This window comes from Halichoerus grypus, chromosome 2 (genome assembly GCF_964656455.1).
Source record: "Halichoerus grypus chromosome 2, mHalGry1.hap1.1, whole genome shotgun sequence".
Lineage (NCBI taxonomy): Eukaryota > Metazoa > Chordata > Mammalia > Carnivora > Phocidae > Halichoerus > Halichoerus grypus.
Window position 1 is genome coordinate 13,901,843 of NC_135713.1, and position 144,179 is coordinate 14,046,021.

Consider the following 144,179-nt stretch of genomic DNA (forward strand, 5'->3'; position numbering starts at 1 on the left):
CGCACACAAATCAGGATTGTATCCTCTGACCTTCTTTCTCCACTTTCCATTTCCTCTTTTTTCTGTCTTGGTGTCTTTCATCAGTCTTTCTGGGCAGCAGGAGGAAATCATGAGGAGTTTTGCCTTTCACATGTTCTTAGATCTGGGCTGTTCTGACTCCTGAGCTCGCCTTCTTTGCTAGACATTTCCTTCCCCCAAATCTGTCCCCGGGAATTCTGTCAATGTTGCTGGCCCTGGGGACCAAGAGTATGATGGGAGGCTCACCTGTCATACCTGTGTCCCTACCTTTTGCCTGAGGGCAATGCACTGGCCTTGTCCATCCCGATGTGGGCAGATGCGGGGGCCCGGGCTGAGCCTGTGGGGTCAGTGACCTACTGTGTAGGGGTGGAGCAGAGGTGGGGGCTGCTGCAAATATGAGCCATATTTATGGACAAGCACATCATGTGCGTGTGTGCATGCTCTACACACACACACACACACACGCGCGCGCGCGCGCACACACAGAGGTTTCTTCCTCTCATGATATGAAGAACTTGTTGGTGGAGATTAGATATATAACAGATTTCCACAAACTTAGCACCTTGAAAGAAAGCCCCCTGACTTACTTGTTCATAGTCTGTGGCTCAGAGTTCTGGCACCGGGCCCCTTCTTCAAAGCCAGCAAGGGAGACTCTCCGTCATGTGCAGCCCCCCAAATTCAGGGTCTGTGTGACTTCAGGAAGGCCCAGCCCCTTCAAAATGTTTCACATGAGATCAGCCCCGCGCAGAGACTCTCTTTGGATTTCCTCAGGCACCTGATTCCTAGCCTCATCAGGGGAGTGACACCCAGACTGAGCCCTGTTCTGCCTGGAGCAGGCACCTTGTCACCTCTTAGAATTCTGTTTGCTACAGTTTCTGAAAGGTTACATTTCATGATGATAACGGGAACATTTGCAGCAAAAAGAAGACATATGTATAAAGACGCATTTTAGAAAACCTAAATGAATGCACAATTATCTCAATTGCTTTGGCGACAGTTCTTTTATCGGGAGCGATGAGAACATGATGGGCTGGGGAGGGAAATATCGAAAACCTAACATCTAGCCACTCCTCTGGCTGCCTTTGGCATGGTCCTTTGGCACGCTTCTCCCGAAGAGATATGCACGTCTGCAGCAGGTCTTATGGGGAAGCTTAAGCTTATCTAATAAGATGGACATGTCACTGTCACTGACCCTTCTACCTCCCGATCGATCTTGAACATGGATGTGATGCCTGTAGCTGAGCCATCCTTCTCATGCCCAGGATGAAAAGGTCTTGAAAGTAATCTTGGGTATCCAGATTGATCACACTTTGATTGTCAATGAGGCAAAGGAAAGGCTTTGCCAGTATAGCAGAATGACATGCAATGGGCACCATCACCAGAGACATGGGATAGATTATTAAGTCAAAAAGACATTAATGCATGGTGAAACAATCAGTTTTGTCACTCATCCAGGATTCTTTCAAAACAAAAATAGAAGATACCAAACAGATTTTAATGAACTCATTAAATGCATCAAGATATGTCTTACTATTTTTTTAGCTGAGTTGGTTCAAGTACAATATTAATGAGGTCAAGATCATATCTTAGATCCCTGGATAGCCTAGTTAATTTGCACAAAGGAAATTATGTTTTATAATCATGGCTTCTATGAGTAACTTAGATCACTTATGAAATATGTGTCACTGATCACAAAGGACAAATGAGGAAAAGCACACAGATGTTTCAAAGAAAAAGCCATCGCCACTAATGAGAAACAATGTTAAATACCTACAAGCATAGAATTTCAGAAAGTAAATATATTTTGGGGATTTTATAGCTTAGTGGTTTTCTATAAATATCTCTAATTGCAAAATTCTTTGCTCAAATACTTCCTTGGATGCCCAATATATAAAAAGAGAGTTGCACTGGCTGATGAGGGAGTTAATGAGGGGTCTGTAAACCAACTGGCTGGTGATTCTTATGCCTTCCTCTTCCCTTGGCCCCTATCCTTCCCTCTTCCACCAAACTGCCCTCTGAAATAATTTTAAAAATGTGATAATTGGCGTTCTGTGAATCACAGTTGTTAAAAACTGATATAGCCAGATGCTCTCAATTTAGAAATGAGGAAAGGGCAACTTGTCTGAGATCATCCAGTTGGGCAGAGGCAAACCTGGGGCTAACACTCAGATAGTAGAATTCTCTCTGTATAGTATAATCCAACAGTTCACATTTATGTATCTCCCACATAGGAGACCTAGTTGAATATTCCAGATGGGCAAGTATGTGCTCCACACTATTCTTCATTCAGGGATCCAGATTCATTCTAATTCTATTATTCCATCATCCCCTTGGCCAGTCCTCATTTCCATGGGGGCAAAGTTGGTTGCAAAGGATTCCAAGGGCACTAAGGAGAAGAGATTGTGGATGAGGCGTACCCATGAAATTGGGACCTAGGCCTGGGAGTGGAACTTAAACACATGGCAACACTTTTAACTACAAATGAGGTTGAGCAGCCATGTGCGGGGAAGAAAGGAGGATAGACTTTGAAAGACAAGTGGGAGTCTCTGTCATGGAACCCTGTTGTTTCTCACAATTAGGAAACAGGCACAATCTTTAGTTCTAACCATAAAATCATTTTATATTTAGGAAATCTTTAAAATTCTTTCATATCTGTTTCTTACTGGTTCCTCACAAAAACCCAGTGAAGTTGAAAGAGCAGGACTATCCATGCCCATCTCAAAAGTGAGCTGTAGTCTTTGGGAAGTAGAGCAATAACAGCTTTTTAAGAAAAGGTTTCATAACACATTAGTCTTGCCGCCAGTATGAAAGGCAGCTCATTAGGAGACCTGATCTCTTTGACCAGGTTATACAATCTTTTTTCTTTTTTAAATTCCTACTTCCTTAAACATATTTCAGTCACTATCGTGACTAGTTAGTAGATTATGAACTCCTTGAGGGGAAGTGTAAGGCAACTGTTTTAGGATTCCCATGCTTTTACTGAAGTGCCTTAAACTGAGGTACTTATTGAATCAATCTCATACAAGTTTTAAGTATTGATTCTTGCCTAAGTGTTAATGATTGGACCAGAGCAGTTACACGGGTTTAAGTTGATTTGTTTTTTGAGCTTCTTCATTACTTTGAAGTAGGCTATTAAGGCTTGACAATAAAACTTTTGACACCGTTAAAGGACATAAAATAGACATTAACAGAAAAATGGCTTTGGACAGACCAGTTTGTAAATAACGGGAAGCTCATACCTGGAAATCATGTACTATAATACTACTGGACAATAATACATTGACTTTTGTGAGCAAACCCTGTACTTTCATTTTTTTAAAAAGATTTTATTTATATATTTGAGAGAGAGAGAGAAAACGCACAAGGAGGGGGGAAGGGCAGAGGGAGAAGGAGAAGAAGACTCCCCGCTGAGCAGGAAGCCTGATGGGGACTCTATCCCAGGATCCTGGGATCATGACCTGAGCTGAAGGCAGACAATTAACCAACTGAGCCGCCCAGGCGCCCAACCCTGTATTTTCAAAAAGATAAATGAAACATTTGGCTGAGCTCAGATTTGGTTTTCTGCTACCAATATATTATGCATGGTAAAATATCGAATGTAAAACAAACAAACAAACAAAAAAAGCAAAACCTCCGCATACTATTATTCATCTCATTGCCTCCTTGCAGCAGACTGGTTTTCTGGCAGTTTCGAAGGTTAAGAAAAGCTATATTGTAGGTAATTGGCTCCTAGATTCTGCTTTGTGGAATCATTTTTTGGACGAGGTTTAACAGGCATAGCATTAAAAAAGGGGCCGGGCCCTCTAGCTAAAGAAGGTTAAGAAGTGAACCTTCTTTAACCTTGTGTCTTCCATACTGGTTTGATTACAAAGCATATCGTTCCCCGCCCCCACCCCAGCTACAAACACCTATTATCACTCCATGGATCATGGATTCATCCTTGTTATTATTTTTGGAAACACTGGAAGGACTAATCACAGTCTTTTGAAACAAGATAAAAGGCATTAGTAAACTGTCACGAATATTTGATTTCCACTTAATTATTCAAACATAGAAAACAACTGCAATTATAGAAATCTGTCTATAATATCTGATAATTTACAATTTCGTTTTTATCAATAGTGTTGCTGAGGTTCCAAAAAGCAAAAAATAAATTTGTCTTTTTTTGGGTTTTACCGTTTCCCCTTACACATATGTAATGTTACGAAAGTGCATAAATGTGGTCCTATCATTTATGTTTTTGGCTGTCTTTTTCCTTTTTTTCACTCTCTACATTCCCCCTCCTTTTACCCATGTTAGCATGCCTGACTCTACTCCCCATAACTCACATCATCAACCTCTTCCACATCCTTCCACGTGTCTGGAATCACACAGAGGAAGACGCATCCATGCACCCATACACTGGAAGACAGGCTTCTCGAGGTCAAATTCTTGGATTTGCCCCTTAGTGCTGGTCCTTGCTGTGTGATCTTATAGAAGCTTTCTAAACCCTCAGTGACTCAGCTTCCTTATTTTTAAAGTGAGGTAACAGGGATGTTATGAAGATGAAGTGAATTAGTCTGTGCCATGTGCTTAGAAAAGTACTTGGTACATAACGAAAATTCAGTCATGTCAATGATTAGTATTATTATTACTAAATTTGTTGATAGCTTGCTTTTCAAAATGTGATCATGTACACACGAATTTCTCCACATTACTTACCTCACTTAGTTATACTTTGTGGAACTCCTTCCAAATCAACAGATTTACTGTTGGTGTCTTCATATTATTCTGTGGTATGGATGTATCATAAAGTATTCAGCCCTTCTCTTGGTGATGAACTGCCCTCATACTTCTGGTGTTTTACCATTGTGAATAATGCCACATTACCACCTGGGTATTGTGTCCTCTGTATTGTTTTTTTCCATTTAAGAAATTAAAAAACATAAACTGTAAAATACACATAACAAAGTTTGCCATCTTAACTATTTTTTAAAATTTTTATTTATTTATTTTATATATAGAGAGAGATAGTGCAAGTGAGCATGGAGGGACAGGGGCAGGGGGAGAGGGAGAGAGAATCCTCAAGCAGACTCCTCGCTCAGCGTGGAGGCTGAGGTGGGGCTCGATCCCATGACCCTGAGATCATGACCCTGAGATCATGACAGGAGCCGAAACCAAGAGTCATCCACTAACCGACTGTGCTACCCAGGCACTCCTACCATCTTAACTATTTCTTTTTAAAGATTTAATTTATTTATTTGCCAGAGAAAGAGAGAGAGAGAGAGAGAGCACAAGCAGGGGGAGCAGAAGAGGGAGAAGCAGGCTCCCCACTGAGCAGGGAGCCTGACGTGGGGCTCAATTCCAGGACCCTGGGTTCATGACCTGAGCCTAAGGTAGATGCTTAATCAACTGAGCCACCCAGGCATCCCTATCTTAACTATTTTTCAGTGTAAAGTTCAGTAGTGTTAATTCACATTGTAGTGCAACTAATCTTCAGAACTTTCTTCATCTAGCAAAACTGAAGCTCTCTGCCCATGCAACAGAGCTCTCTGTTTTCCCCTCTCGTAGCCCCTGGAAACCCCCTTCCAGTTTCTCTAAGAATTTGACTACATTAGTTGCCTCATATAAGTGGAATCATACAGTATTTGTCTTTTTTTGGTGACTAGCTTATTTCACTTAGCATAATGTCCTCCTGGTTCATCCTTGTTGTAATGTGTGTCAGAAATTCCTTCCTCTTTAAGCCTGAATACTATTCCATTGTATGTATATACTATATTCTGTTTATCCTTTCATCTTTTAATGGACACTTGGGTCATTTCCCTCTTTTGGCTATTGTGAATAATGATGCTATAAGCATGGGTGTATAAATACTTCTTTGTGACCCTGCTTTTAATTCTTTCGACTATAATTCCAGAAGTGGAATTGCTGGATCATATAATAATTCTATTTTTAATTTTTTGAAGAACTGTTATACTGTTTTCCACAGAGGTGACACCATTTTACAGTATCAGTTCTTATTTCTATTGGCTTTCTCTTAACATTTTGAACCCTAAGTGAATAGCTTTTAAAGATAAAATATAGTAACAAATAAAAATAGGTGAAATCTACTGGAACATATGGAATCATCTAGAAATGAATCCAATCCTCTAGGAGGATTGGATTTGGAATTAATGCAGCTATAGTCTAATATCCTATAAATAGGTTGTTATAATTAGATAATCTCTGCTATAAAAAATAAAAGGCTAACCTTTGACATTTAAGTGTATAATAATTATATTGTCATATGTTCAGAGATGTCTTTAGGGGCTGAGAATTCACCTTTGTATCTTAAAATGTCAGCATCTTTGCTATTAACAGCAGTAGTTTCTTACCAGGATCCAGAATTTCTCTGTGAAACAAAAGTTTTATTTTTCCTACTCTGTCTTTCTGTGCTCTAGATTTTAGATATACACATTAACTCATAAGTGACCTTTGTCAGCTCACATGGTCTGCTTATTATTTGATATCAAGTCCATTGAGTTATGTAATTTTAATGATATTTCTAAATGATGCTGTACAAATAATTTCTGTTCAGTGGCTCCTAGAAATCAACAATATGGCAGATACCAGTTATGAAAAGTCATAATAATTATTACTTATCCAAATATATTCACAACCTGTTCATGTATGTATAGGTTTATTTATCATTAAAATTGTGGGATCTTTAAAATTCATATAAATCACTTGGATACCTTGTTAAAATACTAGTTCTGATCCAGTAGGTGTGGGATGGACCCCAAGAGTCCTCATTTCTAACAAGCTCCCAGATGATGCTGGTGCTGCTGGTCTGTAGACCACACCTTGAATAGCAGGAGGCTAGAGTTACCAACAAAGATCTGATTCGTATGGCATAAAACAAGTCAACTTTTTTAGTTGCTTTTAATCTAAAGCATTATCTTTGCTCAGGATGTGTTTTTCCTAGGGTCAAAAAATTCTTTCAGCTCTAACTTGCTAAGGTGATTCTTTCTTTTTGTATCTCTCTCCTCATACTATAATCACCATTTTTTTTTTTCTTAACTCCAATCAACAAGTTTCTTTCTTTGTACTTTAAAAATTTTCCAGTTTGGTATTGTACTCTTTTGTTTCTCTGAGCTCCTAGATCAGTAAAATCTGGTTACCAACACTTTCAACTTTAAACAGACTTGACACATTCTCTCTCTGTAAATTCTAATATATAGAGAACCCACATAAATATAGACTATTTGGAATTATGATATGAAATATTATGGTAATTAGAATTTTTATATGGTAAAGAGTCTCCTTTCTTATATGGAGACTGTAGATCTCATGATGAGGGAGTAACACTATTGTTTATATTATGGAGATACTATCTTCTATCAAGCTTTTTCAACATATAATTATTGTATTTGGAGGAATATAATATCAACATTAGTACTCATGAAAAATGTACTGTTCTTTTAACTAAGCAGAGATGCGGGGCTGGGTGGCTGAGTTGATTAAGCATCTGACTTTGGCTCAGGTCATGATCTTGGGGTCCTGGGATCCAGCCCTGCATCAGGCTCCCCACTTAGCAGGGAGTCTGTTTGTCCCTCTCCCTCTGCCCTGCCCCCTGCACGTGCTTTCTCTCTCTCAAATAAATTTTAAAAAAATCTTAAAAAAAAAAAGAGTCACTTAACTAAACAGAGATCCTTTCAAGGGAAGCAGCATGGCTTATCAGAGTGTAGAATTGATTCTGAGGAGTCAGACAGGATTCCATGACGTGAAAATTCTAAGACTAGCCGAGTCCAGATGTTGAATCATTGACTTGGGATTTGGTTGTTTTGCAAGAAGAGACTGTGGAAAAGTGGATGGTGTGTAGTACAGAAGGAAATGAAAAGACACAAGACTTCCAATGACCTCAGGGGTAAATTTGAGGAAACAGCAGTGAAGTTGACCACTTTAATAAACAGAGTAGAAGTTCAGCTTATGAGTAGAAGAAAAGCCAAAGAAAGTCTGAGAGTTGATGCCTACTCAATCCTCAGCTTTTCCTTTCCTATGGAGTTCCATCTCCCTATTCATCCCCCTCCTCTCCTTTCTTCCTGTGGCTCTTTATCTTTCTGCTTCTGTTTTTTTCTTTTTTTAAAATCCTTTCTCCTCTTCAACTCTTGACATAATCATTGCAACATCAATATGCTTCTCATTATTACAACGGAATTGTAATTTTGGAGTTAGATGTGAGTCAGATGGAAGCTATTTTTGATTAATGAATTTTAGCAACATAGATATCTTTCTAAATAGATCTTGTCTTGAAATGTGTTGATTTGAAAGTTAACATTAGGTAAGAAATAGCTTTGTAAATATTTACTTCTGGACTCAGAACTCAAAAGAAGTACAGTTGTGGTAGTGTAAGCATTTTACACTGGACAAAATATTATAGTGAAAAAAGACCACTAACATAGAACTTAGAGCAAGGTGTCTCTAATTCTTGATATGAAAAGATATAAAGAATACTACTGATTTAATGCACATTGTTGGCATTATCTTTAAGTTGGATTCAAATGGCCATTTTTCTCCAGTTGTAATAACTTGGATTTCTTTTTTACATATATGCCCATTAACCCCAGTTAAACTTTTGTTTGTTTTACGTGTTTGATGCTGTTTGCATTGAGTATAAGTCACTAGAACTAATGATAGAACTCTTAAACCATTGTCTGTTCCAGTTACTCTTTTTATTTTATTTTATTTTATTTTATTATGTTATGTTAATCACCATACATTACATCATTAGTTTTTTGATGTAGTGTTCCATGATTCATTGTTTGCATATAACACCCAGTGCTCCATGCTATACGTGCCCTCTTTAATACCCATCACCAGGCTAACCCATCCCCTGCCCCCAGAACCCTCAGTTTGTTTCTTAGAATCCATAGTCTCTCATGGTTCATCTCCACCTCCGATTTCCCCCCTTCATTTTTCCCTTCCTACTATTTTCTTCTTCTTCTTTTTTTAAACATATCCAGTTACTTCTATTAAATATTTTTCACTTGGCTTATTTTTAAAACTGGGAACATAAAGTGCCTGTAACTTGTAAAACTTCATTTGTCTGTCTTGTTCAGAGAAGTTTATTCATGTTCAAAGGAAAGGCAAAGTCTACATGAGTGCTTGCTGTCAGGTACGGCTTCAGCTCCAGATCCATAAAAAAGAAGGGGGATGGGATGGGGTCAACCCCATCCATCTCGTTGGACTAGTTTTAAGTAAAAGTTTTCTGATTTGTTTGTGTTTTTTTGAACCATACTATTTAGTAAAATAAATATAATGAGTGTTGCCTTAAAGAAAAAAAAAGAATACTACTTGGTGAGGATGACTACTACAGTTAATATTTTTATATTGCTGTTAGAGCTGAAAAATGGTGTTTGGAACCTAACCATTTCTAACTTCTTAATTACCCCATTTACAGCACAAGACATAAAAGTCAGTTAAAGGTTTCATGAATGTTAATTCTACCCTTTACTTGCAACACATTTTTTGGTTTATTTATTTTTCCCATGTAGATAAAATGAATAATGAAGACAATTGTAAATCTAGAACTAGACACACATACGAATGCACACATTGTATTTTAATTCAGAGGGATTTAGTTCACTAGGCTTGCCAAAATAAAATATATATAATATATATGTATGTATTGACTTTTAAACATTCAAATATTTCCAGAAGAAGAGCCATGAGGTATTATAATAAAAATAACTAGAACAAATACTAATATATTCATTGTAAAATCTGGAAGTCATAAAAATGATCAGTTCTTGTGAATTCTCCTGAACATACCTGTGGAAAACAAAATATGAGCAGGGCTTAACTTTTACAAAGTTGTGATTAATCTCTCTGAATTTAATATCATTCTACTGCAAGAATAAATTCTATGTAATACATGTTAAATATGTAAATAAACTCAATGTAAAGTAGTATTTAAAAACTTTTCATCCAAATCCCTCTAAGGCATTTTCATTTAGGTCTTGGCTCAAGTTCTTCTTTGATCCCCCATATTAAAATAGTCCTGTCAGTCTCTATCAGATCAACTTCTATTTCCTGCACAGCGCTTGTCAGGACTTGAAATTATCCTGTTTATATCTTCATTTGTTTATTATCTCTCTAATCCAGGGTGAATGCAGGTTTTGTGGGGTCTGAAGCTTACACAATTTTACTGATCCTTTAAAAAATAATTCAAAATAATGAGTACAAAATCAGGTACGAGGGCTCTTGGAAAGACCCATGCCAACAAGGGGCCCTGAAGCTTTGCTTCCTGGGCTTCAGGGTAAATTCACCTTTGGTCTCTCCTGTTAGCTTATAATATCTTAGAGAGCAAGGAGTTTATATCTTGATTACTGCTATATCCCCAGCACTTCAAAGGCATGTAGTACCTAGTTTTGGAATGAGTTAAGGAACGTGCATGCCCCAAGCACACTTCCTTCAATGCCCATTATTTCTTTCCTCATAGCAAACACACATTTCTGCTGTTATTTATAACAGGGCACAGTGGGCCCATATTATTTTTATTGTTCTATTTTAGTTCCTGTATTTGTTTTGTTGTGATGCTTTGTGGCAAAGTAATTTTATTGTGAGAAGAACAGCATTTTTTTCTGTCTAAATTGCTAGCCAGCATGGCATCTCTCATGGTCTAACGTTTTCTCACGGGTGAAATGTCACTGTGAAAGATGCAGCAAGATCATTCTCACTTTCCCTTTTGGGGATTTTATGGGTATTTGTATTTATTTTTTGCTTCATTTTATTCTCTGATTTTCTTAATGTAATTTTTTCTCAAAGAGCAAATATTGATTTTTGTAATAAAAAATTAAAATAAATTCTTGGGGCGCCTGGGTGGCTCAGTCGTTAAGCGTCTGCCTTCGGCTCAGGTCATGGTCCCAGGGTCCTGGGATCGAGCCCCGCATCGGGCTCCCTGCTCAGCGGGAAGCCTGCCTCTCCCTCTCCCCTCCCCCTGCTTGTGTTCCCTCTCTCGCTCTGTCTCTCTCTGTCAAATAAATAAATAAAATCTTTAAAAAAAAAAATTAAAATAAATTCTTGAACAAATCAACGAAGCTCAGGTCTCACTGTTTGCCTGAAGCCTACCACCATTTTGAAGAATACCCTCACCACATGAAATTCTTGTACACATTCCTTACCATTTTATCCTACGTTTTGTCTTCAAAATGGTGGTGGTTTATTTTATACTACAGACAGATATCTACTACAATCTGAAGTGTTTCTCAATGCTTCGTTCTAAGATCTGCATTTTGTAAATATGAGTTACTCTTCTTGTTCTGTTGAGACATCTTGAGATTACATGTGAAAAACAGTATTGCTCTTACCTGTCTGAGTATTAGGATGAATTTGGACCCAAGCTTTTTTATTCTATTTCTTCTCTGAAAGCCCTACATTTTAAACGCTTACATTTTACCAGTCTAGGTATATTTGATTAATTGATTATATAGCATCAGGGACAATTCCACATCTGTTACGAACATGGAGGTGGACTGAAGCAAATGACTGGGTGACTTCCCATTGTGGGACACTAGCTAGAATGAAAATATAGAAATATATTTTGGGGATTAATTATAACCAATTTTAGTACTGTCTTTTCTTATTAATATCACTCAGAATGTTGTAGGCTAACTATATATATTCCAGCGTTGTGAACTCATGCTGATATCAGCCCAAGAAGAATATAGTTAAGAAGAAGATCTACTGTCTCCCAAATAAACAAATGAAAAAATCCTGTGCTTAACTCTAGGTTAAAGAGAAATGACTTTGAGACTATTTGATTTGAATTATCCATATCAGAGTATGCCATTCGTCTTGACAATCAACAGTTTTTCTTTAGAAATTCTAAAGCCAAACAGGGATATATAAAAAAGTATAATCAATGAATATATATTGGGAAAATTGTAATGTAAGGATGTGAAAAGCACTTCCTATCACCAAGACAGCAGTTTTGAACAGAATCGGATGTTAGTGAATCAGAACTTGTCTACATGCAATATTTTTGACGGAGCTTTTAGGAATTGTTCTAGAATGAGCAAATTAGAATTCTATGAACTGGCATGATGGGACTGGGTCTTCAAGGGACATTAGGAATTCAGTATTGAGGAGGGAGGTGTAACGGAGAGAGGGCACTATATCAGAGGTTAAAATTGCATGTTCGTTTTCTTTTTTTAAACAGGAATCTTATAACAATGATAATGTAGAGTGGTGGTTCTCAAATCTTAACGTGCATCAAAATAATCTGGAGGGTTTGTTGTTAAAACACAGATGCCCTGCCTTTCCTCAGCCTCAGGAGGGTAAGTATGAGGAGGGGCAGATAATTTGCATTTCTACCAAGATAGAAATACTTGATACTGATACTGACGGCTCAGAAACCACACTGTGAGAAAAACTGGCATAGGCTATCGATGGAATAAAAATCACTCAGACATGTAGTTTAAAGGTTATAAATCTCCCAGATTTACTATTTTATATACCTTTGTGCAAAAAGTGAGAAGAGATAAATATTAAGCTTTTCTGCTAATGAAATGAAGACTCTTTTCATATTAAGTTTCTGATATTGTAGAACTTGATTTGAATATGGTAAACCATGACTACTTATTAGCAAAAATAAAGACCTGTAGGATTCAGAATGGAGCTTCCATGCGTCCTTCATCCAGTTACCCTCATGATAATACCCTGCATAATAGAGACAATATCAAAGCTCAAAAATTGACATTAGTCCAGTTTAAAAACCTTGCTGAGGTTTCACTAGTTTTACATACATTCGGTTGTACGTATAGAAAGCTCTATGTGATTTTATCGCATGTATAGATGTGTAACCACTACTACACTCAAGACACACAACAATTCTACTATCACAAAGATTTCTTTACCTCATTATCTCTTTATTTCTTTATGTTCCTTAAAGCAACATCCACCTTCCTTGTCCCCATCCCTACACCCTTAGCCATTTATTTTTTGGTAATGTGCAGGTAATATTTCTCGATCTTCAGAGCTTACATCCTTCTTATCCTGGCTAGGATAAAATTCAGAGCTATAAGATTTGGAAGAGCCATATTCCTAATGGCCATTGGATTTCCAGTGAACAGGTTTCAGGGGCACTTAAGGTAGAGCGAATGCCCTGGTTGGTATATGATAGATCTTTGCTTTCGTAGCACAATAGAAGGGCAGTGATTGCTAAATGTAGGGCATGCAACTCCGTATTTTCCCACTGATATGGAAAGAGTTAACTCCAGTTCTGAGAGGTCTGGCCAGTGCTTAGAATTTCTAAGAAGGTTTTACTTTCAGCTCTCCTGCCCTCATCTGAAGCGTTCTAGATAAAAGGCACCAGAAAACTCCATAAGTCTTCTGTGTCAGGTGGTTGTGATTAGAGGAAAATGCCGGCCAGCTGTGTCCGCACCGTGAGGCGCTCCTATGGGCTGTCACCATCGGCCTGGCACTAAAATGAGAAGTGAGTTATTGGTGTCTGAGTCTTAAAGAAAATTAGATCTTAAGAGTAAGAAGCTGTTAAACGGCTGGGGCCCATGTTTTCACACAGGGAGAGGTGTAGCCCAGGGCAAGAGGACCGGCTATTGACAGCAGGGCCTTTTTTTGGGCTCTTTCAGAGAGGAGCAGTGAGATTGGCTGAGGAGCTTTGGTCTAAGCCTAGTCACTGCGCTCTAGGGATGACACTGCACTGTGAGCGACTCCTTTGGCATACTGTGGGAAGGCTTTGCAAAAGCGTCTCCCTGATATTTGGGGCCACAATAGAAAACAATGGGTTGCAGTACTCTGTTTGTTTTTTAAATCTTTACAATCCCCCTCCCCCGCCAGCCTATTGATACCATAGTGGCTTAATATTAACCCAACCGGACTAACCCTGGTAGGCAAAACAGAACATGTAAGATTTTCATCCTTGTTCTGGTCATTGTCTGGGAGCTTGATAGTTTTCTTAAATGCCAAATGGATTGAATGCCTAAAAGTCAGCTTATAGATTTTCCTTTTGTTTCCCTGTATCCACCTACCTCAGGTGCTTCTCAACATTTCGTGCGTCTGAGCATGATGGCACAGGCTTTGAGGCACAGAACCTGTATGCTGTCCCTAATCATCCAAGGGTGATTTTTTAAAAAAACATACAGGGTTTTTATTTTGCTCTTTGGGAACCAAATCCCTGCCTGAGATGAGACTCCATTTACATATTTTCATGCATTATATTCTGTGACGGTCACAACAATCTCATGAAGCAGATAAAGCAGATATTATCTCCATTTTGAGGATGGGTAAATAAGACCGAGGACTTACATACACAGGGGGATAATCTTTTGAAATGTTATCTATTAATCATAGTACTTTTGTTTTCTGTACTTCTTTGTATGTGACCCTTCCTATGACCAAGGAGGCTTCCAATCTGCCAGGAGTTGAGTTGTGATTGTTATGCCAGGATCATGAGGGAGAGAATCAGTGTCCAGAAGAACTTGATGTTGCTGTGGGAAGAAATGCCCTTGAGAATCAAAAGGGAAGATCCTAGGAGGTCGCAAGATACAGAGTTTGTCATAACAACCAGTGGGAAAGGAAATAGAAAAAATCTTGACTTAGACTTTCCAGGATACTAGGTGAGCGTGTCCTGGCTTCTTGGGAGTAGCAAAGAGATTGATGGCATTTGGCCTTGCCAAAGATCTGTGGGTCTTTGAGTATGTGGACCATTCCTGGTGGCCCATTAGGAGAGTTCAGTCAGCATTATGGGGGGTATCCTGGCGTGGTCTGGGACCAATATTTGTAGACACCCTGTTGCTAGCCAAAGGAAGCCTGTATTAACCTTAAAAAGAAAATAGGCGGTTATTTTACCAGCAGAATGAGTTCATTAGGAAACAGCAGAGGAATTGCAAGTTGGGACAAGCAAACTATGGCAAATCACAGGCAACTCCAAAGGGACAGAGGCAAGATCAGCTTTTGTTAGGTTTTAGGAGGAAATTGCGGAGGGTTGTTTTGAACAAAAGTTCATTGGAGAAGAACAAGAGTTTGAGGTTGTGGTGGTTTCTCATTGGCTGCAAGCGGTGGTTAGTGTGTTGTTGCTGGGAAGGAAAGAGATCTTCCCTCCTTACTTAAAAGCAGGAGATAAAATTCCTATGTGAACCGAGTCCTCCCTCTTCACGATAAGAGTTATCCTTCTTCCTCCTGGTTCTGCAGGCTGCACCTAGTGGTACTTGTGCGAGAGCTCCCCCTTCAGGGCTTCCTGGTTCCATTCTCTATGAGATTTCCCTTTACTTATTTTCACATCTGTGCGTTAGCCGTGTTAAGGATCCACATGGCTTCTCTTTCATGGCTGCCTGACATGACCCGTTCAATAGACTTGCTGTTGGCTTGTGTTTTCCTATGTTTCTGAATTCCATCCAAAATGACATTTATGGATTCTTCCCTTTCCAGTGGCCAGGTCACTTTGCAGCTCTACCTGTCACTTTTAAAAGGATAGAGTAGAGAATGAAAGAAGTCCTCTAATGCTGGTATTTAGGTGGAACTGGATGGTGATGAAAGCCTTCGTTTTTTCATCGAGTTTGCCAAGGGTGGAGGAAGGAGTTAAACTTGCCTTTTGTCTCTATAGCCTCTGCTTTGTCGACTCTACCATATCAGCTTTCCCCATTCGCTGATTATCAACCAAATAATGAAGGTACATGAAGGACTAGGAAGATGGGGAATAGAAAGCAGGAATCAAATGCAGGCAATAGAAGACATTTATATTAATATTTCAAAGACTCAGACTGGCTTAAAAGAATCATTAACTTCCTTAACATGGTGGCCAACAAAAAGCACAAGATTCTCTCAGCTCAGAGGAATGCAAATCATCTCAGCCCGTATGCGGAGATTTTAAACCACGGAATTGATTATTATTCTTCTTTTCGATGTAATCCATACAACTCACATCTGTCTAAACATACAGTATTTTAGCTCATTAATATTTATCTCTCGCCTACAAATATTTCCATTCTTCAAGGAACGTTTATTGATATTTGCCAAGACTAAGCACTGAGGCTACAAAGATGAATAATGTATGGTTAAGGAACTTGAGGGTATCATATTCTAGTAACATATAAAAGATAAATTACATATGCATTGCAGCAAGCCTTACAATAGAGCTATGAACAAGATATTATACTCTAGGCACCAGAGAATGGAGCAGCTGCCTCTGCTTGCCATTTGGTTTGGTGCATGAACGATGAGTGAAAGACTGCAAGATAGAGAAGGGGCAGGGGTTGAAGAAGAAAATGTTCCAGCAAAGAGAGAGAAAAGATAGAAAGCTATACCTATGGTGTGTGGGCTGTAATGATAGAAGATCAACGCAGGGAGGAAAGATTGAGAGAGATGGTAAAGGGCCATTGGAGCTGAGCTATATAAGTAGGCTTCAAGATGGTGGTGAACCTGGGAGACCCTTATCATTTCACCCCCGCCAACTGTTACCTCTCCACGGGCCACAGCTTTCCTCGAACATAGGAAATTTCTCGGTCCCTTAAGCCTACCGTGAGGCTTCTCACCTTAGGCCCTTGATGCATGCTGCATTTCTGCATTTTTCACCTGACTCTCTCTTCTAGCCTTTGTCCAAACATCTCTCTTTTGGAAATTTACCCCTTCTCATCTCTCAGGTTCAGTTTAATTTCAGAAAGACCTTCCTTGCCCCTCTGACCAACCTAAAAATGTAGGTTTCCCTTTGCTACTCTCTCCCCTTTTAATTTTTCTCATAACATTTATCACAATTTAGAAGTATATACATGATACTTTGTACTGTACAAAATCTATAATTATTTTTGTTGCCCCAGTTTTTATTCTCCTCTTTGACTTAAGATTCGCCACCACATTCCTAGAATACTCTCCCTTCTCCTCAGTGTATTTCAAAATAACTGTCATTCCCTCCAGATCCTGGTGCCCACAGGAGAAATCAGGCTGGATTATGAAATTTAGGATTATCTTAAGAAAGATAAAATTTAAACCCAGGAGACGTGAAGAGATCACCTAAGAAAATATAAATGACAAGAGAACTCATGACGTATCTTGAATCCTGTAGGCTTTGGCAGAAGGTGGATGAAGCCCAGCTTGAGTATGAACGGCTTAGCCACTAAGGTGTCCTAAGAATTCCTGATCTGATTTCTCCAGAGTGTTACCTCTGCGTTTTATCAGGTTCACTGTTTGGAAGTAAACTTACTAAGTTCTCATTCTTTGGTTCTACTATCTTCTTTTCTCTTTATTCCCTCTCATTCTCTCCCACATGCTTTGGGGGGTGACTTCTGTGGGGTTCTAGCTTCCTCCAGGAAGCCCATTCCGCATGGTCTCAGCCCACCTGGGCATCTCTCACTGGGGCTAGTTGTCTCCAGGCAGCCCTGGGCTAGGCCAATGGGCGGTGGCAACATCATTACACCAACTCTATGTCCCTCCAGACCTAGCGAGATGCTGGCTGTTGCTAATCTTAGGCATGCCTCACCTTTTCCAGTTGGCCTTGAAGCTCTTGGAATCAGTAACTGCAAGGCAAATTCCTTCTATGGAACTTCTTGGCATTATCTCTATTTTCCTCACTAGACCTGAACTGGTAGAGTAATATAGTGGAAAGATCTCTGTATTTAGCAAAGAAAGAACTTGAAAAGAATTCTAACTTTGCTGCTTACTAAATATGTCTTTGAGCAACAAACTTCACTTCTCTGAACCTTACTTTTTTTTCTTTTTTAATATGGAGCTGCCTATTTTATGAAGTTAACATGTGTGAATTAAATATGATAATGGATATGAGACTACTTTGTCAAGTGCCAAGTACATATAAAGCTCGATACCCCTCATTTAGAATTCATGTTGTTTATCTTCTTGTGAATTTGTTTCTTATCTTCATAAACAGATCAACAACTTCATAAGGGCACAGATCTTAGCTTGTATTTCTTTGTAGAACCTCCCAGTGACTTACACATTATCGTTGCTCAATGTGTATTAGTTGTTCAACAAATGTGTGTTGGTGATCTGCCTAGAACAGATGATGATGTTTTCTAACAAATATAGTCCCTACGCTTTCAAATGTTTCCTGAAGAAAACATTTTAATCTTTTATCTCTACACAGTAGATTTGGAATTTTGAAACAACATCCTAAGGAATAGGTTTTAACTTCAGCCACTTCTGTGACTTGAGATAGGACACAGCGAGAGACGAAAAGTTTTCTGACCATTGGGAAAGATATTTTAGGTGACCCCCCCAGAGATATCTTTTTTTAGGATTTGGAAGTCATGAAAAAATGCAGAATTCCTTCTTTGACATCATGGCAGAAGGCATTAGCAAAACACATTTGCCTTCCAAGGAAGTTTCTCAGGAGTGTCATACCTCCTGTGGCTGCAGTGATTTACAGATTTTCTAACTGTTGCAATTAGAAACAAAGAAAGGCAATGTCAGGAGAAACAGAAATAGAAAGCAAGAGCTATTGGTGATTGAGGCGGAAGACATATACTTTAAAAATTGGACTTGGAACAATTCCGACAGATAATAAGAGCCTGCAGTGAGTATATTGGTTTAATACAAGGAAGTGATCAATTTGGTGTGAAGGAGCGAAGGATGTAGAAATAAGCAAGATGCAGAGAACGGGCAGGCTCTATGGAAAGGAGACGATCTCACTGAGATGACACTCTCTTATCCCAGGTGAGGACCCTGACATTGTTGGGCAACAGGTCATTAACATCAGAACACACGGCAATGTTCATTGTAATAATATTCGTATTATTTATAATAAAAAATAGCAGCCTATCTTAAATGTCGTGTACATAATACGCTCAATACTTTTCATTCAGTTCTCAGTTATCTTGCTGTGTCTCCAAGATTTCATGTTAAACAGTCCATTTGGGGATTGTTTTGATGAGGATCCTGGCATGATAGATCCAACTAATGTTCTAAAAAAAAAAACCTCTTACAGAAACACTATTAAATTATATATTTTTGGCCATTTCAGTTGTGCGTGACTTCTTTAAATTTCTGGGTATGCGGTTTTGTGCCTATTTATATGGTTTTTATATGTCTATGTGTGAATGCATATATATATCTCCTTAGATAACTTTCTGCAAACTCTTGCCTGAGTTAATGGCATTCGTGCACGCAATGGCCGCTAAGTCATGTGTGTAGGAGATGCATGTTACTCCCTTAATGGTTACTTTTTCCTTCTGAACCAGAGAAAATTCAGTGGGGGTGAAGTGCTATAAATTTTTTTGCTAACTTTTAAGTTTGCTAGTTTAATCCTGCCTTGGGATTAACATATGTTCCTGGAATTCAGGGGGAAAATGAGTAGCATTTAGCTTTGTTTTCTTTAGCACCAATGATTTAAAAAAATGATTTTTCCCTTGTAGATAGCAGAAACTAATATTTGTAAACTCAAAGAACTGACATAGCAGTAGGTTTATTTCTAGATTGTTCATGAACGTAAGCAGCTGTGGTTACTGTCGAAAATACGTTGGTCAAGGCTTGAAGTGCAATTAATCGAATGAAAAAAATTATTTTCCAATGTGACTAAATGTATGTTACTGGGTATCAGTCACATAATCAGTTTAAGACTTTCAAAATTAAAGTATTTCCTGGTTACCGAGAAATCTTCTTAATTCTTTCAGACCTCTATTTCTTTTTTGATAAAGTCCATCTGCTTGATCTTTGTTTTCTATCTGAAGATTTGTTTTTCCATTAAGTTCAAAAGCATTACTTTGGCCTTTTGAGAAGATAATTATTTTTAAAATATATTATAATAAACTACCATATTAACTTCTGCATAATAAAAATATACTAAAATATTATTTGGAACCATTATTTTGAATGTAAATGTTTAATTTAAGGGTTGTAATAGTTAAAGCAGAAATTTGAAGGTAAATTTGTTTTGGATTTGGCTATATTTCTAACACCATGAGCTTGAAAAGACTCCTTAACCTTGCTTTCCAGTTGAAAATAAAACAAAAAAAATTTAATATCAAAAAAATGTTATAGTACCAGTTGCTTCACTTACTTGGTGTTAATTGGTTTGATTAATTCATTTTATTTAACCAACTTTTTAATTCTGCCGACTCAATATACAGTTTGTATTGACATAATATAGCAACAACCTCTTTCTCTGTTTATCTTAATTCAAACACGCACATAGGCTATTTTATCTATTTTTAATGGCCAACTAGTACAATTTATAAAATTTTAATTTTCTACTTAATACTGTCTCTGCTGAAGCTTGTGGAATCATTTGGGGACAGTTATTCTTGTTAGCTACAAGCTCATTTGAATCAAGCACCATAAATCAATGCTCATATTATTTCTTCTGCTTTTTAAGGTTGGTACAATTTCTCAGTACCTGAAAATTTCATAGGGACTTTTTCCTGTATTTAAGGAGGCTCTGATCCTGAGATTTCCTTGCTCCAAAGCCTTTAAAGGTTTCTGGTTGCTATGGAAACAAGACATAAATTTCTCAGGCAGGCCTGCAAGACCACGTTTGAGAGAAATACCTCATAGAAAGTTTGCTGCCTTATTTCCCTAACCTGTCCGTGCTCCAGGCCAATGAGAGGGCCTCCACTTTCCCCAGATTCATTTCCTCCACTCTCTTAATTCAATTCTCCTTGATCAGTTTTACCTAAGCCTCCTGGCTCACTTCAGACTCAAGGTCTTCCTGTAAGTGTTTTCTTTTTTTTTTTTAAAGATTTTATTTATTTATTTGACAGAGAGAGACACAGCAAGAGAGGGAATACAAGCAGGGGGAGTGGGAGAGGGAGAAGCAGGCTTTCGGCCTAGCAGGGAGCCCGATGCGGGGCTCGATCCCAGGACCTGGAATCATGACCTGAGCCGAAGGCAGACGCTTAACGACTGAGCCACCCAGGTGCCCCTCCTGTAAGTGTTTTCTGATCCCCACAGCGAGATATAATTATATTCATCTTTTAACTACAATAATGCATTGATTACACTTTTGGGGATCCTTATTCTGCCTGCAATTAATAGCTATTTATGTGCAAATTTTTTAGCATCTTAATGAGAGGAATTGTGTCTTTCTTATCCTGGTATTCCTTTTGTTTGTAGCACAATAAATGGGAAGATCCTAAATTCTGAATGCTACGATATGTGAAGGCCTGTTTCAATTTTGTAACTATGCTATAGATAGATATTGTGGGAGTAGAGGACAGAGTAACTGTTTTTGCTTAGAGTCGTTGCGGAGGTCACAACAAAAGATATGAACTTTGAGCAGGGACATGACAAAGGAGCATGTGTCTTGCCACCAGGAGCGAAGAAGTCTATTTTATTCCTAGTAGGGATGATAGTGCAGATGAAGGTCCAGGTGAAGTTCTGAATGGAAAGGATCATTTTATTTTTTATTTTTTATTTTTATTTTTTTAAAGATTTTATTTATTTGACAGAAAGAGCACAAGCAGAGGGAGCAGCACGCAGAGGCAGAGGGAGAAGCAGGCTTCCCACTGAGCAGGAAGCCCGATGCGGGACTCGATCCCAGGATCCCGGGATCATGACCTGAGCTGAAGGCAGATGCTTTACCGACTGAGCCACCCAGGCGCCCCTGGAAAGGATCATTTTAGTTGGAAGCTAGATTTTGTGAGAAAGATGTGAATTATGGGAGATGAGGTTGAATGGCAGGTTGAGGTCAGCTATGAAGGACTGTATGTGGCATGTCGAGTTTGGAATTCATCCTTAAGGCAACAGGAAGGAGATGGAGCATTAAAAGTGGGTATGTATGAAAGCAGCCTCAGTGTCCATTAATAGATGAATAGATAAAGAAGATGTGGCATAAGAGAACTAACTGATGGTTGCCAGAGGGCAAGAGGGTGGGAGAGATGGGCAAAGTGGGAGGAGGGGAGTGGGAGATACTGGCTCCCAGGTATGGCACGAGTAAGTCATGGGGATAAAAGGTACAGCACAGGGAATATAGGTAATGGAATTGTATGAGTGTTGTGTGGTAACAGATGGTATCTACACCTGTGGGGGGCACAGCATCAGGTATAGACTTGTCGAGTCACTATGTTGTACACCTGAAACTCATGTAACATTGTGTGTCAACTCTGCTTCAATAAAAAGGGGGAAGATAGAAAACAAAAAGGCAAAAAACCCCAAAAAAACAAAAAGGCAAAAAAACCCAAAAACCAAAAGATGTGACAATGGAATATTACTCAGCTATACAAGGAATGAAATCTTGCCATTTGTGAAAACATGGTTAAGCCTAGGGGGTATTATGCTAAGTGAAATAAATAAGACAGGAAAAGACAAGTATCATATGATTTCACTTATATGTGCAATCTAAAAAGCAAAGCAAAACAAAGCAAACAAACAACAAGAAGAGAACCAGACTCATAAATATAAGGAACAAACTAGTGGTTGCCAGAGGGGAAGGGGCTGGGGTGGGAGGATAGCCAAAAGAGGTGAAGAAGACTAAGATGTACAAAGTTGTAAGATAAATAAGTTATAAAATAAATAAGTCATGGGATAAAAAGTATAAGATAAGGAATATAGTCAATAATATTGTAACAACTTTCCGGGGACAGGTGATAACTTACTATGGGTGAGGATATTGTAATGCATGTAATTGTCAAGTCACTATGTCGTACACTTGAAACTAATTTTATATTACATCCAACTATACTTCAATTAAAAAAAAGAAAAACCATGAAAGTGGGTATGGGATGACATCAGATTTGTTTTTTGGTGAGATGGGAAGTCTGGCAGCTGTGTGGCAGGGAAACCAGTGTGTAGGGGGCTGGCTCCTCAGTCGGAATCTAGAGTTGACAATTTCCATCCAATCTACCTAGCCTGGTAACAGGAAGTGCCAGAGCAGCTAATTAAATTCGTACCTGTAAGCATCTGGAAGGCCACACCCACTAACCACTTGATTTTAGAAGACCTTCACAGAAGGGCAAAGCACACGATATGAGTGTAGTATGCATACTTTGAAACTTTACATTTATTTATTTATTTATTGAAGATTTTATTTATTTATTTGACAGAGAGAGACACAGCGAGAGAGGGAACACAAGCAGGTGGAGTGTGAGAGGCAGCCGACTCCCCACTGAGCAGGGAGCCCCATGTAGGGCTCGATCCCAGGACCCTGGGATCATGACCTGAGCCGAAGGCAGACGCTTAACGACTGAGCCACCCAGGTGCCCGAAACTTTACATTTAATGTATTATTTATATTTCTAAAATGAAGAAATACCTATATTTGCACACAATTCCATATTTAAAAAAGGATATGAGATCTTAATGCTCATAAAAGGGGTGGAGGGGAGTGTGTCTTCTGAAAGTTTGAGGAGGAGGCTGGTTTCAGATCACTTTCAGAGCTCCCAGGCTGAAAGCCAAAGCAAGGTCTGCCTTTCTCAGGCAACTTCCTCATCTATGATGGGCTAGTTCAGTGTGTGCTGTTGTTTCTCTAGACAATGTGAGTTTTTGGTTACATCCTGACTCTGCTGCCTTAATCTGCTATCAACCTTCGATACCACTTCTCCTTTCTTCTGTCATCATTCATCATTGTTCAGCTTTCTAGTTCTTAAAATATATGGATCACACACATTTCCCATTGAAAAGAATGGTCTTCTCCCCCAGAAAGAGTGATAACATTATTCATTCTTTATGATTTATAACTTCTTTTAGCCAAGGATGCCCCTAAACATCGCTTGACAGATCATTATCTGAACGATTTTTTATTCCAGTAAAAAGGAGTTGAAATGATTATTGCCACAGGGGAGATGGCAAAGGTGCTAGAACATGGAGCAGGGAGGATCTCACCTTGTGTGAGCTAGAGTTGACAGCAATGGGTCCCGGGTCAATAGAAGGTCCTTATTTGATCCCCAAGTCCTTCATTGCACCAACTACTAGCCAAATGGCCTTTAAATTCCTCTACTTATAAATTAAATTCCTGAAATTCCTGACTACTTATAAAATGGGTCAGTTCATATGGATAGTGAGGGGTTTTGCTCCAGGTTATAACCGGGACTTATTAAAGGTCTTTCATGTAGCGATTAGGAAACCCAACTTGAGTTTGATTAACAGAGAGGAGGAAAGGATCCAACTCCACTGTGGGCTCACATGGAAAGAGATGCCATTTTGTTACTTTCTCTTTGGAACATTTTTATTTATAGCCATACCTTCCAGTGAAAGTTTGTCCTGTCTGAACATCTACATCACTGCCAAGCAAATGAGACTCAGATACAGCTCCAAGCCTTTAGTTTCTATTTTTACAACAAAATCTGCACAGAGCTGCCTGTTTACATTACTTTCATCCTATCTGGGCTTGACAAATGTTGTAAATTAGGATTAAAAAAAAGAGAGATAAGAGGTAGGGATAGGAAGAGTGAAGTATGTCTACGAATTCTGGGTCTCAGAAGAATTTCTGAGGATGTGTGTTTTCAAAGACCACAAGAATTTTCAGAACTCTAGACCCGTGTTCCGAAGTGAATTTATTTTCGTATGCTTTGGAAAGTTTATTTTTTCTAAGTATTGCTCCCTTTTCATTAAAATGTAAATCAGTAGATTTCTATATGCAGGGGATTATTTCATGTGACTTTTATTAACTTCAAATTTCATAAGAACTTAAAAGAGTTTAGTTTTATGATCATGTCCAAATGTTACCTTTTACTCAGTAGTTGTAGCTTTGATCTGTAGGAATTTGTGATTTGGGGGATATAAAAAGTTAATTTTATATAGACACAATAACTATGTGCTTTTTCTGCTGTGCACTAATCCTTTGGAATACTAGTAAATGTCAAGTGATAGCAATAGAAAAAAAATTGTTAGGTGGCAATTTTTACTGTGAAGGAAAATACATTCTCCTTGTTATGAACAATTCAGTTGTTACTGTGCTGAGGGTTCCAGGGTACTAAACTAGTAAGTTGGAAAGTTCTGAGTCAATAATTTTTATAATTTTTATTTCTGATTATTTTCTTACACTAGCCAAGAAAAAATACGTATGTGCGTGTGTGCGTATGCGCATGAATACCCACTCACCAACCTAGACACATAGACACACACAGACATGCACACACACACACACACACACACACACACTGCCTATACCCCAAATCTCAAGCAAATAAACACCATTTTTGTGAGAAATTTTGACTCGTGCTTGGAAGATAGTGCCAAAAACCAGTTTCTAGGAACCAGTAGCTAGGAAACTAGAACCAGCTATTCTTGTCCTCAAACTTATGCAACCCAAATCTCTTTCCTGGTCACCAGCTGTGAATTTATAATATTTCCTTTGGTATTCTATAGTGATTTCATAACAAAACCTCTATTTCAAATCGTTAAAAAAATATTGCCTTCTAATCCTTCCAAACTTGAGAATGACCTGAGTTCAAGGTCTTACCATTCTTTGAGTTTCATTGAGTAAAACTCTAATGTTGACTTCCATTTCCCCAACTTCTCCTGTAGGGCTCAGATTATTTTCACTCTCCTCTGCCACTGCATAGTCCAGCCCTTCATGCATATCTCCTACCTACACAACTAATAAGTTTGTAACTGGGGGTCTAGGTGCCTGCTATAAGCTAAATGTTTGTGTCCCCCTCAGAATTCATACATCAAAAGATAATTCCCGGTGTACTAGGAGGTGGGGCTTTTGGGAGGTGATTATGGTCATGAGGGCAGAACTCTCATAAATGGGATTCATATTCTTAGAAGCCTATGAGAACTACCTCACCCCTTCTACCATGTGACGGCACAGTGAGCAGATGCCATTTCTGAACGAGGAAGTATGTTCTCACTAGACACTGAATCTGCCAGAACCTTATCTTGGATTTCCAGCTTCCAGAACTGTGAGAAATAAATTGCTATTGTTTCTAAGCCACCCAGTCCATGGTATTCTGTTAGAGCAGCCCAAATGACTAAGATGGTACTTGAATTATAATCCTTTTACTTTCCAAATCATACTCCAGTTATCTTCCAAAAACACAGCTTATATAAGCTGAATCTCCATGAAGTCTTTAGTGTTTCTGCATTTTTTCAGCTTTACTGGGATATTATTGACATGTAAAATATGTTAAGTTTATGGTATACAAAGTGATGATTTGATACACATATTTATTGTGAAATGATTACCACAATAAGGTTAGTTTCACCCTCAGTCCCTCACATAATTAGTTTCCCCATTCTTTCCAAAGGCATGGCATGGAATTTCATGGTTACATGCCCTTCACATTATTATCAGCCCACTAGCTTCCTCTTCCAAACCTATCCCAACAGCTTTAATGGTACCTTACTTGGTCCTTTCAGTTAGAATTAATGTTAAAAAATGTGATGTATATTGAAAAGATATCTAAAGCTATGTCTGAAACAAAAAGAACAAGCTGTTTTTTTGTAAAACACACACACACAAAACCACTTTTCAAGTCCTATTTTCTTTTGCCTTTTCTACTAAGAAGAATGATCTCCATCTTAGAAAGGATAGCATAGATAGGTTAAAAGAGAAATGAAAATGATGTACAAGACATCAATAATAGAGATAATTTAAATCTTTTTCATGAGAAGATCTTATCCCACACATAAATGACCTTTGTTCTGATAGAATAATTTAACATACCATCGAGGGCCCATTGTTTAATCTTTATGTTGGATCATATGGGCAGGATGATATTTCTTCTTCTTCTTCTTTTTTCTAAGATTTATTTATTTGAGAGAGAGAGAGAAATGGAGGGGCAGAGGGAGAGGGAGATAAAATCTCAAGCAGACTCCCCACTGAGCACAGAGCCCGGCATGGGGCTCCATTTCAAGACCCTGAGGTCATGACCTGAGCGGAAATCAAGAGTCCTACGATGCTTAACAGACTGAGCCACCCAGGCACCCCAGGATGATATTTCTAAAGTCTTGTCATGCCATTCTTTTATTAAAATCCTTCAGTGGTTTCCATTGTCACATATAGTGTCTTTTCCCCATCTGCATTTTTATTTCTCTAACCTCATGTTCGGTCATTCTCCATTGTTCTAATGCCATAGTCTTCTCCCATAGTACCTAATGTATATCATAATTGCAGTAATTAGGATAGCATATTTTTTACTTAGTTTATTTGTCCTCCTCCCACAAGGTCTTTATGGTAGGCATTCCTCTTTCCTCTAGGCATAATGGAGAGAGCATGTGTTCTAGAATGATGTAGATCTAGCCTCTGGTTCTGGCTTTTCCCCTTACTAGTGTTGGCAAAGATGATTAGCCAAGCTAGGTTTCTGGGGGGAGGAGGCAAAGAGGGATGGAATGGCTGTCCAGCCAGTGACTAAGATTATTTCCTAACCCTGCTCATGTTTGTTTGTGGTTATGTGATTACTGATTATGGGTTGTCATTGGAAGTGATGTGTATCACTTCCTCTGAGGCTTTTAAGAAGTGGGGTGTCTTCATGTTTTCCTTTCTTCCTTTTGCTAGAATAAAATGATTGTGAGCCAGTAAATTGTGAAAGGTTTTGGTGGCTGAATTATTGCATGGAGGGGAGCTGCCTGATGGCCAGGAATCCTTCACGTCCAATTGTCATTTAGGTGAGAAATAATTTGTATTATGTTTATTTCTTGCTTATATATTATTATGAATTACTGTGTGATAGTTTGCTCCAAAGATGGCCAGCAATAATTTCTTCACTCTTGGTACACATTTGTCACTCTTTACCTCCGGAGGTAGAGCTCATTTGTCCTCTCCTTGAACCTGGCTGGCTGGCTTTGACTTACAGAATGCAATGGAAAAGATGTGCTAGCTCAGGTCCAGCACATTTTATTTTCTGCTACTTGGGACCCAGACGCCCTACCGTGAGCAGTTCATGCAGCATGGAGACTCCACAAATGGAAAACTGAGGCTCTCTGGTTGACGGCTCCAGTTGACCTCCCAGGCAATAGCCAGGGCACATTTTCAGCAGGTGAAGGAGCTGGCCCGGTCAAGTCCTCAGACATTCAGCCTCAGTGATGATCATGGGAAGAGGGAGAAACTGCCAGGCAACTCATAAAATCACGAGAGAATATAAATTGGTTTTTAATGTGCACCAAAGGGCTTTCGAGTCCTTTTTCTTTTTTTTTTTTTTTTTTGAGCAGTGAGCATTAGTCTAAGTAGTACACTTGCTTTGTGACATCAGTACAGTTACCTCAGCTTCCCTCAACTTCCCTCAGCTCTTATTTCATGATCTGTTCAGTGGGGAAATAACACTACCGATTTCATATGGCTGCAGTGACTCAATAAGACAGGGATGGGGATTCCTTATTCTGTGTCTGACATGTGGTAGGCACTCAATTTACACTTATTTGAGTGAATACTAATCTTTGGTAAACTATAAAGAAATGTTCATTTAGGAAGAAAAGGATCAGCTTCATTTGTAATCACAAAATGCAAAATTCTTGTGATAAGATACATCTCAGTTCTATACCTTCTTGCCTTGAAAGTAGACCTACATTTTGAGTTTCTTCAGCTAGCTTCCTCTTCATCTTTGTATTCATCTCAGCATATTTTCTTCTATGAATTCCCACTTCAGTTTTATATAACACATCTATTCTTGCATCTTAGTGAGAACACTGAGAAGATATTCTCTTACTGATTTTTTCTCCTGCAGTGTTTTTTTTTCAGATGTATTCTCCTTTTCTGTTAGGTGTAGGATTATTCACAGACCTCATACATAATTGTTCTATTTATTAATTCAACAGACATTTAGTGTGCACCTACTGTAGGCTAGGCTCTAAATTAAATTTAGTTTCTCTCTGGACACACCTAATTCCTCACTATCTATCAGTTCCTTTTTTCAGATCAAGGTAAATTATAGTAAGACTGTAATTTATGACACACGATAGCCTATGGGTCAAATCTGGCTAACCACCTGTTTTTTCCAATAAACTCATTGGAACATAGACATTCATTTTTTAAATATATTGACTAGGACTGCTTTTGTTTTGCAATGGCAGAGTTGATCAGCTGTAACAGAGGTCAGCAGGCCCACAAAACCCAAAATATTTACTATCTGAACCTCATAAAAAAAGGTTGTCAACTTGACTTGTGGCAATTTGAATAGTTTTGGTTGGTATAGTTTGAGAGGTTCTGACTACATTGGTGTGAGGTACTTTGACGATGGAAAGTCTGAGAACTATGCCATGCAGTAAAGGAAAAGGTACAGGGAATTTTTTCATCTTTAAAAGAGAAGTTTTAGGGGGGCTATAAAATTTAAAATTGGCAGATTTGATTGATATACATCACTTATGCTCGTAAGTGGATTACCACTGGTTGGAGAGTAAACTAGGAAGATACTTAGAAAAGCAACCTGGAGTTTCTCTGAGGAAGAGAAATGTGAATACTTTTGGACTTAGCAATTACACCAGGGAATGATTGCTAGCGAAATGTTCTCCTATGTGTAAAAAGAGGCAGGGTCAAGGATGTTGACTGGAGCTTTTGTTCATAATGGCCAAAGCTGGGAAACAACCCTCAGCAATGAGGAATGGTTAAAAAGCATTGAATGGGTAGACCCATCCTATACATGGTTTTTTAATTGAACAAATGCAGCCCATTAAAAAGGGTGAGGTAGGGGCGCCTGGGTGGCTCAGTTGGTTAAGCGTCTGCCTTCCACTCAGGTCATAATCCCAGAATCCTGGGGTCGAGTCCCGCATTGGGCTCCTTGCTCACCCAGGAGCCTGCTTCTCCCTCTCCCTCTGCCCTTCCCTCACTCCCCCCCCACCGCTCATGCTTTCTCTCGCTCACTCTCTGTCAAATAAATAAATAAAATCTTTAAAAAAAAAAGAGTGAAGTAGTTTTATATTTCTTGGACCGAAAAGATTGTCAAGGTATGTTATTATTCTGCAGCACAACATTTTATACTACTTCAATATTTTAAAAACATATGTAAATATTCATGTATATAGTTAAGGCTAACTTCAACTGCACATGATAGAAAATCTCAAATTATAGACGCTTAAGCCAGATAGAACTTACTGTTCTGTCACATGAAGTCCAGGCAGGGAGTCCAGGGCTGCCATAATGAGACCTCTGTGGTGTGAGGGTACCACACTCCCATCTCGTTGCTTGCTGTGGGTGATTTTCACCACGATGGCATCTATGTTCCAGGAGCATAATGAGGAAGCAGGTAGTGTCCAAGGAGAGGGTTGATTATATGTCACTTGGGAATTTGAAGATGGCCATTGTGTGAAAGAAAGGCATATCTTGGTCACTCTAGTGCTTTCAGATGAAGACAAGATAAGGTAATTTGTTAGATATGAGGTGTTTTCTAACAGGAGGTGGGTCACAGAATTTGGAAATTAACAGGTAAAGAAAGGCTGTTAAAGATTCTTAGCCTAAAGACATTTAAAGCTAAGAGGAATGTCAGAAATGATCTGATTTGACTTAGTCATTTTACATCTTCAAATAGAGTCTCAAAGGGAAAAAGAGAAGCTTATATTCTAAAGCACTTGAAAAATGTTAACCTTTCATGACAAAAATCTTTAAAAATTATGTGTATACCTATAATTTTTATTTACTTATTTCTATATTATTTCATACATCATTATTAGTGAGGGATAAGAATCTTGCATTGGTATTCAATACATGGACTCTGGAGTCTAATTGTAAGGTTTGGATCCCAGAATTTCTACTCAGAAAATCTATTTCCTGCATCAACTTAGTCATCTTTCTTTGTTTCAGTTGTTTCATGTGTAAGAAATGGACAACACCTCAGAGGGTTGTGACAAATGACCTCATAAGCCTAGAGTGTTTTAATGTTTGATAGATGGCAGTTACCCAACAAATATTGGTTAAAAATAACTCATTTAGCTGAAAACATGCTTTTGTTAAAGAGAACATGATTAAATTTATAATTCAGAATAAACTATTTTATTAGCTAGAAATCCTGTGAAGAACGGAATGCTTTTGTTCTCATGGTATGTACTTTCTGAGGCACACAATGAGTTCACAGCCCTGATGACATTTTTGGACCCTGGCATATATAAATCTTACATTCAACATCATAGAAACAAACCAAGTTAGCACTGGAAGAAATCTTGGAGGCCATTTACACCACAGTCCTCATTTTGCAGATTGGAAAATAGAGACTCAGGGTTCAATGATGGACCTAAACTCATGGAGGTGGTTGGTATCAGAACTTGAATAAAAACATGTCTTTTCAATCGCTTAACTTGGACTTTAAGTATTAGGTAACGTGGCCGCAGGGGGATTGGTGAAGAATAAGATGCTTTTGACATTCTAGACTAAAAAAAATAAACCTAAGCTTCTACTGGAGATAAATATTTCCAAGACATTTTTTAAAAGATTTATTTAGTTATTTTGAGAGAGACAGAGGGAGAAAGACAGAGAGAGAGGGAGGGAGATAATGTACGTTTTGGGGCAGGGACAGAAGGAGAGGGAGAAAGTATCTCAAGGAGACTCTCTGCTGAGTGCGGAGCTTGATGTAGGGCTTGATCTCATGACTCCGAGATCATGACCTGAGCCAAAATCAAGAGTCAGATGCTTAACTGACTGAGCCATCCAGGTGCCCCACCCACGACATTTTTAAATAAACTTATTTATTTATTATCTTCTCTTGTGGAACTAATTGTGGCCCATCTCTTTTGAAGGGATAAAGTGGCCAGTTTCTTACCATTTTCTTTTTCACCTCCATCCTTTGTTCTGAGTTGCTTGCTTTGTAGAGTTGCCATTAAGGGAAAATATGGGTTCTAGTATTAAGGGGGAATCATCACGGCAGGACCTGGACATCTAGGTGTTTAGGAAGCCAAGTTTTAATCAATTGGGAAAATCAAAACACATTTGAACTTAAAGATGTCTGAATTTTCTGGCTCATTGATTTAATTTTAAGAAGTTTGAAGAACTAGAGATAGAATATGAGGAAAGACAACTAGCTAAATGCCCAGAAAGTGCCTGTGCCCTGTAGGAGTGCACGTGGCCCTTCGGGACGATGTTCTTGAAGGTGCAGGCAAGACCTTTACGGATGAGTAGGAAAAAAAAAAAAAGAATATGCACATAGTTCACTGCATTTGGGTAGAACAGTTTTTATTTGTTGTCTGAGATAATTTCTCTCTCACTGAAATTGTTTTTATCTCTAGAAAATCTACACAGGAAAGAAAGCAGTTGGCTATGCAGTATCATTTGAGCTAGTCTGCAAATTAACACCTGTATCTCTCAGGATGATTGTTGCAGCTAACAGTTTCCAGTCTAGCTAGTTAAAGCAGAAAGGGATTTACTAGGGGGTGTAGGGCTGCTTATGTAATTTCCAGGAGTGCCAGATAACCAAGCTCGTATGCGACACGCAGACGCTGCACTCTTCAGTGGAAATCTACTGGCACTGACGTCACTGCTTCTTGGCACCCATGGCACTAGGGACTGAACCTTTAAAGATCTCTGCGGCTACCAGCACAGAAGACCACGCGTGGGCAAGCCCGAGGCTCTTGGTGCTGACTTCCATCTTCCAAGTCTCAGTGGCTGTATCTGCTTAGTTGAGGGTTCATTTGCAGAGTCCTCACTTCAGGAGAAGCTACGAAATTCTCAGGCCCTAATCTACAGAAGGAGGTTGGAATGGGGCTGACCTCAGCATAGTCTCTGAGAGGTTAGACAGTAATCCGAACATGTTGTCTGGGAGGGAGACAGGGCTCTAGGAATCCTCTTTATCCTTTTTTTATGAGTTGTTAGTAGGGACAAGTTCATTAGAATGTATATAATTTCCAAAGAGGAAAGTGACAGAGAAACTAAGAAAATATACTTTGTGTAAAATATACTTTGAAAGGGAATAGAAGAAAAATCTACTAAATTCAGTCACAAAACTTGGCTCATATACAGACAATTCTATTTTAATCCTAGGAATAGTACTAAGGGAAGGATTAGAATATGGACAGTCCTCACTTTGCATAGTTCCAGTATGCATGCCTTTCAGGTACACCGTCTAGTTAGATAAGACAATATGGTTTAAATTTCAGTTACCACAGTATATTAACTGTGTGTGATTGCATAAAGTAGAAACTTCACGGCCTGCTGTTTCCTGCACAAATCATTATATAAATCAATAACTGATGGGTGTCATGACCAATGACCGATCATGTCACTTCTCACAGAGTCTGTTGGTGACTGGCCACGGGACATTGGTTATTCACACACCAGGAGGGAAGCATGTAGTAGTGTTGCTCTTTGACTTCAGTAATAAACCCACATAACGTTTCACAAAACTAGATAGCAGGAAGAGGAAATTGGCCAACAAAGAAGAAAGCTTAGTGAAGAAACACAAAGTGATAATATTGACAGTGAAATTCACATGGAAAGTTACATGCAGCTGTAGGACCGGCTGACCGTGGGAACACGGGTGCTGCCATGAGTTGAGAGACCCTGGGTGTGTGGCGAGAACAATTTAGTGATGCAGAATTACTCACCTAAATGAGGAAAGCAGTTGAGGTGAAAAGGATGATGTCTCAGAGGAAGTGACGCTAGCAAAACCTTCACAACAGAGGAACTCAGAGGTATCTCACGACATGAAAAACGTAAAGGAAAAAATGTTGCAGGCAGATCCTGACAGAAAAGAGTATGACGGTTTGCCGAAACAGAAAAAAATACTCCATATTGTAAGTTACATGATGAGGAGAAAGCAGGCGCTGTTCCAACTACTCTTGATAAGTTTTTTTTTTTTAACAAAGAAACATATTTTAATTCTCCATGTTCCAATCTTTTAAATTACACTGTATTAAATAAGTATTAATTTTACTTTATTTTTTTCATTTCTATATTGTTATAACCAACAGCAGGAAAGTTTTAATCTTATGACAAAAATTTATGAAAGTTACGGAAGAACTGTAATTCTGCACATGAATTAGTAAGATCGCTTTGCGTGGTTTCACGCTGCAGAGTTATTTGTATGGTCCATACTAGCATGCAGGAAGAGGATCTGCCTGCACTTGAAACGAGGGTAAACAAACATCCCATATGTTCATATTGAAAGAAGCACTTTCTTGTTGAAAGGTTGAAGGTGCCTGACCATTTAAGACTCAATGTTAAAAGCTCTGGAGTCAGCGCTTGTCCATAGAGAATTTTAACACATATTAGAAAAAGAAAAAGTCCTTATCTATCTTGGCTATGGTGAAAATGGAGTCCCATTAGATATGGCCCTGTTGTGTGCTACACAGTCTGATGATGTATGGGTGGCCAGGGCTGGTTTCAGGGAATCTCAGTCCAGCTTACAAAGACAACAACGTATTTGGCTGGACCACAGAAGCTGAGCAGAGGGCTCTCACTCTCAACAGAGCAGGCAGGAAAAGCTTCAAGGTGGACATGGGTATCCATCAGTATCTTGAAGGTTAAGAATCAGGGCTGGGATGAGGGGGAGGCAAATGGGGCCAAATCATTAAAATGTGGGGTCAGATCCTGTCTTCACTTAAATTTTTGAGATTTTATTCATCATGAAATTTTTCCATTAATTTTGATTTTTAAAAGTGATTCAGTAAAATGTTATGTAGTTTGATTAGTGAGTTTTTTGGTACCTTCCCCTGAATTTTTGTGCCCAGATGACTACTCCACTTACCTTATCATGTTCCCCGCCTTACAACTTTATGAGGAAATTTTATACTGCATTGCTGACCCACTATTAAAAGCAAGGGAAACAGCATGACCAGGACTTCAGGGACTGGAGGGAAAGAAGAACTGTGATTCTTTTTTTAATGCTCTTTGTTGTTATGATTTTAAAATACTGGCCATGTTCATGGTTCAGTTTTGGCTACAAATGACAGGAAAACATACTAGCCTCTGAATATCTGACAGAATGGGAGCATTTCACTGCAATTTTTTGACAAGCTATGTGATATTTTTGTCGTGTTTAGAAATTCAGGTATAGGGGCATCTCGGTGGTTCAGTTGGTTAAGCGTCTGCCTGCGGCTCAGGTCATGATCCCAGGATCCTGTGATGGAGTCCGGCGTCGGGCTCTCTGCTCTGCAGGAAGCCTGCTTCTCCCTCTCCTCCCTGCTTGTGCTCTTTCTCGCTATCTCTATCTCTCTCAAATAAATAAATAAAATCTTAAAAAAGAAAAAAAGAAATTCAGGTATAACTTTACACAGGTAGGGTTGCCTGATTTAGGGAATAAAAACATGGAACACACAATTACATTTGAATTTTTAGATACACAACAAATAATTTCTTAGAATAGGAATACTCCATGAAATATTTAAATAGACTTATCCTAAAAAAATCATTCCCTATCAGAAATTCAAAATCAGTGTCCCGAATTTTATCTGACACGTCTACTCTCTGTGAAGCTGCGATGGTTTAGGGAAGGTTAATTCCCATCTCCTTAGTTGGCCTGGCCACCATGTTTAGGTCTGGACACATTAATGAAAATCACATATTAATGCCTTGAATCGGAGGTGGTTTTGCAAACAGTAAATTTCTTTAAATGATAACTCTTATGTCTTTGAATAAAACAGCTTTTTATAATTGGGTATGTGCCTCTTTTTCTGTCCTTTTGATATTATGCTTCCTTTCCTTCTTCGGACTTTTAGCACATCAAAATTAGTCTAACAGGGGTCAGCCTTTGTCTTTTTATCTCATTCCTTTGACAGCTAAGGACTGAAAAGGAAACCATGTGAGACCAAAATATTAAATCAGGCCTCCACATCACAGCTGGATATGGCTTGTTCCCTTGTTCATGATCCATTAAAGTGTGTAATTTCAAGCAACTTTCCTCTCCTGGTCCATGTAATGATTCTTTTTTTTTTTTTTTTAAGTTTTTATTTAAATTCCAGTTAGTTAACACACAGTGTAATATTAGTTTCAGGTATACAATATGGTGATTCAACACTTCCATGCATCACTCGAGGCTCATCACAGGTGCCCTCCTTAATCCCCAACACCTCACCCATCCTCCTGCCCACCACGCCTCTGGTAACCAGCAGTTTGTTCTCTATAGTTAAAAGTCTGTTTCTTGCTTTGCTCCTTGCTCTTTTTTTCCTCCCCTTTGCTCATTTGCTTTGTTTCTTAAATTCCACATATGAGAAAAATCATGGTATTCGTCTTTCTCTGACTACTTCACTTAGCATGATACTCTCTAGACTTCAGCATGTGTTTTGAAGTCATGGTAGATTATCTATCTATCTATCTATCTATCTATCTATCTATCATCTATCATATTTCATATTTGTACTATGATTAATTGGATGGCTAATAGCGAATCTAACATTCAAATAGTGGTAGGGTTAGGAAAATTAGCCTGTATTAACCATAATGATTTACACTTTCTGTTTAGATCAGGGAAATCTTATTTTGTTACATTTTTCACTTGCCATTTTGTTTTTGAAATTGGTTCTTTATTTCTTTTGCTTTCAAGTTTTTCCTAATGATACCTTCATGCTGGAGCCAACGTAAAACATTATGCCACATTTAGTGAAGCCTGTCTTGGTGCCATTCCTCCTCTTATTGGTCCCCTTGCTCTAAATTGCCAGGCACCTTTCTTAACCTGGCAGCAAACTCATGCCATCTCTAGTCTACCTAGGCTTGTTCTTGCCATTTCAATACAGAACACTGGAAATACCCATCCCTTTTGTTCTGCTCATCTTCTCTGATATTTAAATCCTAGAGAGAGAAGCCACTTTTTTCCTGCTCCTGATGAATTTATCCCACTGCTTGGATATTATATCCTTAGGGCCTGTGGAGTCACTGGGTAAACCTGTTGGACTGAGGACTTGCTAGCAGGGATAGGAATAAATGCATAATGTTTAAAGACCCCTGGGCCCATCAAGGGTTCTGACAACATACCAGGAATAGTGCTAAGTGTTAAGGACACAATCGTGAATCTTTTGGTTTTAAAGAGTTTGTGTGCTTGTTGGAGAGATAAGCATACATGAGCAACTTGACAAAAATTTCATTTATTATTGTTATTTAATGCTAGTGTTCTGTATAGAGAATGATGTGAGCTGAAGTAGGGCTAAAGGTGATCGTTTCAAGCAAGGTAGGAAAGAAGCTAGAGTCAGCACAAACCGGCAGTGTGGTTAAAGATTCCCATAACACTGTTAGGTGATCCTTGTCTCACACCTGAATATTGACAGTTACACCAAACACTGTGCACCGTGAATGTTGATGTTGAAATTAAATTGCTTTTGCTGCTAAATACCGAGAGGATGGGGGTGAATTTAATCTCTTTTCCTTCTGACCATGAACAGCTAAAGAAGCTTCTGTCTCCAACCACGGCTCTTCTCAATAGTCAGGTATGAGAAATAGAGCCCCAACTAAGAAGAGGCTGGTTATAAAATTGATTAGACCTGGCAGGAAACATTCAAGTTTGGCAGGTTTCCTAGGAGTCACATAGTTTGGGACCCGAGCAGAAATGTCCCACTAAGCTAAACACTAAGGACCTGTCACCATTCATTTGTCTGCCAGCAGTAAAAGTCAATGAGCTTGGGAAGGAGGTTGTTCCAGATTCTTGAACATCTTTATAGCAAGAGCTGTCAAATGTGAATAGTTTTTTTTTTTTTCCTCTCTCTTTGAAAATATATTTTTTTCTTAGCAGGATCCTAGCAATTTTTTAAAACTTTTTTTTTTTTTTTTAAAGAGCAGAGAAAAAAATAAGGCAGAAGAAACACATGGTATCTGAAGCTTTATAAACATAAAATATCTGATGGCATTTTCTGAAAATGAAATCTTATTTAAAGGAAAGTCTGAGCCCTGGGATAAAGGCTCTGGGGTCTTGGCCTTGGCAATAAACTATATCAACAATAAATTAGGCTCCATGCGGTTGTTGGTTGTTCTGGTGTTGGAGCTTAGGAGTATGAGAAGACTCTGTTCTTCCTAAGTCAGTTCAATTCAGTTCAATTCAATTCAATTCAATTCAAAATGTTTGTTGATTATTCCTTTGTGGCATTTACAGTAATGGGGGTGGTGGATTTTGGGGGAAAGGGGACTAATTCAGTGACCCTTACTTCACATCTCTCAGGTCAGGTCTAGGACAATGTACAGAAAATCCATAATTTTTGCTGAGTGAGTGATTCATTCTGAATCTCAAAAATTACTATATTGAATGTGATTTATTTTGAGATACTTCGGCATAGTCAGTGGGGTGCACACAAACACATACGGATATACTCTATCTCTTGGACCAATTAATTAACATTTATAGTATTCTAGCCAGAAATATATATCCAGAAGTGGTTGGTTAGCACTTGAAAAACTAAAGCCTGATGTCTCCAGAGGTGGCTGAATAAAAGTGTCCCGACTAACTTTTTTCTCATCAATCCTAGAAAGTTAAAAAATTTGCACAGTGGACACTGGTGAAATAATTATGCTCAAAATATGTGAATTGGCTGGAAATATTTTTTCCAGCTCTATTGAAATATAGTTGACATACAACATTGTGTAAGTTTAAGGTGTATAATGCGTTAATTTAATATAATTATATATTGTAATGTGATTACCATTATAGTGTTAGCTAATACCACATACATTATGTCATATAATTACCATTTCTCTTTTGTGGTGAGGACATTTAAGATCACTCTCTTAGCAACTTTCAAGTATATAATATGGTATATCGCTAACTATAATCACAGCGCAATGCATTAGTTCCCCAGAACTGATTCATCTTATAACTGGAAGTTTGTACCCTTTCACCAATATCTCTGCATTCCTGCCCCTTCCCCCCACAAGCCCCAGCCCTTGATAATCACTATTGCACTCTGCTTCTATGAAATCAGCCCACATATAAGGGCTATCATACAGTATTTATCTTTCTCTATCTGACTTACTTCATTTAGCACAATGCCTCAAGGTCCATCCCTGTTGTCACAAATGACAGGATTTCCTTCTTTTTCATGGATGAATAATATCCCATTGTATATATATATACATTTTCTTTATCCATTCATCTATTAATGCACACTTATTTTGTATCCATATCTTGACTATTGTGAATAATTCTACAATAAACATAGGAGTGCAGATATCTCTTCAATATCCTGTTTTCATTTCCTTTGGCTATATACCCAGGAATGGGGTTCCTGGATGAAGTGGTAGTTTTATTTTTAATTTTTTTGAGGAATTCCCATACTGTTTGGAATAGTGGCTGCATCAGTTTACATTCCCACCAACAGTACACAGGGTTTTCTCCACATTCTCGCCAACACTTGTTACCACTTGTCTTTTGATGTCAGCCATTCTAACAGGTATGAGATGATATATCATTGTGATTTTGATTTGCATTTTCCTAATGATTAGAGATGTTGAGCATCTTTTCATGTACCTATTGGTCATTCTTTGAAAAAATAATGTTTATTCATTTTTTTAAAAAGATTTTATTTATTTGAGAGAGAGAGAATAAGAGAGAAAGAGAGCATGTGAGAGGGGAGAGGGTCAGAGGGAGAAGAAGACTCCCCACTGAACAGGGAGCCTGATGCAGGACTTGATCCTGGGACTCCAGGATCATGACCTGATCCAAAGGCAGTCACTTAACCAACTGAGGCACCCAGGCGCCACTAAAATAATGTTTATTCAATTCTGTTGTCCATTTTTTTTTTTTTTAAGTGAGAGAAAGAGAGCAGGGGAGGGGCAGAGTGAATCTTAAGTAGGCTCCACTCCCAGCGTGGAGGCTGAGGCAGGGCTTTTGGGGGGTGGGGAGGGCTTGATGCCAGGCTAGATCTCAGGACTCTGAGATCATGATCTCAGCCAAAATCAAGAGTTGGTCACTAAACCAACTGGGCCACCCAGGTTCCCATGTCCATTTTTAAATTGGTTTTTGAATTTGTTTTTTTTTTTTGCTACTGAATTGTATTAGTTCTTTATATTTTTTGGATATTAACCCCGTACCAGATATATGGCCTGCAAGTATTTTGTACCATCCTGTAAGTTGCCTTTTCATTTTATTGATTGTTTCTTTTAGTGCAGAAGCTTTTTAGTTTGATGTAATTCCACTTATTTGTTTTTTTCTTTGTTGTTTGTGCTTTTGGTGTCATATCTAAAAATCATTGATGAGACAAATGTCAAGGAGCTGTCCTCTTGATTTTCTTCTAGGAGTTTTATGATGTCAAGTCTTATGTTTGGTCTTTAGTCCATTTTAAATTGTTTTTTTTGTGAGTGGTGTAAGATAGGAGTCCACTTTCATTTCTCTGCATGTGGTTGTCCAGATTTCCCAACACCACTTCTTGAAGAGACTATCCTTTCCCTACTGAGTATTCTTGGCTCATTGGTCAAATATTAGTTGGCTGTATATGCAGGGGTTTACTTCTTGCATCTTAATTCTCTTCCATTGGTCCATGTGTCTATTTTTATGCCAGAACCATACTGTTTTGATTATTATAGGTTTGTAGTATAGTTTGAAATCAGGAAATGTGATGCTTCCAGTTTTGTTCTTTTCTCTGAGGATTGCTTTGGCTATTCAGCGTCTTTTGTGTTTCAACACAAATTTTAGGATTTTTTTTTTTTTTTAATTTCTGTAAAGAATGCCATTGGACTTTTGATAGGAATATTAGGCAGTGATGATCTCCCTTGTGTGAACAGGGTGTAAGAATCTAGTGAGGCTGACAGATCTGCTAGATAGTGCTCTGTAAGCTTAGGATTCCCATCATTTCCGTTGCTGCTGCATGCAGAGGATCTTGGAGGTTGATTCTGCCTAGCTCATTAGCCAAATCCTGCTGCTGGGATATTGTCACATCTGCTTTGAATGAACTTATTAGACAAAGTGGGGTCTATGTGCCTCTAAGGTCAAAGAGTAAAGACTTGATTTGGTTTTTAGAACAGGTACATGACTGTATGTGTGAATGGATATGTAACTATTTTTACCTTCCAGTCGGCATGGCTGAATTCCATCAGAGGCTTTTTTCACTGTAAGCAATCTTATGAATGTGCTATTGCAGGAGAGAAACACAGTAGCCCTCATCTACCTCTTTCTGTTGGTGACCAGCAATGTCTTAAAAAAATCTGATATTCCTGATATTCATGAATGACTTCTGATCAGCACCCACCAGTGTAGGCTATGTCAATAAATACTTCCTAGGGCTTTTTCCTTTAGTAGCTCCAGAGGGGAAAGGACTTTGCTAATTAGAAGCATGATTGGAGAAAACGATGTATTATACCTCTAATTATTTTTCTTTACCTTTAGATGAAACTTCTAAGAGGTATTTGGTGTTTGAAGAATTTTCAAAAGAATTTTTCTTTTTATGCTTCATCTACCATGACACCTTTTTCTTTGGGAGCAAAGTCAGAGAAGGGCATTTGGAAAAAAAATTCTGTTGCCATCATTAAAAGAAACAGTCACAACTTTTTAAAAGCAGTTATGTGCGGAAGAAGCCTAGTGCAGAAAGTGAGGTCAAGCAAAGGGTGGGAACTCGATTTTCCCAAACCCGTCTAAAGGACAGGTTAAAAAATCTTATCCAGAAACTTCTTGGGATCTAAACATGCAAAGTAGGCATTTATTTGGTGACAAAGTATAAGGAGACTTTCCAGACTTACATGAAAACCTGAACATTTTGCTTAAAGTCCCTCTAAAATTAACACTGCAGGAACACTAAAGAACCAATCCAGAAAAATAAACTTATTAGTTAAGTAATGAAGACACTGAAGAAAGAACAGAAGAAAATCACTTGGTTGAAATATATTTGTCTTTTTAGAACTCTTGCTCTTTTGCTTATATTTTGGAGGGAGCACTCTGAGTTTCCAGGAAATTATTTGCCTTACTACTATCCCTTCTTCTCTGCCCTTGCTCGAGTATGCAGCTCATGCTCTAATACCAGTAGGGAAATGATGACTTATTAGGTGTGCTTTCATTCCTTCCAGAAAATGAATTTTATTAGCACCTACGGCTTGCACATAACACATCTGCAACCACCTCATTTGTTGGACCCAGGTAATAAAAATGAGATTTCCTTTAACACAATGATATTCTGACATTCATAAAAATGAAGTAGTAGGATCAGTCATCCAGCTTAGAAGGCTGCATGCCAAAAAGGTTAACAGTTTAAATAACATAAAGTACAATGTCAAAGTAGTTCAAGTAATAATATGTAAATTTCTACTAAAGAATAAGAAGAAAAAGACAATTCTTTTTACTGCAATGTACCATAAAGAGCCCACATTCTATATGACTAATTTGGATATGGCCAATGAAAACCAACAGTTGCCATAAACAAACTTGATTTCAATACTTGTAACAAAATGAGACTCAGAGAACAAATGATCCTACAGAAACCATTATGAAAGTGGAAAAACTCACCTTTGTTCTTTAAATGGTGCAAATTTAAACAAATTCTGTGACCTCAGGACAGAAGATGAGTAGATTAACATATTGGTTACATAATAAATCAAGTTCAAATAAATGGATCTGATATCTAATTTTCTTCTACCTAAAGTGATGTCACATTTATCTTTACTTTATGATCTTGAAACTATACCTTTAGATTGAATTTGTGGGAAGTTAAAAATATTACATATTTCTTTTTATATGAAAACCTTTAATCAATTGCCTTCATTTCCACTTCATTGCTAATGAAACAATGATGGCAAGGTGCTTCAAGAAATAGTGGCTTATTTATAAACGGATGAATTTTTATCAACATGGACTGGGCAACGTCTAAAGGTCAATGGCTCAAGATAAAGGAGCTCATAATTTATGGATTTTTGTAATGACTTATGAGAAGGATGTGATACAAACACAGATTTGTTTATTCTTTTTAGTTTCTCTTACTCATTTGCCTCTGGGTCACCTATTGTCTTTTTCAATTCATCCTTGATGTGAAATTGCTAATTCAAAAAATAATGTATTTAAAACATAATAGAAAGTTATTGCCATAAATGCCATCATACTATGATGGCTAAAGCTCATTTTAGATGATTATTTTTATCTTGTAGTTCACTATTTTCCTTTACTAACCAATATAGTTGAGAGTTTTTATATGCAAATGAGTAAAAGGAAGTTATTTGTATAAAACCATTGAATTATAGGATTAAAAAGATTTACAATTCAGCTAGTCTAACTTTCTTACTTAACTGGTGAGAAAATGAGCATTGTGTAGGTTAAATCATCTGCCTATGGTGATACAGGTGTCATGCTTCTATTCCATTGCTTATTTTTCTAATGTTGTGTTCATTTAGCTTATTGTGTCCAAGAAACCCCAAAGTCCTTTGAATACTTTGGTCACTGGTCATCCCCGCTTCCTCCATCTGTGTGGGCATCTGTTCTGCATGGTTTGTGCTCCTTCCCAGGGATCTGACTCTTTATTTCCCATTTGACTCACTCTCTCTAAGCTGGCCGATCCACCCACTGACTCAAGGGACTGAGTCCTAAGAATCACCTGGCTCAGGGGAGAGCAGAAGGTTTGCAATGGCCGTGATTTCTGCTGGTAGTACTAATTATTCTAGTCCCATGGCTCATGGACACATGAATATACATTAGTTCTATTATTTAATTACTGAAAAAACAATTAAAAAATATTCTAAATGGCATCATTTTAGCTAATGTCAGCAAAATGAGGCCCTTTCATATTCATTCTTAGATTGATGTATTTTTATAATCACATTGAAAGAATCCAAAACATGGCATAAATCAAAACCTTAATTTTGGTAAAAGCTGATCAAAGACATAATCTGAAAAATAGAATAAACTAGAAAGATTTTTTAATTAAGGATTTTTTGGCCTCAGATGTTATGTTAAATTTTTAATCTTTTTCCTCTTAGGAACAGGCATTTCAAAGAACAGGAACGTATATTATCACATATTATATTTGATTATCTTTAGCTTTTTATTTGCAAGGAAATAGTAATCCAAAATTATGCTCATTTAACCAAAGACAACAAACATGGGAGACCGATTATTCTTTATATTTCCTCTCCTTTTTTCTCTCTCTCCTTTTGGTGTGCTCTCTTTCTAGAGTTCTATATTACAGTATGCCAGCTTCATTAAGTAAGTTTGTATATTATACCTTAATGAGGGGAACATAGGTAAGAATGAAAAATTCCACGTTCTAGGAAATATACCAACTTTAAACTATGTTATTATTATAATGCATTTATCCCTTGCTATTCAGATCTATTCAGTCTCTAAGGTGGGATAGTGAGAGTTCCAGAAGTGAGTTCAGATAATGAGGACCAATGTGAGTTAATCTGAATCTATTCATGTCCTGAACTTTGGATACCAAGTAGTAAGAGTTTGAAATTGAAGTATACTTTTCTTCCAAATTGACCCATTTTGCCAGTTTTATCTGAATCTATTCTAAATTTGTAGAGTTTTAATAGAAAATGTTACTTGTATTTTTGAGTTTATAGGGTTAGACCATTCTGCTATCAGGCTTCCCATGGACATTCAATGTTTTTATTGTCAATCATTTTTTTAAAGATTTTTTAAATTATTATTTATTTGAGAGAGAGAAATAGAGATAGTGAAAGAGAGCATGAGTGGGAAAGAGAGGAAGATGCAGGCTCCCCACTGAGTGGGGAACCCGACATGGGGGCTGGATCCCAGACCTTGGGATCATGACCTGAGCCGAAAGCAGACGCCTAACCAACTGAGCCACCCAGGTGCCCCTATTGTCAGTCATTTTGAAAGAGGGATTTGGAAGAAGAACATAAAACAGAGGGGAAGTAAAAAACATCTCTTCATTTGGGGGTTAAGAGTGAGTCTGCTTTTAGATTCTAAAGCATGAAGACTTCTGGAGTAGATCCAGGGAAGGGAGTGTTGGGCATGTGATGGGAGCAATGATACCACTATTCAAATGGAAGAGGCTTCCAGGTCTGTAAGTTATAAATTGTTCTGCTCACTCTGTACCTCATATACGGTCTCTGACCTCCAGCAGAGCCTATTAAAATCTGTCACCTGATTCCACTTGTAAATAGGGAATGAAAAAGGAGCCTGTTTCCATGTTCAGAAAAAAATCAACATGGGAAATGTCCTATTCCCAGACTAGAGAGTGATTCCTCTAGCATTCACTGGATATGGACAACGACAGCTGAAGAGCATGATATTATAAGTGGTATTTGTAGCAGAGGCAAAAGTCTTGCAACAAGATAAGATGTCTTGAATGGAGAACAGGAATGCTAATGTGGATGATAATAATGCTGTTACTATTACGACCTCTACCACCACCACTACTCCTACCACTACTATCACTAACATAGGATGAAATACTATGTGCCTGGCCTTGTTCTAAGCACTTTTCCCAAATCACTCACTTGATCCTCATGATAACCTATGAAATGCTATTATTATCCCTATCTGGCAGATAAAAGAATTAAGATGCAGAAGATTAAGGAAAGTCCAAGATCACACAGCTCAGAAACTGGAGAGAAGGCTTGGAAGGTGGGTAGCCTTTTGCAGAGCCCCTGTTCTAATAGCCATATTATCTACAGAATGATTCCACAAGGCCAGGAAAGAGATACATGAAAGCTAATATCTGGCAATAAAGCTGGCAGAGCCTTATTAAAAAAAAAAAAAAGAAAGAAAGAAAAATGGTTTCATTTACAATAGTATTTCCAAACAAATAAAGTTTAAGATATTTGTATTATACTATATGTTTCCTATTATAAATTGGTGTCAGTATTTAATTTCTTTAAGAAAATATCATGTTTTTCTTTTAAGAAATGCTTCAAGATATTTCAACCTATCTTATAGGTATACGATCTGATATGATATAGAAGGATAATGAGGAGGTTAATCATACTGCTTTCATCTTTGACATAGTTTCTAAATTATGTTGATGCTTACCTTGACATTTACATGATGTAGTTATAAATTTTAAGGCATGGAAGAATTATTTTGCTTTCTTTTGTTTTTAGTGGAGGTATGTGCACCCAGGGAACTAGGGACTCATTCTATCTATATTCAGACACTTCTCTGGGAGCGCAGTCTTAGTAGGTACTTGCTAATGGTCTAAGTAGTTGCGGGTATTAACGTACCATAATGGCACCTTGGGACAAACCTGGCCATTGGGGATGAGGTTGGAGAAACTGAGACTCAGGACCAAGGACAGCGGTGGCAGCATCGGTTATATATTGGATGTGAGGACTGAGAATCTGAAGTCAATGTGATGCACTATCTCTTTGAGCTTCAGTCACAGTGTTGGTCATTTGGATTGTATGTACTGAGAGAAAAAATTGGGGGTTGGAATAAAAGAGGTTGCTTCTCGGTTAGGAGAGGAATCTTATTTTTGACTGAGCTGTACTTTCCTCTCTCTTCTTTTCAGGGCTAAAGTTGGGAAATATTTTCATTCCTCTCTCTTCACCTTACGATTTTTCCCCCTTCATCTTGGAGTCCTTACTGAATATTTTGGTGTTCGTTCTCATGTTTTAGAAAGAAACAATAATTTTCCCACTTGAATTTCCTTTCAATTTGCCTGATTGAAATTTGAAATCATGTATCAAGTGATTCATCTGTAGCATTTGTACCTAGTCATTTGGGCAAGAAGCCCTGCATAAGAGCAATTACATTGGGTAATTACCAATTATTCACATGCAACTCAGATGGATATGTGTCCTTTAAAATCTCCAGATGCCAATTCAGGGAAAAGCACAAAGCAAAACAGAAATACACTGTTCTCAGCCAAAAGTGTCTTCTGGAACAAAGTTCTACATAACAACAATGTAAGGGATTTAACAAGGGATTCTCAAACTTGTCACTATTGAAATTTAAAAAAAAAAATTTTTATTTACTTATTTGAGAGAGAGAGAGAGAGAGAGAATGAGCATGAGTGGGGAGAGGGGCAGAGGGAGAGAAAGAAGCTGAATCCTGCCGAGCAGGAAGCCCAACGCGGGGCTTGATCCCAGGACCCTGAAATCATGACCTGAGCCAAAGTCAGACGCTTAACTGACTGAACCATCCAGGTACCCCTCTACTGACATTTTGTGCAGGATAGTTCTTTGTTGTGTGAGCTGTCCTATGCATTCTGAACGTTCTAGCTCTCTAAAATGGACTCAGTGCTGTTTCATAAATAGGTCTCGTCCATGCATACATTTCTTTTAGATACCCCAACCCGACAACAATAAACAATGCGGCAAAGCCTTTCAAAGTTCTAAACATAAACAATCTAATAACTGTTCACACGAATAGCATTTTTCAAAACACTTGAAAATCACATCTTATTTTTCTTTCATAAAAGCCTTGTATGTTATCTTAGTTGTGGCTTATATTATTTCCATCTCACAGGTGAAGGAACTAAGTTACAACTGAAGTCACATAGCTAATTCATCCAAGTGTAGCTTTAGAGCTTGAGTCTCCACAGTGGCAAAGCTCCTGTCTGAGAGTCCGTGATGGCCAGTGGGTGTGTATGGGTGGGGACTGCTTGAGTTCAGATCTTGGTTTTACCAATTCCTAGCATGGTAAATTGGGCCAGTCATTTAATCTTATTATTTTTCAGTTTTCTTATGTGTAAAATAAGGATTATACATGATAAGATTAGAAGGGACTTTATAAGGTATACAAGATTGTGAAGAATAAATCATCAGCACTTATACGTAGTAAGTGCATAATAAATATCAGGTATTAATAATAATGATTATATTATTATTATTATTGAGAATGAATAATATAAAGACAGGTTGCCTAGATTTGGAGCCAAGCTCCATCCTTATGAGCCATGTGACCCTACACCACTGATTTATCCTCTCTCTGTCTTCATTTTCTTACCCACAGAAGATGATAATGAGGGAACTGCCTCATCTCAAAGGGCTTCTGTGAGGATTCAATGCACATAGTGAAGGGTTACTATGTACAAACTACAACAATAATAATAAACTATAATAATGAAATGAAATGAAATAATAAATAATTACTACTAAAAATTATTATTATTTGCTAAATACACTGACATTTTTCTAAACTCAGCTCAATTTAAGCTTAGCTTGCATAGTCTTATGTGGTACCACCTTTATCAGTCAAGACTTTTGTTTGTGAGCCAGAGAAAGCAACACTTGCCATCTTAGGAATTTTTTGGATGAAGATTGCTAGAGAGTCAGAGCAAGGCTGCAAGGCCAGATCTCGGAATGGCCAGGAACCAAGAGAAAGTACAATTCTGGGATCAGAAGTTGCACCTGGAGTCACTTAGCAGAAGCAGCCTGGACACTATCACCGTGGCCAATAGTGTCCATCCATCCTCAAATCCTGTGCTTCTCCCTGGAGAGTCAAGGGTCCAGGAGAGGGGTCTGCCCAGTTTCGGCTGGTTGCAGGGCTGGGGGCGGACGATCTGGCCTGTGTGGTGGATGGCACAGCCTCTCCCCAGACACACAACACACGAGAGGGCGGGAGTTCCTAACCAGCCCTGGGTGGTATATGAAAGGGTTGTGGATGTCTCAGGCTTTCCTACCAATGTACAATGTATTTACCAGGGGAAGGGATTTGGGAGGTGGGGAAGAGAGAGAGAACACTCTGATTTCCCCTCTAACGGTTAATCACTATGATACTGTAAGTAGTATTTTAATCTTTTAATGATAAATTACTTCGATGAAATACATCAGTTTTTTTTTTTTTTTCCATTTTATAGCTAAGTATTTGCTTTGAGTAGGGTTGTAATCAGTATCTCACTAGTGGGAATGATAATGAGGAATGACTGTCTATTGAAAGAAATATTTAAAATTGTAAAAGAGAAAAAAGTTAAATCACTTCACTTACTTTTTACTGTGTACTTACTATGCACCTGACACTGGGCTGGTGTTGAGAACCAAAGATGCAAAGAATATGGGTCCTCCTCTGAAAAGCGAATCATCCAACTGAGGATACAGACAAATTAAAAATGCAACACAGCAAAAAGTAGCTGTAGTATCATGTGACAAGTGTTTCCATAAGGACACATGCAATATGCTTTGATATAACAGAGAAAAGACATCGTTATGGCAGTGATGTAAGCTCTGACTTGAAGTAGCACTTGGCTGGGAGGGAAAGAGAAGAGGATATTCAAAGGGGAGATAAAAACTATAAAGAGAAAAGACACAAACCCCATGCCTGTTCTATATGTTTCATCACATCTAGTTTGTTTTGTTGCCATTTTTTATCCCCCTTTTTTTTTTTTTTTTAAGGAGATTGAGTTGCTGTGTGACAGTCCGCTGTCCCATTAGATCATGTGCAATGTGAGGAGCCATGTTTCTGGCATAATTTCACGCTAGTAGTATTTCTGAAAGTGCCCTCAGTCTAGGACTGCCTAGCTCTTGAGTGGATACTATTTTGGAAAGGGGACACATGCCAGTGTTTAGAGGGGAACAAAATATCTCCTCTGCCAATCTAATTCCATTTTAACATGTCCTTAAGCTCATTTTGATAAGATCATTTGATAAGATCAGCGGGTCTGGCTCAGGTATCAGGATGTATCAGATAAAGGGATGCAGAGGGTGGTACAATTGTGGGATCAATTAGCATCTTAATTACCCACTAAAATTAATTAAGGTAAAGGCAGGCATTAGAACAAATGACCCATGTGGGCAATTAGAATAGTTCTAGATACGTAAAATAAATCTGCCTTTCTTTTCTTACCTAATCACAGTAAAGCCGTTCAGAATTTATCTCCTTTGAAAAATTGTTAAAAGACTCAACTAGACTTTAAAAAGGCAAGTGTAGCCTGACTTAAAATGAGAGGTGAAAAATCATGATGTCAGATTTTAGCCTGCTTAGATTGGGAGTCAGCATGCTTTTTCAGTAAGAAGCCACGAAGAAATATTTTAGGCTTGGGGGCCATCAGTCTGTGTTACAACAGTTCCCCTCTGCCATGATAGTGTGAAAACATTCATAGACATCGTGTAAAGTAATGGGCATGGCTGTGCTCAAGAAAACTTTATTAATGGACGCTGGTAAATTTGAATTTTATATACTTTTTACATATCATGACGTATTTTCTTTTGATTTTTTTTTTCCCAAACCATTAAAAAATGTGAAAACCATTCTTAGTTTGCAGGTCATATAAACACAGGTGGCAGAAGAGCATTGGCCTGCAGGCTGGTTTGTCAAATCCTGGCTTAAATCACGAGGAACTGAGGAAGTGAGATGACAAAGCTCTGTGGTTCCAAGGTAAATAACATACACTCGCCTAGCATCGCAGAGTAGAGAATGACATGGTAGAGCAAAACATATTTTTATTATTTTTTTAAAGATTTTATTTATTTATTTATTTGAGAGAGAGAGCGAGAGAAACAGCATGAGAGGGGAGAGGGTCAGAGGGAGAAGCAGGCTCCCCGCTGAGCCGGGAGCCCGATGTGGGACTCGATCCCAGGACTCCGGGATCATGACCTGAGCTGAAGGCAGTCGCTTAACCAACTGAGCCACCCAGGCGCCCACAAAACATATTTTTAAAATCTTTCATCAAGTTATGTGACCATTCTCCAAGATGTGACTCAATCACATGTTAATGAACCTCTTTCAGAAATTCACCAAAAAGTGCCACTTATCTATACAAGAATGTGACTTCCAATATCACTGGGAGCCAACAGGTTCAAATATCTTTTAATTGCACTTGAAATATCTTTTAAATCTGACCAATTTTTTTGATAAGAACTGATATTCACTGGAAAATGAGACACAGGTGATGGACATTGACTTTGGCCCATACGAATGCTTCCAGGAACTATGGCGTGATATTCTGATTGAAATATTCTTAGGTTAGTGTTAAATACCTCTGAGTAGAATGTCTAGGATAAGATATTTGTGCAGATTTTTGACCGAGCTGTTTTTTGTTGTTGTTTTGCTTGTTTCAATCATCTGCTGATACACTTTGACTAGGTGTGTGTCCCACATTAATCTGGTAGATTCCTGGTACTACTGATACCAGGTTGAGAGCAACCTATTTTTTTCTTGGGTTCCACTGACACAGAGGTTGAGTCTTCTCTCCCACCTACTTCCATCATCCCTCCCTTTGATACAATTGTTCACTAACCCTTTTTATACTGCTCCATTTCTGTTTTTATTTGCCAATTCAAAATCCTGTGGAACACTGGGAGTGTCATTCTTCTCGAATGTGACATATTCTCCCCTGAGAACTGCTCTCAAAAAAACCCACAACAATTAGGGCAGAATGCTTCTCCCAAATGTGTGTAAGTGTTCTGAAATATTGTGGTGGTGAGGGGTTTGCAAATGTCTTGAATTTTGATGGGAGAAGAGTTTCGGGTTGAAGTGTGCTGGGAAAACTTGTATTCTTGTATAGAACTCTTGTCCCAGGGGCATGGGCCCCCAAACCTTATCATCATACCTACTCATAGTCTCACATGTATATATATATATATATGCACATATATACTTATTGTATCTATAAAATCATAAATTATATGCATGCATTAATCTGTACATTCCAAACACACAGGTAACAGAATTTTAAAAAGGTCAAGATAAAAAATAAAAATTATTCTAGTGTTTTTCTCTTCCAGTCCCATAAATGGCTTTGTGCACTCTGGGATGCACCCCCCACTCTGGAGATCAAACATCCTATTGGCTCTGAGAGCTGAGATTAAAGGCCATCTGTTTTCTGCTTCACTAAGGTTTTATTGTTTAATGGCTTCACACTTACAGTGGTGCATGGAACACTGGATCATATTGTTGTCCATTTGGGCATGAGGATACAGAATTAAGCATATAGAATATTCTTTTCATTGGTGGCCTATGGTGAGCTTGATGAGTCTGGCGATTTCCATGAGGAAGCAGGTTATTCTGAGCACAGTCAAGCTGATGCAGCTTGTCCACGAGCAGGGGGCCTTGGGGTTGGGTATTATAGTGGCAAATGCTGTAAGACCATGTCCATTTACCTTGGTTCAATTTGAATGTTATATTCATTCTGAGGGCCGACTTTAGTCAAAACCAGTCAGTTTCGAAGGAGTTCACAATTTTTCAAATTGCTACCTGAAAGCAGCACCCAGCCCCTTTGTGGTGGGTGCATTTTATTTTATAGCACAGTAATGGACCCTAGCACCATGTGTATATGGACACATATAATAATCTCTCTCCTATGAGTTTCAGACACTACTCTATTCCTTTCCAGTAGAGTGAAATGTGAGCTCTTATCTAAATGTTGAATAAAGGCCTTTTCCCTTATTATGTAATTACAAACATTAGTGATTAGAAAGTGACAGAAGTAGAAAGCTCCCTTCCCCCCCACCGAACTCACCATGTTTGTTGACATACTTACCTATTCTTAGCTTCTAAATATTTTCTCAGTTATTTGAAACAAGACATAGGGCTACTAAACCAAATTTCATTTCTGAGAGAGTACTGTCACAAAAGGTGATGTTGCCAAGAAAACCAGAGTACTGTCTGATTTCTGTTTAGAAGTGCTGAGGATGCTACGGCCAGCAAAAGGGGAAGGGTAATATCAGAGAAGGATCAATGTCTCTCTTGCACTGATAGACAAAGGAAATTGTAATTTGCAGGAAAATTATCTGCCAAATTGCATTCTCTAATCCTGATCTTGAACTTCATATCTACATTCATTTTAATGATGAAATGGAGAAGTAAATAGCATTAATAAGGACATTTTGAAATGGTACCAAAGTAGAGAATATTTTAAAATCAAATTAATAACAGAATGAACAGAAATGGGCATAAGTAGGTGAGTAAAGCAGTAATGTTCATTACAAGTATGCGAATAATAATATAGTACACAGATGGGCTGATATTTAGTATTGGATTCATGGCCTGGAATAAGCAGAGTTTCTTTTTTGGTTTTTTTTGTGAGGTTTTTTTTGTTGTTGTTTTGTTTTGTTGTTTTTAAATTGGAAATGGCATTTCACTGGCAAGCAGAAAACATTATAATTGGTGACTGGGGACATTTCCTAATCGAGGGCTTAATAGACTCTGGGTGTTCTTGCATTTTTGAGGTTTGACTTGATTGTATGAAACTAATAACTTTCATTAAAAAAATTACATTAGTGATAGATTGAAATGTTTGAAGTAAAACTTAGTGCTGGTTTCTAAAACAGTAATGGAGCCTGCTAAGTAGATTGGAAATATCGACAACATATTAGTAGTTGTGAATGTGTATTTTGAGATGAACAAAATATGGGGATATCAGGATTTGATTAAACAGCCAGGCTAGGAACCATATGCTTACATTTGGATTTCGGCTGTCAACAGTATATTTAACATGGCCAGAAAACTTCATCTGGACCAACAGAATCAGGGCAGGCACAAACGTTGATATTGAGCATGTTTTAATAGGGCATATGGCTCCAATACCACAGACCAAATTCAATTATCTACTCTACAGTAAATTTTTGCCCAATACATATTAATATTTATTATCCCCTTTGAGGCATTTTGGACGTTAATACTCAAGGCAGAGATGGACACTTTGCCAACTTCAAGGCCATTTTGAGATGGAAAGACCTGGTGCTAAGTTTAGACTGTAGGTCTGTGGTGTTTATAGATTTGGCATCACACTGCACCATGGGTTCTAACAATAAATATTCTTTAAAGAGCCTCACAAATCTTCTTAGGCATCAAATGTCTCTTCACAAATAACATTTCAGCGAGTTGAATGTAAATAAGCCCAAACCACAAATAATAGATCGTTCTGGACTTATAAATGAAGGGAGAAAGAAAGCATGTGGTTAACTGTGACCAGAAATTGTAACTATAGCTTTTGTTAAATGTTTGAAGATGAAAACATTTGGTTCAAGAAACAGTTTATTGAGTGCCTCTTTTCTGCTGGACACTTTCCTTGGGTTGGGTCAACGCTCATTAGGTGGGACTTGACCTGGTCCCGAAGCTTTGTTTATTTTCTTGTGGCAAATTTGGTTTCTTTCCTCTTTCTGCGGGCCTCAGCTCCTTATTTCTCAAATTCTATATATTTTAAAATGACTATACACTCATATGTACATATTATATATATGTGTGTGTGTGTATGTACATATATATTTTTTGCAATATCTTCCATAGTTATGTTTTTCAGAGACTATACTCAAATGTTATTAGAAAAGTCCCCAGTGAGGCTGGAGGTCATCCTAGCTGCCTGTGAGGAAATCAAACCTCAGAAAGTTGACTTGTGTTGTGGTGAGAAATTTGCTTCTAGAGGCCATGTCTCCTGATACTCAGTTCTCTGCCTTGACCACTACTCCACACGACCTCTCCTTGGTCAGGCCACATTGCCTTCTAATGGGACATCTGCAAAAGACCTCTGGAATCTGATAGCCTCCCTTTTCAATTTCCTGTGCACAATTTATTGAGAAAATACCTGTTCTTTCATTTAACAGATCTGTAACTATATGTACCAGCTGTTTTGCTAGGGGCTGGGCACCAGCCTGTCTCCGGCAGAAAGAGCTACATATTTGAGGGATCCAGTGTGAAATGAAAATGCAGGGCCCCAAGTTCAAAAATAATTAAGAATTTCAACCCGGCAAGAACAGGGCATTAGAGCATGTGTGGGGCTCTCTGAGCCCAGGGCCTGGGAGGCTGCCTGCACAGGGGGCATACCCATGATATACTGACGACAGACCCTGGAGTAATTTCCATAAAACACTTTTCTTCGTGTGACTCTGCTTATACATTTCTAAATGGTCCTTAGTAGTGTTTGAGTTCCAAGAACCCTCTACCTTTTGGCCAAAATCTGACTTTCCATCCTTGTTTTTCATGCTTCCACTAAGTGAATGCTCTTTCTGTCTAATCAATGGGGTTGGGGGGAGTCCATTTTCTTAGCATTGGAAAGCAGAATGACAGACTGTTTGAAGAAGAGGTGTTGGTGAGTCCCCCTAAAAGGGAGAAGTGATCCTTAGGAAGGCACTCAGATAGGGAGAGAAATAGGGAAGTTCTTCCACAGAACAAAGAAAAGATAAAGGAGGAGGTGCCACTGGGCAGAACCCCAGGGGTACAGTCTCAGGAAGAAAGACTCTTGGCTTTTCCAGCAGTAAAATTTCCCAGAGAAGAAACCATTTGAATGGAGGTCTATATTTGTGTAATGGTGATTGTATCGTGGGAACCATTACTCTCCACCCCCTATCTCCCCTGCAAAACCTCCTGCTAACTGTACCTTGCTCAGTAATGCGTTTGGGAAGAATGGAGTCTTTTCGGCAATGCATGGAAATTCTGAGTCTGTGATTTTTGCAAATGCACTGATTTGCAAAAATCAGTGAATTCATGGGGAGACGACCAACAAATGGATTCTGCCAGTTACTTTACCACATCCCATATGTGTCTGACATAGACCATTTCCCTGCCAACCCTCTTAACCTCCTTTTTGCCCCAGCTGGTCTTTCCTCTTTATCCTTTATTTATCTAAAACCTACACATCCTTTGAGGTGCAAATGACCTTGCTTTTTTCTAAGAAATCTTAAGGGCCATTATTCCTCAAAATGATCTCTTCCGTTACAGATGCATTTTATTTATTACTAATCCCTTGGCACTGACTTAGTTCCTCTTTCTAGATAGAATTGTTTTATATGCCTCTGCCTGATATCCCTATAGAGTGGAAGCCCGCTGAGGGCAACCTTTTACTTCTTACCATCGTACCTAGCCCAGTACTGTCTATAGAGCAGAAGGGATGCTAATCCCAAAGGGGAAACTTGATTGGGTTGGAGAAAACCTTAATCTCAAAGAGAATGAAAAGAGGAGCAGGAAATATTTGGGTTTTAGAGACAAAGCTAACACTGGATGCTCATGTTTGAGAGAAGCAAAGCGTTTCGTTCAAGTTTGTTGGTAAACATTCCCTTCTAAAAAGTAGTGTTTTGATCAGGTACATTAGTAAGTCTAAGACTTTTTAATAAGCTTCCTGAAGCAAGTAGCAGGTAGTCCAATGCAGGAGTCACAGGACAAGTGTAATAAGGGACACACTGAAAACATCTAAGCTGTTCCAGAACACTTTTGTTATCTATAACAGGCTGAGAATAATCACCAGTCGTTTGGGAGGAACTTGAATCTGAAATACATACTCAGTGTACATTCCATCGCCATACTCATCGTGCTTAATGAACTCTTGATTGTTTTCATGGTAGTGTATGGGATCAACTTTTCCCATTTTATTGTCACGTTTATAATGTTCTGTAGGTACTGTTTGTACAGACACCTGATGGGGTACAGACTATGGTTAGTAGAGTCAATATTTTCCACCTAGAATGGGCTACTCGTAGGTAGGCAGCACATCTAAGAGCATTTTGTCTTAAAACTACTTATTGCTGTATGGACACCCTAGGTACAGTTTTGCCAAAAGAAGAGGGTTGGGAATCAGGCAAAGAAACAAGAATTGACTCTGTTGCAGGCAACAACCTCAAGTAGGAATACATTTTTGTAATATCAATGAATATGGTAAGTTTATATTTGATTTCAGAAGATACTGGTGACCAAGAAGCCAAACATGGTGATAGTGGTAGTGATAGTGAGTAGATGTCTATACAGCAGAATATTCAAATGGCCCTTCCTGTATGAAGCCAGGGGAGTAGGTTGCAATATGGATCCAACAAATGAGCTGGTTGGAATTTAGAAATCTCAGTAGGAAATGACTCACTCCTTCAAAAAAGTTTATGTCTGCACCCTTCTCCCCTAGATACCTGCCAGGGAGTTATTAAGCTGTTTAGGCATATAGACTTGGAAGCTTGGTTTTGTCAGGCAGTTGAGAGTCATCTATCTCTAAGGCTCAGGTTCATAGTAATTGACCTTGAGGCTGATATATGGACATAGAAAGTAAATTTATCCATTTGCCGTGAAGGATATAATTGTCATAGGAACCAGAGCACTTAAGATCTCAGCATTTTTTCCCTGTACGTCAGCATGTAAGGAAAGCTAAATTCTGATCAGGATACTTGCATCAGAACATAGAACATTGGTTTGGTGTACTGCTGTGTTTCCTGTCAATAGGCTAAATTAGTCTTGTTTTCATCACTGTAAGAAAGATCTTGACCACGGACTATAGTATTCTGGTTCTACTGGCTAAGCCTGTTGCTTGTTCAAAATGCTTTGATGAGTAGTTTATATATACCTTTCTGTCTCTTCTTTGCAGCTTCCGTATTTCACCAAGCCCACCTTGGAGCATTATATTATTTCTTTGGATCTATGAATGAATTCCATCTGATCCTTATCCAATCCTTTAGGGTTAAGCCTTTAATGTGATTTTGAAAAATGTGATGACTTCTTAGAAATAGTCTTATTTTCTTCTTTTTCTACTTCATTGATGACTACTTAATTTTTGCTTGTGGACAATAAGGAGACAAATCTTGGTCATTGTTGGTGGGGCAGTCTATGGTGGCAATTACTGAGTACTTTGGTTGGAAGTGATAAGGTCTTCAAAAAAGAAATTGGAAATCAAGAGAAGTTTCTAGTCACAGGAAAAGCCAGCCCGAGCTTGGATTGGGAACACTTAGGGAGAAGATCAGAATTCAGCTGGGGTGGCTGTAGTATACTGAATTTTGGTATAAAGAATTTACCTTTATACACATTATGTGCAAATCTATGGCGGTGGGCAAATACAAATGCAGGTGACTGATAGTTCTGTTCTGGTGAGAACAAGATGGTGTGAGTTAGACCTGATATAAACTAAAGACACGGATGCCTGAGGCTTGGTGAAAAGGCCTGACACATGAGTGTGGTTAATTCTTTATGGAAAACCCAGTCCTGTCCTGGTTGATGGAACCAGCAGAGAAAGTGAAATTTTCACTTTGCTTCTTATTGTCTAGTTTACCCTTCTTTCTAATGGGAAGGGAGCAAATTGGAGCACAGAAACGTTTTTCTTATAAAGGTTTAATGACAATCTTAATTGACAGACATGCCCCTATTTTTCTTTTTCTGTCATATTCTACTGAATTAAAACAAAATTTTATTTTTAAAAGTACTACACCCCTCCCTGAAGAAAAATAAAAATGTAAATAGCTTTCAGAGTGGTTATATCACTGGTTTCAGGTAGATTTTGTTAACAAATCCAACTTTTGTCCTTAGAGTAATATTAAACCATTGCCTTATAAATTCAAACCAAGACATTATTACATTCTTAGTAAGACAAGAAATAGACCAGTCGTTTAACTGCCAGGTTTTTTCTCTCGTACCCAAGATAAAGAAGCAGAAAACCAAAACCAAAACCAAAACCCCCCCTAAAACATTACAGTGAAATAAGCTGCTTGAGGGCATAAGCCCTTGGATGGTGCTGTGTTGCATAAACTGTGACTTTAGGAACTAAATTCTGTAAATACAGGAGAATGGGCTGTTTGCAAATGGCTCTGTTCTGGTCAGTAATCAAAAGTGAATCAAAGTGTTTAATTTCATTTTTGTGGCACTAAATCGATTTTAAGCCTTTGTTTTCACCAATCTACACATCTGCTCCTATCCTGATGTTTAGAGTACAAATTATTTCTCAAGGAGGTTCTTCAGAAAAGTAGAATTATCTGAATCATGAAAAACACAGTGACGTTTAGGGTTACATTTGAGTCCTGCTCTAATATGTGTCTGGGCTCAGGCTGTGGATCTAACTTACGTATGATCATTGTAGAACAAGATCTCTCAGTGAAATAAGTGAGTGGTCCCCGACCCGCTTCAAGAAGAGACGTTATGCTACCCAGCACCTTAGAGCACGTCGTTGGGTTGTTCGATGTTTTTTATTTTGATAAACTCTCCTTAAATATGAAAAGTACAAGTACAGTCAGTTCTGCTACAACATGACATACATGTTCCTGAAAGTCACCCTCCTATGCAAAGTCACACAAAATAAAAGGCAAAGAGTTTGTGGGGAAAATGAGGTTTAGGTGTATAACCCTCAAAATCTTCATCACTGACACATAAAAAGATAAAAAGTGGATAAAACAGGCAGTATGATCCCATACATAATAAAGAGTTCAGAATTACACAAATACATATACGAAGCATAAATACAATAAATATGGCACTTTAATCTTAAGTTTGCTTGTAGACTTGTTACAGCTTGTGTACCTGTGAAATGGTAGAAGGACAGTTATTCTGAAGTCATGGGAAGGTTAACTCCACACGTGGATGGGCCTGGCTCCGAACCCGTGCCTAGACTGAGGTAGCTGGTAGATACTCTTGTTTGTGACTTTTCTGTATTTCTACTCAGCTCAGTTCAGTTCAGATTTTCTGCTTTCACCTAGTGTTTCTTGCAGATGAAACTACAAACAACTGAGAAATTCAAGACCCTTGTTATGCTCAAATTTTGCCCTAACATATCAATTGTGGCAGAACAAAATTTGCATTTCAAAACAAGCATTCAAAAAAGGAATTGACTGTATCTTTTTCTAAGTTGCTGTCTTACCATCATTGTCATTGTTGTTGCTTTAACATTTTCATGAGTTGATTTTGTAATAACTTCTTGGGTAAAATTTTTCTTTTTCAGAGTAATGTTTTATTAAAACAGAATTTTTTAAAAGATTTTATTTATTTATTTGAGAGAGAGAGAGAGAGCACAAGACGGGGGAGGGTCAGAGGGAGAAGCAGACTCCCCGCTGAGGGGGGAGCCTGATGCAGGACTCATTCCTGGGGCTGTGAGATCATGACCTGAGCCGAAGGCAGACCTTTAACGGACTGAGCCACCCAGGCACCCTATTAAACAGAATTTAATGGCAAATCTGGGAAACAATTTTTGTCTTTCAGAAGAATTTTAAAATGTATTCTATTAGAGAGAGAATCTACACAATGATCTTTTGGTCCCTAGGAAGGCTTTGTTTTTAGCTTGCAGAGTCTCCTCAAAGTGGGGCTCCTTTTGCTCTCTCCACACCGATGCTTAACACATGTGTGAGTTTGATATGACTCAGACTAAGTGGTGAGTACTAGCCAAGTAAGGTTGATTGGCCAGAGCTCTTACCCATTAGTATTTTCAGAAAAATAGCTGAAGGTGAGGTGATGGGTGTGCTAATGAGATGGGAGAAATCCTTTCACAATATATAAATGTGTCAAATCACCACGATGTACACTTGAAATATTTTACAATTTTGTCAGTCATACCTCATCTCGCTGAAACTTAAAACAAGAAAAACAAAATGAAAACACTGAAAGTTACTGTTTTTGATAACCTTTTAAAAATTGTTCATAAAAAAAATTGTTGCATTATTTCAGTGACTTCCTATGAAGTGTGTGTATGTTCCTTCCCATAAGGATGATGGCGCCGCATTCAGGGATGAGGGAGGTAGATAGAATTTGAGGAGAAAACACATGGAAGTGTTACAAAAAGATGCATGTGCTTGAATCTATCTGTTTGGCCTGCAGGTTTCTTTTTTCTTCAGCAGTAGAACCACCCCACTGTCTGAGGCAAGGAGCACTGAGGAGATGCCCACCCCGTTTATGGTCTCCACGTGCTCTTTGGCCCTTTGGGAGTCTGGTAGATATTTAGTTTCTCATATGATTTGAGAGTATTCAACTCTCAAAGCATAATTTATTGAGGTGTCTGTGACACTGATTGGATTACTCTCCTATAAATATATATAACATGAATGAATCGTTTAGAACCTTGATACCAAAAAAGCTTGGATATTTTAGTCTATTTTCTTTCCTTCCTTCTCTAAGTTCTTACTTCAGAAAAGCTAGTAGAGAAACTAATAAAGTGATTTCCCCTAAGAATAGTAAAAGATCTGCATTATTTTTCCCTAGAAATTAAAATTCCAGGGGTGGGCATATAGTGATTGGTAGGCTTCTTGATGGTTTTCTGCAAAGTTAGATCACTGAGAAGTGAGTAGGAAGTTTGGGGTGGTGGAGGCCATGAAGAGTAAGCTTGAGGGGTGTATTTGTTAACTTAAATCACATGAGTATAACTCTTCCTGATGGGGTTTTGGAATGTAGGTGAGGTTCAGTGGGGTGGAGTGGGGAGCTGACAACCAAGAAAGAATTCTTGAGGTGTCTTTGGTGCAGAATGGTGGTGTATTAAAGCCCAGGCACAGTACCCATGGGCAGAAAGAGCTGCTGCACCAGGGTTGTAAAGGGTGGCTGATTATATACTATGGGGCTGGGGGAGGTAAGGGAAAAGGGAGGGTTCAAAAGAACTTTCATGTGCTAAAGAGGACCTATAAGATGGAGGCCTTGCCATTGTCAAGTTAAGGTTGTTTTTCCTTCTAGTAAGGCATTAACAGTAGGATAGTTGGGAGCTTCCTGGAGGAACATTACACTTTGCCCACTTCAAGTATCTGTCAATGGCCTGCAGATTGTAAGTATATTTAATTGTATCTACATTCCCTTCTAGAAGCTAGGCCATTGATAGAAATGCTTTGTTCTTGTAAATTGCTAAGACTTTTGTAGACTGAGGGAGACTCATATCTTGCAGGATAGTAATCTCTATAAATTAACTATTTGTTTTTCCTTTAGGGCAGCCAGGAGTGCCTGAGGAATGTCACATATATCCCATGGTGGGGGGGATTGTGGGGTATCAACTTCTGCCTGTCCTCAGCTAGCCTTCTGCTCCCTCATCATTCTTGTGATCATGATTGCCAGTATAGTTTTATTAGAATACAGAAGCTCGAGAATACAACTAATTCAACACCAGTACCAAGTCAACACTAATTTCAACACAAATCTCCAAAGGTCCTATTGACTTAAATTTAACTCGAGACTCATCAACAAAAAAAGAAACCAGATTATGGGTATAATACAAAGTCTATTTTACTACTGAAAATATGAACTGAAAAAAAATGATCTTATCTTTATTTTTAATGATTTCTTGGTTTGTAATGATAGAAAAAAGAATCATTATGTCATGCTGAAATCTCACATTCTCTAAATAAGCTTTTCAGTTAAAAAGTAAATCCATATTATATTATTATGTAAAAATAAAAAATACAATATTATAGAAAAATAAATATTATTTACTCATCTATATGCAAAGTTAACAAGATTTAAAGTGTTCAACTTATCCTTTTTTAAAGATTTATTTATTTATTTATTTATTTGAGAGTGAGAGAGTGAGCGAGCTCGTGCACATGAGTAGGGGGAGAGGTAGGGGGAGAGGGAGAGAGAGTCCTCAAACAGACTCCCTGCTGAGTGGGGCTTGATCTCATAACCCTGAGATTGTGACCTTAGCCAAAATCAAAAGCCAGCTGCTTAACTGACTGAGCCACCCAGGTGCCCCTAAAGCATTCAGCTTATAATCAAATCTTTGATCCCAAGAAATTTCATGTTCTTATCAAAAGGGCAAAAGGGCATAAAACATGAGTAGAATCCAGTGTATAAGAATAGGTCTTGTTTTAATTTAATGCATAATTTAGTGCACAATATCAAGCAAGGGCAATGACATAAAATGTATTGCATACATCACCAGAAGTCTGAAGTGAGGTACCCGGCAAATACTCTGAGTCATCCCAGCCAAACTTGATAAAGCAATCCCTAGTATTCAGAGTTGGCATCGGAGGTTTGTTACTTAAACCTGTATTGGGGAGTAAGCAGAAAGAAGCTGAACTCAGGAGCTGTCAGGGGCTATGTCTCTTGCTGTGTGAAGGCAGCCAGTCTGCAGTGAAGAAGAATGAGGCTAATGAACACAGAGATGCAGAAATCAGGAGCAGGCATAACCCTGCACTGTACGAGCCCATGGAACTACCACCCGCACCCCCAATTCCACTCCAAGGTTGCTGTTTTATCTGTTCCATCAATTCCGTGAATCGATACATTTCTGTCTTTGTTTGAGCTATTTAAGTTCCTGCCAATGTCAACCATACCACTGTAGGCACCAATTTGTTTACCCCACACTTAGGGCGTTGTGTGGCTCTAGCCTGATATTCCTCCCCAAACACTAAAATGTTCTCTTAGCACGACCCTGAGTGATTCATCCTATGCTTCTCCTGGTCAGATCTCCATAGAAAGTAGAATCACTAAGTCATAGAAGACACTGCTTACTTGAGTGGCAGAAAATAAAATTGCTCTCTCAAGGACAAAAATGGATACTGACTAGCTCCTCCTGAGTCCAGGGAGAGACAAACTCCTTCCCGAGGCAAAAGCAGGGTGCCCTGAAACTATTCGTTGTTGGGGCTTTTTGCTGACTAAAGAGAGCGTTGAGAATATGCCAAGGCCAGTCTACTTAGGCAAGGTTGAGCAAGGGGAAGCTAAATTGCTCTGCTGGAAAAGAGATGAAAGGAGTATTAAAATGGACAAAAGTCAGAGTAAGGCCACACCGTTTAACAGTATGTCTATCTGTAACAGAGTCTCTACCCTGAAAGTGTGAATGTGCATACACAGCTACCTTCTTCCCACACAGAGGTTCTTGTTTTCTGAGTGACAAATCTGTGGTTAACAGAAATTTTGTGTTATGTTCAGGGTTGGGAAGTTAAACTTCTTTGTACTGGTTTTGACACTTTCATGATATTCATGGGTTAAGCTTTTTGGGGTCAGGCTTATTAATTTTGGCTCAGGACTTTCTTGGACACATAGGCTCCACTTTGTAGACCATCCCTCCTTTTGGGATCGATCTTGTTACTTCCTGAAAAACTATTTCTGCTCATATTCATTATCCATTTTATTGAATGAGGGCTCTTAAATTAAAATTAAAAGTCACACTCATTATATAAATGTTGTAGTTCTAGGTTGAGATATAGCAAAGTGAGGGTATGGGGACACATTTTAGCTTATGGGCTTTGAATCCTGTGATTCCCTCAAGGAAGTTTTTGACATCTGGCCTGAATACATGAATTTTGTTGAATGTGTATTCATTTTTTTTCCAGTTACTTTAAGATTTAAGATCCTTAAGGGAATAGACACATTATCTCTAAATTATAGTAATAAACTACTATTATTTTAGAAATCATACATGAAATATATCATAGAAGACCCCAGAGCAGACTAAGAGTCTTGAGTACCAGGCTGACAACTCCTGAGTCAAAGAAAGAATTAGAAGGATTTTTTTGTAGTTTTAAAGTGGGGTGACTGAGTTGGGAATAAGGTTAATATAGAGCAAATTAGATCATATCATTAATTAAAAAATGATCTGTAACGTTCTATATTTCCATTTCTTTCTTTTTTTTTTTTTTAAAGATTTTATTTATTTATTTGAGACAGAATGAGAGAGAGCACATGAGAGGGGGGGAGCGTCAGAGGGAGAAGCAGGCTCCCCGCTGAGCAGGGAGCCCGATGCGGGACTCGATCCAGAGACTCCAGGATCATGACCTGAGCCGAAGGCAGTCGCCCAACCAACTGAGCCACCCAGGCGCCCCTTCCATTTCTTTCTTTACTGAAAAACAATTACTTGGAGTTGCAACCTGTTAGTTTGGTTATTATTAATAAACATTAGCTAATTTTGCTTCTATGGTATTACAATATCAAGTTTGTAACTTTCATGATTTTAAGGAGCTTAAATTTTAAACTAAAGAAACATTGCATATTCCCAGGGATGGTTCCTTGTAACAGTAAGTGATATTTACTTAATTTTGGCACATTAGATTACGTTTTTGGCTGAAGACCAATATTTTTTTTTCCAATGATGGGTTATTCCTAAAAATAAATCTGTGTTTTAATTTAATCCTTCAATGCACTCTCATCCTGTGAATAATGTCATTTTAATGAATTTTACATTAGTTCCAAAAATCCTGAGCAACCTAGTACATTCCTATAAATTCCAAACTTTGGGGGTTTCAGTGCCAAGCTTTTAAATCCATTTAGTAATAGAAAAAAAAAATGTTAGTCTAAGTGTTTTTGTGATGGTTTCTGAAACTTATATAGTTTACAAATATAGTTTACAAACAGTTAAAGTCACTATTGATTTTAGGGCAAGTCGATGTCTCTCTCTCTCTCTTTTTTAATCAATAATCTTTCCGATTTGCTTGTTTCATTCTTAGTGTACAAACATGGAGCAAATATATTTTTAACAGTTCTTAAAGATAGTCATTGTAGGGGGAGATCAACTTTGCTGCAAGGATACTTTCCAAGCCCAGGTTTCAGGGGAAGAAGAGGGCTCATTGCCATAATAAAGGAGGGGGAGGGTGCAGGAAGGGGTGCAGTGGGGCAGGGGCATGAGGGAGGGGCAGCAAATGACTGGGAATGGAAAGCATGTACTTAAGACGAGACTGTCCAATGAAGATTTCTTTTTAGTGGCATCCTAAGGATCCTGTTGAAGCAAATTTTCAACAATCCTACCCTGATTTTACCATATTCTAGGTTGGATTTCCTACAGAAGCTGGTGAAGGAGCTGAAATCTGAGTTAAGGGTACACAGAGGTCAAACAGAATTAAGCTTTGCAACAAGGGTAAATTTATATTTCTTTTGATGATATACACAAAAGTAAACATTTAGAATTAGATTTTATTTAATTAAAAAACCTGGTCTTAAGTGGTATGCTGTCTGCATAGATCACATTAACAGAAATGCAGTCCAGTCATAAAAATTAATTTAAAAAATTCATATTAAAAATGGTGGAGGGGAACTAATGTGCAAACTTACAGTAACACATCTTAAAATCCTCTCCTCCACTCTTTTCTCTACCAATATCTCCCATATCCTGTAGCTGCTTCTCCGTATCCCTCACTCTCCAACCCCCAAACTGGTCTCCTTTTCCATCTCAATCTCCACCCAAATCTTCTCTAAACTCAATCAATATCAACAGATATTTGTTGAACATAAACAATCTCTGAAGCAACTTGATGAATGATAAAGATATACTGGTGGATAAACCTGAAAAGCAGTCTTGTTCTCATGATCCTCTGCTATTCATTCTAGTGGGGGAAAGAGACAATAAAAAAGATGCATAAGTAAAATACATACAGTTGTATAGTTATAAATAATAGATAGTAATAAACAATAAGAACCAAAAACAGTGATAGTGAGTCTACAATGTCTGTTGGTGGCCAGTGCAGTTCTTGCTGAGAAAGGGACTGCCAAGAAAAAGCAAGCCATGCAAATATACTAGAAGAAAGCATTTCAAGTTGAGGGAACAATATTACAAAAAATCTGTGTAGAGTAAGTCTGACATGTCCAAGGATGGGAAAGGAGGCCTTTGTGGCTGAAGGAGAGAGTAGAAGGGGAAGGTTAGTAAGAAAAGGGATCAGAGAATGCATGTGACTTTACATGTAATAGACAGACTTTTCTCTTTATTCTGCATGAGATGGAGGCCATTGGGAATTTCTGAGTAAAGGAGTGACACTATCCTCTTATGTTTTAATAGGCTCTGAGTTGATAAAAGAAGCACTAGAGTGAAGGGAGGCAAGGGTAGACACAAGAAACTCAATCAGGAGACTTTTACAATAATTTAGGAAATAATGGTGTTTTGGACCAGGGTGATGATAAGGGGGGTCATATGAAGCAGCAGGATCTTGAATATATTTTGAAGGCATCACCAATGGGATTATTTTTGATAGACAATTTGGGAGTTGAGAGAGAGATAATAGAGTTGTTTTTATTTATGATAGCAAGGATTGAGGATGAGTTGGTTTGGGGAAAAATACCAAGAGCTCAGTTTGGGATATAATTAAGTTTGAGATGCTTACTATATACTCAGATGGATAGGTAGGCAGCTGGATACACGGGTTTGGGTCTGGATTGTGAAGAGAAGTCTGAGCAGGAGATATGGATCTGGGAGAACAGAAGTGGTATTTCATGCCATGGAACTGGGTCAGATCCCTAGGGGAGTGAATACAGATAGCCCAGGGAAGAGGTACAAAGACTGAACTTCGGGCACTGCAACATTTAGACATGGAGGGGGGAGGAAAAGGAATACAGAAGAGACAAGAAAGAAGAGCCAGAGACATAGGGAGAAAACAGGTGCAGGCACTGATCTGGAGGCCAAGGGAGGAAAGCATTTCCAGAGAGCATTTCCAGAGCGAGGGTATGATCAAATGGGTTAATGCTTCTGATAGGTCAGTTCTGATGAGAACTGAAAAATGATCATTGGATTTAGTGATATGGAGATCATTTGTGGCCTTGAGAAGAGCAGTTTCAGTGGAGTGAGGGAGACAAATCATGATCCAAGAATGTTCAACAGAAAGGGAAAAATTGGAGAAAGTAAGTTATAGAATGCCCTTTTCGAGGAGTTTTGCTAAAAGGGAAGAAGAGAAAGGAGAACAACAGTTGGGGAAAGTGAGGTCAAAAGAGAGTTTTTATTTTATCTATCTACCTTTCAATTATCTATCTATCTATTTATTTATTCATTCATTCATTCATATTTAATCCTGGGAGAAATGTTTATAGGCCAATGGATTGATTCATTAAGGAGGGAGAAAATGGTGACGCTGAAGAGGGAGAATGGCTACAGTAATGGATGACCTTGCAGGAGCACGAAAGGAGGGGGATCTAACACACAGGTGCAGGGTCTGTCTTGGCTGGGAGCATTGGAACGACAAAGTCAGGAGTCTGGACCCTGCTTTAGCTCCTTCTACTTTTCCTTTTTCTCCTTCTTTCCAATGGCTCCATAATCTAAATGTAAATTACCCCTTACAAGCTGGAAAATAAAGAATCTTACCCAAAAGGATCCAGTGGGGAAGAATGGTGAAGAGACCATGGAAATCTATAAAGAGAGGTGGTCGAGCATAGAGCAGTAGCCATGTTGGCATACTTCACATTTAGTATCTTTTTTTAATCTCTTAGAAATCATTTATATTTGCAAGCTGGAGTGATTAATGATTACATTTCAATAACATGATTTTGTCTCTGCTGTATGGACAATGAGTTGAAAATTGAGAAAAATCTATATATTCACTAATTGTTTAGATAATGCAATGCCCATCAACAACTTCACTCTTTTTCCACGGCTGAATTGACTGACTGTTTTCTCCCACTGGAAGGACACAATATGGATTGGAAGGCTTGTACAGGACCCCAGATAGTCGGATACCATATCAAGGGGCCCTATTGTTCTACATTAAACATTTCCTTTTGTTTAAAGTTTTCTCAGAAGGCCATTACTAAGAGGAGGGGGAGGAAAACTTTGGATTTTTTTGGAAAATTAAAGATAGATCAGGAAGCTGCTGAATGTGGAGATCCTTCAAATATGTCAATTCATCTGAAGAAGAGTGAACAAAGGCAGATAGCTTTGATCACCATTACCAGCTAAACATTCTGGATTGAGATAATTACCAGTCATCTGTGACAACAGATGAGGATTTGATCTGGAATATCTAACCACAAAATGAAGACAGCTTAACAGGTTAAGCTAATGAACTTGTATTTAACTTAAGAGACTGTTATTTTAAAATTATATATTCATATATATAATTATACATGTATATATTTTATATCTAATATGTATTATCTCTAATACATACTTTATATCTATATTAGAGATATACATATTAGATATAAAATACATGTGTATATAAAATATATTTAATATATGTATGTATAAAATATATATTTAACAGTATATATTGATACATATATAATTATACAGATGTATATATTATATGTATTATCTCTAGAAATCTCTAGACATAATATATATTATACATATAAAATATATGTGTGTATAAAATACATATTTAACACAAATTTTATGGTAAAAAGATGTCCTACAAAGCGACTTCATTTCTGGGACAGGATCCTTGTACTAGAAGCAATAGAGAAGATTCTTGCTCCCCTGAACTGGGAGAATGTTTCATGGTCTTCTACTTGCATAAGCCTCCCTAAGGCTCTGTTTCTGATTTTGAAATCACATTTTTTTTTTAAGATTGATTTATTTATTTACTTGTCAGAGAGCAAGAGCACGAATAGGGGGAGCGGCAGGCAGAGGGAGAAGCAGGCTCTCTGCTGAGCAGGGAGCCTGATGTGGGGCTCGATCCCAGGACCCTGGAATCATGACCTGAGCCGAAGGCAGACGCATAGCTGACTAAGCCACCCACACGTCCCAAGTTTTTTGTTTTTTGACTGAAGAAGGTTTCCAAACTCCAGGACTAAAAACACCTGAATCCATCCCTGCCTTTGATTAGTTTAAGTGTTCAGTCCAGAATGACACTTGCATAATGCTAGTGTAGCCTGATATAATATAAAATCCCAGACTCGTTACATAGTCTCTCCTCCCCCAGCTCGGTTCCAGTTCAGATTTCAAAGTTTCAGAGTGTTTGGTGTGGGCGGGGGGAAGGTCCTACGGCTTCTCTTGTCTTTGCTTCCCTTCTGCTCTGGCTCGCTTCTGCTCTTGACCTCTCTAGGATTGGCCTCAGGGGGAATAATCACTAGTGGCTGGTGCAGTAGCAAGGAGTGTCTGCTGACAAAGCAAATCATCCCAATCTGACCCCTTTACTCTTACACACTGAGTATTTTTGTGTATTTCTCGGCAATATTTTCTTCTGAAGCTTCTCTGATGCTCCCCTGACGAAGACAATATTTTCCCTGGGCTGGCCACCTGTGACTACCCCTTTGCCCCTAGGTTCGTTCTAGTACCCACCCTCTGTTTTGGTGTCCCTTTGCCCGATCAGATAGAACCCTTCAAGGGATCTCTTTGTAAGGGCTTCCCACGGCAAGGTCCATGTTTGGATTTTGAGAAACTTCTCTGGGTGTGGAAATGCAGCTTGACCTAATACACTCCCTTCTCCTTTTGTCTAGGCCTTGAATTTCTCAAGTCCCTTTCATTTGGCTTGAGGTTAAGGGGAAACATCACCTCTGCTTCCCCATGGGTGTGTGTGGGTCGACACAGCTCACTGATAACTCGCTCTGAAGAGATCGTCTCAGTCCTTCAGTCTTTTTAGACTGAGGTCAGTAACCAGCTCACGCAGCAGGACCGGTGTGGGACTGCTGTCCCCTCTCCTCCACCCCATTTAAAACATCCTGAAGGAATGATTTAGCATCTGTCTTCAAATGTAGGTGTATTTAGAGCTTATTGTTCTGTGCTTTACCTTAGCGAGATTATGATGAAGCAGGAAGAATGGCATATAATAACCTGTTACACTTCCAAATTGGAAGACACAGGAAAATGGAGATGACACAAGTCTGAAAGAACATTTTGGCAAATGGAACCAATGTACAAAAATGGCAGGATAATCCTGTAATGTGAGAAGGTGGCCACCCAAATCTGGAGGGCAGTGTGCTCAGAATAAAACCTTTCCATTTCTGACTTGGCCAATCAGACACATCTTTATTTAAAGTGGTCTATAATTTCCTTTTCTAATCTAGGTTTTGACTTCTAGGTATTACACTTAAAGACAGAAAGGGTAGCTGTAAGAAATGTAAAGTTAAAGAACCAGTGGATATTTTTTCATGTTGTAAATGGGCCCACAAGAAAGAATCTATCTTGGTTTCCCATGATTTGATAAGCTAGTGATTTCCTTGGTCATAGGGATTCAATTCCATAGCATAATCTCCAGGCCTCTACAATAGGTTAGAAAAATTTACCATCCAAACACCCAGCAGGTTAACTTCTAGCCTAAACTGGTCCTCATCAAGAAGTAAGATTTTATGGAGACAAGAATCTCCATTCATAATATGTCTGGAATGGCAATAGAAGCTTATTAGTTTAAAAGATTGTATTGAGTTACTGGGATAAAATCATTAAAATGTTAAATTCTTTTAAACACAGATGATCCTTGGTTATCCGTATCATATTGGGCCATTTGCTTGTGAATTATCTCAGATTTCACACGCTCGTTTGGCAGGTAGGCCAACAAAGGACTCACACTTGTAGATACTGATGTGCATTCTTAAACTGGATTCATCTGCCATAAAACCTACATTGAAAGTAATAATCTGCTAGTAATTTTTTACCATGGCCTGCCTCGTAGTGAGTTTGAGTGTGCCAGGCAAGCCAGTTAAAACGTCTCGCGATAGACGTGCTAAGCTGTCAGCGGGTATGATGTAAGTGTGGTGAACACTCTCGCGAGACCTGAAGATACCACAGCCCCAGGGACCAGAGGGAGGAGAGGAGGACCGGAAGTCCGTCATCTTGAGATCAGGCCCGGTGCTGACAGAGCGCTGACTTTCATTGTGGGAAACCGTTTTCCAGGAAACAGGAAGCCAGCCGCTTGGCTGGAAGTCCCGCCTCCTTGAACTCTCCCACTCTTCCAGAAGTTTTCCTGTCGTTTGTGTTTGCCTTTGCTTCCTTTCCTTGTTTTATCCTTATAGTAGAAAAGAATAATTTTAGTGTCTCCCCCCACTACCTCCGCTGAACCGGTTGGATATCTCATTCCCCGAGTTGGGGTTCCCGCCTCACGCCCCTATGTAGCTGGGATGTTTGGAGTCCTGGGACGCTGAAGGAAGGGCGGAGAGAAGCACAGAATCCCGCTTCTGCACCTGCTACCAGACGCGGCCTCCCCTCCTCCCCTCCCGCTGCCATGCACCCTGCAGCCTTCCTGCTTTGCATGCCTGTGGCCACTGTGCTGTGGGGAGCGGCCCCCATCCGGGGGCTCATTCGAGCGACTTCTGACCACAAGAACAACATGGACTTTGCAGACCTTCCAGCTCTCTTTGGGTCTTCCTTGAGCCATGAGGGGCTTCACGGATTCCTTGTGCAGGCTCAGCCAGCCAACGCCTGTAGCCCCGTTGCCCCGCCACCCCCGGCCTCGGCCAACGGGTCCGTCTTTATTGCACTTCTTCGGAGATTCGACTGCAACTTTGACCTCAAGGTCCTAAACGTTCAGAAGGCTGGGTACCATGCAGCTGTGGTACACAATGTAAATTCCAATGAACTTCTGAAGATGGTGTGGAACAGTGAGGAAATCCAGCAGCAGATCTGGATCCCGTCTGTGTTTACTGGGGAAAGGAGCTCCAAGTACCTGCGTGCTCTCTTTGTCTATGAGAAGGGAGCTCATGTGCTTCTGGTCCCAGACAATAACTTCCTCCTGGGCTATCGCCTCATCCCTTTCACAGGGGTTGTGGGACTGCTGATTTTGGTCACGGGAACGGAGCTGATAATTCGTTTTATCCAGCACCAGAAACAGCTCCAGCGGAATCGACTGACCGAAGAGCAACTGAAGCGGATTCCTATACATGATTATCAGAAGGGAGACCAGTACGACGTCTGTGCCATCTGCCTGGATGAATATGAGGATGGAGACAAGCTGAGGGTCCTTCCCTGTGCTCATGCTTATCACAGCCGCTGTGTGGACCCCTGGCTCACTCAGACCCGGAAGACCTGCCCCATCTGCAAGCAGCCTGTTCATAGGGGTCCTGGAGAAGGGGAACAGGAGGAAGAAACTCAGGGGCAAGAGGGTGATGAGGAAGGGGAGCCAAGGGACCACCCCGCCACAGAACGGACCCCCTTTCTGGGCTCTAGCCTCACACTTCCCACATCCTTTGGCTCCCTAGCTCCAGCCCCACTTGTTTTTCCTGGGTCTTCAATAGTTCCATCACCCTCCCCATCCTCTTCTTCCTCTTCTACTGTCGTCCTGGTCTGATACTCCCCTCCAGCTCCCCTCCCCTCTGGAGACCTAATTGCACAGTCCCTCTTCCTCCTTTCAGTCTTCCTCTTTGAGGGATAGGGGACATTTCCACCCCAGGTTTCTTTCTTTCTTACCCAACCTTATCCTTTTGAAGGGGATGGGAGTGGAAAGGGACAGGGTCTTCACTTACTGGGTTAATAAAATTGTATTTGTGGAATAAAAAAAAAGTATTCAGATAAGTATTCAGAAAGCTGTCAAAAGCAATTTGAAAGAGCATATTTTTATAGTTTGTGTCAAGAATAAAAAAATGAGAGACATTATTTTAAATCATTCAGAATGTCTTAAATTTACTTTGGTATGTTAACATTTTACATTTGGCCTCAGTGCAATTTCTCCTATCTGTAAAAATTTCAGTGCATTTCTTTTAACCATTTTTGAGAGGGGTGAATATAAATTGAGTAATCTACACTTATCTAAATGTTTAATTGTCATCAGTTAATGACTAGAGAGTGCAAAACTGTTGAAATGTCTATGTGGTCATGACAAAAAATAACTAGGTTGTAGGTCACCTATCCTGTGCTCTTCTTCTGTGTTAAGTGGCTATGTAAATATAACAGATTTAATTGCTTTATAACATGCAGTCATTTAGCTTTCAAATATGGCTAATTGCGGTGGAATTTTAAGAGAATGCCTTTTAGCTTTGTGTTTTCACATCTGGAACTAAAAACCTCTTTAAATGAAGGAACCATGCTATCTGAAATGCTTTTCACCTGAGAGTGGTGATTATTCAGCCATATTTTCTGTCTGGAGCTGCCTATGTGTAATTGTATAAGATAGGAGTTTGATAATAAGGGATCATTAACTATACCCTTTCTTTTTAGAAATTAAGGTCATTTTTGCTTTTTTAATGATGGTTAATGTTAGCTAAGCAAATTCTTATTTGTATGCCCAATTTCAACTCACCTCAATCTTCCCAACACTGCATTGGTAATGCAAATGATTAAACACTGTCAGTATAACTCTGTTATTTGAATTAGAGTGTTCTCTTTCATGCAAGCCTTGAAATAACTCTTATAACACACTGAAAGAATTCTATATTGGAAAACAGAATCTAGAGTTAGAAGAAGATGTAGTATTTAAGCTAATACGTAGTTTTATTTCTATAAAGATGCATTTAAAATCACAATTTTAGAACTGAGATGGTTCTATTAAATCAGTTGTAAATTCTACTGCAATTATTTGTTTTTTTTAAATTTTATTTTATTATGTTATGTTAATCACCACACATTACATCATTAGTTTTTGATGTAGTGTTCCATGATTCATTGTTTGTGTATAACACCCAGTGCTCCATTCAATATGTGCCCTCTTTAATACCCATCACCAGGCTAACCCATCCCCGAACCCCTCTCTCCTCTAGAACCCTCAGTTTGTTTCTCAGAGTCCATAGTCTGTCATGGTCCGTCTCCCCCTCCAATGCCCCCCCCTTCATTTTCCCTTCCTACTATCTTTTTTTTTTAATTTAACATATAATGTATTATTTGTTTCAGAGGTACAGGTCTGTGATTCATCAGTCTTACACAATTCACAGCACTCACCATAGCACATACCCTACCCCATGTCTATCACCCAACCACCCCATCCCTCCCACCCCCCACCACTCCAGCAACCCTCAGTTTGTATCCTGAGATTAAGAATTCCTCATATCAGTGAGATCATATGATACATGTCTTTCTCTGATTGACTTATTTCGCTTAGCATAATAACCTCTAGTTCTATCCACGTCATTGCAAATGGCAAGATTTCGTGTTTTTTGATGGCTGCATAATATTCCATTGTATATATATACCACAACTTCTTTATCCATTCATACCTCTTGATGGACATCTTGGTTCTTTCCATAGTTTGGCTATTGTGGACATTGCTGCTGTAAACATTGGGGTGGCACATACCCCTTCGGATCACTACATTTGTATCTTTGGGGTAAATACCCAGTAGTGCAATTGCTGGGTCATACAGCAGCTCTATTTTCAACTTTTTGAGGAACCTCCATACTGTTTGCAGAGTGGCTGCACCAGCTTGCATTCCCACCAAAAGTGTAGGAGGGTTCCCCTTTCTCTGCATCCTCGCCAACGTCTGTCATTTCCTGACTTGTTAATTTTAATCATTCTGACTGGTGTGAGGTGGTATCTCATTGTAGTTTTGATTTGGATTTCCCTGATGCCGAGTGATGTTGAGCACTTTTTCATGTGTCTGTTGGCCATTTGGATGTCTTCTTTGGAAAAATGTTTGTTCATGTCTTCTGCCCATTTCTTGATTGGATTATTCTTTGGGTGTTGAGTTTGGTAAGTTCTTTATAGATTTTGGATACTAGCCCTTTATCCGATATGTCATTTGCAAATACCTTCTCCCATTCTGTCAGTTGTCCTTTGGTTTTGTTGACTGTTTCCTTTGCTGTGCAAAAGCTTTTTATCTTGATGAGGTCCCAATAGTTCATTTTTGCCCTTGCTTCCCTTGCCTTTGATGATGTTTCTAGGAAGAATTTGCTATGGCTGAGGTCGAAGAGGTTGCTGCCTGTGTTCTCCTCTAGGATTTTGATGGACTCCTGTCTCACATTTAGGTCTTTCAACCATTTTGAGTCTATTCTTGTGTGTGGTGTAAGGAAATGGTCCAGTTTCATTCTTCTGCTTGTGGCTGTCCAAGTTTCCCAACACCATTTGTTGAAGAGACTGTCTTTTTTCCATTGGACATTCTTTCCTGCTTGTCGAAGATTAGTTGACCATAGAGTTGAGGGTCCATTTCTGGGCTCTCTATTCTGTTCCATTGATCTATGTGTCTGTTTTTGTGCCAGTACCATACTGTCTTGATGATTACAGCTTTGTAATAGAGCTTGAAGTCCGGAATTGTGATGCCACCAGCTTTGCTTTTCTTCTTCAACATTCTTCTGGCTATTCAGGGTCTTTTCTGGTTCCACAAAAATTTTAGGATTATTTGTTCCATTTCTTTGAAAAAAGTTGATGGTATTTTGGTAGGGATTGCATTAAATGTGTAGATTGCTCTAGGTAGCATTGACATCTTCACAATATTTGTTCTTCCAATCCATGAGCATGGAACGTTTTTCCATTTTTTTGTGTCTTCCTCAATTTCTTTCATGAGGATTTTATAGTTTTCTGAGTACATATTCTTTGCCTCTTTGGTTAGATTTATTCCTAGGTATCTTATGGTTTTGGATGCAATTGTAAATGGGATTGACTCCTTAAAATTTCTCCTTCTTCTGTCTTGTTGTTGGTGTATATAAATGTAACTGATTTTTGTGCATTGATTTTATATCCTGCCACTTTACTGAATTCCCATATGAGTTCTAGGTAGGAATAGAGGGTACATACCTCAATATCATAAAAGCCATCTATGAAAAACCCACAGCGAATATCATTCTCAATGGAGAAGAACTGAGAGCTTTCCCCCTAAGGTCAGGAACATGGCAGGGATGTCCACTATCACCACTGCTATTCAACATAGTACTAGAAGTCCTGGCCACAGCAATCAACAACAAAAAGAAATAAAAGGCATCCGAATCGGCAAAGAAGAAGTCAAACTCTCACTCTTTGCAGATGATATGATACTTTATGTGGAAAACCCAAAAGACTCGGCCCCAAAACTGCAATTATTTGTTCTATTCATTAATGTTATGCTCCAGGTTTTTATTTCAATATTTTTCACAATATGCATCCTTTGGCATGAGATTGTATTAAAATGTATGCTTTGATAAGCATTATGCAGTATTGAGGGCCGCAGAACATGGGGTCCTCCAGGAACAGATCTTGAGGTAAAGTTTTGTGTTTATAAGTTGATCGAGGAGTTAAGGACGCAGAACTGGGCAGAGGGAAAAGACTGGTTCACCAGAGAGCACTGTAGCTGGGATGGCCCTGTAGAGGTGTCCCAAATCACAGCAGGAGGGCAGGTACTCATGCCCTTGAAGTGACCAGACATTTCTTACAGACTGACACAGGGGGAGAGGAGTGATCTTGGTCTGGGTAGCTTTGTTCAGACAAGGAGAGTTTCTGGAGAGAAACTCACCTGAGAACCTTTGGTTACTAATGCCCTCAGTAGCTAGAGGAATGAGAGCTTCAGTCTTGAAGAGGGGGAGGTATGGCCAGTTTCTATAAAGATTTACTAAGGGTGGGTGGATCTGAAGAATAACCAGTGTGAGAAACTTCACTAGCTTACTTTGTGCAGGGGTCCTTTCTGTTATAATACAATACTCTGAGGTTAGTACCAGATGTGAGCAACATACAGAAAGTGCCTAATTAATATTTGTATGAGCTTCCTCTAATGGGAAGCAATATGGAGAGAGTGACCTTTGTTAAGCTGAGTTGATGATGAGAGAGAAATAAGAAACAAAGTCTGGGAAGTGTTTGCAATAGCATTTCCCCAGCTTCTGGGCCAGCAGAACTGTTGAGAGTTCCAGGTATTCATTTTGTGTCTACTGAGCATCTGCCAAGGCTCGATGACATTCCAGGCTCTGCAAGGACCTGTGACACAGAGAAAGAAGATCTCATTCCTAATTCTCTGATATTCAGGAGAAAACAAACAAGTAAACAGTCATTACATAGCATGATGCTTGTGACAAGTCATAAGAGAGGGCACGGTTATCCAGGAAGGATTATCCACTGGTGTGCTGGAGTGGCTCATACTGGCTCAATAGAGTCAGTCTTTTTGGAAGCCTTGCCACATTGTTGCTAAACACAAGTGTTATTAAAAATTAAATCATATAAATCATCAGGATTAGATTTATTGTTTTGTTGATTATCTAGACTTAAAGAAGTAATAGAGAAAATGTTAATAATGCAGATTAAACTTAAATATATGATGTCATGTCTCCAGCCATTACATTATAAATAGCACCAAAAAATTGAGGAACTATCCTTCCAGGGTTTGAAAACTAGTATCTGGCAAATAAGTCCTCATGTCATTCATGAATGAGTGAAGTTGTCAATACATCCACACTTTCCCCCCTTTTGTTTTACTCATTAAGATAAATGGAAATATCAACTAATATTTATATCAGAACTATATTAGTTTGTCAATGGCATGAACAACTTCTGAATTGGGAAGTAATCAAGCATTTATTCATAGTCTAATTTTGTGAAATCATGGTTGAATTGCAATCATAATTTAGCTATGAATGCAAGAGTTCAGCAAAAACCAGGCTCAGTATTCTGGGAGGATAAATGAGCTATGTCATATTTACAATAAAGAGTATTGTGTACTTTATTATTTTCCTAAGCTATGTACTAACATCCTTTTGCATCAGTGGAGATTATAATAGAATTATGTACACATATGCATCCCTGCATTTTTCCCTGCAAGAGCAGGTTGTTAAACCTTTTCCAGCAAACCACTGGATAAAGCAGAGCCAGTACAGAAGCTTGCATGGTTACTGTAGGAACACATGTAAGGGAATGTAACTCAATCAGAAAGCATGGCATGAGGGCAGAAAGAAGAGGAAAACAAAGGTTTAGCCAAGATCGCTAGTTGAATTCAGATTCCTCCCCTTTCTCTCAGACTGTGTTCTGCTTTGTAGCAGATTATGATGAAGGTAAAATTCACAGACTCTCTTTCATTCTGTGGTCAGCACTGCTGATCACAAATGCACTGACTGTTGTTTGGACTGGATGAAGGTACTCAAGTGCAGCACTTCTTATAGTCCTTCCTGTTTTTGCTACAGCCACATTTTTGTGACAACCTAGTAAGCACTGTTGAAATCACCCGCTTTCCCTTGTGAGATGCTTCTAGGCAGTCTGGCTCTGTGTGGATTCTCTGTTCAGTGCTCACTGTTCCTTTAGTTATTCTGGGAAACCTAAGGCTCCCCCCACATCATTGGAAAGCACCATCTATCCATCACCCAAAATGGCAGGGCTACTTTGTCTAGGTCCTGGTTTCCATACTGGATGAGATAGGGTTCATCACATTCAAGAGACTGTGAGGGAATATTTTACTTAGCACACCACAGGAGAGCATTTCTTTAGGTAAAATTCGGCTCTCAACACTTCCAGATCATTTTTTCTAGGTCCCAGTTCTCATATCTTCCCCCTCCACGTTTATTTTGCTCTTTTCCTCACCATAGATATGCTTTAGTTGATTTTCATAGAATTCATAAGATTGAATATTTGACAAATCAGAAATATCTTTGAGTTTAAATTTAAAATTCGTGTTTTTTCCAGTCAAAACCATTTTTAGTATTCTTTAAGACTTTAAAAAAGTGATTAATAATACTGTTTTTTTGATGAATGTAGAATTATTATGGCTTAATTTTTTTTTTCTTTAAAAAGACTTTCTTTTTCTTTAAAAAGTTCATTGTATAGCACATCCCTAGGCTGTAAGTTTCTTAGGGAAAGAAACAATGAATTTTATCTAATTATCATGTGGTACTAGCTCAATCACTATCATATACCTAAAATGAATACATAAATATTTTTAAATCACTTCTTTAAAACTTGATTATATAAATGAGGTTGTAAACATTTTTTTTTTAATATGTCTTATATCAAAACAATGTGTGGTGGAATGTTTTTAAAGATGCAACTACAAGTTCTGCTGTCTCTGATTTTTCTCAGATAATCATCCTAACTCCATATATTAAAAAATATCTATTCATCCATCCATCCATCCTTTCAACCAGCTGATGAACCAGTCATTCACTCAGTAAATACTAGCCTGTGTTCTAGTTATATAGCAGTGTGCAAGATAGATAAGGCCCTGCTCTCATGGGAAGAGAGAACATGAAGCCCTTCAAATAAAATGCGACAGAAAAAATATGTCTCTAGTACTTCTCAGAGTAGAGGCCTTTAGGCCTTTCAGTGGGGAAGAAAGATCTAGAAAAGCATGGGGGAGGAAATGCAAATCATGCTGAGATTTCAAAGGTCTAAAAGGGCTGGGCCCAGGAATGTGGAGGGGTGGTAGTGTTTAGGCAGACTGAAGCACAATGCCTTCAAAACTACAGGGAAGAGAATGTGACATGTTCTAGGAACAAAAAGAATGGCAGTATTTCTAGGGCTTGGATTATGAAGCTCGGAGGAAGGTTTGATGAGGCTGCCAGTGTGAGAAGAGGCTAGAATGTGAAAGGCTCAATGAACTGGTTAGAGCGTTTGGAGTTCTCATCATGACTGAAGTGCAAAGAATGGGTTACAATGGAAAAGGGGACAAGACTAGGGCTTGGGAAGCCAGTCAGAAGGTGGTACAACAATCCAGGTGAGAGGAAGGTCACCTGACCTTATGTGGTGGCTCAGGGATTGGGAAAATAAAATGGTGTCATTCAGGTAAACTCTGTTACACGGGTCTGGGAGAACAAGAAAAGATCCAAATGAATATGTCTTTACAGTCAAAAGACAACAGATAAAAATCCGCAGGTCAGTTGTATCATCCTTGTAAAGGTAATAATTTTCGGTAATTTCTTTTTTAGAGTTAGTGTTTAGTTTTTCCTTTTAGCAAAATTGATTAACCTTTGTTACAACTGAGGAGGCAGAAATAATAAGGAAGTGTAAATAGAAGGGATACTTTTCTGGTAACTTGTAAGTTTGCTATTTCACTTGGGAACAAAATCAAAACAAGATGCCAGACTGTGCTTAATATACGTGCCCTCTGAGCCCGTGAATATAGCGTTGTTGGACAGACCACAGGCAGGGGTGGGGTCTTTTGTGCTCTCCTTTGAAGGGGATGAAGACCATGGATAAGGACCAAAAGGCTGAGAGGGCACTTCAGGTCTGGAGCTTCTGTCCACTTGATTGAAAAAGTCATTAAACCATTTGGAACACAAATACAGTAAATAATAATTGTTGCATAAAGACACGGCACCATTGGTTTACAAAAGCCCATTCAAAGTTTTAAAGATCATAGATAGGTTTCTATAAGATTTCTTTCAGTACCACATAAATATGATGCTTACAGGATCTTCATTAGTTACATGTGATCTTTATTCAACATTTGACCATAATAAGTGATTATTTGTGGCTGATTTGTTCCTTTTATCACTGTAGGTTATTGTTTTTGTGAATTCCAAATTGCTTATTAAAAAAAAATGTTATTTACTTAAAAATGAAGAGGAACTTTGGCTATCTGAGATTTCTTACAGTGGCCTGAATAGTCAAAGAGATGGTTTACTTTGCCTGAAAAAGGAAATGTGACCCTAGGATTACACCCTTGAGAGATGATACTTCAATTCAAATTGGAATTCACAGAGTAATTGCAGCCTGTGGTAATGCATCTTCAACATCTTAAAATAGCTATTAGATGGGTAGAGCTTTCCCCTAGAGGAATGGCAGTGTTCACTAGGGGATGTCTTTTGTCTCTTTCAAACCACCAGAGCAGCCTTTGAACAATGCACAAAGAAATACAATATTGGACATTTTCTGGAGTGATCAGAAAACTAACTGAGAACAAATATATTCTCATCTCTTTAGGATCATGTTACAAATAAAAAACAGATAAAAAATAAAATCAGCAATTGCTCCCATTTGAGTTAATTTTTGTGCTTCCAGTAAGTGGGCATAAAATTTGGACTTCTTAGAGCTGTTCCTTAATGTACTAGCAAGTACCTGAGCAACATCTTCATTTAATGGGCCGTTAAACCCATTTTATCCATACTCCTTACAGAAAAAAATGTAAACAATAAAAATACGTCATCACTTTTTTTCCTGCCCTTTTATAGGCAAATACTGACTGACAGCAAACAGTGAGGTATTTCTTTATTTTTAATTGCATACATCGAGCCACTGGTTTTCTTAAATATTTGGTGAAACTGACTAGTTTTTTTCTTGGTTAGAATTTGGACAGGGAATAACAAGATCTGGATAGTAAAAAACAAAGCCCTTGAAGAGTCCTCCACTCATATAGAGGATTGTAAAGCACAGCAAATGGTGCAGATGGAATGGAACATGGCAGGTGGGAGATTAAACCACGCCTACAAGATAAAAGGTTGCAGAAGGTCAATGCAGGTTCTGTTCTCCTGTCCATAACTGACGAACGACAATGGCAAATGCCTCCAGGGAATCCCGTAGGAAGGGGACGAACTGGGTTGAGATGAGAAAGCATGGCTGTCAGAATGGTTATAAAAATATCAAGCTCAGAAGAAAAGACAAAAACCAAATCAGGAAAGCAAGGAAAAAGGCCAAGAGAGTCCAGAGAGGATGGATTTCTGTCAAACTGGACGAGCAGGGAAGTGAATGAGAGACAGGTGGCAAGGGTGGGGGATCCAGAAGATTGGGACAATGTGAGGAGGCCTGCGGGGGGGATCCAATAGGTTCAGGAGTTCAATTTGCAAAGGCAGAGAGGCAACCAGGCAGTTACTTCAGAAATCCTTGAGGACAGTGGTCATGCTTAAAGGAAACCGAATGGGTTTGACAAAGAACAGGCAGGGGCTTGACATCAAGAATACAATGTCAGCGGTTGCCGCTGCCCAGAGTCTGTGAGGGTTGAACCGACAGAGGTGCGAGCCAGGCCATGTCAATGGACAGCACAGGTCTAGAAGCTGGGCAGCAGGGCAGTCTCCTCAAACACTGGACATTTGTAACTATTTTCTCTTCTACTGATAAAGAATGTCTCTTACTTTTCTATGATGGACCCAGAGCATCCATTTTTAGTACTCAAGTACTTGAATGTGCTCTCTAGAACTTTTAAGTCCACAATATTGGAATACATAGGGCAGAGTCTACAGTAAAGGTCAGGAAACTGCATGCCTTGAGCTAAATCAGGCCATTGACCATTTTTATAAATAAAGTTTTATTGGAACACAGCTACACTCATTCATTTACATATTGTCTCCAGCCATTTTCCTGTTACAACAACAAAGTTGAATAGTTGTATTTGTCCCACAAGACCAGAACTATTTATTATGTGGTCCTTGAAGAAAAAGTTTGCTGATGCCTAATCTATAGGCAGCAAATTGTGCAGTGGTTAGAAGTGCCTAGGTTTAAATCCCACCATTTTCATTTGCTAGCCTTGTGGCTTTGGGCAATTTAACTTCGCTCAGTTTCTTTATCTGTAAAATGGGGATAATAATGGCTCCTACTTCATGAGCTTGATATGAGGATTAGATTAAATAAGTTACGAAAAGCTCTTATAGTGGTACCCACAGTGCTGTTGGTTCTCAATAAATATTAGCTATTGTTATCATTAACTATCATAGTGCATTATTTCATTTAGAAAAATGTATTGGCTATCGACAAAGGGCTAAGCAGTTAGTCTATGCATTGGGGATGAATTAAGGTCCATTCTTTTCTGTGAAAGATTTATAATATAGTGGGAAAGATGGACATATAAATCACTGATTATAATATCATGTGATAAATAGACATATGTCCAATGTCAGTGCAGGCATGAAAAAAGGTCAGTTTGAGGGATGAGATGTGGCCTGCATCTTGAAGTATGAGTGGACTTTCATAAGGAAGATCCTGTGTAGAATGGCCTATGGGGTTAGGTAAGGAAACCTAAGAAGGTTTTAGGTCCATGTGGAAAAGTAGCAGAAGAGCAAATAGAAACTTAGGAAATAGAAAGAAAAGGGTTTTAAGGTAGGGCAGAGAAAAATTGTATATTTGATCTGACTTGGTGCGAAGGGTGGATCTGAGAACAATGAGATTGAAGCCAGTGTAGAGAGTCAGGTCTCTTGGCATGTCTGTCGATGGGGCATGGAAAACAGGATTGAATCACAGAAGAGGCTTGAAATAGAGGACTTCAAGGGGTCTTATTCATCTCTGTGCTCTCCAGACCTGACATTGTATGTGTTACCTAAAGGAAACATCAACTTGCTCACCATCAATATTGACAGTTAAATTAAAGGCATAAGATGAATTTTTTGAAGGAATTGGTTTAAAAAGAAGGGTGTGTGTATTTGAGGAACCTTAGGTTCATTGACATTTGAAGTAGTCTTCTATAAAAGTTCTAGCTCTCTGTGAGTGCCTTAGAAATTCAAATCTGGGAATCAGGAAGCCTGTGTTATTCCAGGGTTTTTTTCCCCCCTTCACTATATGGCTTTAGGCAAGTCACCTAATCTCTCTGTGTTTGAGCAGCTTGTCCATAGCTATATCCTGGGATGAAACATACATGCATATAGTTCCAGAGCTGGCATATTTTCAGGGGAATAGGCAGCTCACCATGGGCCCTTCAAGACTAAATCTGGAGTCACTGTTCCCTTTTCTCCTTCAGTGTTCCAGCCTTGTTCTTTCATATTCTCCATCTCCCTCTCTTCATCTTCCTCCTTTTTCTTCCTTGTCTTCCCCTCCCCCCTCCTCCTCTACTCCCTCCTCCTCCTCCTCCTTCTTCTTTCTTGCTCTGTCTCCCTCCCTTCCTCCCTCTCTCTCCCTCTCCCTCTCTCTTTGTCTCTCTACCCTGGAAAAAATGAAACCATTGGGCATGATTATAAGAAGCAGTCTAATTTTTTTTTTTCTCTGAAGGGATATAATGTGAAAGTCAGGAAAAATGTGTTCCCTTGTTATTGGGTTAAAGTTCACTTTTACTAGAATACACAAAGGAATTGTCACAGAGATTGGATGAGTGCACATATTCCGTATAAAATGGAGGATGTCCAATGCTTTTAGTTATCTGCCAAGGTTACCTGTCTGGTGACATTAAGTTTGAGTGATGGGAGAAGCTCAGGGTCTATGGGATATTTCTTCCTGCAGGTCTTAACTGTCTTTGGGTATTCTATTCCCAATGAGGAAAACAAACCCAAGATAGGACCTGGTGTATAGGGAGTAGGTGGGACAGATAAGAGAAAGAAGCATGAAGGGAAAGTGGGCCAATTTCCAAGTGAAATCGTATTCTGCTGAGGGCAAAGATGGTATCAGTTGCATTAGTTGTGAAGTAATCTGGGTTAATTATTACACTTGGGGAAGAAAAAATGTATTGTTTAGTAGTAACTATGACCTGTTTAAGTTTTGTTTATTTGATATTTGGCTACACAGTGTTAGCCTAAGACAATACATTGAGTGAATCAGGGAGGCTCATGAAATATGTCCATTACCCTGTTTAACCTGTTGGGTTCTTCTTAGTGGGTATAGGGAGGCTGGGTGCTGTAAGTCAAATTATTCATAAGTCAACGAATTTAAAGAGTATAGCAATTTATTATTGGAGTCAAAATATTAAAAATGTATAATCAGCTTCCTAGTATCCTTGAGAAAGCAATTCATTTTCTCTCTTTATTAGCTTTTTTTCTCAAGACAATGAAAGTATTTCCAGTTTTTAAAGAAATCAGGAATGATAAGGGCATGTTAAATCTACTGGTGAATATGAGAAACTGGGGCACAAACTTAGAAAGATAGTATCACATTTTTAGTAATTAATAATGGCAACTACAGAGCTTCCTTTCTATGATGGGGTAGTCTTCCTAAGCCTGTTATAAGTTGACTATATTGTAAGTCAAAAATGCAACCTACCAAACATCACAACTTAGCCCAGCCTACCTTAAACATGTTCAGAACACTTCCATGAGCCTACAGTTGGGCAAAATCATCTAACACCAATAAATGACATTATCTCATGTCATTTATTGACTACTATGCTGAAAGTGAGAAACAGCGTGGTTGATGGGGACAGATGGTTGTCAGCGTATCGGTGGCTGACCCTTGTGATCACGAGGTTGACTGCAAGCTGCCCCACTACAGCATCATGAGAGAGCATCAGACCACATTCCGCTGGCCTGGAAAAAGATCTAAATGCAAACTTCAAATTGTGGTTTCTACTGCGTGTGCATTACTTTCTCACAATCTTAAGTCAAAAATTCATGAACTGAACCATCATTGTAATGCGGGGACCATCTATATTTTTGATGACTCCCCCCTTCTCTACAGCCCTTAAACTGTGACTTCTATTTTAACATATTAAAAGTGTGGAAGTTCTAGATTTTTCTAAGCATCAACACTATGAAATGACTTTGATAATTAGATAAGTGTTAAAGGAGATGTATGGAGAAGGAAAAGAGAAAGTGTAAGGAAACATGAGGTATACTTCTTGGAAGATTTTCTAGGGAAATCTTTCTGTGGGGACCTGTCCATCACCAATTCCAGCTTTCTTGTGAGAGTTTTTGTCTCTTTCTCTCCCTCTCCATGTCCAACCCATCAGCAAATACCGTAGGCTCTATCTTTAAAACAGATCTCCAATTTGGTGGTGTCTCACTATCTTCTTAACTCAGTCACTTGAGCAGTTGTAATAGTTTCTTACCTTGTTGCTATTTCCACCGATGGCCTGCTACATCTCTTCTCCATATGACAGCCAGTCCTGAACTGAAGATCAGATTGTATCAGTGTCCCTGTTGAAGCTCCCCAATGCCTCCAATCACTCCTAACAAAAAATTCCAAGTCCTTATCCTGGTTCATGAGACCTGTTTTGGGCAAACTTCGAAAATGTGCCTCAATGATGCCCGCCTCCTGCTCTTATGTAATTTCTTCCCGTCCTGTGTTGGCTAGACCTGATTTGCTCTGGCAAATAGAATAAGGCAAAAGAAATGGGACCTGACTTCTTTTTTTTTTTTTTTTTTAAAGATTTTATTTATTTATTTGACAGAGAGAGAGATAGCGAGAGCAGGAACACAAGCAGGGGGAGTGGGAGAGGGAGAAGCAGGCTTCCTGCCGAGCAGGGAGCCCGATGTGGGACTCGATCCCAGGACCCTGGGATCATGACCTGAGCCGAAGGCAGACGCTTAACAACTGAGCCACCCAGGTGCCCCGGGACCTGACTTCTATAATTAAATTATAAAAGCCTGTGACTTCCATCAGGGTAGCCTGATGACCAAGAACTTCTGAGAAACTGAAGACCACAGAAAACTGAATGTTGGCAAAAACTGTGTAAATGAGCTTGACATGGATCCTTCTTGAGACTTCAGATGACCCCTGCTTTTGTCAACATCTGAATTGCAGCCTGTGAGAGATTCTGAAGCAGAGTATCCAGCCCAGTTTTACCCAGATTTCTGACCTAAAGCAACTGTGGAATAATAATAAATGCTGTTTCAATCTACTACGTCTTGGGTTAATTGTTACACAGCAATAGATAATGAAGACACGGCCCTAGAGGATCGTCCTTGACTGCTTTTCAGACCTCAGCTCCCTTCACTTTCCCCTTGCTTACTTTTCTCCAGAAACTCTGCCCTTATTTATTCTTCTTGGACATATCAAGCTTATTCCAATCCTTGGACTTGGTGCTTGCTATTTCCTGTGTTTGGAATGCTCTTACCCTAGATCTTCACATGGCTTGTCCTTTCACATTTTCAGGTCTTGTTTCTCCGGCCTCCTTCCATGGAGGAGCTACAACTACTCTCTCCACTCCTCTTCTTTTTGCCCCCATACCCTCCCTCTGTCCTTTTGTCCTGCATTAACTTCCTTCCTAGCCTTATACTTCTTTTTGTTTGTTTGTTTTCTTTTCTTTTTTTTTTTTTTAAGATTTTATTTATTTGCGAGAGAGAGAATGAGAGACAGAGAGCATGAGAGGGAGGAGGGTCAGAGGGAGAAGCAGACTCCCTGCCGAGCAGGGAGCCCGATGTGGGACTCGATCCCGGGACTCCAGGATCATGACCTGAGCCAAAGGCAGTCGCTTAACCAACTGAGCCACCCAGGCGCCCTGTTTGTTTTCTTTTTATTGTCTGTCCTCTGCATTCAATTTTAAGCTCCATGAGGGTCAGGATTTGGTCTGTCCTAAGTGTTTGGAATATATAGACACTAATTAAATATTTATTGAATTAATGGATATATTTTACTACAACAGGCAAGCATTTCCTCATGTATAAGATAATGGTATTGGAACAAATGCAATTAAATTCACAACTATATCTAAATTTTTTATGCTATGACTAATATGGCAAAGAGATTTAAGATAACACATCAAAATTAGACCAGAATGAGATGTGGGGCAAGGAGATATTTGGAGTGAAAAACATGTGGCATGTGAGAGACTGGATAGAGAGGATGTGAGATTTATGTCATTGCACAAATGCCATCTGGTCCAGTCATGTCCCACAGAACTTTCTGGGCTGTGGAAACATTCTATTATATGCTGCACAATGCAAGAGCAATGAACTACCTGTGGGTACTGAGCTCTTGCAATACAGCTAGTATGACTGGGGAACTAAATTTTCATTTTTATTTTATTAATTTAAATTTAAAATCAAACAGGCCTTTAGATTCTAAAGTATGTGATTCCTCTTTGGCACTATGATTTTACCATCACAATCTGCTCCCACATGAAAGATAGGGGTATATTAGAGCTACAAAGTCATATGGGTAGGTTGACTTCAGAGATGGCTAGTTGACAGGAGAAGGTGTATCTTCTATGTATGTGCCTTAGATTTATGTCTAAAAATCAGATTAGAAAAAAAAAAAAGCTGCATACCACCAAAATGATACCATGGAATAGTACTACCTTGCTGTACTAATGACAATTCTCTATGTCTTTGAATTCTTTTCTTTCTCCTCATTTTATTTTTTTCTGTTTTCTCAGTCTCATCTCTATGGTTTTGAGCCCTGGTGAAAGTAAACAAAAAGTCAGTGCTCAGTAATTCTGCCACATTGAATACAAATGTCGATTACCACTGACACTGAAGTATGTCTTTGTGGACGATTCTGAACTTCAAATGATCCAAATGGTTCCCATGTTCTTTGGATCTATGATGTCCTCTTGTCATCTGAAATTTAAATTTCTGCACTCCTGTATTTCTGCCCTTTTCTTCTTAATTATTATCTCTTTTGCCTCCACAGAGAGCATCCAAACTGTCTTTTCACAAGTGACAAATGCAATGAAATGTCAACTGCCTGAGCTACTCTATACTCCAGGGGAGTCCTCCTTAGGCAGGGTGCTCAGCTGTAACACCTGTTTTCTTAAAGAAACCACGACCTTATTTTTTCTTTCTTTGATAACGATATCCAAGATATGTCAAAGGACATATTTATTATCTTGGATAATAATAATGACTCAGAGAAGTCTTACAAATGTTCCAGTTTGTTCTTAACCCACTAGAGCCTTGACATCTATGAAAGATGATGTGTTACATAGGATTTGAGATTAGGAGACTGAGTTTACATTCAGGCAGTGCTGCAGATGCATATGTGACCTTGAGAAAGTTGTTAAACATCACTGTTTAGCAAAATAGGGATGATAGTATGCATGTCTCAGGGTTGCCGTGAGAACTAGCTAAATTCCTATACATGGAAGCACTTCATACCTGGGGGGGTCAACATGAGATTCAATTAACAATGACAAAAAAATTTGGAAGGTCATTCCAGTTTCAGAAATTGTCTTTGAACTTGTTCTCTCTTGGGATATTTACCAGCCCCTCCACCATCATGAATGTCCCTTCTTAACATAGCTGTCACCCTTCAGAAAATACCTTTCTGACTACTCCACGTTGGTAGGATATTATCTTTAACCATAGTTCTTCGTAGTGTCTGAGTTAGTTTCTGTGTATATTAGCTGCCACTCTCCTCACACCCCTGAGGATATAAATTTCTAAAGGATAGATATACTCACTATTTTGTTTACTTCTGTATCCCCTGTCCCAGGAACATTGTACACAGTAAGTGCTCAATAAATAAATGTTGACTGACAAACCCCCAGGACACTCTTAAATTTGTCAGAAGCCAGCTGCTTTTTCCATAATAGGTCATTTTTACTGAATTTATGAACTTTCCCACTTATTATTCACTTTAACAGCTTGGCTGCTATGGAAGCTGTATTTCCTTCTAGGCTCGTTATGGGTGGCTGTGGGAAATACAGATAATTTGTCACCCTGAATCCAGGTTAAATATTTTGGAAAAGAGTTCCAGAGCTCACCACAAAGCTCTATTAAATTCTTTACTGGCTGTCATTACAGTCTATAGTTTGTTAAGATAGTTCTAGATATGTGGTTATACCATAGCTTAGATTTTATTTCGTTTGTCAGTATACCACAGTTTTATCACACAACCCTCAGTGGTGTTATTTCCCTGCACTCTGCATAAAATTCATAAAGGAATTAGGATTGTATTTAGTTAATAATCTGATATTTTTATTAGGCTACTCTTGCTGCCATGAGTTGAAATTGTAGTCCGTTAGCAAACATGTCAGAAAATTTCCCTTGCCCTTTGCTAGTGGCCCATCAAGGAGACTTTTTGCAGTGATGGGTCCCCAACTTTTCAAGGCTCTGGGGAACAAGAAGGAATATCTGGTGCCCCTAATGGCACAGGATTGTAGAAAATGTCTGTAATTTGCTGCTTACAATGTCAAGCCAACAAAGAGAAAGATGTTCAAAGGAACAGGGATTCAATAGCAAAATTGCTCGAGTTCATCTTTCCATTTGGGGCCAGACTACTGACATCATGGCACTAACTGATAAATTCATTCATATACAAGAACATTACATCTTGTGGCAGAATTTATTATTCTTTTATTTTTAGTGGACCTTGAAGCTCGGCCAACTCCTCCAGTTGAGTTTTAGAGCAATTCCCAAGCATCTCCTGGTACTCCAAGGATGGACTCTAAGGGAGAAGTCATAAACTTTCCCTTACATAAATTAGCTGAGAGTGTCAGTTATATTGCCTTCACAAGTTCATATTTTGGGAACCTCCGACAGTTAATTCATGAACCACCATGTTAAATAAGACCCAGAAACCATGTTTCTCTTCAGCCACGTGTCTACATGTGACAGCGACTTCCTCACAGCAGGCACATCTATTTCTGAATTACCTGCATTTAAGAAGATATAAAATAGAGGGGTTATATTTTAAAGATATTTTTTATAACATACTGTAACAATTTTGAATTAAAATTGTCTTGGTGAATGATAATATCAGTTAATTACAAATCTTAGGTGTAGGGGCGCCTAGGGTGGCTCAGTGGGTTAAGTGTCTGACTTCACCCCAGGTCATGATCTCAGGGTCCTGGGATCGAGCCCTACATCGGGCTCCTCGCTCAGCGGGGAACCTGCTTCTCCCTCTCCCTCTGCCCCTCCCCCTGCTCATGCTTTTTCTCTCTCTCTCAAATAAATAAATAAAATCTTAAAAAAAAAATCTTAGATGTTTGGTGAAGATAATCCCGAGTTGAAAGTTAGACTAGCTGGTTATGAATCTAAAACTTACTAATTATATAATAGTAGGTAAGTCATAATTTCTCTAAGGCTTAGTTTCTTCTTTTGTCAATAAGACTGGGGAAGGGGGAAGGCAGGGGATGGCACATGACTTTTCATGTACGGGAGCCTATTTGCTGCAGAATGAGAAGCTGATACTGTGAGCAGAACACATGCATGGGCTAGACCAAGGCTGGGGGCCAGGCTTCCTCACCTTTTCAGAAGTACCACAGGCTAATGGAGGCCTCGTTCTGCAACATGAGATGTTTTTGGCACTTTATTTTCTAAGCTTATTTGTAGGGAGTCTGTGTGATAAAAATCTGCTCGGTAGGCAAAAGTTATTAAAAATATACTCTTATGGGAAGAAATCACAGAGGGAGACAAAGACAAACCATGAGAGACTCTTGACCCTGGGAAACAAACTGAGGGTTGCTGGAGGGGAGGTTGGTGGGGGGATGGGGTCACTGGGTGATGGGCATTAAGGAGGGCGCGTGATGTGACGAGCACTGGGTGTTATAGGCAACTAATGCATCATTGAACATTACATCAAAAACTAATGTTTTGGTTAATTGAATTTAAATAAAAGAAAAACTATATCTATATCTATCTATCTATCTATCTATCTATCTATCATCTATCTATCATCTATCTATACTTTTAAGTGAAGAGAGAAAAGCAAATGATGGAACTTTGGTTTTGTCATCTTTGTGCCCACTGCTGCCCTTCCTATTTGGGTTGAAATTCTCACCCTCAGAGATATCCCATATCATAGGTTGGGGATTTTAATTACAGGAAAAACTACTGATTTGCACAAGTTACCTGAAAAAGAAGAGGATGAACTCAAGATAGACTTTATTAACTTGGCCTCATCCATTAGCAGGAGGATAGGACTTGATTGATAGTTCATTGACAGAAGTCAATAGTATGGCTTCTGGGAAACTGGGAGGGATTTACTGCAGAAGAGCACCATGATGGGACTTAATTTTTAATCTAATAAAGAAATTTCTGCCTCTGCCTTAACAATTGGTTTTGAAAATCCAGCTACAGCCAATGAGCAGAAGGCATTCTCTTGCATAGGGATTGCTTTGGAAATGGGCCATATAACCAAATTTGGCTAAATGAAACCCAACAGAAGGTTTACTGGTAGCTTTTGGGAAAAAGTATTCTCAATCCTAAAACAGAGCCATCAAGAGAGAGGTTGGAGACCCAGAAGGGTTGAGTCCATCTTTCTAAGAGCCTGAGGATACAGGAGAACCAAAGAACACTGGTAGAAAGATGCAGTTGGACCAGAGATTGTACTAGGTTTGACCACTGCTCTGCCTCTGTATTTGTCTTTAATTTTTAGAAGTTTGATTATGATGTTTCTTGGCATGGATTTCTTTGGGTGTACCTTATGGTTCATTCAGCTTTTTGAATTTATGCATTATGTCTTTTGCCAGATTGGGAAATTTAAGCTGTGTTTCCTTCTTCAAGGACTCAGATGGCGTGAATGCTAGATCTTTTGTTTTATAGGCCCATAGGTCCCTGAGACTTGGTTATTTTTTTCAATCTATTTTCTCTCTCTTTTTATACAGATTTTGAAAATTATGTAGATTTATCTTCAAGTTCATTGATTCTTTCCTCTGCCCCCTTCATTCTGCTGTTGAGCCCACCCATTGAGATTTTATTTCAGTTATTGTACTTTTCTGTTCTGAAATTCTTATTTGGATCAAGAGGATTAAGAGCACACTTATCATGATGAGCACTGAGTAATGTATAGAATTGTTGAATCACTATATTGTACACCTGAAACTAATATAACACTGTATGTTGACTACACTGCAATTAAAATTTAAAAAAAACTCCCATTTGGTTCTTCTCTATAGATTTTATTTCTTTGCTGATACTATTTTTCATTTGTTCCAAGTGAATTTATAATTGCTCACTGAAGAATATTTATGATGTCTGAGTTAAAGTTTTCCTCAGATAATCCCAACATCTCTGTCATGTTGGTGTTGGGGCTCTTTGTTATAGCTAAGTTCCCCAGTAGGTCTTTGTTGGTGGCTCCCTGGCTGGGAGGGTTAGGAAGAACTCATTACTACTGCCCACATGGTCACTACTGATCCCACAGAGGAGTGGGGTGGCCTCGTGACTGCTGGCTAGTGGCGAAAGTCCTGACCCCATCAGGCCTCCCCTGACACCACAGTCTCACGGAGGTATGGGGTGGTTTTTACTGCTAGCTGTGGGTGGAAGACTGGCTTCCCCATGTTACTCCCTAAACCAGTCATGGGTGAGGTCCCTTGTTACAGCCTAGAAAGGGTGGAAGTCTATATTTTTCATATCAGTCCCCACTGAAGCAAGTGGTGTGGGGACAAAGATTTTTTTGGTGTGGTATTTGGCTGGCATAGAGTGTTTCTTATCTAAAAGTTTCTGTCTCACTGGGGCGCCTGGGTGACTCAGTCAGTTAGGCATCTGACTCTTGGTTTCTGCTCAGGTCACGATCTCAGGTTCATGAGATCTAGCCCCACGTCAGGCTCCCCACTTAGTGGAGAGTCTGCTTCTCTCCCTCTCCCTCTGCCCCTCCCCCTGCTTGTGTGCTCTCTCTCTCTCTCTCCCTCTCTCTCTCTCTCAAATAAATAAATAAATCCTTAAATAAAAAATAATAAAAGTTTCTGTCTTACTAGGTGTCCCTTTCTTGTTTTTTTTGGCTCGAGAGCAGGTTTTTTTTTTTGGTCTGGATCCATTAGTATTTCCAGATTGTCAGCTTTGGCTTCTTCAGCTCCAAGTCTGTAATATATTAGGCAAAAAGAAATCCAAGGAACTCACCACTGAGTGATTTCACATGTCCTGTGGTTCATAGGCATCAGCCTTCTACTCCACATTTCAAAGTTTTCTAATCTTTGTTTTATAGATAATGTCCAGGGTTTTAAACTGTACTTAGTGGAAGTATTTGGAAAGTATGTTTACTCAATCTTCCTACAAATAAATCCTTCCACAATTTTATTTTTACTTTTTTTTTTTTTAATTTGGAGATATTTCTGAATTCTCTACTCTATACCTTGATCTGTCTATTTGTTCTTCAGTATTGAAATGTTTTGATTGTTATTTTACTACCTGGCAGGTTTATCTTTATTACCACTTTTCATGGAAATACCAAATTTTATGGGTATTCCTACACATTGTTTTCTAATATAAGCTTTAGAATTAGGTTGTTGATTTTTTTAAACCTTCTTTTATAGCATTGTATTGAAAATATTAAATAGATAATAAATTTCGGGATAATTGGGTTATTTAAAATATTTACTCTTCCTCTATGAGAACATAATATTTATTTTCATGTATTGGTGTCTTCTGTTATGTATCTCAGGAGAGTTTTTATATTTTCTTCACAGAAAGACCTATTACATAGGCCTTATTAGGTTTATTCTTTTTTAGGTATCTTATGCTTTCTTTGTGTTGCTGTTGTAAATGAGATATTTTCTTCTATTATTTTCTATCCTAAATTCCCTCCTTGCTTTTTCTTTAGAATTAACTAACTTGTCAGCTTTTGGTCATTCAATTTTGAATTTTTTTTTTTTTTTGATAATTTAGAACTATTTCAATTAGTTTTTAGAATATAATGAAATCCTAGTTTGGATTTTTTTTTTTTTTCATTTAGAAAATAACTATTGCCCTTCTCTATAAAGATGAGAAAATTGACACAATTTCACTATCTCTTACGTCCTCTCTGCAACTCAGATTTGGCTGGTATACTTATTATCTGCTTTTCTTTATCACCTTTAGATAATCTCTTTAGGTGGATTCTGGATTGTTCACTCTTAATTCTTTTAAACCGGTCTACTTCCCTGAGCCAAGAAGTTCTGACCTATTGCTTCCTCTGAAGGGGAATGAGGCTTCTTTCCTTTGATGTGGGTGAGAGTTTGCGTGCTAATATAGGAGAACCTTGGGGGAAAGACCATGCATGTGTCAGATTCTTGATTCTTCAGGAGGAAGGTCAACTTTGGCCCATATGTATCTTTCTCCTACCCCCTTCTTACCCTTGGGGCCTTGAGAAGAAATTAAAGTCACAAGCAGAGTCCTCTACATTCTCAAGGCTGTAGATAAAAAGGAAGGCTTCTTTCTGTACCTTGATAGGAAAGTCCTAGAATTTTGCTGCCCTTCAGAGGAAAGAGTGCTACATTCCCATCACTCTCTCCAGGATTGCCAGTAAAGGCCCCCTGCTGGTGGACGTCTGACTTAAGGGGGCCCACAGCCAGAGAGGGAAGGAACCAACAGATGAAGCCCTTAAAAAAACAGAGACTCTGGAGAAGACTATTAATAACCTGAACAAAAATTATCACACCTCCTAAGGAGAGCCAGACAGAGGCCAAAAAATAAATTTTAAACTGAAACATTATCTAGAATATAATTCAGTAGATGACTCGAAATTTGGTCATGGCTGCTCATTTTGTCAAGCCTGACTTCCACGTCCCTGACTGCATATTTTCTCTACTGTCTAATCTCTTTTTGTTGCTCCTTATGTGATTTTTACGTCTAGTAAATTTCATTTTCTTGCCTGAGAATTTTCAGCTGTTTTTTTTTTTTTTTCTTTCTTCCATTGCTTTATCTTTTTAAAACTGTCTTTTCAGGGAGGTGATATTTTTTTGAATGTTTTGGTTTTATGCTGAATTTTTGTTTGTTGCTAATTATCACTTGTCGCAATTTTAAAAAATGCCAGCAGTCCAGACATTAACTAGGGACTTCCCACTTTTTGCTTACGATATTGTAGAACTGGTAGGTTTGTGTATTCCTTTTGCTGTGGATCCACATATAGTTGTGGCTATGGTCACTGGAAATGCTTGGCAAAGAAGGGGAAAGAAAACAGTTCAGAAAGGTTGGCTGTGTTCCAGCACCGTGCAGGGCACTTTACGTACTCTTTCTTTTAATCCTTGACAGCAAGTCAAAACATTAAACAGGAATCCCTCTTTATTTATTTATTTAAAAAAAAATTTTTTTTTTCTCTTCAATTCAAGCTTTTTCCATTGTTATGATGGTGGCCACTTCCTTCCCTAATACAGACAAACTACTTCGCCCTCTCCTAATGGATGAAATATTTAGATAGAATATCTTTTTATCAAGACTTTGATCCTTAAAAAACAAACTGTAGATCAGACATTCTCCAATACTCTAAAGGTATTACCAGTTCCTTGCATGGGAGCGTGGATAACATGTGAGCAGAGAATTTGGTCAATAACATGACATCCAGACACTTCAAGAAGAGTGTCAGAGACTTCGAGTAGGAAAATAGCAAAGAATAAGGAAGACAGGGGGACTGAATATGAAACATTCCATAATTTTGTCCTGAACTAAACTGGGTGTTGAGCATGTGTAAATGGTGGGATGGAGGTTTCTACCAATGGGTAAATTTTCTTCCAATTACCAGTTCTGCTTGACGGAGGGAAATAGGTTATAGACACTGTGAGAATAGGGAAGGCTAGGTGAGAAACAGACAGGTGAGGAGGATGCTGGCTGCATGAATGTACCCAGAACGGGCCTGTGTGTCACCAGACGGTGGTCACAGGTGACGGAGTGGGCGGGTCCTGGGAGGCATTCCCTGGAACTCTATCCCCTCCTTATCCCTGTGCTGTCCTATCACCAGTTTGTCTTTTTCCTGCTCCTGTTCCCTTCAGCTCGACTGACTCACCCTGGGTCCAGATAATCATTAAATGTGATCTTTGGGGATCATAGACTGGATTGTTTCTTGCAAATTAGATAATACTATTTTTCCCATTAAAATTAAAAAAATAATTTTCACAAATGATTTAAAGATTCCTTTTGAAGGGTATCCTTGATCAATCTAGCTAGAAGTGCTGTCTTGTAGCCCTTGGGCGCCTTGCTGACCATGATTACATGCTGTCTAGTGCTTTGTTGGAGTTTTCCTACAACCACCAGACTAAACTTTTTGATTGCAGGGCCATGCCATAAATAAGCAAAGGGCACAATATATCATCAGTTGTGATAATGACTGAATGCTGCTTGACAAAAGGATTAAATACAAAAAAAAAAAAGACAATTTTTTCAACTTTGTTCTTCCCCCGCGCCAGTAAACTTATCTGTCTGTACCCTTCCTTATCCACTTTTCTTTTGCTCAGAGATAGAAATGTCCCTCCTCTGAAGTTCATTTTTGGCCTCTGTTACAGATTCCCACTTTTCCCACTCTCTGTTTTCCCCTTTTCTAGAATGTTTAGTCTTTCCATTCTTCATAGTTCTTGGACTTTTTTTTTCTCTTGACCCTTCACCTTCTCAACAGTCTCTCATCTTTAAAAAACATAACTAGAAAAGGAAACCCAAACAGACCTCCCTCTACAGCCCATTTAATGGACAAGAGGGGAATGGGGACTCATTATCATCATCCTGGCCCCAAACAAAGAAAGCAGATGTAAGACTGTGTCACTGTGGATGGGGAAAATGGAATGGTTGTGATAAGTTAAGCGATTTCCCTTTTCACTGGCAAGCAAATCTGATTACTCCGCTCTTTCCCTATTTCTTCATCCATTCTCATTGCTCCTCCACCTGCCCACTTTGTCTCTTTTGGCTTCACATCCAAGTTTATGAGAAAGTTTATTGCTGTCTCCCTTCCTACTGCCAATTTCCTCCTGTCCCCTTATTTATCCTGGGAGCCCCTCAGCACTGGCTTCTGTCACATCACTCTGGTAAGTTTCCTGTGGCTGCTTCCATGTTTTCTTCATTACAAGGCCAACAGACATTTTACAATGTCTTCTCTGTTTCATTTGACTCTGTTCTTCACCCCTAAATTTTGAGACTCTATCTTTAATTGATAAATAGATAAAGCTCCCTCTCCAGCTTCTCCTTCTACTTCTCTGGTTGTTCCTTCCCGGTCTCCTTTGGACTTTTCTCCCTCCCTCCACCCTGACTTTAAATTCTAGAGTTCCTCCAGGATTTCCCAATGTCCTTCTCAGCACAACCAAACGTCCTTGAGAGATCTTATCCTCTATGTCTTCAAATATATGTCCCATATGCTAATGACCCTCACATTTTTATTCCTAGTCTTGATCTTTTCCTGCCCTCTAGATCATCTATCCAACCTCTGTCATGGTCACTGACCTATAACAAACCCTAGCAGAACTCACCTCCACTCTATCCTGCATCTTCCTGTACTTCCCACCTTGAGGCATCAAGTTGACTGAAGTGTCCATCCACATAGGGATCATTCTGGATTTACTTCTCTCCCCTGCCCCAAAGTTTGGTCTCTTCTCAAGCTCCACTTATGCACCGTGTTAGTGCCTTGGGCTCTTTGTCTCCATCCTCACTGCCACTGGCTTCATTCAGGCTCTTATGTAGTTCCTTTTGAACTATTGAAGAATCAAAAACCACTTCCCATAGTATATCAGAATGCCTGTTGTAGAATTTATTTCTGCCTTGGGTGAGGCCCTATGTCCCTAGAAGAACGACAAGCTCCAGGAGCTCTTTGTGGTCAGGTGCCCTGTCAGCTTCTCCTCACACTTACCACCTCTTCTGCCCTCTCCCCCTTTGAGCTCCAAGTGTGCCGAACACCTGCAATTGTCAGTCAGGCATCCTGACTTCTGTGAAATCTTCACCCTATCTTCACTACCCATCTCGCTCCAGATTATGTTAGGTGTCTCTTCTGGATTCCCTTAGCTCCTCGGGGGCGGGGGGGCTCTGTTTCTATTATTCTTACCAAACTGAACTGTAAATGCCTGCTTTTATTCACTTTTTTTCTTTACTTACAAAGACCTTTCAGTGCTCTGAGAAAAGTGATTGTATCTCAGTATATCTCAAACCTAGCACAATGACTTTTAAATGAATGGAGGAAACTCAGCAGAGGTTTGGTAGTAGGACATGACTAACATATTTAATCTAATTTAATTAAAATGTCAACTATTTTAATGTAATTATTTTAATCTAAATTCCCTTCTAATAATTTTTCATATGCAAACATCATTTTACTACGTGTGCCTTCATTTTACATAGTATGCCATTAATCTTAACATTATAGAATATTGATTCATGGTCTTCATAACTACTTTAAACGTGGAATGATGTTCCATTAAATTGATGTATTAATATTTATTTGCATGTTCCTCTGTTTCTGGCCACTTTAGATGTAAGCACTTCTTTTTATTTGTAAAGATAGTGATTCTGCAAATCTGACATGGCATTTCCTCCATTCACTATCAATTCGGTGCTTAGAGGAAAACTAGGATCTTACACGAGACAGGGACACTATAGTCTGGCCTTGATATACAGGACAATAACATACTCAAACATAATTTTCTCTTTTATGATTTCAATGTTCCTGTAATATCTGCTTTTCAGAATTATTAAAATGAAAGTCATGTCAGAAACAAGGAATGAGTGCTGGCACATCATCTTAGCACTACTGAAGCATATATATTAAGATTGAACTCTGATAATCCTGTTTTGGTTGAAATCTGTGCTAAGTTTCAGCTTGGAACAAACTGGCAGGTTAGATTCTTAATTCATAACCTGAGCACGTGCCTGTGATGGGTTGTTCTGTCCTCAGCTGCTCTGGGTTCGCTCCCACCGAAGCAGGTGCTAATGGATAAATGCTGGTTGAGTGAGGGAGCTGCTGCTTTGCCCCAGAAAGGAGGTATAAGGCCATGTTATGGACAGAATGTTTGTGTGTCCTGAGAATTCATATGTTGAAACCCTCCCCCTAATGGAGGGTTAGGAGGTAAGGCCTTCGGAAGGCAATTAGGCTTAGATGAGGTCATGAGAATGGATCCACCATGATGGGATCGGTGCCGTTACGGAAAAGAGACTAACACCCTCTCAGACATGTGAACACACAGGGAAAGGGTGGCTGTCTGCAAATCTTTCACCAGAATCCTAATTAATCAGTACCTTGCACTGCTCAGTCTCCAGAACTATAAAAAACAAATATCTGTCATTTAAGCCAACTAGTCTAACTTAATTTTTTATAGCAGCCAGACTGACTAAGACAGACCATATGACCTGGAAGAAGATGGTTCCAGGCATTTGGGGCATAAAAGATGCACAAGACTTCAAGGCTTCCTTTATATTTTTTATAATATAGATTCCCCACTTTTCATCTTTCAATAAACTTCAATATATTGGCAACTTTCTTAAATGCAGAGTTCCCCAAGCATGTTATTCCAGATAAGGCCTGGTTAGCATTGAGAAGTGGGTCTGTTCCCTTCTGCATTCTGATACTCAATGTCTATTAATAGAGCCAAACCTTGCATTTTTGTTTCTTTTCAGTAACTTCATCATTATTCAAAAATTCAGTTCAACAGTCATTTGTGATAAGTAACGTTAACTCTGTCCTTTTCAAGGCAATGTCCTTAGCTTTTAAAATTTGGAGAAAAAGGCACAAATCTGCTGGTTAGGAATGGGTATTTTAGGTGCCATAGGAAAGGGAAAGGTATCCTGACACAGCAATGGCAGAGTTTCTCTTGGATAGACAGGATTTCACCCCTCAACTCACTCCAGATGCTTCGTTTACTCAGCCTAGGCATGCAGCCAACCTTGATTAGCACCACTTGACCTCATGTTGCTCCTGTCATTCTTTGTTAGAGAAAACCTCATCCACCTGTAGCAATCGCATGCCCAGATGACAATGAAATGTTCATTTCTTGTTTGTTCAGTAATTAATTAATTAATTCTTTCTGGTAATTTTGAGTTTCCAATGAATGTCCAACACTTTGGGAAATATACAGGAGTACATGACATGCCTTCTTCCAATTAAATTGCATATTATAAAGTTATAGGTGGAACATCATCAAATGTCAAAGTATCTTTTGGGGGGGTAGCTAAATTTGAGTTTCACAACAAACATTATTCTTGCTTACCAATATCCCTAGTTCCCCTTACTTCCTGACCCCCTAGAGGATCACATGCCCCTGACCTTTAAAGTCAGACATGGCCAAGTGTCTTCTTTTGGCAACAAAGTGTGAGCACAGTGATATGTGTCATTTCTAGAAAAAAGATCATATAAGAGTAGTGTGATGTCAACCCTGTGGCAGAAAACAGTTAAAGGTTCTTGTTGAGAGGATGGCATCATGAGTTGGTCAAGTCCACAGCATCCTGGTTCACTGAATATTACAGTGAGCAGAACCCCAGTATGACTACTATTGAACAAATAGCCTGCATAAGATTCATCATAGTAGGTGCTCACTAAATATTTTTGGGCAAAGCCATGTAAGCATGCATGAATATCTCTTAAGGTAACTTTCTTAGCTTGAGGTGTTATAACAACAATACCGTAGACTGGGTGGCTTATAAACAACAGAAATTTACTTCTCACAGTTCTGGAGACTGAGAGTCCATGATCAGGTCACCAACATGATCAGGTTCTAGTGAGGGCCCTCTTCAAAGTTGCAGATAGATGATTTCCCATTGTATTTTCACATGACAGAGAGCAGAGCAGTGAAAAAAAAAACCTCTCTTGTGACTCTTATAAGGGCACGAATCCCATTCATGGGGTTTCCAATATCATGAACTTACTGAATCCTAATCAATCCCTGAAGGTCACTCCTCCTAATACCATCACATTTGGGGATAGTGTTCAACATAGGAATTTTTGGAAAACACAAGTATTCAGTCAGTAATAGTAATGATGTGTGTGTGTGTGTGTGTGTGTGTGTGTGTGTGTATAAAGAGAATACCAAAGTCTTGGCCCCAATATTGGCAGAAGCTATGTTTCTATTATGTAGGGATAACATTCTAACATTTATCTCAGGATCTTTCTCTAGGAAAATTAAGTACAGGTTTGAGAAAATACTAATGTTTTAACCCAAAGTATACATTCTTAAAGTCAATTATCTTCTTGCATATGTAGATTACTCCTACATGAGATAGATATGAATTTATCTTATTTTGCTTCAATTTTCTTAGATCAAAATGTTTATCCTTTAAAATTACTTTAGAGACTAAAATGGATCTTTTTATTCTTTAATATGTATTGTCCTACTAAGAATTTTATATGATGTGTTGATTAAAGCTATGCCTAAAATGTATATTTTTAGACATTTTGAATAAATAAGGATGTATTTCACATGAAAGAAGTCACAGAATCCCAAAGGTAGAAGAGAACCCAGACACTGTGTATTTTGTTTCCTCTTTGCATAGGGATAGAGAAGCCAAAGTCAGAGAAGGTGGCAGAAGGATTTTATCTTCCAGAAACATGCTGCTTTGGACCACAGAAATATTTAATGAGGTATATTTTCTATTAAAATGAAAGGCTTTACAATCATCCTAGGAGAAATATTTTAGTAGGTTAGAGTGATGCTGTCCATTTTGGATTTTAGATAATAGTGATCAGAAACACTTTAATTGCCATTTTGAAATACACTACCTCCAGTGATAGAGAGAAAGTGGGGGATGTTTCTGCTGCTTCTTTAGTGATGGGTTGATCAAAGGTATAACTTTTATCAGGTGGATAAATGGTTTGTAAGTGACTAATGTGGGCTTGCCTATCTAACAAAAAGAAAAAAAAAAAAGCAGACATCATTTCTCCTTTTAATTTGTTACCATTTTAGCAAATGACCATGAGTGTGATGCATCTGTATTGGTTTTAATAATGCCAGCTAATTCTCACCACATCACTAACTTCAGGTCACCCTGGGACTGTCCTTGTCAGAAAAGTGGAAAGTTCCTGGCCAGAAATATCAGAATTCATGTCTCCAACAATGCCAAGCATGGAGCAGGTTCTAAGAAAGTACTTGTTGGAATGATCATAGGAGTTTGTCTTTAAAGCTTGTCATATGGGAAAATAATGGTGTGTTGAATGCAAACTTATTTGCAAAGTTCTAGGCTATGGAGGGATAAACACTGTAGTGCACGAGCATGTAGAATATTAAGGGAAGCAGACTCTTGTACTTGGAAGGCAGGATGCAGTGGAATAGAAGCAAGAGTGACAGTTGGAGGAATTTATTGTTGTATTGTATAAATTACCTTAATTCTGCAATTAGCAGGTGAGTGGGTGATCCTCTTTTTTCCTCTTAATTTGATTGACAGGTTTTTCCTTGAGTGTAGCTGAGTAAGCATTATTTCTAAATGTACTAGAAGAAAGTAAAACTCTTTCCCCTTTTCATGGGTGTCAATAAAAAACTATTTTGCGAATCCCGAGAACTAGACTGTTGGATTAAAATAAAGATTGTATAAAGAGCACGTTGATAAAGTCATCAACACTTTTGTTCTCTTCCACGTTTGCACTGAATATCAATTATTTTCATCAATTTCTCATACACACTGAAATGAAATATGAATAGAAAGGCCAGGTCCATTTTGTTTGCCATTGTTTAAATAGGACCCTACTTAGTGCTTGTGTATCATCTCTTCATTTGAGTATTAACTTAAAGTCTTTTACTGTCTTTGATAAAGCATTGTCAAGAGTCTGACATTAAGTATACTTGATATATAAGTATTTCTGCAGTTAATTTGTGTGCATAGGAGAAAACAAAGCATAAAGGCTTATTAAAACATTTCTCTGAAATAAAAGACATTCATAAGAAAATCGTTCTATTTTTTTTGCCGAAATCACAGAATTCCATAGCTATACCTGTTCCACACAAAGAGCTGTGCCTAACCATACTCTACCATGTATATGTCACTATGCAAATTTACTTATGACACATAGAAGTCATGTATAATAGTTGCTAGTTTTGTGTTAGGCAAAATGGCACGTTCCGAAAGACACAGACATTGACACTGACACAAGCCATTGAGCTTATTGAAGGACTGTGGACGCTTTATTGATCTCTTCTTCCACATTTAGAAACACAACAAATACTGCTTTAGGAAACATCTCTACAAAATCTTTCAAACAGAGAATCACAGGGGTACTGAAAATCGCTTCAATTATGTTTAAGCAAATAATTTTGCTGACCCATGCTGTATCTCTATACTGTCCATTTTTTAGTAAGTAAAAATGATTTTATTAAGCCAAAGTGAATCGTTACATCAAAAATCATTATGCACAATCTTTTAATAAATTCTCACAAGTATATAGCAGACATCATTAATAGCTCCAAAATTGTAAGGCAAATCTATTAGCATGGAAACACTTCAGTACTTATAAGTCTAATAAAATATACTAGATAGCTTTTCTAAATTTTTAATAATCACATGGGTGAGAGAAATTGGAGTAAGAAGTAACATTTATACAGTAAGTTTAAAAGACCCTTTAAATAATGGATATCCATCTTTTTATGTTATCTCTGAAGCTTTGGGTTATTGTAGATTGTTCACTATGATATAACAAATACATACATATGTATATAAAATATTCAGGGTTGGCTTTTTTTCATCCTATAGACTGAACATTCTCTCTCAGTAAGAACTGTCAGCACTACAACTTCTTTGTACCCTTGGCATCTTTTGCATTCCTTACACATAACATTCATTGTTTTTGCCTTGAAAATTTCCCATTACTCACATCTTTCATATCCAATCAGCAGAGAATATTTTCAGCCCAAGAGGTGCTGACAACCCAAGTTGCATGGCCATTAGGCAAAGTGGGCTGGTTTTTACATTTTGTGAGCTAAATGTTAATGCCTTAATATCAAGCATCTCCTGGGTTCAAAATCTATCGCCACTCTGCCCCCACCTCGCCTCCACACCCCTACAGCGTTTTCTATTCTTGCTACTAAATTGCTCCAGATTTCTTCTGGTTTTCCTTCATAAACAAGAGAGGTGAGGGATGTATTTTTGTTTTAGCGGCTGCCCTAGGGAGAACCTCGATTCTGCCGCTCATAAATGACACAACTCTGCTTGATAAACACGATCCCTTCCAGGTGCAGGAGGATGCTTTCTAATAAAACAAAGCAACCAACTTTCTCCTTTTATATCTTCTTCAAAAAGCCAGTTATGCCTTTCAGTGCATTCCCTGTAACCTGGTGGCCAGTAAGCTCTAGGAAGACAATGTCACCAAGCTGGTGAGAGAGACTGTGGCTGTAATAACACAAATTCTCTCCTGAAGCAGACTGAGTTCCCTACCTGAATGCATTTATCCAAAGGGCTCACAGGACAGGCATCTTATCCTGTGGTTTAAATCAGCATAATCATCTTATCTGACACGCTTTCTCTTTCTCTTTTTTTGTAGGGTGTTGAAAAATTGTAAGGATGTAAGAGTATGTTTATGTAGCTTTAACTAAGGCTCATGAAGCAAGGAGTGGAGCAATTAATCATGACTGTAATGTGGTATGAAAGATTCTGTCTCGTATCTGCAGCCAGGGCGCCTGGGTTCCAGTGCTGGCTTTCTGTGACTTCGCTTATGCCAACTCACCTCAAGACACCAGGATGCTCTCTCTCCCTCACATGAACCATGGAATTTGTCCCCCTTGACTACTCTATAATCTGGTCCAAGAGATCTCAAAGGTGGTATATGGATCCCTGTGGGATTCTCAACACTCTTTTGGGAGGACTGAAAGGTCAAAAACTACTTTCATAATAATAGCAAAATAGATTTAATATGTCTTTTTCACTGAAGGTGTAAAAGCAATGGACTGGGAAACTGGTGGGACCTTAGCATGATTCAAAGCGGTGGCACAAAACTCGACTGCAGTCATTCCCTTCTTCACCACCATACGCTTGCAGGATTAAAAAAAAAAATTAATTTCACTTGAGAATGTCTTGGACAAAGCTGGAAAATTATTAAGTTTATTAAATCTACTCTTGAGTACATGTCTTTTTAATATGCCGGTGATGATGTGTGATGGTTTCCGAAGGAAAAACACTTATGCAGTTGTTCGAGTTACGAGCTGAACTGGTTGCTTTTTCATGGAATACTCATTCTACCTTAAAGAACAGCCAACAGACAAACTCTGATTTTCAGACTTGGATATTCGGCAGACATTTTTGTGAAAAAAGAATTAGGTGAGCCTGCCACTTCAAGGTAAACAAAAGACAATATTTGTAGCTGAGATAAAATTGGAGATTTCAAATGAAGAAAAGTATTTCAAAAAACCAGTTTTCACCCCTGTTTAACAGCTTTGCAATATGTAAAGACTAATCTGATAAAATTGATGATTGTTATGGATGAATGTTTGTGGACTCCAAGAGTCATATGTTGAAGACTTAACCCTCCCAGTGTGATGGTACTTAGAGGTGGGGCTTTTGTGAAGTGATTTGGTTTAGATGAAGCTTGGATGAGGTATGGGGATGGGGCTTCTATGATGGGGTTAGAGCCTTTGGAAGAAGAGAAAGAGAGATCAGACTGTGCTCTGGATGGTGAAAAAGTGAGGAGAATCACAGGTGATGGGGGATGGAGAAGAGGCTGCTGACCTGTCTAGAGAACTCAGGGTAACCTATATTGTTAGTGAAGTATTTTCACATGAGAACCATGAGGCTCTGCCTCTGATGAAAGATCAGCCTTGACTGGTACCTGAATTATCTGGGCAAAATAGAAGGTCAGTTGAGTCTGATGCTTTTGATCCAAGCCAAAAGCAAAGTGAGTGATAAAGACAGAGACACTGAGGCTATTATTTGAAGGACTGTAGACCTCTCTGTCTCTCTCCCCCTCTCTTTCCCTTTCTCTCTGTCATTTTGGTGAGGACACAGTGAGAAGGATGCTGTTGGCAAGCCAGCAAGAACGTTCTCATCTGGAACCAAATTAATTGGCACTTTGATCTTGGACTTCCCAGCCTCCATAACTGTGAGAAGTAAATGTCTGTGGTTTAAGCCACTCAGCCTTTTATATGTTGTTACAGCAGCCTGTGCTGACTGAGAGAGTGGTGATATTAATGAATGTGGTTTTTGGTAGTGTATCGTAAAATAAGAGTGTAGAGGGTTCCCTGGGCCTACAGCTGTAGTAACTGTTGATGTAGCCAATCCTGTGGGTTCACCTTTTCTTTGTTCTGTCACCTTGGCTCCTTCAGAGTCACCTGGGCAACACCTCATAGTGACTTTTGCTGCCAAGGCCTGACAGGACTGGCCTGAGTCCAGGACATAAATTCATCTCCTATACTCCCCAAAGTATGAGGTCTAGAGTTCTGATGTGATGTTAATCTCTTAGAATCTTCACTCTACCAGAGCACATTACAGTGTATATATCAAGGAAGGACAACCACCCTTCATGCTCCAAAGCAGATACTCTGCTTCTCAGGTGGACTTTGGTGAAAACAACTTCTCTTGCTTCTGCCTGAAGTGTTCTCCTAAAGCCTCAGTCAGGAGCTCTTGCAACTGATCGTGGAGCAGTTCGGGTTTTCTATACTTTTTTTTTCCTCTGGTGCTGACCCCAAACAAAACCCAAACCGATCAAATATAACACAACAAAGCATCATGTCAAACGAATGGCCCTGACTCCTCCTACCGGTTGGTCAGACAAGCCCAGCCCTGTCTGAATGGTAGTTGAAGTTCAGACTGGATACCTTGCTATTGTAATCTTTTTACTGAGTGGATGTTGAGATGCAAATAGAAAATAAACTTCATTTTTCCTGCCACTAACCTTTTTATTCGGACTGTGGGATAGTCCTCTCTTTGCCCCTAGATGACTCTCAGGTGCGCCTCAGAGTTTTATTCAATTACACTTCTTAATAAAAAGCTCAAATAAAACTCCAGAGAACAGTCTCACTTCAGTCATTAAAACATCTAGACCAGAGTAATAATCAAATTCAAAGATTGAAAATTAATGCTTCCTTCTGCCCGGCTCCAGTGTGAAAGTATTTCTCATTTTAGATTCACCAGTCTCTCTCTCTTTGTCTAACTCTGTCTCTGTCTCTCTCTTTGCTCTCAGCTCAGGTCAATAGCATCAGATTCTCTTGAACGTCTATTATGCCCAGATAAATCAGGTATTAATCAAAGCTGATCCTTTGTCAGTAGCAGAGCCTGAGGATGGTTCATATGTGAAAATATTTCTCTAAGTTTGGTACGTAGGTTACCATGAATTCTCTAATCAAGTCAAGAGCCCCTGCCCCATTCCCCTTCTTCTATGATTCTGCTCAATTTTCCAGCAGCTGGTAACCAAAAGGTATTTTCTGGCACCACAGGGCTCTAGGATCCTGCTCCAATATCTGTCAGCACCAGTGAATGACAGTTCTAAATATTTCGAATGTCACCACGTCATCAAGCCATATGTGCGAACTTCCAGAGACATGGGTCAAGCTCCTTGGTGGTCCCTTGAAGCTCCCTGTGGTTGGCTGCCCTCATACTTCACTCTTTACTGGCAACCCTATCCAAACTGATGTCCTCAGTCTCCCCTATAGGATCCATGGTGGTGGCAGAACTCTGTCAGGCCCCATCTTGTCAAGTGATCCATGGATGATCCAGCAGCTCACTTTTAAAGGGCAATACTTGGTGGCTACTTTTTGTTTTAGGTTTTTGGGTTCAGCTGAGTCAATAAATGTCTCATTTTTAACAATCAATCACCTTCTGCTTGGTACAAGCACAAATCCTTCAAGAAAATTTGTGTCGTTAGTAACTGCATTTTTTTTTTTTTTTAAGAGAGACAGAACATGCAGGGAGGGGCAAAGGAGAGTGAGAGAGAGAATCTTAACCAGACTCCACGCTCAGTGTGGAGCCTGATGGGAGGCTCGATCTCACGACCCTGAGATTCATGACCTGAGCTGAACTCAAGAATTAGTTGTTTAACTAATTGAGCCACCCAGGTACCCCAAGAACTGCATTTCTGACTGGAAGTAATACAAGCTGCTAATATGTAGGACTGGTTTGAAGGTATAGAGGGGTTTTTGAGGGTCCAGGAAAATTATCACATGACTAAGGAACAACTTGGCAATAATTTAGAATAATTTTGGAGTCTCCATGAATGTCTGTTTTCATGACTAATTATATATATATAATCACATTTACACATAATATATGTAATACTGATTATATATGTGTGTATATATGTTTGTGCACACGTAGAATTTTGGCACTCTATTTCGATCATTAAAATACATAGAGAAGTGATGGCTTATATTATTGAGAACACAAAACATCAAAGAGAAGAATCTGTGGATGGTGACAGAAAATAGAAAGCTTATTTACTGGAAAAGCAGCCAAAGGAAAAAAATAGTGAAAATAAAGCAAACTGTAGACTTCAAATGTAAGACTTCAAATTAATTTTTCAGATGTAAAATAAGATGGTTAAAAATCGTTCTATTTAATAGGTTTAAAATGGCATTATTTTGAATCATCAATATTCTCCCAATTCAATATTTTTCTCCCCCTGCTCCTTTTATTCCATCTCCACTCCCGGAGTCTTTTCACTGAAGTTGTTGGGCATACAGCATGGATCATGCTGTAATTTATATTCACTTATTTAAAATAAAAGCCTTATCACACGAAGCAGGAGAAGAAAAATGAGCTGTATTATGCTTTTGAGAGTGCCAAATGCCCAATCAGCATAAAGAGAAGGAACTAATTGTTGCCTTAATGCATTTTGAGACATTAGTAAGGAGTAAGGTCAAGGAGTAAGACAGGGAGATAATTCAGAACAGAGAACCTAATAAGGTTGCTAATGTATCTCAAAGGAGCTCAAGAAGAATGTGATGTGTTTTGAAAATATTGATGAGTTTTTACTGAGGGTCCTTGCAAGTCTGCGGTCCTGTCTTATATGATCTAGTGCATCTACCTAATGAAAGAAGAATCCTACATTGCTAATGCAGTGAATGGTGCCTGCTTAATGTCCCACTGATTTTCACTGTTCAGTGAAATGGAGAACTACCTTTAGACTCAGCTTAGCTCTTCTGCATTTTGGTTATTTAAAATATAGAGGCCTTTATGTCTCTCCTATCAGTGGTAACTTTGTAAGCCTTTTGAATATGAAGCTAATTAGAGTAGAAATCAAGAAATGATGACAGATTAATACAAATATATCAGGGCTATATCATAAGACAGCCATTACAAAAGGACTCAATTTTAATTTTCCCTCCACATTTTGTATGTAGATAATCCTAGAGTAGAAATGGTGGAGGAGGAGAAAGAGTTAAAAAAGAATAAACTAACATGTACTTAAAAAGGTTATTGCTATTTAATTAGAAGATTATAAATGAAGTTAAGTGGCTCAGTGTATTTTTTCAATGCTACCTCAATTATGCATATATTTTGCAGTTGATAATTTTGGTTCTTTGTATTGCAGAGTTCTGAAGAAATACTGGTGACAATTGAGACTTAGGATCATGTTTAAGTGAGACTAGCTCGAAAGAGAAACCAAGCTTCATGAGAATATTCTAGAGGTTTATAAGGGAAATGTGTACTTTAGAAACAAACAAACAAACAAAAAACATGCTTAGTCATACATCCATTATGAGCATCTTAGTTTGGGATCTGGACTATCAGAACACTTTAAGAAACAAATAGTTCCACCATCATTTCAGAGATCAAAAGGGACAAGCCAAGAGCTTCCCTTGTAGAAGTGCAGAAAACAAGACCTGGGAAAGCATGATTTTTCCTGTGTGAGATGATTATAGCAATGTTACCGCATCTGTTGATGAAGCATTTCTGTGCCCTCTTTCCTTATATGATCATTTGATTATTTAAGTGCCTGCAGATTCATTCACCATTCATTCACATGCTCCTAGAAGGAACATTTCAGAAGCCACAATAAATTACATTTTAAACATCACATTTCTGCATAAAGATTGGATTATAGAGCAACTTTTTGGATCCTTTTCATTTTTTATTACATTTATGACTTTTATAATCTGTCCCCACATATACGAGAAGTGGATGTGGGTGGAGTGTGAGGAGATTCAGTGAACACTTGTTAAACATTCCTATAAAAGACATTGGCATAAAAAGGGGTGAAGGCACAGGGAGGAACAGCTTTTAAAAATATTCATTGAAGTCTCTTGTCAATCAAAGAAATTGAGATTGCTATTAGGCTTGCTATCAAGAAGGTATATCACACCAAAATCCTTATCCCCCTATGATTCCAGAGCTCACCTCCCCAGCTATCATGATGGACTTCCAGCTTCTACTCTCATGGTTTCCTCATTCTGCTCTTTATCTCCCTAGTTACTTACTTTGTGTCTGTCTTTTCTCATATGTCTTTCTTTTCCCAGGACTGATTTTTTTTTTTTTTTATAGACTCTGCTATTCCTTTCCAGTCTGCATTTTAAAACCCAAATTCAGATATGAAACACATCCTGCCATTCCTGATAGCTACTTCCTCAAACACTCTTTTCATCTCTACAACTTAACTGACATTTTCTGTCTCCATTTAAATCTTTCTCTTCCACTGGCCCCCTCCCCAGTAGAATTCAGTCTAAGAAATGCTACCTTATAGTAACCGTTGACCTTGTTCTCTCCCAACCTTCTTATGGTTTACTAGAAAGCATTTTTTTTGGAGGGGGCAGTGAGAAAAAAATGCATAAAGCATATAATGCTGAAAATTTATGTAATTTAGTGTACATACACATCATTGATTCAAAAGTTGATACAAAGCCAAACCTCAACTTACCTTATAACCCTTCATTTTATACTTCTAGGCATTGACCCAATTGACCTGAGAACTTATGCCCACCCAAAAGCCTGTACACCCGAATGTCCATGGGAGTTCTATTCATAACTGCCCAAACCTGAAAGTAATCAGTATGTCTTTCAAATGGCGAATGGAGAAACAATTGTGGTATATCCCTACAGTGGAATATTATTCACCAATAAAAAGAATGCACTATCAAGCCATGTGAAGACATAGATGAATCTTCAATGACTAAAGTAAGAGAAAGAAGCCAGTATTAGAATGCTATGTACTTTATGATTCCAGTTATATGAGATTGTGGAAGAGGAAACACTGTAGAAATAGAAGCCAAATCAGTTATTGCCAAGGAAGCATATCTTTTGTCAGTCGAGTCTTGACATGATTACAGCCTTGTGAGAGACCATGAGCCCAGGGATCCAGCCAAACTGCACCAGGGTGTCTGACTGACAGAAACTGAGATAATAAATGTTTGCTGTTTTAAAACACTAAATTTGGGGATAATTTGTTATGCAGCATTATATAGTCCTGTAGTATATATTTTGTGTAATATTAGAACCAAGTCACCAGAAGACAAAACAAAACAAAACAAAACAAAACAAAAAACCAAGTTGCCAGATGAGGTTCTGCTTTTTTTTTTTTTTTAAAGAGAGAGAGAGAGAGAGAAAGCAAGTGGGGAGGGGCAGAGGGAGAGGGAGAGAGAATCCACTGGGTGTGGAGCCCGACATGGGACTCAATCTCACGACCCTGAGATCATGACCTGAACTGAAATCAAGAGCCAGACTCTTCACTAACTGTGCCACCCACATGCCCTGAACTTCTGCTTTTAAATAAGAGGGATGATATGTTGTGAAAATACTTTTGTCCTGCATCAATACGTGTTAACAGAGTTATCTCTGTAAATAGGAATTTTGAAACTAGACACAAAGAATGTTATGCCTTCTGCTTTTTCAGAATAATAATACTTTTCTATATATACTATATTTCAAAGAAAATTCCTTAACACATGAGTCATTCTATTGCATTTTGATGTGATTTTCCCCCAAATTGGTGCTGACTCCCAATCATTAAAGGAAAAAAAAGATGTGCCCTTAAAATGAAATGGGACAAAATAAATGTTTGGTTCTGTCTTCTGATTACTCCTAGATGTGTCTGTATTTTAACTCTACAAGAGGAACAGGTTTGTTTTACATGATGCTAATGAAATGGAAAAGAGGAAACGTGGTTCTAGATAAAGAAGTAAAGAACAGACTGTTGATGGAGGGAGGTGGGTGGGGAAGGGGCTAGATGGGGGATGGGTATTAAGGAGGGCACTTGTGTTGAGCACTGAGTGTTATATGTAGGTGATGAATCACTGAATTCAACTCCTGAAAACAATATTACACTATATGTTAACTAACTAGAATTTAAATACAAAATCTGAAGAAAAATAAAGAAGTAAAAGAGTGTTATTTAAACCAGAGGGGGGAATAAAAATCACATAAAGTTGAAGTTAAAATCGTTTGTCTGGTTCCTCACTCAAATAATGTTCAAAACTTCTCCCTCTATTGGGCTCTTTTCTATACAAATGTGGCCCATTTCCTATACAGATATTTTCTCTTGCTAATGTTCCCTCACATGCACAGATCAATCTTCACACCTTCTCACACTCATTTTGCCTTTTTTGGCATGTGTTCTGTTTGCCTCCATATGTAACCATCCCTGCAACATTTCCAGACCCAATTTGAAGTTTGAAAAATATCCTTCTCTGTATTTTGCATTTCTATGCCTTTGAAACTTGGCATAAGTTTTCTCTATCAAAATCTGACTGATCTCCTTTTTCCTTTTTTTTTTAAAGCTAGTTAATTTCAAAGAAGTATTTCCTCCTACTTTTATCATTTTTGGCCCAACTCTGAGTTCAGAGAACACAAAAATGCAGCAGTGTATCAGAAATCTCTTTGTAGTGGTGTGAAGACAATCCTGTTAGATAGATGGTGTCTTCATGGGACAACTGGATTAGATCAGAAAGTTCTCATCTAAGCTTTTCAGCTCTTTGTGTGTGAATCTCCTTTAGCTCAAGAAAGATACTATAACGAGTAACCCTTTACTACTACAAGAATGAATTTCTGTCACGTGGGAGATCTGATTTAATTTGTAATTAATAGAATGGTCCTTGGAGTGATTGCCTCAAAACTGAAAGTTTGCTTCCTAATTTATCTGATGACTCTCTGTGGACACAAGCAAACTATCCTGTCCCAATTTATATCACCCACCACATCACAGACTAGGGCAATGGCTTATGTGGTGACTGCAGTTGAATCTTCTTTGTCCACCTCTATACCTTCTTCATTTTCTAAGATTTAGGTCAAGTATTGCTTTTACAGCTCCCACTGTTTACACCCACGTGAATCCCCTTTTCTAATCTCTTGAAGCAGTAATTGTTTTTCTCATTGTAGCTCTTTTTTTTTTAAAGATTTTATTTATTTGACAGAGAGAGAGACAGTGAGAGAGGGAACACAAGCAGGGGGAGTGGGAGAGGGAGAAGCAGGCTTCCTGCTGAGTAGGGAGCCTGATGCGGGGCTCGATCCCAGGACCCTGCGATCATGACCTGAGCTGAAGGCAAACGCTTAATGACTGAGCCACCCAGGTGCTCCTCATTGTAGCTCTTAATTATAGACTCTTACACAGCCTGGAATACCGTTCCTTCTCTCCTTTGCCTGACAAACACATTCTTGTTATGAAAGACTCATGGTAAGCAGCACCTCTTCCTTGAAGTCATCCCTGAGCACTCCCACCTTCTACCACACAAGGAAGTAAGTGTCCCCTTGACATTGCTCCCATAGCATCATCTGTTTAAGAATAGAGCATGTATCCCTCTGTTTGATAATATATTTGCCCTCTCTGCCTCTCTAGTACAGAGTGAGCTCCTGTCTAGCAGGCAGTTAATCATGTTCAACTCTGCCTCACCACACCCAGCCCTGGATCTGGACAAGTAAAGAAGTTCAATATATACTTGATGAAATAATAATTGAATGAACACACAAAATAAATTAATGAACATGTAAGGGAAGGAATTATTGCCTTGTGTATATCAAATAATTACCAATGCATATAAATTAACTCATTATATGTATCAATTAATCAGCTAATTATGTACATGAACTAATCAATCATTATCAACTTAGGACCATCAAATTAATTAATAATATGTATCAATTAATGGTTATGTGCACACTTATTTCTTGCTGAATACATAAAGGAGAAAAAAAAACAGTGTGTAAGATGAATATATAAACTCTCCTATTTAACTGAGGGGATTTTGTTTTATTCCCTGGTAGAGACTGGATGGATGTTTGTGTCCCTTAAAAATTCACATTTTGAAACCTAATCCCCAATATGATGGCATTTGGACGGAGGCCTTTGGCAGCACCCTCCTGAATGGTATTAGTGCCCTTATAAAAGGCACCCCACAGAGCTCTCTTGTTCCTTTCAATCACATGAGGACACAGTGAAAAATCAGCTGTCTCTGAACCAAGAAGTGGGATCTCATCAGACACCAAATCTGCCAGTCCTTTGATCTTGGATTTCCCAACCCCTAAAACTGTGAGAAATAAATTTCTGTTGTTTATAAGCAGTGGTATTTTTGTTACAGTAACCCAAATGGATTAAGGCATTCATATTTTACATATTTTTAACAAAATAATTTTTATTAGAAATTTAGTTTACTCAACTTTAAGAAAGTTAGGAAATAAAGAAAATAAGCAAGAAATTATTGGGAGGAAAAGTACTGATAAACTCAGTACTTTACCTGATATATTTTCTTCACCCATTTTTCATGTAGTTATAATCATGCTTTACCATGTTGTGTTCCATCATTAGAATGGCCACATTATTCTCAATATAACAGGCTGTCACAGTTTAACTTACTGAAATCCACCAGCCAAAGATCATAACATGTCTCAGTGAAACAAAATAAGGATAACCTTAGGCCGCTGAAGCAAGGGAGAGTTCTCTCCAGAGGAACTGTAGAGGTCTCAAGAGGAGGATTTTGGCAAAGGTCTACTAAAGGATGTGGGCTTATTTTGGGTGTTTCTAAGCAGGGCTTAAAGAAGAGGAGGCCATTTCTGAACTGGATACTGTCAGAATTCAGGGGCAATTCAGCAATTGGCTATCTTGGTAATTATTATTATTTTTTAAAAGATTTTATTTATTTATTTGTGAGAGAAAGTGTGTGCTCGAGAGAGAGCATGAGTAGGGGGAGGAGCAGAGGGAGAAGCATACTCCTTGATGAGCAGGGAGCCTGACACAGGGCTTGATCTCAGGACCCTAAGATCATGACCTGAGCTGAAGGCAGATGCTTAACTGACTGAGCCCCCCAGGTAGCCCTAAATTGGCAATTTTTTCTAGGAGGTAAGAAGATTAAAACAGTGTTGGATGTCATAGGTAAATAAGTAGTAGTCACTTGGGTTAGTACAAAGAGAGCGTTGTTTAGTTGTTTTATGTGGTTGCTGAGTGTCCTTGCCTCTGTTTTGTTAGACTTGGTTACAGCTACACCTCCCTGAGGAGTGTTGTTGTTTTACATGTGCTGTTTATGATAGCCTAGTTCTTATTCATTTTTTTTTAAGTTTTATTTATTTAGAGTGCAAGCATTGGCGGGGGACGAAGGGGCAGAGGGAAAGTATCTCAAGCAGATTCTTCCACTGAGTGTGGAGCCGGAATTGGGGCTCAATCTCACAACCCTGAGATCATGACCTGAGCTGCAACCAAGAGTCGGTCGCTTATTCAACTGAGCCACCCAGGCGTCCCTAGGATAGTCTAGTTCTAACTGCCTGCTGCCAGGGCTGATTTTCACTTTTTGAAAACATTTACTTATTGTTGGACACTTAGTTTTTCCACTTTTTCAATTCTATGATGTGATATGCTGAACACCATTATATATATAGCAATTTTTCTTTTTTTTGAACAGGCTCCCAGAGATATCTGTTAGTATCAATTTGTAGTATTTTTCTTATGATCTCTCTCTATTACCACTATTTTCCTGCCAAATTGCCATATACCAGTATGAATGATCAACAATAATCTATGATACTGTACCTCCCTCATTATTGTGAGTTGCACACTGTATTTATTTTTTTAAGATTTTATTTAAGACAGAGAGAAATAGCACAAGGGGGGGTGGGGCAGAGGGAGAGGGAGAAGCAGGCTCCCCAGTAAGCAGGGAGCCTGTCATGGAGATCAATCCCAGGACCCTGAGATCATGGCAGGAGCCGAAGGCAGATGCTTAAACCACTGAGCCACCCAGGCGCCTCATGAGTTGCACACTTTAAACATGACTTCTTTAATAGGCAAAAATGGAATATAATTTTTAACTTATTTGAGTTTCTATAATTATTTGTGAGATTGGATTTATTTTACATGTGTCTTTATGGGTTGCATTTACTTTTTTTCAAATTATCTGTTCACATGCTTTGTCAATTAGTCCATTGATACCTTATATTTCTTACTGAATCTATATTATCTCTTCAAGTAATCAGCTGAAAATGATTTTTATAGGCTAGTGTAAAAACAATTTTTTAGCATATCAAAAATTATATATCATTCAATTAGTCAATATTCTTTCTTTGAACTTTTGACCATGTCCTTCTTATTCCATACATCTTTTCATCCTTCCAAATTTGATTCTACTATCAAATTGAACTCTTCGATCTACCCAAAATTATTTTGAAAGATGTTGAAACATGCATCCCTAAAATATTATCTACTTAATTTCCCATCATGCGTCATGTTCACTTTCCCATACAGAAAAGCATCTTTGGGCAGACTTTCATATATGTGTTGAGACTAAAACTAAATATTTGATATTTTTAGAAACAATGCATTAGTAAGCAAAATACTTAAATAATTTCTTCAGGGCAAAAATTTCAACTATTGGCAGAAACCACAACAATAGATACTGTAAACGGATGGATGAATGAATGAATACCAAAAAAAGGGATATAAACATTGAACGAGATGCTAAGGCAACATATTTGAGTTGCATGCTTCTTTATAAAATTAGTGCATTTCAATTCCCAAAATAAGACAACTGTGTTTTGCTTTAAGTTGCTAAATTTGTGGTCATTTGGTTTGCAGCAATAAAGAATGTATTAGTTCTCCGTCTTCCCAAGTATTTTTCATTGGAACCCCATTTGAAAAACAAAAGACACTTCCTAAAAAGGAGGACATGTTTCAGTGATGTATGTATTTGAATTTTTGTTTTATGCAATCTCGGTTTAAGGCAGCATGGTGAAATTCTAGACACCAAGAGTATTTTCATAAATACTTACTGAATGACATAATCCACAGGTAAATAAGACTTTTTAAATGTTAGTATTTCAGCTCTTTGTCCTTCCCAAAATGGACGTACAAAATTAACTGAATATAAGAAAAAACTCCTAAAATGACTTAGACTCTATTCCCCTTTATTGGTTATTTTGTGCTGACTTTTGTATCTAATTGTAACTTCAGGTAAAAAGCAAATGTACCCAATACAGTATATATTTTAAACTGCAGTTCAGATTTTATTTTAAATATTTTAATAATTATTTTAAGTACTGATGCACTTATAGTACCTATTATTTTAAATATTGAGACCTAGTGTCCTTGACCGTACATACCAAAACAGATGCATATTTTATACATATAAATGTAATTTTATACCTGAAGCATATTTATTCTTACAGATATGTTTAACATTTATGCCTTCAGAACATGTTCTGTAAAATACATATTTAACATTTATACCTTCAGAAACATAAACAATTGATATATCCTCTGATTTTGAAGGCTAACCCTCACCAGAATTCCTAGCTCTGCATAGGATGTGGTTTATTCACTTATGACAACATCAATCATGTCCTGCAGTAACAACTGCAGCCATTATGTTGCCCAGTACTTTCCCTGTAATTATTTTTCAAGTCATTTCCAGAGTACTTCATAAAATATTTTTAATGCCACTATCTGGAAACAGAAATAAATTAATTCCATTTTTAAGGGCTTTAAGAAATGTCTCTTGATTTTAGGTGGAAGTTAATTTTATATCGCTACCTTTGCCAGAGGCACACAATGTAGCTTTTTTTTTGTGGTTGGAAGAGAAGGATTTCATTGTTGCAATCTAGGAAAAAAATGCTATATAACAGTGAAGTCATTTTTTTTTTTTTGGCTTGGGAGGGGGCAACAAGCAACCTTCCCGTTCCCTCTCCATATGCTGTAACTTTTATGTCTGCTTTGCCATCTATTCCATTAACATTATGATTAATGAAAGACTCCAGAATTTTAAATAGCTTGAAAAGGAGCCAACGCCTTCCCTTTAGAGGCTACATTGAAAATAAACAACAATAAAAACAGGGTGATCCAGGCTTTGAAGTCTTTAAAGACACTATCACTGTGATCTTTGTAGCACTGCTGTAGAAAAGAGGACAGCATTTCCCATTTCTGGCATTACGAATGACAACACAGCAACTGAAAGCAAGCATGAATTTCTGGGAGTAGCATTAGGATACAGGGCTCCTGCTGAGCTCACCAGATCCTTGCTCTGCACAGCTGCCTTCTCAGCTGGGGGTTTTAAATCAGCACAGTGAGAAAAGATAGAAATGACCATGATGCATCCTCCTCACTATGAGAAAAAGGTAACGTTCAATTAACGCTTCGGTTTTCTGTTTTCCGACAGATTTATTTCTGTCTTTTTTTGGAGTATGTTTTGCTTTGGATCTTTTTTTATTGGTGGTGTTCCTTTTCATTTCACAGAATAAAATGCTTAAACTAAAAATATCTTTGTGCTTGCAGTTGTGGGAGAAGGATTCTGAACTTCTCATGGCTTCTCTGAAATCAATAAGAGTTGGAGAAATTACAGTGCTTTTAAGAAATGTGTACATGCACACCCACAGGATATTAATGTGTGATCATGCTCACTTAGCTATGCGTGCTTGTGGCAGTAAAACTATCACAATGCAAAGAGTAGAGCCTGTTTTAAAATTGTTTCAATAAATGCAACATCTCATTTGTTGAGAACACCTACATTTTCTGTTGTGTCGTAGAATGGTGTTTACCATGGTGTTTGTTAATGGGAGTCCGCTTTAAGGCTGGTTTGAGTACTAACAAGAACAACCATAAAAAGAGTCAACAAAGCAATGCTTTTCATCTTCTAGCCATAAAGAAATGTATTATCTTCATTTATACTTGTTACAAACTGTGTTTACAACTGCATACATAGAAATTAACAAACATGATTTTATAGAATCCTGTTCTCCATATAGTTACTTTGTTCTATGTTCTTATAGACACGCCCACAAGGGTTCTTAGTTGGACTCTTTTTTTTCTCTTTGAGAACAATTTGTTTTTTTCAAGCCCAGAATGATAGGAGAAAACAAGCTATGTGATGTGTGGACTTGTGCATGCAGGTGTGAATGTATGTTTAACTGACCTTGGTCTTATGAATTTCCTCTCCAATTTTCATTAGCCTTCTGGTTGGAAAGATCAACACCTTTTAGCCTGAATAATATTCTTAAGAATGAAGTTCAGAAGTTGAGTGTTCATGGGAAACATGTCAATTCAGTTTCATTTTAAGATTTGAACCAAAATATTGATTGTTACCACTTTAATAATCACTCATTATAAAATCTGGTCAGCAATTCATTTTATAAACATTTATTATGTGCCAGGCACTGGGCTTGGCAACAAAAAGATAAGTATGTGGTTCTCACTCTCAAGACATTTATAGCCTAATCCTTTTGATCAAGGAGCTACTTTCTGAGGAAGGATCTATTATTTAACTATATTGCTGTACAACTCATGTTGGAAGAGAATTTTGCAAAATCTATTGAATTTCACTTCAAAGTAGTACCTAGTAGTACCTAGTAGGTAAATGATATACAAAGGATTAATTTTTACCTACCAAGGCAACAACTATTTATTGAATCACAACATTGTGCCAGGCACAGTTGTAAACACGGGAAAAAGCAGCAAACAAAACAGAGCCCTTACCATGGAGCTTACATTCTAGCAGGGACCAAAGATTAAGAGTTAGCATAAACTTTCACACTTGTTTTCAGAAAAGTGAAGAGGCAAGGGTGACCTAGAAATTGAACTTATTGACTTGATACTGTAACAATTCATCTGGCCTACTTGGTTCTCTTATTGGACTAAGATGACCCAAAGGAAAAAAAGAACTTCTATGAATCTTAGTGTGCACCTTCAGAATACTTGGAAGTGACTTTAAAAATCAAGCAACGAATTGTTTGTTGTAATATTGTTCTTCTAAATTCTGTGTTAAGAAGACTGTGTAGGGGCGCCTGGGTGGCTCAGATGGTTAAGCATCTGCCTTCGGCTCGGGTCATGGTCCCAGGGTCCTGGGATCGAGCCCCACATCGGGCTCCCTGCTCCGCAGGAAGCCTGCTTCTCCCTCTCCCTCTCCCGCTGCTTGTGTTCCCTCTCTCACTGTGTATCTCTCTAAAAAAAAAAAAGAAGACTGTGTAAAAGTCATTTTACATTATTCACACAGTGTAGTGATTTTAATTTCCTGATGCTCCTGAGTGATCAAGTTTCTTAGCAATAGTTTCCTGGTGTTTCTCTTGAACCCTGAACTGGCAAAATATACATAGGTTCTTAATGTCCACTGAAACTGCTATATCCTCTCATTGGCCTGCTTTGGTTGCTAGTGACACTGTTCACTGAGCATGCTTCTGGGATGCCACCATGGAAGGCATTTGGAAAACATTTATATCCCTCTCTTTCTCATTTTAGATACCTCATTTTTCTGTTTTAAGATTGTAGTGGAATACATTTCCCCTACTTGATATCTTTCTTGGTATTTATCTTTGTTTCTTTCCTGATTTCTATCTCATGTCCACCTGTATCTACTCTATTATCTATCTATCTATCTATCTATCTATCTATCTATCTATCTATCATCTATCATCTATCATTTATCAATCTAAAAATAAGCATCTAATCTTTTTTAGCTCACAATCAGATAATTAAAATACATTTCTCCACTGTTACCTCTGTTATAAGAGTTGGAAAAATGAAGTTCTTACATTTCCAGGCTCCCTCACCACGAAAGTGGCCATATTGTTTAGTTCTGGGCATTGAGACATGAGCACCAACTTGCAATGAGGTTCATGAAGGATTTCATTTACCTGATATAAAGAAAAGACATATCTGGCATGGCTCCTTTTCCCTTTCTTGAAGGCAGAATGGGATGCTGAGAGCATGTGCTGTTATTTTGTGACCAGGAGGAGGCAGATATGTGGAAATAACAAGAGAATTTCAGGTATGTTAGTCCAGCCATGCTAAAACAACCATGGCTAAAACAATGCCACCTGCTTTCCTCAAGACTCCTTGTCATGTCAGAAAAATAAACCAATATTTATTAAGTCAGTCTCAATGGTGTTTTCTGTTATTTTTAGTGGAAGCATTCCTAACTGATACCACATGCATAAATAATTTATTAGAGAGTGTTAAAAGTTGAGCATTGTGTTATAAAATAGAACACTTAACAGTAAAGGCAAAATGCAATTCTCATCTTCAAGAATTTTATAGGAACATTTTATGTAGTAAACAAATAAGAATCAAAAGACTTTCTGTTATTCATCCAAGGTCTGAGACCAGTTTGCATAGGCATTTTTTTTTTTTTTTTTACTATTTCTTGGTGTTCATTTTCTCATATGTAAAATAAGGGATTGCATTATTTCTAAGGTTCTTTTGATGCCTAAATTACTAGCTTCATTAGAATAAAATGTATTTTGGATCTATGGATTTATAACACTACCTGTTGAGTGATATTTTCAAATTCGTATTTCTTAGATACTTTGGACATGAAAGAAGTTGTACTTTTACTGTTCATACTTAGGATTCTATACATTTTACCTTGAAAAAGTTGGTCTCTGAGTATGAACATTTGATATGCCATTAAGCACTCTCTGTAAATCTAATTTATGTAGTTATTTACCTACAGAAATTAGCATAAAAGATATTTGGAAGCATCTTTTAGGAGGAATTATTCCCAGCACAACTCTATACAACGTCATCAATTTCCCCCCTTTTTGTGAGGACAAAATCCAGACAAAATAATTCCACTAATATGAAGGTACGTCTGACACACTAGTTTTCTAGACCTTTTGTGACACGACTATGCAATTGTATAAAATAGATATTAAAAAGTTTCATTGATTGCAAAATGTTTTCAAATTGCTTTGGGAAGGCATAAAGCATAACAAATAAAATGTTACCATACCATTTAAAAGAATATATAAGCAATGGGAATTAAAGGTGAATTGATCATAAATGACATTAATCTCAAGGTCTATTTTATTTTTCCATTTCATCTTATAATAATAAGAGGTTATGAGAGTTGATCAAATTTCAATTGCTCTCACCAGGCTTTTTTTTTTTTTTGGCTATGATAAGTTAATGTTTAACTCTGATTAGTAATTTGGTAGATATTGGAAACTAAGATGTGCAAAGAGGCTGCTACTGGAAATAGAGAATAGGTAAAACAGAGACCACACAGAAAGCAGGGAGCTGATAGCAAGCAAAAAGCTTTAAATATAGAAAATGAAAGAAAGAAAGAATAAATGAATGCAAGTAGAAAGGAAAGATGTGCTTGTATTTCTGTCTCTCTCTGTGTGTGTGTGTGTGTGTGTGTGTGTGCGTGCACAGGCAGGCATGTGGGATAATTAGGGAAGGAGAATGAAAATGCATCAATATAGAGATCGTGTCTTTCTTTTTCATGAAATGAAGAAACTATTGCCAGATAATTATCACCACCTCTTGTTTTCCAGAGTAATACGCAGCCCTTGAACCGGAAAGCTGATCTGATACTTAAAAATGAGGGGTTCTCGCTTTCTTTGAAGCCACATAGCATCTCTGGGTGGTAGCCGAGTATCAAACAAACAGAGATGCCTTTTCTCCCATGCTGGAAGCAGTCACCCCTGTTGCCAAGGAAACATCCTCAGGCAGCAAGGGTCACCTTTGGAGACAATCGGAAGACTTCAAAAGCAGATCAATAGAGAAATGCCAAGACCTGAACTTCCTCGTTAATGTTGTCTCCTATTTTAAATGTCATTTGCATCAAACACTTGCTTATGTGATTACTATGTCCTGGGAAGTAGGAAGGCAAAATTGAACATGTAGAAAGTCTAGCCCAGTATTTCTAAGCTGCGCTCTTGGAAGCTGGGGTTTGCAGAGAGATGTTTTAAGAGGGGGAATGAGCAGGATGAACAGGCTAAATGAGGGACTGACATTCAAGTGGAAAGAGAGGAGCTAGGAGCTGTATGTGACACTTCATTTGAAGAAAAGATTCAACTCATTAAAGAAACACGGAGTCTTTACTCATACAGGCACACGTGATTATACTTTGTCTAAATTGGTGAAATTTTCATTTTAATTTCTGAAAATGTTTTGTCACATATTAGGTTTGGGCAGGGTTTGTGTCAGTAATGCACAATTTCACTCATTCATCCATTTGCTTGTTTTTTTACCAACTATTTATGATTTCACACTAGGAGCCAGGTGCTTCTCTGAAAGTGGGAACTGAATAACATACAACCTACATTGAAGGTTTGGGGGACTCAATCTGGTGAAGAAGGTAGACATAGAAACAATGGAAGCACTTGCAGAGGGAACAGAGAGAGATCCTTGTAATTCCTCCTGAGAACAGGAGGAAAGGCTTTTGGGGAGAGAAAATGCTTTATTTTAGCCTGGAAGAATGGATAAGCATTGAGCAGGGAGCCCAGGACTGCAAGGACATTCTAAGCAGAGACAACAGCAAATGCCAAGGACAGAGATGGGAAAGGCAGATTTCATCGGCATTCTGTTGATCAAAGATCAGGATGTATTTGGCAGTGTGGACATGAGGTTCAAAAAGGAAAATGGGCCTGGATCATAAAAAGTCCTTATAGAGTATAAAAATGTTTATACCTTAATGTTAGTTTTCCAGATTTTTCCTTTCTAATGTTAGGGATAGCTAATGGGATTGCTTAACCCTCTAATAAATAGAGCTCTAACTAGGTTGGTATTATTTTCTCTCCCATTTTGCATCCAATTATTTGTAAATACCTCTGTGCTTTCAGAGGCTTAAGGGATGGGAACTTCTGTGACTGTTTATTATCTAAAGCAAGAATTGTGAAATTTAGGGATAAACCCTCTTGCTATTAGAACTCACAATAAAATTTGATTTATTGAACAACAAATAATGGAGTTTTATAGTAAGAATTAGAATGACCTCCACTTTCAAAGTAACTAGTAGAATTAAGCTGTCAGTAGCAATCATTTCTTAAAATCACATTATCTTTCTTTTTGTCAGAAAATTCAAAAGTGACAAATGCAGAGAGCTCTTTTGATTACTAATGTGTTATGTTTCACGCTGAAATGTACCTCGTTAAGTCTGCCTTTATGAGGGACAAGAATGAAACTTTGTGTATAAGAAAATTCAGAGGGTGGGGATGTTTGAGAGCTAAAGCTTTTTGGCATCATTTAGGTTAGCCACCTGTTCTAGCCTGCATTTGCTGAATAAATTAGATGCTCTGGGGAGAGTGTATGCAGCTGATTGGTCTGCCCTGTTACCGAGGCAACCATTTTTCTCTCTGCTCTATGACTCTGAAAGGGTTCATAACCCATTAGTACTCCTCTGAGCAGGAACATGAGAAAATGCTTTTTTTCCCTTGCCTTTCTTTCTTTCTTCAGTTTCTTTTATAAATATCTGGTTAAGATGATGGGATTAGTGGAATTTAACAGGTACTCTTACTGTATTGTTTATTCAAGCAGTACATTTTCCAGATGTTTGAAAAACTTAGGTCCAAATGTAAAGGCCCATAAAAACAGCTAAAAGCAGGGATGCTAAGGATAACTAAATTTAAAAAATTGAAAATATTTCCAACTTAAATGTGGAGTTCATCTAAGGTAATATATGTAAAAACAAACTCTGAATTTAGTCCAAAAGGCAGTGAAAGGAAGGCCATTTCCCCCAAATTATTCCAGTTATTATTTCTGTCAGGGTTTTCTCACTTTGCAGAGGTGACGAGACATGAAAGAGCAACAATTTAGTGAAGGTTTTATCAGATTCATCAAGCCATAAATTCTGGGAAGTCAGTGATCATTTTCTGAATGCCAAAGGGCTGAGGAACTGGGGAGAGGGTACGGCTGACCCCAAACCATGGTAATACCAGGAAATGAACACAGGTTTTCATCCACAAGTCACATGTAGACCTCAGCCTATTTGTTTTCTTCTATTTTGTAAACCATATTTATCTTTCTTCTCCAACTCTGTGCTTTGCCCCTTTGAATTCTAAATCTTCATGCATTAAGAAACAAAACAAGAACAATAGGCCTCCCCAAACAGATAAATTACTCCCTCACCCACCTTGTAGCAGGAATGCTACATTTTATCCCATTTGCTTCATTCCTTCTGTCAACTCAGTGAGGCAGATGTCATTGATCCTGTCTTGCAATTGAGTGGAACTGAGACTCGAGTGGATTACATAATTTGCCGAGGGTGGCCGAGTGGGCACTCACTTTGATTCTAGCTCATTCTAAAGCCATGCTTTTCCATGATGCTCTAGTGTCTCTAAAGTTCTGCAGTAATACTAACAGGACATGTCATTTCTGAACACTGAAATCTTGGGGAATAAAAATAAATGGAATATTAAAACACTTAAATGAAGCCTCTTGGAGGGCTTCTTGGTCTTTTATTTTGGGTTTTTACACAATAAATATTTGCTCATTTATTACAGTGCTAGAGCTTTTGTACATATTTATTAAGAGGGAAGACTTCATCATACATAGCAATTCCTTTGACACTTCTTTTTATTACCTTTCTATAAATACTAGAGAAACTGATTAAAATTTCACTTTACATGCTTATCTTGCTACTATCTTATTTGTCATTCTTGCCAGTGAGGACTGCTAGGATCTCTGGGAGAAATTAGGCTCATATTTTGATCATGGACAAACCTTAATGCAATTAGACTTATTCCAATTTTTTATTTCCTATAGATTTTGATTCTGCATTCTGAGATTTCAAAGCTGGAGTTGATGTTTAAAAAAAAAAACAGCTCTTTAGTAGGTACAGGGACATCTTAAGGTGGGACCACACGATGAATAGGATGTTTTTAAAAGGTGTAGTTCTCAGTGTCCAATAAAGCAGTGTAAATATTTCACTTGGTGTGAAGGCAAAGGTATCCTTTGTTAAGCATATCGTGACCGATCCCTGCTGTGGCTAAAGTTTAACAGACACTTCACTAAATGGTCATAAATAAGCAAGGAGAGCACAAAGTTATTATTTTCCTAGAATAGGGGGATTTGGCAAAAGAAGAAAATGCATACTCTAATTTGCTACAAGCAAGATGGATTTGCTTCTTTCCCTCCTATTTCTAGCATCAATTTAATGTTTGGAAGTTTCTCTGAAGAATAAGACAATTATTTACAATCTGAAAAAAGAATGTCTATTTGCATTTTCAGAAATACCTTTATTTAAATATATTGCTTCTGCTATTCTCTTGCAACGTCATCTAGATCAGTTTTTTTTTTTTTTTTTTTTTTTGTGCTCCAAACCCTATGCTAATGTCCCAGCTCATTCAAAAGGCTTTCAGCAACTCCTTATGTTCTCTCCTGTGGCAGATATTCTCTTAAGTGCTGAGGACCCAGACAGGAACCTGCAGTCTCTCTCCTTCATGAATGAAGCTTTGGATTGTGGGGGACATCTACAAGACGGTCAGTAGGGTGGATGCTGTCATAGGATAATGAACTTTGGGTTGAGGACATATTAGAGTGTTTCTAAACACAGAGATTCTTCCAGCACCTTCTCACTCTTCATCCTGATTCACCCTCAGTGTCTCCTATGCTGACCACCATCATGTCCGTTCCTGTTTTCACCCCAATCTTTGGATGTTTCGCAGAGTGTATCTTTGTGGTTGTATCCTTGGTTTTTCTCAAGTCTGGTTTTCCTTTTTGCCTGTGCTATGTAAGTCAATTTGAACATGGCTCTTTTGGAATGATTTTAATTGTTATGATTGTATGGTTACTTCTCTCACTAGGATAATCCTGGCACAATTATTCCAACATTGCACTTTAATTACTTACCTGCTAGAAAGCAAACCTCTAAACTGTTGACCTATCCATTGACTTCAAGTGGTGGGGTGTGTAGGAAACATTTCTTCCTAAGGGATACTCTCAAGGGGGAGCGCATGCACTGTAGCTTCACCTAACACACACCTTGTTCTTAATCAAATGCCACTCTTCATTGGTATCTGCCCATCTCTGTTGAGTGTATTTGTAACACGTTAATCAAGTTGCATGATGCCAACTAGAGGCCACAACACCAACCAGGAGAGCAGCTAGCTTATAGTCATGAAACTCAGCAGGCATCTCCCACTAACACTGGAAATCAACATATTCCTGGGGTCCAGTTTTATTTTGTTGTTACTTTAAATCTAAATTTCAAGCATAAGAAATCATATGGAACATATGATTCTCAAAATTATTTTGTTCCCAAATAATTTGGAGAATTTTGGGTGTATTCTGCTCACAAAGAAAATTTAGTGACATACCCTGGACAGTCCAAACCAAACCTTCAAAAGGAAGGAAACCATGGTTGTTCTAGGGAGATCAAAAGCAGCAACTCAACAGGCTACTGCTAGGATGTAACCCTGTCCACATGGCTGCTTGTCTCCGCTTGTCCCTCTTCCACTTTATAAATTCCTAAGGGAGAGCATTTGGGTCCAGCTTGGGTCATATGCCTTCCACACTTGACTCAATCAACCATGGCCAGAGAGACTGGGGGATGATTCCAAGGGTCCCAGTCCCCCACCCCCAGCCCGTGTTCTGCAATTACACTTGTCTTTTCCTCATTTTCTTTGAAAGGATCCAGTTTCCAAATAAAAGTGCCTTGCCAGCACTAACTGTCAATTTGTTTTCTCAAGTCTCAACTACTAGCCAACGTCTATTTTCTAAATCTTATTTCATCTTTCTTTGAACCATCCTGTCCACAAATTAACCTCTTCTATTTTGTTCTTTCCTTCCTATTTTTTTCCTTATGGGCAATATTGCTTTGCAATGAACTTCCTTAAATTCCACTAATCTTGACCTTTCTTGAAAATATTTCTGGCTGTCTACTTGATTATGTCATCTCAGGCTTCTGAAACAATAACTCTCTTCATACAGAATCATGTCTGTGGAGAACACTCGTGGTAAGCTTTCTAGCGGCTCTAGAGTGGATCCTTGACAAGTTCAATCCTGAAAGTAGATGACATGAAAAAATGTATGGAAGCATTGGAAGAACAGTACTTTTAGGGGACTTTAAGGACACAGTATATGTGCAGATATACAGGCAGTTGGGTCTGAAAAGGTAAGAAAAGGTCATGACAAATTTGAAGTCAATAATTATCCCATGAAGAATTTAAATGGGGAATGACATGAGGAGATAATGTATATCAGGAGAAAGCTTATCTTGGTGTAAGGGTTGGAGGCCATTTAAGGGTTCTAAGAATAAATAAATACAAAGAAAGTCTACACCAACGTAGTGGCAGTGTAAATGGAAAGCAGAGAACAAATACGTGAGATGTTTAAGAGGCAGATTTTAGGGCGCCTGGGTGGCTCAGTTGGTTAAGCAACTGCCTTCGGCTCAGCTCATGATTCTGGAGTCCCGGGATTGAGTCCCACATCGGGCTCCCTGCTCAGCGGGGGGTCTGCTCTCCCTCTGACCCTTCCCCTCTCATGCTCTCTGTCTCCCATTCTCTCTCAGATCAATAAATAAAATCTTTAAAAAAAAAAGAGGCAGATTTTATAGGACTTTGTGGAGTAGTAAGGGAGAAAAAGTTGAGGTTGACTGAAGAGTCTGGTATTTGGAGAGTTGATGACAATATTATTCAATAAGAAAATACAGAGGGATAATGTGTGGCTGAAGTGTGTGTGGGGTGGGGGGCAGATGGGTAATATATTTACTTAGGTTTAGGAGTCTGTGGGCCACATAATTGGAAATGTCCAAGAACAGATGTGTATGTGGGATAGGAGCTTGGGGAAAAGATCTGGATCTGGGTCCTCAAGTCAGTAGATGAAGCTAGTGGGGAATACATGAAACTGAGTATGACGTAGATTATTCAGGAATGGTGCAAAAAAAAAAATAACAAGAAGGTTAAGGAGAAAACTCTAGGAAATACTTATATTCACAGGATGAAAACAAAAAAGGAACCAGTGAAGAGTCTAAGAAGAAATTCACGGACACTGGAGTTAACTTTTAACTATGCAGGAGAGAGTGATGAATTGAAAGTTAAGGAAGAAAAGACTTCTGGAAAGAAGAGTATGATTAACAATACCAAAAGTTACAGAGAGATCAAGTAGAGTAAGGCCTAATTCACCCCACTCTCTGACTGCTCGTTCTTAACTGACATGGCACTTGGGATTGCTGACCTTTTCCTTGTTCCTGACCTCTGATAACCACAGACTACTCAAGTCTGTTAACTTAAGAGTTAAAAAAACAGAATTGAGTCATTGTTTTGTTTTTTTAGTGATAAAATACTATATTGTTATTGAAAAATTTCAGAAAATACAGAAATATGAAATAAAAGAAGTAAATCTACAAAAGTGTCCAGAAGGATATAAAGTATTCCAAGGTGCAGTGCCTTGCCCAGTGATAATTGTTGCTGATGCTTTGTTGTATATTCTTAAATATTTAATTTTATACTCTCTGGAGACCTTTCTGTGTGTGTGTATATATATGTGTATATATATATATATATATATATATAATATGTATATTATATATATAGTTAAAAATGAAATTTTACTATGCATACTATTCTTTGTCGGCATGACTTGATCATAAAGAGTGTTATTTACATCTTTTCATGTACACAAGAGTCCCAAATTACCAACATGCTTTCCAATGGTTACCTGGAATATTTATATATTTGGTCCTCTCTTTTAATTTACATGACTAATTTCCTCCTGATGAACATTGGGGTATTTCCAATTTTTAACATAATATATAAAACCAAGATGGGTACAGTTCTACAGATATCTTTAGCCATTTGCTGATTACTTTCTTAAGATGCATTTTCAGAAATGGAATTTCTGGTCAAAGGTATGACCATTAACATTTTGATGGATCTTGCCAAACTTCCACTGATAGCTTAAGAGGTTATTATTATTATTTTTGGAACTGTTGCCAACAGTGGATTTAATACAATCTTTTAAAAAGTGCTTGCTAGTTTGATGAGTTATCAGAATCTTAACTATTCATCGCTTGGCTCTCTAGGTCTTTATCCATACCTAGGGCTCTTGTGTGACTGCTCATGAAGCTGGTATTACAATAATAAAGATTTCACAACCCCATTATTTCTAAAGGAAATTTTCTTATTACTTAAAAAGATGGTTAGGTCTTACTGTTTAGGTTTTTATAGTAGTCACTCGCTGACAGCTGCTGGATGGACCTTCTCGAAGTGATACCTCCATGGCTATAACCTTTTGCCAGCATATGCTAGAGGATATGAAGTTTCTAAAATTCTATTTCCTCTTCTACTCTTGCCTACTTTTCCCAGAAAATCTACTTCTTCTCTTTCAAATGTGCCAATAACATTTACCTTTGTACTGACTTTTTATCTTCAGTAGGTAAATCATGCATGTTTTGCCAGAACAGAATAGAAAAAACGATTTCACAACCTGGACAACTAAAGCAGAAGATCCTTCTGAAATGATGGTGATAATAGTACAGATCAATTCAAAGGTTGACTTCGTGGGCAAGGCGTGTGACCAGATTCCGTGGTTTCACTTTTAGCCTCCAAAGATTAACTAACACATGGGACTTTATTTCTTTTTGAATCATACTGACCAGCATTTTGTTGAGAGAACCCATACAATACAGGCAAAAGTTTCAGTTCCATCTTTAGCTTCTGGTATAGAGACTTCTCTGCCATGAAATTAAACTGTGTCACATTGACTGGCATTCCTCAAGGGCAAATGATATAAGGAATGGGTGGGCCACTTCCAAGACTCTTGAATTTTTCATGGTTTCTACCTTCTCATTCCACTGCTGTTGACACCTGGCACCCTCTCCAGATCCAGCGTTTAATCAGACAGATAACTTTGCAATCATTACTCTCATTTCTTCACTAGAATGTGAGCTATTTAAGGTCAGAAAATCTTTGTAAATGGTCTTTGTATTTCCCACACTCCCAGAGGACTTATTCAGGATTCAAGAGATACTGAATGAATTAACTTTTAACTGTGAGTCATGTTTCTAAGGAGAAATGCCGACTTATCAAAGGTATAACACATTTCTATGCTCTTTCTCATTTTATTGCCATCAAGTATATTCAGGCTACTTCCATTTCTTAGACCCCAAAGCTTTCCCAAACAACATAGGAGGAATAAATGACAACTCTTGGCCATGATTCTTCGGGGCATAAGTCCATTTTACATCCCAGGAAGTTGGTGCTACTCAGAATGCATCCAGTATCCAGGGATGAAGAGGTGTCATTTTTCCTTTTATCTTGGGAGTGTTCTGGTTCTTTGGTCATGGCCTCATCATGCCATGATGCTGATGCATTCCTTTGTTTCCAAGGTTTGGTCTCTTCTCCCGTTTGGAGGCAAATAGACTCCTCTCTGTAATATCGTCTAGGAATGTCATAAAAAGCGCTGCAATAACTTATATAATTTACATGACTTGGAAAACACACTTAGTACCACCTTAAATAATCTGAGTTTAGAACCATTTTCAAAAGAAAAGGGTCAACATGAGCTCTAGGCTTCTGACTATGTCATCACCTTTGAACCAAGTCTACTGAAGGGATTCATTCACTTTGGTGTCCAGGACTATGAGCAGAAAAAAAAATTGAGGGCTGAGTTTATTTTTCTTTTCATGCTTTTAATAATACAACCTTTGTTGGAATATTTATATCTGTAATAATTTCCTTGTCTTACATCAAATAACAATTATGGATTGATACCTACTTTTTTTTGTCTTGATTCTGGAATTCTAGGCAAGGACTGAAGATAACAAGTCATGAAATTTGACCTATAGAAAGCCTATTATTTCGTAAAAATGAGAGAGAGTAAGATGCATAGACCATTTCTGGACAAAATGGAGCATTTTGAATGTATAATCTTGTCTTTGGTTTATGTGAGTGGTTCCCAGACCTGTCTGCACATTAGAAACCCCCGAGGTACTTCAAATAATAATAATAATAATAGCAACAACATGATAAATAACAAAGTTTATGGTCCACCCAAATATTCTGATTCAATTTTGGGGTTTGTATCTGGACACTGATATATATATATATATTTTTAAAGATTTTATTTATTTATTCATTAGAGACAGAGAGAGAGAGGCAGGGAGAAGCAGGCTCCCAAGGAGCAGGGAGCCCGATGCGGGACTCGATCCCAGGACCCTGAGATCATGACCTGAGCCGAAGGCAGACGCTTAACCATCTGAGCCACCCAGGCGCCCTGGACACTGATATTTTTAAAACCCTTAAGTGATTCTAATATGCAGCCTGATTAAAACCACTGGTCTATGTGCACTACCCTGCACTATATTCTGATATCATCTTTTAGTATTTCTATAATAAGTCTGTCATATTCTTAGTCACCTACAGCATTTGTGACATTGCATCCCTCAAACTTCCTTTATGCTAAAATATGAAAATTGCTCTTTATGAAGTAGAAACTTTATTGTTGTTATATATTTTCTCTCCAAGTGGGTTTTCAAGAGGTGGAATGACCATCACTCAAGTATGTGGGGAATGCAAAGGCTTCTTTGGTTTCTCTGGTTTTATCAGGGTTTTGTACAAAGGTCCTCAGACACTGCGAAACCTATCACTGATCTGTAATAAATACATACAGTCTTGTTCAGGAGATGCCAACTCAGTGATCTGCTTTCAGTCAGCTACAAACAACTTTAATCCCTTACTGAGAGGAGTTTCTCCTAACCCGATGCTCTTCCAAATAAATCACCTCTTGTGTTATCCAGTCACTGTTTGCTTCTCGGCCACCTTTGACCTGTGGGTCTTCAGGAAGGCCACATGACATTTCTACTCTATAAAAATGAGGGAGAGAGATGATCGGGCTTTTCCAAGACACCCTTTTAAATTTAGAGTCAATGAACTATGATCTAGATAAATACTTCTATCAGCGGCCCACTGAATATTATTCAGACCTAACAGTAAGAACAAGAGTCTTCATCCCTTCTGGAATTTTAATCAATCAATCAATTAATTAATTAATCTATTTATTTATTTTTACTTATGTTTACCAGTTTATTGTATAACAAAGGATATAATAAAAAATACAGATAGCTTTATTTGTAGCAGCTAATTATAGCCAAGCCATATTGTTATGAAGGTCTGTGGTCTCCTAGTATGTGCACGTGCATACCGTAAGTCATTTAAAAATACAAAACTGACATCTAAGGCCTGGTGTTGGCTGTCATAGGAATTACACACTTTTATCTGGTCTTTGGAAGTTTCCTATCTCCTCAGGGAGCCAAGTCAGGTACACAGAAGCAGAAAATCTAAGGTCACAAGTCAGTAAGATTGGTACACACTAAATCCTGGTATTTGGGGGGAATCTTTTTCACTATCATGAGATGCAGAGAATACTGAGTGAATGAAAAAGCCCCACCCCCACCCTGCTCATCTTCTAGCACCCATTCTTGCCCATTGCAATCACTATGACCAGAGGATCCTTTTAAAAGTTATTTTTTGAGATAATTGTAGATTCACATATAGTTGTAAAACATAATGCAGAGTGATCCCATATACCATTTATCTAATTTCCATGAATGGTAATTTACAAAACTTGCAAAATTAGAGTACAATATCAGAACCAAGATCTAACCACCTACTTCTTTTCCTTACTTACTCCTCTCCCGCCCCCAACCCCCAGCAGCCACAAATCTGTTTTCATTTCCATAATTTTGTCATTTTAATAAAGTTATGTAAATTGAATCGTACAATATGTAACCTTTTGAGATTGCCTTTCTCCACTTAGCATAATTTCCTTGAGATTCACCCAAGTTACTACATGTATCAATAGCTCATTTCTTGTTATTGCTGAATAGTATTCCATGGCATTTCATGGTACGGATGGACCATAGTTTGTTTAACTGTTCACCCCTTGAGGTCCATTTGTGCTGTCTTCCATTTTTGGCTATTTCAAATACATCTTCAATGAATGTTCATGTACAGGTTTTTGTGTGAAATTTAATTTCCATTTCTCTGGGATTAAATGCCCAAAAGCACAATTGTTGAACGGCATGGTAACTGCACAGATAATCTCTTATAAATACATTTTGATTGGGTCACTCACCTTTTTTAAATCCTTTCAATGACATCCTATTACTTTTAGTATTAAGAGAGCGACATCAGGGCCCATAAAGCCCTAAAATATCTGGAGTCTGCTGTTCTTGTTCTCCTAATCTAATACCTTTTCCTGGCCCTGACTTTCCCCTCCAGACACATGGGCTTTGTTTTAGGTTCTTAATATGCCATGTTTTTATCCCAGCACAGATGCCCTTTGAGAACAGTAGGAAACCTTTAGTATCAGTAAAATGTTAATGGGATGGTTGGTCTGCAACTAAGTTGGACTTAATGTGACTTCTTGTCCCCCATTATCCAGCTCATAATCCCCATGCTCTTCATATTAAACCCAGCTCTCTCAAAACCTACTATTTTTTTTTCCATAATAAAGCTCATAACACCCATGTTCACAGGGGTCATCCTTCCCACACCTCCACCCCTACACCATCTCATGGGATAACACGTCCTAATGGTTAGACTTTTTATCACATCAATATGTACTGTTGACTTAATCTGAGTTAGTGGTTATTTATTTTGATGGGTCAATTCCATTTCCGTGGTGGTAAGAGTTAGTTTTTATACAACTTGATAATTTAGTGCTATATTGACATGAATTAATTTTACTAATATGGGGATATCTGACCAATGATGAAATGATGGATTGTTTTTACAACAAAAATACCTGGATAGTTGGATGCTCTTTAAAATCAGGACAAATAGAATAAAGATTAAAATTATGAAATGAAGAGGAGATTTATTAACTTTCAGTATTTGGTCCCTAAATATGGTCTTATTTCATATCACAAAAACTAAGTCAATGCCAAATTTATGTGGAGGCATATAAATAAACAAGTAAGTGGTAAGTAAGTATATAAGTAAATATATAAAAAATAATACAACAGTGCTCTCTGTTTCTCTGTATCAATGATCATGCTGAATATTTTCTTCACATCTATTTGGACTATTTTCCAAAATATGCAGCTTAATATCGAACAGAATATAAACTAATAATTTTAAAAGTATATAGTTTGCAAGACTTACTCTTTCAGCTTTACATCTTAACTTTTTTGTTCTTCAATTTTTAGTTTACCTCTTATCCTCCCTGATTTCTGCATTAAAAAGAGATTAGAAGAAGTAATTACAATGTTCATTTCATTCCAAGAATTAGGTAAAGGGTCTCAGAGATATCTGTAAGTGGTAAAATTTAAACAGTGATATATTTGACTTTCATTTAAGACTGCAAACTGATATAATGGAAGAAAAAGTCACATTGAAGAAATTTACAAAAGAACTTATAGTGAGAATTCTTTGCATTGGTAACTGTAAATCTTAAAAGCCTCATTCTTTTCAGGGGATTCAGACTCATTAGAAATAAGACCTTCTGGGGCACCTGGGCGGCTCAGTTGATTAAGTGTTGGACTCTTGATTTCAACTCAGGTCTTGATATCAGGGTCATGAGTTCAAGTCCTGCATTGGGTTCCACGCTGGGTGTGGAGCCTATTTTAAAAAAAAAGAAGAAATAAAACTTTTTACAGCATTTAAATTATCTAGGTAGGATATTTAGTTTTTATTTTGTAATGCATAAGACCTCTAAAACCAGCTCCGCGGGTGACACTGATGCATGTAAAGTAAACATGATTAGTTTTAGCAAAAGACAGGGAGAAAAAAAAGAAATTTAATCTGTAAGTAATAGACAAGTTAGTATGCTTCACAGAGAACCTAATTTTCTGTACATTAAGATACAGAATCATAATTTCACTTATGTGCCTTGCTGAATTTCCAAAGCACGGACACTGGATTGCCAAATGAACAAAAATGCATGTATCCATATAATGAATCTGAAGCTTAGTAGGGCTAATAAGCACAGTGAAATAAAGATTTCCTGCAACCAATACAGGCAATCTGTTCTCAGTATCTACTGCTTTTGAAATATCATTAAATTATTCTTGTTGTTTTCCATTCATTCATTTATTCATTCATTAAATTATGCATTCATTTAACAAATACTTATCACGTACCTAGCAGGTACCCAACACTGTGCTGAGTGTAGAGATGCATTAATGAGCAAAAAGCAGATAGGTTTCAAGCAAAGAGTCTGGTAGGAGAGTCTGACACATAATAAATATGCACTTTCAGATTGGTACAAGTGCTTAGGAAGAAAGGGACATGGCTTTTTGTGAGTTATACCAAAGGACTTGGTTTAGGCTGGGGGATTCATGAAGGTTTCTTGAGGAAGTAAAGCTTTAGTTTAGATCTGAAGGCTAAACTGGAATTGATAGAGGGGTAGGAGGAGTGGATTGGAAGGAGCATGCTGGGTAGAGGAACAGCATATGCAAAATCCAAGAAGAAGGGAGTATGTCACACCTAAGACATGAGAGAAGGCAATTGTGTGATTACAGTGTCAAGATAGAATAGAAAGTACTGGGGCTGGGGGTGGAAATGTATTCAGGGTCAAGACTAAGCATTAGAAACCATTTCAATAACTTCTGCCAAAAAGATCCATTTTTCCTATTGCAAGTTAGTATCAACATCACACCCTAACACAGGTAGTTAATACTGGAACCAAGACAACTAACAAATATAATGTAAAATTTGGGGAACATAAAACATAAAATACAGTGTGAAACACCCTATGGAATAATAAATAGGGTATATTTCATCAAGTTTCCAACACCATACCCCATGATTATTTTCACCTAATGAAAAATTGGGGGATTTGGAAGACAGTATAGGATCTCTGTATCAGAAATGCTTCTGGCTGTGAGAAATAGAACTCCTGATTAACAGGGGCTTAAACCATATTGACATATATTTATCTAACAAGAAATCTAGAAAAAAAATCTAAAAGTCACAAAGGCCACAGGATCTTTTTATTCTTTCTCTGCCAGGCTTAATGTCTTAGCCCCTCATGGTTATGAGATGTCGGAGGTATCTCTAGTAATTAAAAAACAAACAAACAAACAAAAAATGTCCTTATCAAGACAGAAACAAAGAAGAAGAGGGAGTACAAACAATTTATCATTTCATACCCACCACTTTTATCAGGGAAGCAAAACACATTCCTAACAAATCCAAAGCAGTCCTCCATTTCCATTTCATTGACCAACATAAAATCAGACTCCTACCTAGGGGTCTGTGAAAATGAGAATTTGGCTCTTCTCAGATCTTCATGGGGAGGCCAGAAGGGGAGAGAAGAGGGGGACGGCTGCTTGCTTATTCAATCAACAGTGCAAGTATATAAAAAGTTTGGGTTAATAGAATACTTACCTTGGAAACCAAGAAAAGCATAATTTATTTTGGACATAATTATCCACTAGGCTTCTGTTTATCCAGCTGGGGTTTTGTGAATATTCAACCATGATTTCTTGATTTTCTGTTTTTAATTTTATGACTACAGAGAAAAAATTAATGTTGGATCATATGATCACAGGTTGGATCACATGGATGATGGCTCTAGAACTGCCCCTCATGTCTTGTTGATGTTTAGATCACGTTGGTACCAATCGTACATCTTTGATAGTCATCAGCAAGCAAAAAAAAAAAAAAAAAGACTAGACCATGAAAGTTCACCATGTTTTCCCAGAAGTGAAGGCCAAGTGATGTCATGAAGCACTACACAAATAATGGTTTCACATGAGTTGAGGAGAGAAAAGTGGTAGGTGAATTGAATTAGCAGATGGCCATGATAGCATAAGCTTGCCAAGTGCTTCTGAAACCAAGATGTGGTAGTAGTATATTATTCGAATTTCAAATGTTAAATTTCAGCACAACAAGATGATTCACCACATTAACAACAGTAATTTTAATTTTATTGGTTTTATAGTTTGGTTCATATTGAATTTGTAAATTTGTTTCTATAACTGACTAAGTCTTCTGAACATAAGTTGTTTATACCTAGTTTTATATTTATACACATTTACAAGTATAGTCAAAGTACCACAAATCAACAGTGGGTATGTAGGTTAATATTTTTTCCTTTAAAATGTTTCTGTTCAGATTTTAGAAACATTAAATTAGAGAACTCTTCAAGTTAATCATGAAAAACTCTGAAATCACCCTAGTATGTCCCAGTGTCAAGAATAACTAGTTATTTCTATTTTTGCCCTATCCTACCCTTTGCTATTCCACGTTTTTAAGAAGCACTCAATACATTCTTCCTGTGTGTTTTTAGATTTGTCCTGGGGATTTCATACTCCAATCCAAGTAACAGCCAGATCAAAAAGCATTAAAATGCCCCTGAGTAGTGTCTACTGGAGTTCTTCATTCACTGTACAAAATGCACTGTTTACCTAGGATTTTAAAGCTGGTAGTATTTAATTTGCTGGGGAAAAGCAGGAGTGTTTGTGCAGAAAAAAAACTTGTAAAGAAAACTTGATGAAGAAGTTTTAATCAAAATTTAATGGATAAATCCAAACAGAACCTTTGTGCTCCCAGTACAATGCAAGCCTACGTTCGTGGAACAGCACAGCCAAGAACCATCATTTATATGAGAAGCATCAAGCAGTCTCTAAAATCTCAAGAGATGAAGGGCCCTGCTATTGTCATTTCATAAGCTAACAGAAACATGAGAATTAGGACCTGGATGTCCTAAAAGAATCTGGGTCTTTTTTCCTTATGTCATATAATTTTTGAGAATAAAACTGGCTATTTGGTGGGGGGAGTAGTGAGTGAAAGTACATGTATTACAAACTGGTTCACTAAGCAGTGGCTTATGCCCTTCTTACTGAGATTCTGATTACCATGAGTGAATACTCAACACTATACTCATAAATTATGGGGAAAGCTATAAACAGATTAATCAGAAGCATACCTTTAGGGAAACTGATACTCTAGTAAGCAATCTCTGCAAGCTTTTCAAGAAAAATGCATCTATCCTTTAAAATCAAGGAAACAGTGTTACCGACCACAGCTGTTTTAGAGCCTCTTACAAAAATCTCTAAGGTTATTTCCACAGAATATCATATTAGGAAATATTCAGTTAAAAGAACAGGACACTGAGAAATGTGTAGTTTTTTATAAAAAAAATACGACAGCATACATTACAAATAATTATGTAAAATGAAATAACAAAGGCCCTGAACAGGTTGAAGTCTTCACATGAAAGTCCTAGTTCTGTACAATAATAAAAAAAAAGAAACTGGGACATAATCAGAGAATTTAATTAGAGACTGGATAAAAAAAATCAATGCTTATTTTGAGCAAGTCTTTTTTGAAAGTGGCCTTTTGAGTTAGCTGATGTATCTTGGCACTCATTTGTGGTGGTTGTGTTTAGGTTGGGAGGCACATTCTTTGTCAGTAATCACCACAAAATGCCGAATTAGGAAACACATTGATCATGACCTAGATAAAGATCACAAAGATAATGTCTGCTCTTGGAAATGAGGAGATTCAGCTTTAAAACACGAGATTTCTCAAGGACTTCTGACTCGTGAGGGCAGCAGCGGCTGAGCCATTTTCCTCTTCCTGTATGTGTACCTGCCGGCCATGTTTTCTTTTATCAGGAACTGTTGCTAGGGCAACCACCTCCTTTGTGCAGGCCTAGGGTAGCTGCTTCTTTTTGGAAACAGACTCTGGGCTGGTTGCCAGATTTCAATTCTCAAGTTCAGGACTCTCCTGTAGCTTACTTAACTCTGTGATTGGCCTGAGAAAATATACAGTGCAAAAGCTTTTTAATTTTTTATCCCGCAAAGGAAGCAGGAACTATCACGTGACTGAAATCTACAGAACTCCAAGGCAGGGACAAAGCTGTATCGACAAGGAAAGTAAAGAAGATTGTTTTAAAGGAAATAATTAAAAGGGAGACAAACATTGTTTTTCAGAACATTGGGGATCAGAACGGTTATGATTTAAGTCCAGTTTACACTTCTCTGATTCTAATCCCACGCAGGGGGAAAATCGGTTCACACTAATAAGAGGCAGTGGATTTTTAGTATATTTCTTACTGTTTTCTACAGAAATGCAAGATGTGCCATTATTATAAAAGAAAAAAAATCAATGCTTCTGAGGCCAGGTTCATTTGAGCAAACCATATTCCTTAATTGTTTGAGTTTCTCCTATCCTTATTGCCTTTATTCTTAATTACTAGACTTCAAGACTGAGAAGGGGCTTAACAGATCTGGTCTAACTTCAGACTCTACTACTTACTATCTCATGAAACTGCTCATTCCATTTTTGAGCTCTTATTATTAGAAATTATTTATATATATTATATATGTAACATATATATATTTTAAAGATTTTATTTATTTATTTGTCAGAGAGCGAGCACAAGGCGGGGGCATGGCAGGCAGAGGGAGAAGCAGGCTCCCCACTGAGCAAGGAGCCCGATGCGGGACAGACCCTGGGATCATGACCTGAGCCAAAGGCAGACACTTAATCCACTGAGCCACCCAGGCGCCCCTCTTTGTTCCTCTTCTGTGCCTTGAAGTCATGTAGAAGAAATCTAGATCTTTGTCCATATTTCAGCTTGTTGATAAAACTAAAAATAACTATTATGCCTCCCCAAGTTAGTGGCCATGGAAGTGTGCCTTTGAAGGACCTGCTGGAAGAGCTGACCGAGTTGACAGTCTCCAATGGCTGCACCTTGGGATTCACTGGAACACTGATGAGAAGTCATCCTTCCCCCAGGCCACTCCTGCCCAGTGAGAACACAGCTGCCATATAAGACTGAAGCCATTCCAGTCCTACAGAGGATTTGTTAAGAGCCAAGTTTGGTTTGGGGACTCTCCATAGGTCTGGCCAAGACTTTTTTTTAGAACGGTACCCTGTTTTGCAGCTCTTGCTATACAATCCTTCCTTTCTTCCATCCTTCCCAGATGTCAGTGCTGAGTCATGGTTTTAGGCTATTCCTGCCGACTCCTGGTCTCTCCCTCTTTATCCTTCATAGAGAGAGTTTCCAATAAATGTCTTGTATATCCAATTCCATTTTGACATCTGCTTCTTGGAGAATTTAAGTTAACATGTCAAGTGTTTTCCTTTTCAGGATCAATAGTCTCAGTTCATCAGTCTCTTTAATACATATGTGGTGCTTTGCAGATCTTTGTCTTCTAGATGCATTACAGTTTCTCAACGTTCCTCTAAGAGAGACACCTTGTGGAACAAACCTCCCAGGACTGTCTGAACAATGCAGACTAGAGCTGCATTATTCTGAGTGCAATATTTTTATAAATGCATTTCAGGATGACATAAACATTTTGGGCAGCCATATCACTCTATTGGTGCATAATGAGCTTGTAGAAAATCAAATGAAGACTTTGGATTCAGTTAAATAAAATTCAAGGGTACTTTAGCTATCTAATTCGAGCCCTTTGGGAGTTAGAATTCACTAAGACTCTTGCACATTCACTTTTTAATATAAAATTCCTCTGCCCCTGTCCTATACAGACAATTAACAATCTAGGCATAGATATTTATATCTGTTCCAAGTTCATTTTATTTGATAAATTCAGGTCATCTTGCCATCCATCATATTAGTTATTCTTTGTACCTCCCACCACCTTGGAATTCCGTAAGCATGACAACAATATTTAAATCAAAGCTATCATTCAAAATGCACAGCCACGACTGGGAAGAAGCTGTAAGGAATCTCTCTTTACATTAAATCAATCATTACCTTTGGACAGGGCCATTAAATCAATTAGATGTTTACCCAATTATATTATCATTCATAGCACATTTCTCCATCTTTTCCATGAGGATATTACAAGAACTTTTCAAATGGATTACATAAATATGGGTAAAGCATACCTGAACACATTTTCTCGGTTTATAGATAAACCATATCAAAATATATGACATATCTTGAACCCATGTAGGTGCTCAATATTTATTAATCCTTTCTCTCCTTAGAGCATAAAATCCATGTTTGATGCTATTCTAGAAATATAAAGGGGATGGGAATATTTTGTGAATATTTCTAACCAGCATTAACAGAGTTTAGCTTGGTATTATTAGCCATGTAAAGTGGTTTGATACTTTAACTCACTGTGTGTAATAAATTTAATTGTACTTTTTTCTCCTGCTACACTGTTTGAAATGAGGTTCTTAAAAGGTGGTTCATTAGAGAATCATGACCAAAAAATTAACTGAGAGGTGAGTGAAAATTCTAAGTGCAAAGAAAACTTCAGTAAGAATAGTTAAGAAATATAAGATTCCAAAGGCTCACTTAGGTAGAATTTCTAAAACCTTTTGATGTCTCTCATTGATCATTGTTAACGTCTTTTCGAGGCTTGTAGTGCCAACTTATTTAATGCTCACCAGTATCGTGTCCTCCATTGATAATCACACAATACATTGGTTGTGGTTTTCTTGCTTCTCCCCTGCCCCTTTCTTAGTTATACAAAGCATTTGTGGTTTTACGTCCCTTCACATGAATACAGTTTTCCAAACAAAATATTTTTAAGAGAGAATTAATTTGACAGCAGCACATTTATTGCATTTATTCTAAAACTACCATGGAAGAGTCCATGCTTAAAAAAATCTAGTATTTCCATTATTCTAAGAAGTTTTCATATATATGCAAAAGATAAATATATGTCTCAACTTGACTTTTTCATATGTGTTCTCCATTTTTCTATAGCAAGAAGGCAAGGTTGTTTTGTCTTGTTTTTATGGTGGAAGACAGGTTATTCCTTTATGCCCTGTCTAGAAGGCAGCTCCAGGTATGGAAGAAGAGATTGTTTTTAACCTCTGCCTGAAGTTGTATGTCATAAGGTTATTTGTTCCCTCTTGGAAAATGTAAATTTGCCACATTCTGTTTTTGTATACTAAGCTGGAATTGTGCTTCCTATAAGTTGCCAAGATTACAAGTATATATCTTAAATCTATAGGCTTCAAAGCTATATTGCCTATATCTGTTTTTCTTTCATATGACAGCTATTCAAAATTTGAAGACAGAAAGTACTTTTCTTCCCCAGACATAGTTTTCTAAATACTTCATTATATTGGATGCTTTGTGAATGTTGTCAGATGAACAACATTTGTCCGAAAATATATTGCCCCCAAATAAAAGCAGCATTCCAGATGTGATCTCATAAAATCATGTGTATGGAATTAATCTTAACATTATCAAATGATTAACATTTTTTATTGAATACACTGTTATTAACACACTACTATAGGATCTATAGAACTTCAACCAATTGCCAAATTTGACCTCTCTATTGTTAAGAAATGCACAATTATATAAGGTTATAAAATGATAGAATTTGAGTTAGAAAGAATGTTCGACAACAGTTAATGCAACCATGTCATTCTTTTACTTGGAACTCTTTAATGCCTCCCTGTCACTTTCAAGAGGCAGAGCCCAATCTCAATGGTGCAAACCAGCCTCGTCCACTTTTGTCTCTTCATTACTCATTTCTGGCTCCCTGAGTTTTTGCTTCCGCAATCTGTTACATATTTTACAAACAGATTTCTTTGGGGGCTTTCCCCCTCATATTCTCTGAGCCAAGAATACCCTCTCTGTGTTGGCGAGGATGCAGAGAAAGGGGAACCCTCCTACACTGTTGGTGGGAATGCAAGCTGGTGCAGCCAGTCTGGAAAACAGTATGGAAGTTCTTCAGAAAGTTGAAAATAGAGCTACCCTACGACCCAACAATTGCACTACTGGGTATTTATCCCAAAGACACAAATGTAGTGATCCAAAGGGGCACCTGTACCCTAATGCTTATAGCAGCAATGTCCACAATAGCCAAACTATGAAAGAGCCTAGATGTTCATCAACAGATGAATGGATAAATAAGATGTAGTATATATACACAATGAAATATTATGTAGCCATCAAAAAATGAAATCTTGCCATTTGCAATGACGTGGATGGAACTTAGAGGGTATTATGGTAAGTGAAATAAGTCAGTCAGAGAAAGGCAAGTATCATATGATCTCACTGATATGAGGTATTTGAGAAACAAGACAGAGGATCATAGGGGAAGGGAGGGAAAAATGAAACAAGACAAAACCAGAGAGGGAGACAAACCATATGAGACTCTTAATCTCAGGAAACAAACTGAGGGTTGCTGGAGTGGAGTGGGGTGGGAGGGGTGGGGTGGCTGGGTGATGGACACTGGGGAGGGTATGTGCTATGGTGAGCGCTGTGAATTGTGTAAGACTGATGAATCACAGACCAGTACCCCTGAAACAAATAATACATTATATGTTAACAAAAAAAAAAATGCCGTCTCTAACATGGTCTCTCAGCTAAATATTACACATTCTTTAAGAATCTTCACAAACTAACCCTATAAGCTATACCCAGAGGAGAGCCGTGTACATTAACCTGCCTGAGCCAACTCCTCTAACATCATCGAGATACTATCTTGACTATAAAACCCTAAGCTTAATGTGTATCTTTACGTTATTGTTTTGGATGATTATA

At 38.3% G+C, this 144,179-nt stretch overlaps 2 long non-coding RNA genes and 1 pseudogene across 6 annotated transcripts; all 3 read left to right on the forward strand.

Moving 5' to 3' along the window:
- Positions 1-18,395: 18,395 nt before the first annotated feature.
- Positions 18,396-106,014, forward strand: LOC118543617 (uncharacterized). Of its 5 annotated transcripts, XR_013445500.1 has the most exons (5): positions 27,382-27,485; positions 49,790-49,909; positions 101,204-101,291; positions 101,690-101,852; positions 104,178-106,014. It is a non-coding gene; the product is annotated as an uncharacterized LOC118543617 (long non-coding RNA). The 5 variants fall into 5 exon arrangements; XR_004921167.2 differs by lacking the exons at positions 27,382-27,485; positions 104,178-106,014 and adding an exon at positions 18,396-18,657 and having other exon boundaries at positions 101,690-102,558; XR_004921165.2 differs by lacking the exons at positions 27,382-27,485; positions 104,178-106,014 and adding an exon at positions 20,406-20,649 and having other exon boundaries at positions 101,690-102,558.
- Positions 70,966-72,027, forward strand: LOC118543616 (E3 ubiquitin-protein ligase RNF167 pseudogene; annotated as a pseudogene).
- An 11,701-nt stretch (positions 106,015-117,715) lies between the features above and the next one.
- Positions 117,716-131,451, forward strand: LOC118543618 (uncharacterized). The gene is made up of 2 exons (XR_004921171.2): positions 117,716-118,141; positions 130,116-131,451. It is a non-coding gene; the product is annotated as an uncharacterized LOC118543618 (long non-coding RNA).
- The last annotated feature ends 12,728 nt before the right edge of the window (positions 131,452-144,179 follow it).